Raw genomic sequence first — 136,262 nt, forward strand, 5'->3', positions numbered from 1 at the left:
AAATAGCAGTGATCAAGACATACTAAGTTCCCGCTCAAGGAACTAACTTTCTGGGGACAGGGGGGCAAATAATGAACAAGTCAGTAAGCATATGTCAGGCAGTGATAAATTCTATTTAAAAAATAAATTTAAAGAGCAAGGTAAGGAGCAGCAAGAGCCAGACATGGGAGGGAAGGACTGTGTTAGAGGGGCTGGTTAGGGAAGACCTCACCTTGAAGGATAAATCTGACTGAAGTGAGAGAGCAAGTCACATGAATAGCTATCAGGAGGAGAACTTCCAGGCAGAGGGAAAAGCAAGTATAAAGACCCTGAGACAGGGCCAATGAGTTCCCCCTGAGCAATACATGTGCATTTAGCAACATACACATTTGCATGTGTGTGTGAACATATTAATCCTTTATTTTCCTACATTAGAACATTTGATAGTGTTATTATGAGAGTGATATTAAACGCAAAATCCATGGCGTCTTTCTAATATTGATTCAGCTAGGTAAGACATTTATGAATCTTGCAGAATATGCAGATGTGCCTGGAGTGAGAGCACCTTGAAGCAGGGGCTTCCTTTTTCCCACAGAATCTGAACCCAGGAGAAGCTTAGTGAATGGTGCAGGTGGAATAACGAGCCATGTGCCACAAGAAATATCAAGGCTGATGGTAGAGATCCTGGGTGACCCTGCCAAAGCTGGGTGGGGAGACCTTCTCTCCAGGAGTGTCCTCACCTCTGTCCTTTTGGTCTAATTGCTGTGGACGTGCCCGGCAGCACAAAGTGGCTCCTGAGGGTGGTTCCTACTGATGCTGGGTAAAGGTCCCCTTATTCAGAGTCAAAGACTAACGCAAAGTAAAAATTCCTCTGATCTTCAGCCTTAGCAAGGGTTATGTTGCCTAGAAGAGGAAAAGCTTGGGGTGGGGCATGTGTGCGGCAGGTGGAAGGGAGTGGAAGAAGTCAGAAGGCAAGAGACCTGCCCTCCCTAACTGGTTGGTAACAGTTCCCCTGAACTTGGAACCCCTATAACCTATCCCTACTAAGCACTGCTCTTCACCCAGAGATGCTCTTTTCCTTGAATTGCAGTGACTTCTGACATGTTTGACGTTAATTCTTTACTGTCCACAGTAGCTAGATTGGTCTACCTCTTCTTTATTGTCATAAAGATATGTCCTTTGTTATCTGCTTATATTAATTTTCAGAGTATGAATTCTTAGACCATGTTCATGAGCAATACATTCTAAGTTTAGTTCAGTGTCTACCTTAATTGCTCATTGCAAGCAGGCACTGATAAAGGCTTTTTGATGATGAATACGACTGCAATGATTACACTAGAAATCAAAGGCTACTCTCGTACTTGGGGATTCTGCTCCTCTGGAAATGCTAGCCCCCTCTCTTACAAATCTTCTCTCATAAATTGGTTTCAAGCTGAGCTTGCCTGAAACCTTCCAGTGTGATGATCAGGAGACCTGGGTTCTCCATTAAATTCACCAACAAATTCTATGTGACTCTATGTGCCTCCGTTTCACAATCTGCTAGTGCAAGACAAAAAAAAAAAAAAAAAGGCTCACAGGGCTTGAAGGTAGGGGACAGAGGTAAAATAAGAAAGTAGATGTGGAAGGACTTTAAAAGTAGGACATAAGGGTACTTCCCTGGTGGTCCAGTGGTTGAGACTCTGTGCTCCCAACGTGGGGGACCTGGGTTCGATCCCTGGTTGGGGAGCTGGATCCCACATGCTGCAACTAAAAGCCCACATGCCGCAACTTAAAAGATCCCGCATGCCGCAATGAAGATCCTGTGTGCCGCAACTAAGACCCAGTGCAAGCAAATAAATAAATAAATAAATAAAAATATTAAAAAAAAAAAAAAGTAGGACATAAGGATCCAGTCTCAAGTCTACACCTCCTTTCTTTCAGGGCCAGCCCTCTCAGAAACTCTTTCTTTCTCCCCACAGGCATAATTCTTCTTCCAGGAGCCTTAGGTTCTTTGTGTAAAGTATGAAGAACCGCTTGTGTATCATCTTTTGCAGAGATTCCTCCCAATGACTCCTTTTACCACATCTTTGCCACTTGCTTCTTCTTTACAGGCCTTCAAAGAGCTAGTTTTCTAAGCCTGGAGCTTCATTTATATTCCCATTCTGTTATTTCTAGGAGAAAAACTCAGAAGGAGGAGGTAAGATGCCTAGAGTGCCAAAGATTTCTCACTAGAGGGAAATGTGGTGAAGAATCAAATGGTGAGCCCCAGAAGTTTCAGAAGACAGAAAAGGAACAGGCAAAAATAAACTCCAGGTGAATGAAAGAGCTGAAGTTGTAAAACAAAACAAAACAAAACCTTCAAAATTATCTGAAAAAAAAAAAATAGAATATCCTCATGATCTAATTTCTTAAATCAAATTAAGAATAGAAAAAGTATGAAAAATGGACAATTTTGATAAAATTTACTATAACAAATATTAAAATCTCCTACATAAAAGACATCTCAAATGAGGTTAAAATACAAGTGACAGACAGGGAGATGGGGAGAAGGTATCTGCAACATACATGTATATCAGAAAAAGATGGGTATCTGTAAAGGACTCCTACAAACCAACAACAATAATAATAATAAAGAAGAAGAAGAAGAGAAACAACCCTATAAAAAAAATGGACAAAAGGTATGAATAGACAATTTCCAGAAGAAGAAATCCAAATAACCAATAATACATAGAAAAACCTACTCTACCTCTCTAGTAATCGGGGAAATGCAAAATAAACTGACAATGAGATTCATTTCACATCTACTGGATTAGTAATAACCTGAAAGTCTGACCATTTTAAGTGTTGGTGAGGATGTGGAGAAACTAGGACTCTCCTGTAAAACTGACACAATCACTTTGGAGAGCAACTTGACAATATATATTTACTGAGGTTGAAAATGCACATATCTTTTGACCCAGAAACTCTACAGCCTTACAGCAGAGTTTTTCAATCCATTAGTAGGTCATGAAATAAATTTATTGGGTCACATCCAGCATTTTACAAAAATGAAGTAGAATAGGAAATAGAGTGCATTTAGCAAAAATAGGTATTATTTTGTTAAACTTTTATTTCATATATGAACTGGGTCTTGATATAAAATGCATTTCTTATTGTGAGTTACACTTAAAAAGAAATAAAAACACTGTCTAAGAGAAACTCTCATTAATAAGGACAAGAAGGCATGTTTGAGGATGTTCCCTGTGACGTAGAGTTTGTAATAATGAAACATTGAAAACAAAGTACATGTCTATTAGCAGCAAATAGATAAACAAATTGGAGTGTATTCATGTGATGGAACACCACACAGAAGCTACAATTAATGAACTTGTTCTATATGGATGAATTTTGAAAACAAGTTTGAGGGGAAACAAAACAGAAAAATGTCACACTAAACCAATTATATGAATTTTTAAAACATATAAAAATACTATATCCTATATATATATATATATATATATATATATATATATACACCACAAGTAGTATATGGTACACATATTTTTTTAAAGTATTAAAAGTGGACTGGTATAAAAGGGATGCCTAAAGGAAGGAAGGGAAATGGAACTTGGGAGGAGAAAATAGGTATGATATTATTTATTCATTTTAGGTGGTGGACACATAGATGAATGTAATAATATTGTTCTTTTCCTTTAAAAAAACATTTTAAACACATAAGAAAAAATAAATGGAATTATAATGTTTTTAATCTTGCTCTGAGATGCAATAAAATAAAAACTGCATTAACCATTGGTTATTAAAACCCTTTGGGGAATTCCCTGGTGGTCCAGTGGTTAGGACTCTGTGCTTTCACTGCAGGGGGCATGGGTTCCATCCCTGGGTCTGGGAACTAAGAGCCTGCATGCCACAAGGTGTGGCCAAAACAAACAAAAAACTCTTTCATCCCGCGATTTTTTTTTCAGTGCATTAAGAAGAATAATCTGCCCCACATCAGCCTGTCAAACTCAATAAATTAGTATCTAGAGGTGGCAAATCACTATGTTTATTATCTGTACTAACAAAAGAGATTTATCTTTCCCTGAAGCTTCAGTCTTTGCTCTTCACACATGCTGTTCCCTCTTCTCAGAAAGCCCTTCCTCTATTGTCTGCCAGTCAATCTCCCAATCTGCCAGTCAATCTCCTCCATCATCTAGTTCAGACCTGACTTCTCTTCATGGTGAAGCCAGAGGCTGAGACCTATCTTTGGCTGTGGGTACAAGGCCACACACCTTCCCAGGCCTCTCCTAGATACTCTCGCAGTTTCCCTGCCCCCACAGGAAAGTCTGAGGTCGACACTGAATTGGATATCCTTGCGCAACAGGGATTAAGCAGTTTGAGACATCTCCTGGAGATTAACATCTAGAATGAAAGGGATGGGCCAGAGGCTAACCGTATTCACTGCATATGGTTTTCAACATATGAGCTCTATAAATATACATGCAGACAAAATTAAGTAGATGCCCTTCTCTTCTCTCCCTTCCCTTCATCAACTCCTGGGGATGAGCTTCTCCTCCTCTTCCTCAAAAAAGAAAGTCTTCATGGATGACCCCACAACCACCAGAATTTAGCAATTTACTACTCCTTCCTTTAACTTTCACTGTACCTTGAACATTTCTCTGTTATAGCATCTATCACATGAGAGCACAATTATTTTGGAATGTCGATTATCTCTACTAATCCTCTGAGTTTTTTGAAGGAAAGGCCTGCCTCATATTTGCCTCTATTTTCCTGGAACCTAGCAGAATGGCTGCAGAGCAGGCCCTCAATGTTTGCTGAATGAATAGCAAATGCTGATGATAGGTTTGGGGAGCTCAAACTGGTTCCCACTTATTGTACCACAAAACTGGAACCACTTAAAGATGGTCATCATTTGGGGGCAGTCTGATGGTTTCTCACTATCTCTTCTCCAGACCCTTGTAATAACCTTACTGGTATCCTTAACCTCCCGTCTTTTCCCACTCTTATACATCCTGGAGGACACTTCTCCAGGCTAATTTTTACAAAACATCCCTTTCATCTTGTCACTCCCTTGGGCAAAATGCATTATGATTCCCTAATACCTTTCAAATTAAATCCAAATCCCTAATCTTCACACATAAGTCTGCCCAAGCATCCTCCCTTGCTCTAGTATTCCAAACGTATCTCCCAATCATTTTATTTTAATATGTTCTTTATCAATGAATACTGTATCTTTTTTTTAATTGGAGTATAATTGCTTTACAATGTTGTGTTAGTTTTTGCTGTAGAACAACGTGAAAGAGCTATATGTATATATATATATATCCCCTCACTCTCGAGCCTCCCTCCCACCCCCTCTCCCAATCATTTTATAGTGTGAAATATACTGGGGCTGGAATCTATCTGTCTGACCTCTGATTTATTCCAATCAATAAGAACAATGCCTGGCCTGGGGGAGATGCTCAATAACTGTGGAATTAATGAATAAACAGACTATTTCTAAAATATAACCATTTGTTTCAGCCAAGCTAGTTTTCTTTTTGTTCTCTGCAAGCTCCTATCAGCCCACCTTTGTGTCTGCTAATACTTAATAAACAACACCTAATAAAATGTACTGCACATTTTAATATATGTGCCCAAATATAAGGCAATCCTTGTTTCCCCAAAGAGAAGAACTAAAAAAATAGTTTTTGGTCAACCTGATATACATGAAATAGTCAAATGTCTACTTTAAATAGTTACTAATTTAGTGAAAATTTAAGTCTAATACTATTTAGCAACATATATTTTAAATCACTTATAAAATATTTAGATATAATGCTTTTTCACTCAAATTTTATAACAATTTAATTCAAATTATCAGTGCCTTCATTATCATTCAAGTCACTTTTATTGTCATCTTGTTCAATTTGCAGATCATGTCATCCTACGTATATCTGAATTGTTTGAGGACAGTTGTTTTTTCCTTTTTTAATTCATGCTATGCTTGCATATTCCTGATATCCACAATATAACCTCTTTCTGTTGCTTTTTTTTTTCTGTTGCTTTTAATATTTATTTATTTATTTGGTTGCACCGGGTCTTAGTTGCAGCTTCAGGGCTCCTTAGTTGCGGCAGGTGGGCTCCTTAGTTGTGGCATGCATGTGGGATCTAGCTCCCTGACCAGGGATCGAACCCCGGCCCCCTGCATTGGGAGCACGGAGTCTTATCCACTGCACCACCAGGGAAGTCCCTCTGTTGCTTTTAAAACGCTTATTAGTAACAATATCTAACACTTAAAACTGTGAGGTCCTAACCCCAGAATAATTAATTAAATCTGTGTTAAATTTTTTTCCTTTTCTTTTTTTCTTTTTGCCACACTGCCCGGCTTGCAGCGTGCAGGGATCTTAGTTACCTGACCAGGGATTTAACCCAGGCCACAGCAGTGAAAGTGCCAAGTCCTAACCAATGGACCACTAGGAAATTCCCTCTTTTGTCTTTTTAAGTGATTCCATCCAGTGACCTCTATACGCTTGCAGAACTAGCACTGACTGAAGTTATCTCAGGCTGCATCCTCCCAAGCAATACTTTGATTCAAAACAAAATATCATATATAAAAATAATCAGACATTGTGGACTATAATAGGAGACTTTGTAAGAACACAAAATATAAGGCAACTTCCTTTCTGAGGAATTATTTTGAAAGGAAAAACAGTACCTTATATTCAGATATATAAGGTATTTATTAATTTAATAAATATTTAATGAGCACTGCTTGTGTGCTAGGCACTGTGCTAGGAACTGGAAATACAGTGAGCTTAGAATCTCACAGGGAAGACAGTCATTAAATGTATAATGCCACAGTTAATTAATTATGATCATTTAAGTACTATGAGGGATAAGTTTAGATAGCTACAAGATGAATAACTGGGGAACCTAGGTCTGTGGGGTTAAGAGTCTCCTATACCATGCTGTTTATGTACAGTGCAGCACTAATTCATGTGCCCAGTCAGTCTGGGTTTAAATCTTGACTCAAACCTTGAGTAGGTTATTTAACCTCATTTTCCTCATTTACAAAGTGGAACTAACAATAGTATCTACCTTATGAAGTTATAGTGAGGATTAAATGAGTTAATACACTTAGAACAATGATGGCACTCAGCACCTACTCAATAAATGTTAGCTATTGTTACCATTTCAGCTGAAACCTGAAAGACAAGCCAAGAGGAAGGGAAGAAGGAAGAAACTCTAAGCAGAGAGCAACATGTGCAAAAGTCCAGAGGCATAAGGTTGCCTGGCCTATTCTAGAACTGAAAGGCCAATGTTTCTTAGCATAGAAACCTAAGGTGGATTCACTTTGTTATAAAGCAGAAACTAACACACCATTGTAAAGCAATTATACTCCAATAAAGATATTTTTTAAAAAAAGAAAGCTAAGGGGAAAGAGATACCGTGAGATGTGAGGTGAGGCTGGGTAGGTAGGCTGAGATCAATTATGCAAGGCCTTGTAGGCCAGGATAAGGAGTCTGAACTTTATCCGCCGAGTCAGAGAAAAGTTGAAAGGTTTTACAAAAGGGAGTAACAAGCTTAGATTTGCAACTTCAAAGGCGGTCTCTGGCTACAGCATAGAGAACTGGTTGGAGGGAGGCCAAAATAGATGAAAGGAAAACCAGTAAGGAGACTACTCTGGTAATCTAGATTAGAGGCTTGCCGCTTAGACTAGGGAAGTGGCACAGAAGAGAGAAGGAAGCTGGATGACTGAAGAAACAGAAGACAGAACCAACAAGGCTTAGTGTATGCAAGGTAGGGTGAGGGGGCATGGAGGGAGAGGCCCTAAACAGTATATAAATATTTGAGGAAGAAATGAATGAATTTCTGTGTTCCTGCCATATTGTTTTACCACATGAAATGTCTTCCTTCTACTCCATCCTTCCAGGCAAAATTCCTTCTCATTTCCTCCACAAAACTGTCTGAATGATCTTAGCCCCTTCTTTCCGGAGGTGTTCTAGAATTTTGGAGCTGAACTTCTTTTTGGCCTTAAGAAGCGGCATGTGGAACTTGCGCGACGAGGGATTGAACCCGTGCCCCCTGCATTGGAAATGCGGAGTCTTAACCACTGGACCACCAGGGAAGTCTTAGAACTGAACATTCTTGAGAAATACATTGAGGGCTGTTGAGAGAACTTAGAAATTGTCTGAAGATGGAGATCATGTTTTAGTGAACTTTCTATCCCACCCACTCCCATATACCTAACACTTGTAGAAATCCACCCATTTATAGAACTTTTCCTCTGAATACATGAGTGGTTCAAGCATAAACAGCCTATGCTAACATAAAGCTCTGTGACCCATAAAGCATTATACAGATGTGGGAGCTTTCACAACCATTTTCTTCTCGGGTCTTCACAGAACTCTTATAAAATAGGTACTATTGTAGAGGAAATAAGCTCATAACTAAAGTGACATGTCCAGGGCTTCCCTGGTGGTGCAGTAGTTAAAAATCCGCCTGCCAAGGACAGGAATAAAGACACAGACATAGAGAATGGACTTGAGGACACAGGGAGGGGTAAGGGTAAGCTGGGACGAAGTGAGAGAGTGGCTCAGAACTCAGAACTCAGAAATATTTCCAATTCAGTGTCTATTCTCCAAAGTGAGGCAGGACTATGTCCCATTTTAGCAGGAAGTGGCAAGAGCCATCGTCGCCCAGTTTCCTGAATTAAAACTGAACAGGACTCTGAGGGGCTCAGGAATACAAATCCTTTCTGTGTCCCCTGTTTCTTGTTTATAGGATATAGACTTCATTCAGCCTCCTTGACCTTCCCGGAATTCCGAAGGGCAGATTCAAACAGTTGCTAATCAGGAAAGGAAGGGGATGCAAAAACAGGGGAGAAACAGTCAAATGGTGGTGCAGCCTTGGGCAGGGTCCTGGTTCCTCCTCAAGGAGTATGCATAACTATATCTTTGAGTTCTTCTGCAGAACCAGGACCCCACCCAGGTGGAGGATGGTAACCTCAGGCTGAGTGCAAGATTCCTAGAGCACCGTCCTGTTACCTCACCTCCAACCAATGAGAAGAACCCTGTAGCCCTCACCCCAAATTTTGCCTTCCTTTTCTGGGCCCAGCGATGCCCATCCTGTTAGGCCTCCTGTTTGGCCCGTCTGCTTCAACTGTTTACAAGGTTCATCTCCAACAGGGTCCAACAGTTTCAGGCTAAATTTAGCTAAATTTGTTACTACGAGGGTGAATGCTGGTTTCCGGCACAGAATTTAGATCAATTTAGATCAGGTGGCAAGAGACTTCTACTCTACTAGGCAGGACTACGCCCACTCTCAGCAGAAAGTAGTTACAGAAGAAAGAGACCTCCTCCCCAATTCCCAAGAAGTATCTTGACTATTAAGTCTCTCAGGCGGCAGTTGTTAGGGGAACCACTGACTGAAACCACCCTCCCTGGCTAGGCAAGATAGTAACCACTTGCATGAGTTATCTTACAACAGGAGGTCCTGGTAAAGAACGTGGAACTAATGAGCTAGAATTCAGGAAAGGTCAAAAGGAGAGAGGAGACGCCAGTCCATATGTCTTACCAACCTCCCAGAATCCTTCTCGCTGGAATCCAGCTTGGCTGAGCAATGCCTGCACCACCGGGAAGGACCCTGAGGCACAGTGATTGGCCAGAGGCAACCCGGAAACTAACCCCATCACCATAAAACCTGAGACTGTGAGCCACCACGTGGCAGAGCGATTATCTTCGTTTCCCTTGCCCTGCTGCTCTCCACCGGGGTGCTCCTTCCCAATAAAGTCTCTTGCTTTGTCAGCACGGTGTGTCTCCTTGGACAATTCATTTCCGAGTGTTAGACAAGAGCCCACTCTCCCCCTTCCTGCAATACCACTTCTGGAAAACCTTCCCAGTTTCAGGTATTCATTAACGTAGTCAAACATGTTTATTGAGCAACTACTAGGTGCCAGGCATGACACCTAGCGGTGGGGGTAAGGTACAGCAGTGAACAAGGCAAGAAGGCGCTTGGCCTCAGACTGGTTCAGGGAGCCGGTCAAAGGAAACAAATGTATAAATGATGTGGTAAGTGCTATAAAGAAAATACACAGGGTGATGGGAGAAAATATATGTCCCTCTGGTTGGAGAGAGCCTCTCAGAAAAGTGACATTAAGGTTGAGACCCGAGCTTGGTCTTCAGGAGGCACTTACCTTAAGACATTATTCCCACAGACCTACTTTGAAAAACGCCTACAAAAGGAAAGAGCGGACTTGGTCCACAGAGGAGCGGCTCCCAGGCATCCAACCTTAGCTGCAAACTTTGACCGGCACTAGAGGGCGCCGCGGGTCCTCCCAACCCCCATGAGGCACCGTGGACACAGGCCCTGCCTAACTGACCTCCGGCACCTCCCGCGCCAAGGCCCCGAAGTCCGCATACGGACAGAGAGCAAGGGCGGCGGCGCTAGGAAGCCCGGAGGCCCTAGAGCATCGCGAGGGGTCACGAGGCCCTCAAAGAGACGACATCCTCAGGATCACAACCCACCGAAGGGCAGATACTCTCTCGTTTCCTCCGGGACAGCCGGTTTCCGGCGCCTCTAAACCAGGAAGTGCTGGCGGCGTCCAATCGTGGCCCTCCTTCCGAACTTAGCCTTAAGCGTCCGCTCCTCGCCCGGGCAGCGCGAGGCGAACGGTCTATGGTTACCAATCAGCTCTCAGGAAAGGCGCATGCGTTGTCAAACGAACGCAACGTACGGGAACCTTGACCTGAAGGCGACTTACTCTCGCCTGCCCCTCCCTCACTGCGAAGATGGCGGTCTCCAGAGTGTGCTGGGCTCGGGCTGCTTTGTGGGGTTCGGCGGGGCCCCCTGGACCTTATGTCGCCCGGAGGCTGCAGTTTGTTCGCTCTGGCCTGGCCTGGGGGACCCCTCGGTGAGGGACTTGGAGAGAGAAAAGCATTTTTGACGTTCAGGCTCTTCCAGTGTCTCAATTTTGTTTGCATGCTGTCTCTTAATTCTCAGGGCTCCACGCCCCGGCCCCTGGATTTTTATTCTGCCGCTCAGAATTCGCACCGGGATCCCTGCTAGAGACCTGGCTTTGTGACCCTCTCAATTCTCAGTGCCCCATGTTGTCTGAATTCCCCACGTGTCCTGAGCCTCCCTTTTTCGGCTCAGATTTTACTGCTACTTACCTGGATCTCACCTCTCTGGCTTTAGCCTGCTGCTCAGATTGTCCCTCAGGCCTTCGCTCTCTCCAGACTCACCACTTCCCCGACATCCATTCTTGCCTGGCCTCTCATCTGCCCTATCTGTTTTTCTCAGTCTGACTGCTTATCTCTCCATGATCTCAAGATCTTCTTTGGATTTCAGAAGTTTCAGGTCTTAGCATACATTCTCTGAAGCAGATGTTTTACATTATGGACCCCAGGCGTGAAGGGGCTTCCAGGGCTGGTTCCCAGATAGTCTCTTTCATCTTCCTTGTAGGTCTTCAAAGCTTCACCTTTCTCCAAAGGCAGATGTGAAGAGCTTGATCTCTTATGTGGTGACCAAGACAAAAGTGATTAATGGGAAATACCATCGTTTCTTGGGTCGTCATTTCCCCCGCTTCTATGTCCTGTATACAATCTTCATGAAAGGTAAAGACAAAACTAAAATAAAAATCCATTGAATCAGCTCTTGGGCAGTGTCAGAGAGTTAGGATAAGTAAGGTCACTTGCAGGCTCTGCGATGGGAGTGTAAGCTGGTATGTCTTCTGTTTCATAAATGCTTGAGCATTAAACTATTTCTTATAAGTTAGCCCTTCTTGATGTTTCTAGAAAGGTATGTTGAGAAGCAACTTTTGACAACACCCAGGAGGAGTATAGGTATTTTTGTACTTTTCTTAACCACACATCTGACTATAGTAGAAATTATTTGTCGTGCACAAGGGCAGAGATCTATAGCTGCACAGACCTGCCCTGTGATTTACCAGTTGACTTGGCTTGTAAGAAAATGTGGTCTAATGTTAGTCACAGATCTCTCCTGGATAGCACGTTGTGGAAATAGCACTACGCGTACTTGGTTTCTGAATGTTTCGGTTCAAATCAGAGCTCTGCTAGTTACTAGGAGATGGTACAGTGTCAAGTGTCCACTCTGGAGCCAGACTGCCTGGGTTCAAATCCCAACTAGTCACTAGCTGGGTGATTGATTGGACTTGTTACTTAACCCCTCTGTTCTTTGGTCTTCTCATCTGTAAAATGAGGGTAGTAATAGAACCTACCTATTGACTGCATGGCTATGAAGATTAAATAAACCCATACATGTAAAGTCCTTAGAACCTGATTCATAGTAAGTATAGCTATAACTATTATACTCTATACTTTTTTTTATCATAACACCAATTATAGTAAACTCCCACATTGTCAGCTCTGAATATTATCATAATTATTACTAGCTTCATGGACTTGCAAAAGCTGTAAAGTGGAGATAAGAATGGCTGCTTTGTGTGCTCCCCGATTTATAACTAGAATCAAATGAAAAAAAGAGTCTGAAAGCATTTTGGTTGTTTGTACTTAAGCCTTTTATTATAGAAAATTTCAAACATAACACAGAAGTAGAGTAATACAATGAACTTCCATATTCTCAACCTCACTTCAACAATTATTGACTCACGGCCACCAGTCTTATATCATTTATACATTGGCTTTCTCCTGTATTATTTTGAAGCCAACCTAGACATTATACTATTTCACTCATAAATAGGAAAGCATTTTTATAAACTAAAGTTCTAGATCAGTGTAAGGATTATCTTGGAATGAAGAGAAAATGCAATCTTAGAAATATGTTGAATTCCAGTGATTATAAAAGTGTTCTAGAAAGGAGATAAGTTAATATCTGGTTGAGATGTACAAAGGGTTAATTGAGCAAGACTTCCTGAGGTTAAAGAGCTTTGAATTTTTATTTTGAAAAGGAAGTGAAAAAAAAAAAAAAGGGAGTGAGTAATGAACCAGAAGAGGGAGACCATTCCCTGGTAGATCACAGAACACCAACTTGGCAGGAAGAGAGGTGATATGCTGGGGGCAGGGGGGTGGAAGGGGGCAGAGGGGAGAAGGATAAGAAACGAAATATAGGTCAGCCTCACAAGAGTTTCAAGTGACCTAGTTTAAAGCTTTGATTTAGAGTAGCATTGGGGAGGGAGGGACAAGTGTGTGTTGTGGGTGAACATGGAACAAAAGGCTGTGGTAATCAGATTGGGATAACATCACACTCTGTCCTCTACTTTAATGAGGTAGGATTGCAGATGTTATGGGCTGATGCCAAAAAGGCTAGAAGAATAAAGACAAATATGTGGAAGCACAATATAAAGTTTCATCAACTTTCATACCGGGAGATGGAGCATTTGAGACAGGTATGCGCCAAGGGCCGATATCCAGAAGTTCACGGTGGTATAATTAAAGTTAACCCAGATCTCAAGTCTTTTCATTCCTATTTTCTTCACCACTGACCAAGCTGTTGCCCCGTGCCATGAGATCAGATCATTTGTCAGAATCAGTTCATCCAGAGTTGTGAGCCTCCGTAGCAGAGCTCCGTAGAGTTTCTGGAACACTTTCTGAATAAAAGTTGTGAACAGTAAAGTGCAGTTCGTTTCTGAACATATAAAAATCTGCAAGGAAGGATCCAAAGGCAGCAGGAAAGTAGTATTTGGTGGTAACTTGATGGTAGTTTTGAAGCTGAGAGTAAGAATCTAGGACCATTCTGCAGATCAGGAAGAATTTACTTAGGGATTTGGTATACTGTCAGGCCCTGTACTAGACGTTGTTTGGGATACAAAAGTAAACAGATCAGGGCTCCTGTCCTTAAGGAACTTACCAACTAGAGGTAGATAGAAATAACCTTGATCCTTACCTGGGCTCTAATAGAAGTTTACTGCACGGTGGGGTGGAGGGATTGCCCATTGTACTAAAAACTTACTTGGGTTAAAACTGCATCTGTGTTTATTTCTGCTTAGTTCCGTCGAGACGTCACCAAGTGTCTTTTCCTAGGTATTCTTTCCATTCCACCCTTTGCCAACTACCTGGTCTTCTTGCTAATGTGAGTACAGAGTTCTGTCTCTCCAGCATACTGAAGATATGTAGATTTTTTTTAAAATTACAAATTAAGGACTTTCCATTTCAGAAGTTAGGCAGAGGTTATCAAACTTCTGCTCCAATTTTCTCATTAGCCCAAGGTTCATAAAAGCCACCTGGGTTACTGCGACGGCTGTAGGAGTAGGTGGCCTAGCTTCTCCCTGTCTCTTAGCTGCTCCTGTGTGATGTGAAATAAGATAATGATCTTTTCCATCATCCCTAGAGGCAGCAACCCACTCTCTTAGAGGCATAGCAACTTGGGACAAATTTTTTTCTTCAGGAGAAAAATGCATTTCATATTCTGATAATACAGATCTTTATTACTTTACCTTATATCTGAAGATGACAGTTTTAAACTATGACCTTGCATGTTGTTCTAGTTACCTATTGTTGTATAACAAACAACCTCAAAGCTTAATAGCTTAAAACAACCACCATTTTCATGATTTTATGGGGCAGGAATTTGGGCAGGGCTCAGGTGGGTGAAAGATTTTTCTCCCGTGTCCCTCAGTGATAGTTAAAACTGGTGAATGGACTAGTCTGGACAGTCTAAGGTCACTCTTAGGTCTGGTGCCTTAGCCGGGATGGCTTTGGAAGACTGGAACTGTCAACTAGGATGCCTGCATATGGCCTCTGTAATGTGATGGCTTCAGGGCAGCGGGACTTCTTACATGGCAGCTTAGGGCTCCAAGAATGAGTGTTCCAGCAAATAAGAATCTGCATGGGGCTTCCCTGGTGGCACAGTGGTTACGAATCCGCCTGCCAATGCAGGGGACACGGGTTCGAGCCCTGGTCTGGGAAGATCCCACATGCCGTGGAGCAACTAAGCCCATGCGCCACAACTACTGAGCCTGCGCTCTAGAGCCTGCAAGCCACAACTACCGAGCCCATACACTGCAACTACTGAATCCCGTGCACCTAGAGCCCTTGCTCCACAACAAGAGAAGCCACTGCAATGAGAAGCCCGCACACCACAACGAAGAGTAGCCCCTGCTCGCCGCAACTAGAGAAAGCCCGCGCTCAGCAACGAAGACCCAACACAGCCAAAAATATAATTAATTAATTAATTATTTTTTTAAAGTTTCAAGAAACTTTAAAAAAAAAAGAGAATCTGCATCATGGCCTTTTATAACCTAGCCTTGGAAGTCACAAAGACTTCTGCTCTATTCTGTTGGTTGATGCACTCACCCAGATTTTAAAAACCAGAGGCACAGACCTCACTTCTCAATAAGAGGAGTGCCAGGGAATTTGTGACCATGTTTTAAAACCACCGCCTGTATAGAGAAATGAATTAGAGGAATTCCATTTTGTATACACATAGGGACTGGGAACAGTTTGAGGTTGTCAACATCACATACAAAGTCCAGCTCTGTCTGCAGCTCTGTCCAAAATATGTTCATCACATGCTTTGATTCAAAAGGAGTCATTTATCTGATCGCTGCGTGCAAGGCTATTCCTTTTACATAACCTCAGTAACGTTGCTTGAAATTGGGCTTCAGTGTATCTTTAAACCTTGGTCTGACACTCATTTAAAGGAAAGAACAGTAAGGTAGGGAAATAGTGTTTTCATCTCTTCCTCCTAGCATTCATGTCTGCTAAATGCTTTCTTAGCTCACTTTGAAAGATGCCAGTTTCAGCCAAGTGACTTTGTGATTCCTTTTCTTTTCAGGTACCTGTTTCCTAGGCAACTGCTGATCCAACATTTCTGGACCCCAAAGCAACAAATTGATTTCTTAGATATCTATCATGCTCTCCGGAAGCAGTCCCACCCAGAAATTCTTTGTTATTTAGAAAAGGTTATCCCTCTCATTTCTGATTCAGGACTCCGGTGGCATATGACAGAATTGTGCACCAAGGTATTCCTCCAATTAACCCTTCCTGCAAACCAGGAATCGTGTTAGATCCAGCATGCACTAAAACTGGGTAAGAAGGCTAGTCTGGACCTTCCTAACATCTGCCCATCTCTTACCTCTCCCAAGATGCAGCGTGGTACCCACCCAGCAATACATGATATCCTGGCTCTGAGAGAGTGTTTCTCTAACCATCCTCTGGGCATGAACCAGCTCCATGCTTTGCAGATGGTGAGCACTTTGAGGCTTTCTCTATTCCATGGCCTCACCTTGCTTCAGGTCTTACTTGCAGTAACACCGAGTTGACTTTCTCCCCCTATATTGTGTCACAGAAAGCCTTGAGTCGAGCAATGCTTCTCACACCTTACCTGCCTCCTGTCTTGTTGAGATACCGTTTAAAGACTCATACCACTGTGATTCACCAACTGGACAAGGCTTTGGCAAAGCTGGGGATTGGTCAGCTGACTGCCCAGGAGGTGAAGTCGGTAAGCGCTTGATTGCAATACCAACCTGCAGTCCTTGGTGGGCTTTTGAGCTCACGGGGCTGGGAGCTTCCAAGGAGCTCCTTGTCTTGCTTGTTACAGCAGAGCCCAGGCTCTTTATTCTCTCACCTCATTTCCGTGTCTTTTTTTCTGGGTGGACTTAACTAGTGGGAAGGAATTGCCCACAATAATTTTGGTTTATGTATGTTTTCTTCTGGCCCTTCAAAAAGCAAGGACACTACACTTTAGATCTATTGTTTTAGATTGTATAGGCCTTTTTGCTTCTCATCCTGTCCATCAGAGTTCATATTGCCATGGTGAAAGGTTTCTTGTGAGGATGAGGTTTTAACTTATTTAAAGGGGATTTGGGACTCTCTGTGGGTTTATACTTCCTTGGCATACTTGCTCTGTGATAATTAAGGATTGTTTCTCTTCTGAGCGATCTAGGCTTGTTATCTTCGTGGCCTGAATTCCACCCATATTGCTGAAGAGAGGTGTCGAACTTGGCTGGGAGAATGGCTGCAGCTTTCCTGCATCCTGAAAGGTGAGACAGATGCCTGTGGTTATGCCACTAAAATCCAAGTCATTTTTGTATTTTATTCTGAGGTTTTATTTGGGAATTAATTATTAAGTAGCGTGAGACCCTTATCTAATATATATGTCTAATTGAAAGGGCGCAGACTCACTTGCCTACAGGGGCTAGGCAGGTAATGAAGTAGACTGTGCAAGACAAGAGGGAGGACTAGGGATTGTGGGAGCCTGAGCGTGAAGCAGGGTTGCCCAACCTTGACACTATTGATGCTTTGCTGTGGAGGCTGTCATGTGCATTATAAGATGATACAGCAGGCATCCCTGGCCTCTATCCACTAGATGCCAGTAGCACCCCCTCACCCAGTTCTGACAACCAGAAATGTCTCCAGACCTTGCCATGTAACTCAGGGAGAAGCACCAGTCCCAAGGCATTCAGATTCAGGATGAAAACACTGAGTTGCCTAAACAAAAAGTATCTGCGGGTGGGTATTAGGCCTGTGGGTCTCCTGTTTGGAACCTTTGGCTAGGCCTCAATATCTTCTAAGCCTCTGAACATCAGGGTAGGCCAACTAATCTCCTTGGGGCTGAGAAATGTCCCTCGAGGACCAGCTTCTACCGGAAAATTCGGAAGGGTGACAGTGGGGTTTAGTACCATTACCATCTCTGAATTTTCTACTGCCATCACATGAGAATTAAGTAGATATAGTTATTTGGTGGAAGGAAAGAAAGTGTACGTGTAGGGACTGGAATGAAGCAGGGGGACTTTGAGGACAGTGGCCTCTTAATGTCACACCTCCCTGCACTTGGCTTCCTGCCTCTGGTGTCAAGCCCTGCTTAACAAGGTAGCTGGAAGGCAAACTCTTCCCTGGCCAAACCATTAACGTTGATGTTGTTTTCAGAAGCTGAGCTGTCCCTCTTGCTACACAATGTGGTCCTGCTTTCCATCAACTACACTGGGACAAGGCGCTGAGCCGACAAGGAGCGGGTGGCGTTGTCCTGCATGCAGTCACATAGTCCAGCAGCGTGGGACCAAACAGCACTTGTCAGCAAAGAGTGTGTGCCCTGTTAGGCGTGTGCAAGGCAGAGGAGCAGGTGCCCGTGTGGCAGCTGGAACTGAAAGAAACACTCCTACCGGGGCGGCCCACGAGAGGTGTCATCCCAACTTCCTCAGATTTCACTGGAGCTGGCAGCAGCCTTTGTACTGGGCTTTTACTATGGTGTTTTAAGTTTGGATCCCAGGAAGTGAGCTTTTGCCCCAGGTGGGAATCCTCATTTGGCCTAGGACTTACCCACTGCCACATTCGTTACAGCTGTTTTTGTTCAAGACCGTTTCTGGCTGATGACGGGAACAGCACTACTTAAAGTGGAGCCTTTATGTCCATGCGTGTACTTTGATGCCCCCGTCAGCACTTTGATATGACCAAAAATAGGGATTTTTATTTTTTGTTCCCCTCACAGGGCTAAACCACTTCCCTTTTTTTCAAATCCTTTGAGCACCTTAACTTTTTTTTGGTTTTTTTTTTTTTTGTTAAGTAAATAACTTATGGGAACATTCTAATGGAAAGATAAAAGGAAATACAAGCGCTTCTTGACTCAAGTGTTTACAGCCTTCCCCTCCCTCTCAATTTCTGGACTGGGCTACAGCCCCTGTGGATCTTAAACTCTTTGCTACTTCCACTGTGTTGCAGCGATCCAACTGTAGCTGACAGTGGCTGCCTTCTTTGGGCCATGGATCAATCCTGTAAGGTACTAATTACTGCCCAGCCCCGGAGACCAGGCGAGGTCTACTTTGAGATAGTAAGTTGGGTTCAGCTTTTGTCTGTGTGTATCAGTGACCTGTAGTAACTTATTGTAAACGCATGAAGCACTGTTTTTAAGCTCAAGTAAAGATTGCCTGAAACCAGTTGCTGGAAATTACTTATGCATACCCTAATCATTTTACTAAGGCTCCTTTTACAAGACTGACTGACATAAGCTAACTAATGGCGAGATAACTGGTTGGAATAGAACCTTCTGATGGGATGGAAATGACAAAGGAGCTAATTTGAAGTTGATCCTCTTGCTGGATTTTAAGATGGTAACCAGGAATAGCGAATTTCATATACATATATATATATATATATATATAAAGTAATGGAGTTACAAAGTGGGCCCCAAGAGTAGGGACTGAGGTGGGAAAAGCTCCAGCAGGGCAGATCAAGGCCTGCTTCAGCTGAAAAGGTATGTTAGGGCATATGATGCAAGTCAAGCTCTTGATGCTCCAAAGAATGTTCTATTTTTCCACCATAAAACTTCCTATTGTTAACATTAATCCTTAACTGACCTAATTGGTTTTATATACAATGCTAGAGAAGCATCTTTTCTCTAACAAGTAACTGACTTGTGGTCTGCCAAGATAAAGAATAACACACCATTCTTTTGAATATTTCTTTAATATTACATTTAAATATTCTCTTTAAATACAGCATTATCACAATGTAAAGGACCTAAAAGGCAAAAAAAAAAAAAAAAAAAAAAAATTTTTTTTTCAGAGAACCAGACAAGCTTTGGATTCACATTGAAAATACTACCTGTGTACAGTATGTGAGAAAGGAAATTGGAAAATAATTAAGCGTTGTAATAATCAGTTTTTTATCTAGGCCTAGACTAAGCGGGACTGAAGCTCTCTGCCTCTGTGATCAGAGGCCTAGCCTTTCTAGCAACCATGAGCTATAATTCTGTCCGACTCAGGTAGCACCAGAAACGAGATGGATCAGGTTTGTAGAAGAGGCCCTTTGCTTGACAAGACAGTTAATGCTAAACGTTAATATTTAGCATTTAAAAGCTTGGGATAGGTGAGTCAGAATTGCAGAGTTAATGAAGGGATGGACTTATATTAAGAAACTAGTTTTTCAGAAAAATCAAATTATCTTGGAGGTTGGCAATGAGTCTAGTTAGATGCAAATTCTTGGTTTGATCCCAAATGTGTGTCTTACTGAACAGGTGAGATCCACTCCCTAGCTTAGGCTGGAGCCTTCCTAAGCAGGGAATGTATAACACTCACCTTCACCTTCCAACACAAACTTCTAGAAAGATTCTTCTCCAAATTCCCAATTAAACTTCAGTCTTGTATCTGAGGGGACCAGTCTAAGGTGGCAGAGTGTAGCTCAGTTCGGGATAGCACCTAGATCTCAGGTACTTCAGACTCTCAACTCCATTTCGTGAGACTAGAGGATGGGGAGAGATAAGGGCCTATGACTTATTAACTCCCCTATGACTTATTTTACTCCCCTGTAAAACCCAGCAAAAACAGGAACAGGAGAGGCAGAACGCGTTAAAAGATGTATCTGTGTTAAATATGAGGCCTTTCAGGCTCAGTTTAGGTTTGATAGGTGAAATGCTGCTGCGATGTACATGAAGGTTGCTTTCAGACACCAGGGCCTTAAGATCCCACAAGAAAAGGCTTTATGAGCAAGATAAGTAGGAACAGTTAATCTCCTCCACCAAAAAAAAAAGTTCTTTACTTTTTTTTTTCCTGGTTAATAAACCATAGCAGTAATGAAGCATGGTGTAAAGGATGCTAAAGAAGAGTGTTTTGCTCCCTACTGCCTCCCTCTTCAAACAGAGGCCATAAAAAAAGAATGAAATAAAACAGGCAAAGATAACTTTGCTAGTAAAAAAGAATTCAGTGGTGTTCAATGGAGGACATCCTGGAACGTAAGCAGGACATAAGAGAACAGGAACTGTATCCCCCCCTAATTCAGGTACAAACTGAATCTGAGTCCCACTCTATAGACCTCAAAGGTTACAGTCAGAACTTGACTTCTTCAGAACCTGGAAGTTGTATGTAGCATTTAAGAACTGGTTTGGCTTCCAATCTTTATATATCAAGATGGGAGGGATCCAATAAGCATTTGCAGTTATTGGGGGTGAACAGTATAAGAATATAGTATAAGAACTCTAACCCTGTATATCCAAGAGGGACCACGAGGGCAGATACAAAAAGGAAACAAAAACTAGTTGGTGAACTTGCCACATCCTACATTCCTTTAAAGCTCAAATTTCTCAAATTGGGGTGGGGGGACAAAAAGCAAGCATGGCACAAAGTCATCTTTCCAGACAGCAGCCTGTTCCTGCTGCCTCCTTTGGACACAGGTTAATGCTCCATATAGGCCTCCCATGGGATGTGTGAGCCCCAGACTAAAGCTGCCTGATGGAGCTGGGGTTAGACATATACAGAAGACTCAGGCTCTTGATGCCACGTCCCCAGCCAATCTAGCTCTTTCCCTTCAAAGGAAAAAGGACAGAGGGGTAAAAAAAAAAAGACCAGTTTAACTCTAGTACCTAAGAACATGTGAAAGAAACAATTCAAGTTAAGACCAGGAATCCCCAGTGTGGGGAACAGGTCAGAGAACACCAAACATGTCAAATATTAACTTATTTACCAAATAGGGGCCCAGGGAACGCAGGTTAAATTTTTATAGATCCTGGATGTTTTGTACAGAAGCAGAGACCCTTTCACCCCCTCCTCTCTAGACTCAACCAGCTGATGATTCCAACTGTATTATTATGATACACCAAAGTGGGACATCAGAGTAACCACTGAGGAAAATGAGCTTGTTCCCTGCCTGGAGCTCAGGAGAGGGAAGGGGCTCTGTCATGCTGTTCCAATTGTTGTGTTCTGGTCCCTACGTGAACAGCTGTTTGAATTACCCAGCTTCTCCTGTGAGATCGTAGTGCTGTTCCAACGGCCCAGAAAGCTCAGTATGCAGCCTCCTCTGCCCCAAGACTCTATCCCCAGATCGAGCTGAGGCTGGTCTCCTTGGTTCTCTTGGCCCTTTAAAAAATACTTGTACAAACAATCCTTTCCCACCCGTACCCCAAAGACCCCAATAAAATAACATGGGAGCAGCAGCTGCTTCTACAGTTTTGTTTTTGAAATGGTGTTAGATAAAATAAGGGAATAAATAGAGAATGGGTAAGAGGCATAATCTCCATCCCCGTGTCACACTGCCAGAGGGAGCTCCAGGGAAGGCTCTTCAGGGGGCCGGGCCTCACTCTGCTGTGCAGTCTTCTCCACCACACAGCCCTCTTCATTGTCCGTGCGCAAGGGGAGCTTTGAGGGGGACCAAGAGGGGCGGAAGTCTTCATCCTCAGGCTCCTCGGGGTTACGATCTTCGGGCACTAGCGCTTCTAGCGTGGATGTTTTCCCCACCTCTGACTTACAGAGGGCAGCCGGGTCTGTGGGGCCACAAGCCACCAGTGAGGTAACCGGGAGAGAGAAGACACTCAGGTCCTTCTCCTTGGGGAACGACGGTGGGACTTCTTCCGTACCAGGCTCTCCTTTCACCCCCAGGACTGGCCTCTGCTCCACCTGGTAGTAGACCAGGGGCCCACTGTTCAAGTAGGATGGGTTGTTCACAGCTGAGGCAGTCGGCTGGTCCGAGTTCTCGGCAAAACACAGCACGGAGGAGCCTGGGGGCAGCTGAGCCTGGATGAGGATGGGGGCTGCCAGGCCTGGGCACAGCTCTTCGGGAACAGCCAGGGGCTCCTCCAGGATGCACACGCCCAGGCTCTCTATGCTGGAGTCCAGGCTGGCACTGGAGCCGCTCGAGTCCTCCTCCGCCTGGAGCCGCTCCAGCTCCTCCGCACTCTGCAGGTGCAGCACCGCCGTCTCATTCTCAGCGATGAACTCCTGGAAGTCCTGTGTCTCTGAGCCCTGTGCTGCCGCCAGGCTGCAGCTGGCAGCAGGGGAGGGCTCCTCGTCTGGGGCTGGTGGGCGGCTCACCTGCCGCTTGCTCTCCAGCTCCAGCTTCATGATGGTGTGGAGGTAATGAGTCCGGACCCGGATTGGGTTGAATTCAATGCGCCCAGCCATGTTCCCACAGCCGTCCCGGGAGCAGCCACATGGAAAGGACATGCGGTCCACCTGAGGAGGGGACAAGGAGGTTGAGGCCAGATGAGATACGAGACGTTAGCTGGCGAACACAGGGAGTCAGGGTTTGAGGTCCTCTTACAAGAGAAACAACCAATTCAAAACATAACCTGCAGCGTGAGCTACCGGAGCACTAGATGGGAGTTATCAGACCACCTGCCTTTCCATTCTAGCACAGCCACTAATTAGTAGTGTGACCTCAAGAAAGTCATTTCTCTCTCCAGGGCTTTGTTTCCTCTTCTAAACAAAAAGAAGACAAAGATCATGTCAAAGGGCCCTTCCAGTCAAAAGACCAGAGATACCTCTCTGAAAGCTGACAGTTCTCAGAGAAAAGAAATGTATATGCCTCAGAGACTTTTCCAGAACCTACCTACTTTATTAAGAAAACAAAAGGCCAGGGCCCAAGCCTACTGTGTTCTTTGATGAAAGGCATGGGAAAGGAGGTAGAAGATCTCGCTAGTCCAAAGCAATACATAATGGGGAAACTAGGCAAAAGTGCCTTTGTTTGCCAAGGTGCTATAGTGAAGTTTCGAACAAAATAATGGCCAGCTTTTCACTACCGGCTTCATTTTCCCCTGATGGTTGGCTAGCTTGGTTTGGAAGCAGTTATCAAGATAATTAACTTATACACCAGGGATATCTGGAAAGGAGATGCTTTCTACCTCCTTATTTCCCTTTTGAATCCCCCAAATGAAAACACCCCATACATATCAAAAATAAAATTAAAATTGTGAGAAGACAAATAAGTCTTCTGTACAAATACAGTGTCTTCCTATGAAATCAACTTCTAGAACTCTCCCTTCCAGTTCTTAGGAACAATCCATTTCTTAGGACTGTCCTCAGGTCTGTGTATAACAGACTGATTCGTTACGGGACTCAGTCTGAAAAGCATTATCTGGTCGGACCTGCTATAGCTATCTGATACCAACCTGAAAATAAGAAAGAAAAGGTTAGGATAAATTCAACCACAGGGACTCAGCACCACAGCCTTAGTATACAGGTTCCAGATAAATTTCATTCTTTGGGATGGCACTGCCATCTTCAGTTGAGATGTGTCTTCCAAACTGTCCCTTGTCAGAAGGCCCTCTGGGGGATGATGCTTTCTATCTTTTAGGACACTATGGATTTAAGCCCAAATCTGATCCTTAATTAGATTCTGAGGACTATTCTGATTTTTACAAAATTGGAGTAGAGGTACTGTGAATAAGTGTTTGTAGGATAAAATCTAAAGGCCTACCTCAGTCCTCTGCTTCCATTTACCTCAAGGAATCAGTCAATATTCAAGGACAGCTATTAAATGTTAAACTCACTAACCCCCGTTCCTCCATGTGCCAACAACTGCTGCTTATCACCTATGAGGTGAGATACCCAGAAAAAAAAAGATCATTGCTATCTCCACAGCCTAAGAATCCCGTCATACTTGTTTTCTTGTTGGTGGAGGAAGGCTGTAGACTGAAGTGTTCACACCGTGCATGGGCATCTCCCACATTCACTGGCACCCACACTAGACACCCCTGACTCTAGGGTGGATATAACTATCACAGCAAAATGTGGGAACCGACCTGGCATTTAATCCCAGCCTGGCTACCAGGCACAGGCTTCCGGGTCACAGTACAGTCGACCAGTCACAACCACACTCTTCCCGTGACAGTCGATGCTCGAAGTTCTTGCTTCTCTTCAGCATCAATGCGGGTGGACCCCAGAAGCCCTCAGCAGGGCCCGTCGCCGTTTGGTGGGCGAGAGCTGCAGGAAGAAGTAATCATCCACCTCCACGTTTTCCACATCAATATCTTCATCTGAAACATCATCCAATGTCAGGCAGTCGGCCTCCACCGACTCCACTGTCCCGTTCTTGGTCAGCTGCCAAGAGACAGGAAGGAAGGTCAGGCTCTAGAGCATTGTCAGCAGGAGCCTTCTCACCGGGTGCACCTAGAGCAGCTTGGGCCAAGTGAACTTTCTGCCGTGACGGAGATATCCGTGCAGCCCATCCCGACGCACGTGTGGCTACCGAGCACTATAAATGGGGCTAGTGCAACTGAGAAACTGAACTTTCACCTTTATTTAATTTTAATTACGTATAAATAGCCACTAGTATGGCTGGTGGCTACCGTACTGGATAGAGTCGGTCAAGAGAACAATTCTAGAGCAGGAAGACAGGAAGCCTGTGCAGCTCTAACACCAGCCCATCAACACAAGGGACATCACCTTTCTGGATCAATGTCTCTTAAAACCTCTGTCTCACCTTCCCTCCCAGAAGATAATCTTTTCCCACAAATATACCCTCCATTCCCAGGCTTGTGTCCCTTAGCTTCAGCTAACCTGCCTTCTCATACACGGAAGAAGAGAAGGTATTTCAATGGCTGGATGTTCCTTTGATGCAAACAACCTTGCAAAACACCCTTCAGTTTGCACCCTAAAGGACCCCAAACCACACTGTGGGAAGAAGAGTACATTAAAGTATAGTACAAGGCTACCTACCAGTCTTTGTCAATGAACCTGAACCCCCACAGTGTGAATAATTATCTGTGCATACACAGAAGAGCTTCATTTTATGTGGAGGAGAAAAAAAATGAGCAAGTTATTAATGGCTGTCAAGAAAGCCCTCACTTCCAAGCCACGGACTAGAAGAAATATATTCTTTCTCCTCTTTTTTTTTTGGTCGTGCCGCGTGGCTTGTGGGATCTTAGTTGCCCAACCAGGGACTGAACCTGGGCCCTCGGCAGTGAAAGCGCCAAGTCCTAACCACTGGACCACCAGGGAATTCCCTCTTTCTCCTTCCTAATCCTTTTTTATTTGGTTTCAAAAAAAGTCTGTATGTGAGGTAGGGTGGCATATATGATACTGAGTGTACTCTCTGCAGGCAGAAATCTGGGTTCTCTGGGTAAGAAGGACAGAGAGCCAGGAAAGGGAATCTTAGTGGAAGGACAGGCTGAAGACAATCTGCGGCTGAATGAGTTTTGAAAACTCACTAGAGAATTCAGGTAAAGAAAATGAGGCCTCACAATCCCCAGGGCTCTGGAAGCTACTAGCAGGATAAAAGCCAAGCTATTGGCTTATTTCATCAGCCAGCCAGAAAAGTGCTGGTAAAGGAACAACTCCTGGGAGAGATGTGATGCAAGAGACCTGGCTAATAAGGTATACACTTGTTTTGTTTGTTTGTTTGTTTGGGGGGAGGTGATAAGAGAAATGAGAGAAATAAAGTGGTGCTTCTGGGGATCCCCTAGACTATTATTTCTGTCCCAGGCAGGCCAACTACGAGCGGCCTTTCCACAGACCTTAGCATTGCTCCTGCCTGTTTCACCAAGGTTGGCCTCCTCCGAAGCACCCTCCCTCCTTGCTATCCTCTCAAAGGAAAGAGATGAGACATGCAATAGAAAGAAACCCCTGTAGATATGAGAATTTAATATATTCTAACAGAGGTGGCATTTCAAATCAGTAAGGAAAAGACTCTTCTAGTCATTAAATGGTATTGGGACAACTGTATATTCTTTTGAAAAAAAAGTAAGATTTCCAATTCATACTATTCATAATAATGAATTCCATATGGATAAAAGGCCAAAAAAAAGTAATAAAAATATTAGAAAAATTATAGGTACTAATACTGATGCAAAGCACCAGCAGCTTTTTTTTGGGGGGGGGGGGGTGGAAGTCCAAAGGGAAAACAAATATTAGATGGCATATGGGAGATGCAAAATGTATATTTTTTGAGACCAACTGCCTCCCCTATAGTGTGCTAAAGACAGGAAAAATTTCTAAGAAAAGAGTAAAGTGGACCAACGTTAGGGTGTTCTATTGACACAGAAAGATGTATTAGATGCCACCATTGTGCTGCTCACTAAATCTGCTTAATAAGTAGCAGTGCTGTTTCTCAGTCTCGAGTTTGCCTGGCTTTGTCCCTAGACCTCCTACAAGGGAGGACACAGAACAGGGTGTCTGCTTTGACATGTCATCCCTCTACCAGATTTAGGGGAGATGTTTCTTCTTAGGAAATAGGAAGAAAACCTTCATTACAAATGATGAGAAGAGTGTTTATTTGCCCAGCTGTTGCTATAGCAGCAGGAAGGTGATAGGGTCAGTGACGGAATTCCTCAGACAGAAGAAAGGGAAGCCTGAATGTCATTCTAGTTAGAAAAACAGGTGTAAAAAAGTCTTTAGGCGTAGACTTCGGGCGGCAGACATAGAGCTCTCAAAGGGAGAGAGCAGCGAGATCTGGTTCACATACATCCTCTGCCACCAGTTCTCCAACCCTACCACATTCTGGTGTGTCTCATTAGGATTTCACCCACAACCCTGGAAATAATGCAGCCACCTGTTTTAACGTGGGTCCGCATACTTTGAGCCCAGAAGAACTTGGCCAGGCCTGAAGCAGTGTTCTCCAAATTTGGAACTAGGAACTCTGGGGGCAATTTTTGCAGACTGGTGGAAACTATGGCTGTGGAGTGCCAAGCAGTGCTGAGAGCAAATGTGTAGCTATAAAGAGCCATCTGAGATTGGTCTTCCAGCCCTGTTCTCCTCCTAAACTTGAAGAGCTGGTGCGGCATCAGACTGCAGGCCCAGTACTATACAGATCGAAATCACTATTTGGTAATGCTATTGTTTATACCTGAACAACTATCACCTAGAAGCTATGGGAGTTACAGAATCAGCAGGATCCTTTCAGAGGATGTAAAAGATCCAAAACCTGTTCTGTGCATCAGGCCAATGGACAATCATTTGACGAGAAACTGAAACACTGCTTCCTCAGGGTCCAGGGGTGGCAGACTTGAATATCTTCAGGTATTCACACTTTAAACTTTAAAAACACTTGCAGAGGGCTTCCCTAGTGGCGCAGTGGTTGAGAATCTGCCTGCCAATGCAGGGGACACGGGTTCGAGCCCTGGTCTGGGAAGATCCCACATGCCGCAGAGCACCTGGGCCCGTGAGCCACAACTACTGAGCCTGCGCGTCTGGAGCCTGTGCTCCGCAGCGAGAGAGGCCGCAATAGTGAGAGGCCCGCGCACCGCGATGAAGAGCGGCCCCCGCTTGCCGCAACTAGAGAAAGCCCTCGCACAGAAACGAAGACCCAACACAGCCAAAAATAAATAAATAATAAATAAATAAACTAAAAAAACAAAACAAAAAAAAAACACTTGCAGAGCGGGCGAGAATAGGGAATTCTAGGGAAGCCATTTTGCTATCTCTGCTAGACTCCCTACCAGAGACAAAAAGAATGGCATCTCAGACTGAGATTTGAATCCAAATCTGAGATTTCTCACTAGAAAGATATGAAATCTCTATGTACAAAAGGCAACAGTCCAAAAACAAAACAAAACAAAAACACCACATGATAGACCTAGATGGTTTCCTGCTTTATCTTGGCACATGGGAAGTACCAGACCCTAGACCCCTTAGGCACCTTCATCTTCTTGGCGTGGAGTTTCTCCTCCTTCAGGTGTTCACGAAGAATCTCCCGATGGTTCACCTCCTGCTCCTGAGCAAACTCACAGAGCGTGTAGCTGCGTACAGAGTTATGGCGCTGGGCCATGCCCAGAGAGCTGCCGCCCTGGCTGGGCACGCTGGTGAAACCCTGGCGCCGGGCAAAGTAGTACACAGTCACCTGGTCAAAGCGCACATTCTTCCTCCGCAGCTGCTTCTGCCGCTTCAGGATGGATGTGGCTGAGAAGGGAGCACAGAAAGAAAACTTTAACCCAGAGATGGCCTGTTTGGGGACCTCATTCTTTCTCATTCATCTAGGCTCTCAGCTCTTCTCCAAAGGTGCTCCCTGTATCTAGAGACCTTCCTAATTTTCAAATCTTAAAAGCACAGTTGGAAGGGACCTTGACCATCAGCTGGTCCATACCACTGCCTCCAGACTGACTTCACCCAAACAGATGATCGCAAAATCTATTTTTAGACATCAGCTGGGAAGAGAATCTCTAGGTAATCTTTTCAGGATGTAACAATCTACATAAGCTTCACTGTCCAATACAGCAGCTACTAGTCACATGTGGCAATTTAAATTAGTTAAAGTGAAATAAAACTTAAAATTTAGCTCCTCAGTTACACTAATCACACTTCAAGTGCTCAATAGCCACATGTGGCTAATGGCTATCATACTGGACAGTGCAGATACATAACATTTCTATGATAACAGAAAATTCTTTTGGACGGTGTTTTGTTGTTGTTTTGGCCACGCCACATGGCTTGCGGGATCTCAGTTCCCTGACCAGGGACTGAACCCGGGCCACAGCAGTGAAAATGCCGAATCCTAACCACTAGACCACCAGGCAACACCCCCTGGTAGTGTTGCTCTATAGCAGGAGATGGCAAACTTCTTCTGTAAAGGTCCAGGTAGTAAATATTTTAGGCTTTGCAAGCCATGAGGTCTCTGTTGCCAACTACCACTCAATTCTGCCACTGCAGCATGAAAAGCCATCATAGACACTGGGTGTGGCTGTGTTCCAATAAAACTTTATTTACAAAAACAGGCAGTGAGCCAGATTTAGCCCACAGACAACCCTTGATCTACAGAATCCAAAGTTCTTTCCAAGAAACTAATTGAACCATAAGAATTAAGAAGTGTGGAGATGCCCCAGTTGTCCAGGCAGTAAGCATTTATGTCCTGCTAGAGCTACAATTTTGTGGAACTCTATAGGACTCTAGTGGGGAAGCGTAGACTCCTAGACTCCTCCTTCTTCAGTTTAATTCAACCCATTCTGGGGACTCACAAAGCACAGCATAAGTAAAACCAGCTAGAATAATTCATATTTAATATAAGTCTATGATATTAGAGCAATGAGGTCCTCCAAAGAGCAAGGCTGAGCTAAGGGTGGGAGAGATTACGAATAAGGGCAAATCCCCAAGCTGGACAAAAGCTGTCTCAAAGAGCTGCAATGGGCTCCAATGCTTGGGGTACATGGGGGTAGGCAGGGAGGGAGCGGCTCACTCACGTGTGAAGCTGGCAGCTGTGGGAGGATTGAGGCTGTCGCAGCTATCAGCGCTGTCACTGCTGGAGATCTCATCATCGGAGTTGGAAACTGATGAACCCACATCCACATCATCAAACTTCCTCTTGAGACCCGAGCCCGTGAATGCATCCATTGGTTTCAAAGGGGTTTCCTTGGGGAGCCCACCACGTTGGCCCCAAAGCCCCTGCTCACCACCAGTCAGCCAGGTGCATTAGGATTCTGCCCAGGGGAAAAGAGGAATCAGCACTCCTGTCCTAAGACAGACCCCTCCCAAGTCTATACACAAGGCTCTCCAACTGAAGAAAGCACCCGAGCTAGCATTGATGTCTGCTCTCTAGAAACAAGGTCATCTCTCTCCAGCCAGCACTCTCCTACTTTTGTCTCTCCCCAGCCCTCCAGTCTCAGTCACTCTTAGGATAATGAGATGACTAGCGGCAGCACCTTCCCAGTGGAGTGAAGGCCTTTGCTTCCAAGCCGGCTGGACTCCAGGCTTCATTAGCCCTGGGGTAACAGTAGCTGCTCTTCTGCTCACCCAGGAGAGCTCTCCACCGGGTCAGCAGCGGGGACTGGGGATCAAAGGCAGAATTAGGCTGTGCCTAAACCTAGACTAGATCCAATTATTTTTCCTAGTGGAAATATAGCCTGGCATTTCCTAAACTGTATCCATTAAATAAACTAGTTCCATAGATATTAATAGCTTTTACATGGAAATGGGACGGCTGTGTCAAAATACTTTAGAAAACTGCTTATGGAAGACCTTTTAGAGGCTTTTAATATGCTAATGAACCTGGTGAAGGGTGGGAGGAAATAGGATGCAGCGTTTTGCACCCATGATTAAGGAACCCTTTGTTTCTAGAGTATCTTGGGGGGGGGGGGGGCAAATGATCCTGGGAACACACTTTGGGAAATACTGCTCTAGGCTTTCAATTTCAAAGTACATTGGCAGTCAGGGAAATGCTTTACCCAGATCTTCACAAATGTAAAGTGTCTCACCAGGCTCCTGAAAAGGTCAAATTGGGTTCTAAAGAATGGACTGAAGATTAGAATCTGCACTGGCTTCAAAACCCAGACTCTTTCCCAATCGCCTACTGCTCCATAAAATAGGGCTCAGCTGACCTACCATCATCCTCTGTGCAAGGAAGACGTAGCTTTACAATCTTTGCCCTCTATAAAGAAACCAGCAAGGGCACAACAAACAGCAAAAGGAGTGACAATTTACTCTGGTTACACTCATATGGCAGGCAGTGTTTTCAACATGCTGCCACACAACCAAGGAATCTGGGATATTCCATTTCCCAGGTACAAATCTTTCTCCTCCATCTTTGGACTTAAGTTCCCAAGGATATGAATCTGCTCAGCAGAAACGCTGTCAAAGCTGAAGCCACAAGTGATGATCTGAAACCTCCCTGCTTTTGCCTCAGTAATGCCAGAATCTCCCCAGACTATGATCTCACTAGTTGCTAATTATGCAGCAGGAATAAAAACACTGCCCAGAAAGCCAGGGCTGCATTACTGCAGAGCAGCTACCCAGAATATACTGTGGTGTCAAGAGATGCCTGCTACAGAGCTGTTTTTCTAGACTGTCTCTTGGAAGCGATTTGTCTGCTCTTGGGTCACCTCTACACAGTCAACCAGACCTAATAAGTACTTCAGGAACTTCTAATTTATCTAGCCAGATCTCATCAAAATTCTGCATTCAAGTCACAAGATGCACCTAAGAAACCTGTCATCATAGGTCTCAGAAAAGCACATTCCTGAAATAAATTGGCCAGAAAGAAAAAAATTAATCAAGCACTAGATAAGAATTGTAATTAAATTTAAAAATGAAACCAAAGTATCAATTTTGTTCTTCAGGTTACTGATCTTACCATCAGAGATCACATTCCTAGGACATGGGTAAGAATGGAGAGAGCCAAAGACTTTTATGGGTTAAGATTTCAGCTGGGCTTAAAGATACCTATTAACTAACAAATTTCTCATTCCATTCTATTATTGGGGGAGGGGAGACCTTTGCTATTGAATACATATGTGGGTGGAATAAAAAAAATAAAAGAATGTTGACCACTGAATTTAATATTTCCTCCCCACTTAAAAATCTTATCGATCACATGAAAAAGCAGACTGAGCTCAAAATCCTTCTCAAAAAGGACGTAAGTCTGGCTTCAGTTTTTTGTTGTTTTTTTTTTTTTCAATTATCATGTTCCATATTTCAGAGAGGAGGCATTAAGGATTTATGCTATGTTTATTTACAAACATATCTAGGCTGCTGAGTTCAAGAGTTTGATCCTTTTTTCAAAGAGACTGAACATCTTAAAATGCTCCTCTTCGTATCTGTCTCATGGATTATTTTTTAAGCAGTTGGTGTCTTACTATATAGAAAGGTGCAGCAAATCCAGACCCAAAGTACAAAGTCATCATAGCTAGTAACCGCCACTTGTTTTCCACTGAAAATGGTAAATTCTTCCCTGGACCCTCCTCATAGTGGCTCCTACGGACCACAGAGGCTGTGAACCTCCACATGCTTTGTCCCAACATAGCGCTGTTGGAAGCCCTGCGAAAGGCGCAGAAACTTAAGGTGGAAGAAATGGCGGCAGCACACCCAGCACTCCTTTCTTCACGACCTTGTTCCCCTGTTGGCTTCAGTTTTAACTGAGATCCAGTTAGTGTTGCTACTAGGAAGTGCCTTTTTCCTCAGCCTGGAAGCACTCGGGGATTGACAACTGGAAGCAAATGTGCACTCCTGTCCTTTGTTCAGGTGTCCCTTTGCTTCCGGTAGTGTGGCTGCCTTTGAATATTTCCTTTGAGCCCTGCAGGAGGCTGGGTCTGGTCCAAGATCATCTTTATTATGAGGATTCTCCACTGTCTTAACCCAGGTACCCTCAGGGTATCCCTTCTCTTCAGGTCACTTTTTGTGCACTCTCGTGCAGCCAGGATTGCAGGCTGCTTGTTCTATTCTCTTTCTCTCTTTTCTCTATGTCTTCCTCACTTCCACTTCTGGAATAGAGGTTTCTGGGCAATGACAGGAGGCAGGTAAGAAAGAAGAAAAAAGATGTGAAACCTAGAAAAAAAGTATTTTCCTTAACATGTCTGAACGGCTATATATGTAAATAATGTGCATATTGACTGAGCTCTCTTTACCCTATCCAGGATGTTAGCATCACTTTTTCTGCCATTAACTCATTCTTAAAAAAAAAAAAAAAAAAAAAATCCGATGATTCTGTTCAATATAAGTTTAAATTTCAACCCAGCTCTCCTCATCCAACTCTCTGGTATGAACTTGACTTGTTAGATAAAGATGTCCACTGGGCACCAAGAAACCTCCCATCCACTTCCACTGTGGCCTGAAGAAATCTTTCTCTGAAATAGCAACAACAAGAATGGGTTCCACTTTCCAGTTTATCAATTCAACTTCCTTTCAAACCACAATTAGAAGTCAGTCATTCCCACTTCTCTCAACTATTTATTCATTGGCAGAGGATCAGTGCTTATGTTCGAGAAAAACACTTCTAAGTTATACTCCAAGCACTTAAACCCATACAGAAATAAACACGATGAGACTGGAAATGCAGGTCATAACTGACAGTTAACTGTCAAAATGACCAACTCAAACAACAAATGCTTTTGGAGAAAATAATGCAAACCTCTATAAAAGCTTTTATGCCAGTAAAATGAAAGGTCAGCTGACCCTTTCTAGCTACATGTCTTTCTGTCTTTTCTCAAGTGTTTCTACTAGTTGAACATTTCCCAAAGATACATGAAATAATTTAGATCCATAGTATATAGAAGTTTTTAGGCTAGCACCAAATAAAATAGATCTACAGCATATCTGTATTGTAGTGTTAGACTTAAGCCTTTTCAGGCCTATGTGGATTCCTATAACCAACCCCAAAAACAAAAGCCCAAATATGTGAGACTAGCAAAAAAGGAACTGCCCCTTCCCCCAATTTTGTGGATGCAGACTGTATTGACAAAGTTTAGGTAATGAAAGCCTCTCTCATAAATGAGTCCAAAATAAGACAAGGTACATCTCACAGGGAAAGGCCTCTCTACTCAAGTGAAACCCAACCTGCTAAAGGTCAAGGGCCAAAAATCTCTAGTGAGATCGTCAGTGCTACCAGCTGTAGGGTTAGAGGAAGGAAGGCTTGCTGCTAAGTGTCAGGATCAACCTAAATAAGATGACAGGTCCTGTTTCTCCTTTTACAGGTCCTGTTTCTCCTTTTACAAAATACTGTGAGTTGCTTCTCAAATACTATGAGTTTCGTGGATCCATGTGTCCGTGTGATTACCAGGATCATGAACTTACAAAGTGCTCAAGTGAAAACATCTTGTTTAAACTAGGTATTTCAGGGAAGCCCCCCTCCAACCGTCACTCCTTGGTTTTTATCCCTTCACTGACACAAGGTTAGAATTTGGCTTTCCATGTTTAACCTCCCATCGTATGAAGGACATGAGATCTTTGTGGTAGAAATGGAACATGATGCTGCAGGAGCCATTAACTCTCAAGGATATCCAGTCATTTATAACTCTGGCACACACCAACATCCTCCTGGCTTTGGACATTTGCAAAATGGAAAGTCAGTAAAGAAAAGGAAAATCTGAATCAACTATGGATTTACCTTGAACTGAAAACTGCAGGACAAGGGAACACTGTGTCTCTTAGGGATAACTTCTAACGTTTCATACTGAAGAACGGTTTGTGTGTCACACTGCCACCCTAAACCCCTTTAAAAGGATGAATCAAGACCATGGCACTAAAAGGAATGGATGGCAGTCAGCTGCGTGTTTGGGCCTGTGAAAAAAGATCAAGCTAGCAACCAGGGAAAGTGATGCTTTCGTTTTCCCACACAACGCCAGAAAAAATGGGAGACATCAGGAACCTGGGTTGAAAGGACATGTCAAGTCACCAGTTCCCCTTAACGGACACCCCCGCTGAACCCTTCAGCTCTGGGGCACCTTTTCTGATTCCTGCTAACCTTCCCGCTCATTCCAATCGTCTGCAGCCCCTACCCGGTTTCCCATCCCTTCCTGCCTGCTACTCACAAATTCCCAACCACTCCTCCCACATTTTCCTCTATTTCCCCCCTCCCCTTCCTTCACTTCCCTCCATCGTACATCATCGCCACTCCATTCCGAACTCAACCCGCATCCGAATTCCTGCCGGCTTCTAAGCCGCCCGTCGGTCTCCCTCAAGCTGCCCCCGCAGTCCGGGCCCGCGTCCTCCGTGCCCCTCGCTCCCACGCCTCTCCCGACTCCTTCCCTTCCCAGCGGCGCCCTAGCTCCCCGCCCCCCCACCCCCGACCGCTCCCGTCCGTGCCTCCCTCATTTCTGACCCCTCCATCCCCGCGGCTCTGGGTTGACCACTCCTCCACAGCTGCCGGGAGGCCGATCCCGAGAAAGGACGAGGCGGCACCCTCCGCCCCGCACCCCCAGGCCCATTACCGGCTCCGCCGCAGCTGCCTCCTCCCGTGATGGTCTCTGCCGCCCCCGCTGCCGCCGCCGTCGCCGCCCTAGCCCAAGTGGGAAGGAGGGAGGAGAGAGCGAGTCCTGGGGCCGCGGAGACGGTCTGGGAGTTCCCAAGGCGGCAGGGCGGGGAGGAACGGTGGGTGGGCAGGTCGGCCGACAGGCGGCGGAGGGCGGGTGGCGCCGGCAACTCGAGCGCCCCCGGCAGCAGCCGCCCAGAACCGCCCCGGCTCCGGCTAACAATAGGCTTTGGCCGCAGCGCTCAGGGTCTTATAGGCGCCGGCACGTTCGGACCGAGCCCCGGGGCAGGCTGGGAAATGGAGTCTACGTGCCGGCCCCACGCCCAGCGGCATGCCGGGAGTTGGAGGCGGCTACCAGCGCAAAGCCGAAACTCGCCAGCAAAGAGGATCAGGAGGGGGTGACTCCGCTGCAGCGGACCCTGGGAAAGCGAGTTGACGCCACTGCAGCCTTTTGAAGAGGAAAAGCGGAGACCCTCAGCTACAGATCTTCGGTGACTAAACAAATTCTCCTCTGTAACTCCCCTTTTCCTTTCGCCAGGCCCACACTCCCATGCCTAAGGAACTTAATCCCCCTTATCCTTGCTCAGGGGATCTAAGTCTTAAGCAGCATGACGTGCTGCAGCCTGCCCAAGGTATAAAGAAAATACAAGCAATGCAGAGTAATCTCAATATATATTGATGGATTGTTTTCTTTCCAGAAATTTCTTACATGACTTATGATCTTCACAACTGTGCAATCCATTTTTAAAACGGGAAAAAGACTCAGAAATCAGAAGTTGTACGTCGAGTCGCTTATTCACCATATTTCATTGTCTTGATAGCATCACTAGGTAAGTTATTACAATGGTGCCAGTTCGCCCATTACTTCCCTGTGCCTTGGCTTCCTCATCTGCAAAATGGGGATGAAAGTATGTAGCTCACAGGGCTTTGTGGAGATTAAATACTTAGTAGTATAAAATGTTTGCAACACAGTGCAATGTGTTTTTCCTGGACACACAGAAATCAAAAAGGAAGAGAAGACCCCAGACTCTGTAGAATCAGTGGGCTGAGTAACGAAAATACAGCCTAAAGGCCATGCTGCGTAGGCTAAAAGTGTTTCATATGCCTACACATCTAGAATTTGAGCAGTCATGGAAATTTGTCAGAGTACCATCAGCCTCAATGCCCAAGCTTTGTTGGTTAATGACACCAAACTAGAAGATAGCAAAGTTAGGCACATCCTTTGAGGAGACAGCAGAATCCAATTTGGCAGTAAGCTCTAGATCAGTCAAAAAGATAGTCTGGACTTACAAACATCACAACTACTTATCACAGAGTCGCTTATTCACCATATTTCATTGTCTTGATAGAATCACTAGGTAAATTAAGCTTAAGTGCAGTAGAACAGAAGATACAAGGAAAAGTGAAAAGAAATGCTAATATTATTAATATGTAAATTATAACAATGGACATCTAATTCTAAATGTGACTGCTTTGTTCCAGACCATGCATAATTCATGGATGGGTGGGTTTTAGGGACAAAAAAGTCAAGTAGGAAGAAAAGACAGATGATCAAGAACAACAGATGAAGATGAAAACCAAAGGTCAGATTTTATGTCCTGGGCAGTGTTTATACGTCTGTCTTGCAGTCATGTCTACATGTAAAGGTGATCTTGTAGTCAATAGTATCCTAAATTTATTAAGCAACTGAATAAGTACATTACGTACAAAATAAAACTGCTTTATACTCATTATCCTTTGTAATCTCCCTAACAACCCTATGAATTAAGCATTATCTCCTTTTTAAGATGAGAAAGTTAAAGTTTAAGAGATTATTTTGTCCAAGGTCACATCCAGGAAGAGCAAGATCTGGGATTTGAACAGACGCTTATCTGACACCAAAGTATGTACTGCATCAACTACTCTTTAATAAATAAAGATAAAGAGTACACTCTCCAGGGAGGTTGAAAATGAATAGATCAGAGGATACTATGTGCTGAGCTTCTTAGAGAAAAAGAGTTAAGTAAAATCTAAGCCATTGCATGTACTTCCCTGGTGGTCCAGTGGTTAAGAATCCCCCTGCCAATGCAGGGGACACGGGTTCTATCCCTGGTCAGAGAACTAAGATCCCTCGTGCCGCGGGGCAGCTAAGCCTGCATGCCACAACTAATGAGCCTGCGTGCCACAACTAGAGAGAAGCCCATGCACTGCAAGGAAGAGCCCACATGCCGCAACGAAAGATCCCACCTGCCACAACTAAGACCTGATGCAGCCAAAAAATAAACAAATAAATATTAAAAAAAAATTTTTTTTTAAATCTAAGCCATTGTATTTGTTTTTCTGATAGGGAATTTGTAGATTTAGCCCTGAAGTTGTATGTTACTTTACTAATTTACATTTAATTAGAATCCAGATCTAGAGAGACAGGCACCTCTTCGTGACTAATTCCACACTAACCAAAAGAGATCAATAGAGCAAATCTGGGAAAAAGACAGGGCCACAGCAATTTAAAAGCACAAAAAATCGAAGAAGCTATGTGTTTTATCAAGGAAGCTTTCAAAAAAGACACACAAATTGATCTATATATATGTGCATAACACACACAAAAACCCTATTAAAAAAGCAAAATAACAACCAGGTTTGAGGGAGTAGAGTGCAAGGGTGAGTTTAGAGAGGTCAAGCTTAATAAGCTTAAAAAAGGTGAATGAAGTCTGAAGTAAAGTTATAAAGATGTCTAGGGAAAGATATTAACTAAACCCTTAAATGAAAAATTAGACATTAGAACTCAGAAAGAGGGGATTCCCTGGCAGTCCAGTGGTTAGGACTCCGTGCTCTCACTGTGAAGGGCCTGGGTTCAATTCTTGGTCGGGGAACTAAGATCCCACAAGCCACACAGCACAGCCAAAAAAAAAAAAAAAAGAACTCAGGAAGAAAACAAGAATCTGTAGTGATTAAAATGAGGAATGTGTATCTCATCTTATGCAAATATATGAAAACACAGATTCACAAGATAAACTGGTTATTACTCATGTCCCAAAAGATCCCATATAATACAAAATAGCACAATAATACAATAGTATTTTTTAAATAGCAAGTTCCTTTATAAAATTGACTTTAATCCAATTGAAAATTTTAATTCATATACAACTTTTAAATCTCTGAATTTGAGAATGCAAATGCTAGACTTCGTTGCAATTTCCAAATTAATTTGTTGAACAGGCCAGAATTCATAAGGAACAATACAGAGGCGATCTGGAAGTGAAGAGGAAAGATGCGGAAAAAGGAGGTAGAAATAGATGGAAGTTTAAGGTCAAAGGCAAAATACAAAGTCATTAAAGAAGCATAGAGGAGAAATAAAGTATTAACAAAACAGAAAACAAGTGCTGATGGCATTAACCTCACATCACATAGGGCATCTTTCTTCCTCATTTAAGTCTTGGAGTTTGTATAATGAAACAATAATTTAATCACAAACTAAAAATAAATATTCTAGCAGGAAAAGCCTTAGGTCACGACTAAGAAAATAGAGCATTTTTAGGAGAAGCAGAAGAATGAAGCAGGATTACTTTACACGAATTAGTATATAAAAAGATGCAGCTAGGTGGGGCATTTGTGCCATTCCTGCTGAGACTGGAGTTCTCATGACAGAGCAGCAAAGGCCATAACAGATCAAATTCCCATAGAGGAACCATCCATGGCCAAGTAAGACAACTAAAGATTTAGAAAAATGATAAAAAGGCTCAACTACAGCTCTCTGGTCCCAAGTTATCTGGAATTGTTAGGTACTGGCCAGAGAAAAAAGCTTCAGCGAAGGAGGAGAAACTCGGTCTTGTTTTCAAATATTTGCACCTGAAATTTGTGTTACTTTCCAAACTGAATGCTGAAGCTTCAGTCAATCCTTCATGGTAGTTTGAAGATAGCCCAAATCTCTGCAGCAACCCTATACGAAAAGACTTTCTCAGGAGACTTGGAGATACAAAGTGTTTTCAGAACACTCTTTCATTAGGCCTAAATGAGAAATGGCTAGGCTCATTATGCCAAGCCTTCTTCACTCGCCATGCTCCTCCAACTCACAGTGGAGAGATCATGCTCTGCCCCTCACAATGTACCCAGTGCCTGACAGTCAGTGCCTGACTTCCAGGAATCACGTCTTCCCCCTCAAGAGAACCTCACCTTCTCAGGTCTTTCAGACTCTACTTACTTGTCTTGTATCTGTCGTCCTGTAATCTCTTTCCAGACAAGATGACCACCTCCATTTCCCCTCCCTTTAAGTGGCGTCTTAAATAAATCATATATGTGGGCAAACATTCTTATTATTGGGGCATAATATTGGACAATCTTATTACTTAATAGCCACATTTTACGTAGTGACTGGTATTCAGTCCTTAAGAGTTCTGCAGTGACCCTTTTACTTCCCAGTGACTCCCTTTTAACTATCAAGTCTTTATACAATAGATTCTTCTAGATGGAACCTATTATACTTCAAGGAAACAGTACAGACAATGCTAAGTTAAACAGGATGCTACTCCGCTTCTCAGGAGGGCCTAAAATCTAACCATTCTCCTTCTCATATACCCTCACTCTAATGGAAACAATAAACCATCTCCTTTATTTTAAATATCAACCATCACATGGTTAAAGAGGCAAAATCCAGCAAATTTTACTTTTAGGAATATATCTTAGAGATACATGCAAAAAACTTATGAGAATACGTGTTTAAATGGGCTTAACCTAAATGGCATCCATAAGGAATGGCCATTTTTTTTTTTCCAAAAGAATGTCAAACTATAAATCCTAACATAGAAAGATGCTCAAGACATATTAAACATAAAAAGAAAACTGCAGATCATTAGTACTACATGAGCCCGTCTGGGGGGGTGTGTGTGTGTGTGTGTGTGTGTGAGAGAGACAGAGAGGGAGGGAAAGAGAAAAACTTTTTTGCAATGGCTACCTCTACAGAGTGGGACAAGGATAAGTAAGTTATACCTTTCTTTATTGTTTGAATCTATCACTTTGTGTATTACTTTCATTATGAAAAAGCTAGTTTAAAATTTTCATTTAACTGCAAGGTTCTATAGTGAACAAATGCAATTTTTTAAAGCAAGTTGAATAATTACAATGTTCTATCATTACACCAATTCTTATCAATTATATAGCATTAGCACTATAAATATTTGTTTGAAGCTAAAGAAAGCCTAAGAGATTTTCTAGTTAATTTGAGGATCTATGATTACAAACTTATATAAATTCATTTCTATATAAATTTGAAAACTACTCTTAAAAAACCCTCTATCTCCAAGTAAAAATTAGTAAATGTAAATTTATAGTAAATATATTAATAGAATTCTGTGTATCATTTACAGTAAACAAGAGTCACAGATTCAGATTTAGAAGGGACCGTAAAAGTCCAACCCTCCCAGCCTAACATTCAGAAAGAATTGGAATAAATAAATAAATAAAAATAAAAAATAGCAGCCTGCTGGGGAGAGAGCTGACTTCCCTGAAGCTGAGAACCAGTCCTAGGAACATAATACAATTAGAAATGTCCCCCCAAAATGGGGACATCTGGTAATCAGTCACTAAAAAAGTATTTTGGCCTAATATGTCAAGTTGTCCAGGTCGATTTTAAACAAGTCATTTGACTTAATTTTCTAGTTTCAAAATTTTCAATTTCTTTCAAACCAAAAGAAAACAGACCATGTTGAAGGTTGATTTTAATGAACGAAAATCTCTGTATAAAAACATTTAAACTTTATCAAATGCTTTAAAAATACACACACAGATCCAAATCCCATACAGAATCTTCTGAACATTATCATTTTTCACCTCAGCATAACATGTAGAGGGATTTCTGGATAAAACTTTACATGTGAAAAAAGACCCATAGTCTTACACATGCACACACACACAAGAGCACACAATCACAATCAGGAAGAACTAAAGTATATGGTAAGAATGCAAACAGGATGGGAATGAATTTCTTGTAAAGCTTATATAAAAGAACGCTACATGAGTAAAAGAACTTTCTATACCAAGAGAAGATGCAGAGAGGGGAAAGAGAAAGCAGAGGTTAGTCTAACTCAATAAATAGTTTGAGAAGGTCATTCAAGAACAATGAATTTGGGGAGTTACAGATAATCCCTAGTTTTCACCACCTCAAACTCTGTGAATCTGATAACTGATGATGCTTTGAAAGTGTCTCTGTTTTCATTTTTTTGTAGGTCTTGATTTGTTCATCATTATTTAGGTGTGGTTTGTCCCTTTTGGTGTTAATTCCTCAGTTCTCGCTCAGTGTTATATCCAATTCACCAGAAGAGCCACAGTAAGAAACGGTGGCAAGCACAGAGGACTGCAGGGGTGGCAGTCACGGATGGCAGTTAATAAGAGCCAGACGGCCTGGGTTTGCATTTCAGTGTCACTAGCTGCTAGCTGCCTGTTACTCAGCAAGCTCCTCGGCCACTCTATGTCTCCATTTCCTCACCTTCAATTAGGGATCATTATTACCTACTTCATATAGGGCTATTGAGAGGATTTAAACAAGATAATCCATTTAAAGAATTTATCACACTGCCTGACACAACTAAATGTGCAATAAATGTTACCTAAAGTTACTATTAGTCATAGAATTACAGGGGAATCCAAAGAAGAATTTTCTTCTTTCTCCGTATTTCTCTTTAATGAGGTTTTCAGGGGCAAAAAAAGGTTGAGGATCTAGTCTTATGAATATAGATGTTTGCTTTTATGTTAGAAAAAAAAATTACATGGCCCCATATCACAAAATTTAACATCTTTCCATTAAACATCACACAATCCTCATCATCATTATGCCCTACGCACACCCTAAATGAGGTGGAGTTTCTACTGATATTCAACAACAATAGGGTCCAGAAATTTTAAATAAGAAATAGTTGCAGAAATGCATGTTGGGCAGTAATCTGTGGGTGCCCTAAGAGCCTGGGCCAACACAGATGCCTGCGATTCTGCCTCCAAGGCCTGGACACAGTCAGATGGGTCAGGTTCCTGCAGCCCTTCAAAGCTCCATTTGCGACCCCCTTCAAGAGGGGAGTTCCCAACAGGTGAAAGCAGCAGCAGCCCCTGAGGATGGAATGCCCCACACCTACTTCAGTATGATATGATAGCTATCACTGGTTTCTGCTGTAAAAAAAAAGAAAAAAGAATAATCTTTAGTTACCTCTAAAAGACAGCAGGAGAAAAATATATGTGGTAAGCTTCTTTAGAGAAAGAAAAAACAGAAGGACAAAGGGCAGTATACTTAATTATCACAGAATACTTGTAGTAAATATGCATTATAAGAATAACATGCCTCCGTTTCATCCTTTGTCCATGGAAGGTGGAAGAAAATGGCAGGAAGTCATCAGTTACACTTTGTCTACTCTAATAATGGCAAGAAGCCAATTCATAAAAAGGAACAATCTCTAATAATGTCACTTTCTTTACCTCAAATATGGCAGTTAATACTTTCCCTCTCGCCTCAAAGAAGTACTATAAAAAAACCCTCAAACTCCTTCGAGAAAGGCATTTGTCTTACTACTTCATTACCTTTCATTGTGTCCAGAATAAAACAGGCTTCTTCCTGAAAGTTCTGTATCATCTGAAAAAAGCAAGAAATTTTGCTGATTATTAAAACCTTGGTTTGCTATATTTATTTTGCCTGTGTGTTTTTTAATTATATTAGATAGAAGTGAAGAATAATCCTTTGTTTTGTTTTCTCTCCTATTTAGTTTTCAAAAGCTTTACAAGCTAAGCATTCTAAAACAGCTTTCTTAAAATTCGAGTGTGCATTTTCCTGGGCTAACCCCAAGACTCTCCAAGGGGCACACAAGATACAGATAGGCCCATATGGGAGGAATTAAACTTCCATATCTGTTCTTTCCTAAAACCATCTGAGAACCTCTTCAGTTCTCCTTTCCCACTTCCCTTCTCAAACTCCCTTTTCCCATTTTATAAAATAAAGGCAAGAGTTTCACCCTCCTGAAATCCTATGAAGATGCACTGCCCTGGGGTATAAAAGCCTCCAGGATGCAAAAGTGTAATTGCAAATGGGAACTCAAATGACTGGGTAATAAAGTCTTATTTTCAATTCTTTCCTTTCACCAGAATTGAAGTGATCTAATCACAAATTGTCAAATGACAGATGATTCAAAATAATTTTTGATAATATCACCTAGCAATTTTTGGCACATAACTCAGAAGTTAAAAAAAAAAATCCAGCAATGCTGTTACAGCAAACTCCATCCATTCCTGTCTATCAATTTATATGAAACAGATTCCACAGCACTTATATCTAGGGGAAAAAAAACAGGATGGAATTGATGCTGAACTCTACTTCATTCTAGCAATCAATAGGCAGTATTTATCTATCGATGAATTAATTGTCTGTGGGAGAGAGGGTAAGGAATCGAGTAATCCCATCCATCTCATTAATAGATGCACTTTTATTGTATTTTATTTTATTTATTTATTTATTTTTGGCCACACCATACGGCTTGCGGGATCTCAGTTCCCTGACTGGGGATTGAACCCCAGGCCCTGGCAGTGAAAGCTGAGAATCCTAACTACTAGGCTACCAGGGAACTCCCTAGATGCACTAATGCATTAATACATTTTTTCTTAATGTTTAATAATTACTTATCAAAACATATAATACATTTATGTTATTTTAATCCGTTGTATAATTATGGTGATAATTCTATTCAGAAGAGATATTTTTTACTTTTATTGAAGCAAATTTTTGTTTTAAAGAAATATGGTAGGATAATTAATAAAAGATATTCAAGCATAAAAGTAGGTTATGGTAAGATGAAATTCTGTGGGGGAAGTGAATGAAAATACAAGTTTAAGGAAGCAGAGAAATGATATAAAAATTCTGTTAAAAAAGTATATTCATGTATTTTTTTAAACAGATGACAGTATTAAATTACTCTTGTATTTAGGTTACATGGAATATAGCTAGAGTAGTGAAGTAATCATTTCATTTTTAAATGTCATATAATATGCCCAGAAATGACATCTTTTGCAACTATTTAAACTTAAAACAAAAAATTTTAAGTCAACTTAAAAATGTGCAAGGGGATACACAGTTTTAAAAAATCATTGTGGGAGGTAAGCAAACAAAAACATTTGAAAACCTCTTGTCTTAGAAAACAGAGCACTCTGCCCCAGCAGAACGGCGCCTGCTCCCGTCATGTGCCCAGACAGATCATTGTCATCTGGTGATTCAGCTGTGCTGCAAATCTACCTCATCACTAATGAGCACGTGGACTCCTGTGGGCCCCTGCTTGTAGATCTGGCTGATCTGGCAAGGGGAAATGCTGAAAAGCTGAGCAATTTTTTCTGTCAGTTCAACAGCTGTCAGTTCTTCTAGGTAGATGGCATGGTAAACTGCAAAAAGGAGAAAGCAAAGGCAGTCAGTACAGAGTGTCTCTGGTCTTAAAGGTAATCTGATCACTAGGAATGCCCACTTTTCTGAAGGACTCAGAGGCAGACTGCCTGAATTGAAATCCCAGCTCAACCACTCCCTAGCTGTGTGACCTGGGGCAAGTTACTTAACATCCCTAAGCCTCATCTTCCTCATCGAAATGTTGGCAAGAGCAATAAAATCTACTGCAAAGAGGAAACACCAGTTGTAAAAATTAAAACATGTAAAAGTGCTCAGAATAGTGCCTGGCATATATTAGGAACTCAATAAACATCAGCAATTACCATTACTTCGAGCAAATGCTGAATCTGCTGTTTGATAAGTTCCCATCACACATGCTCATAAGCCATCTCTTCGTTTTTCCTCGTATCTGCCCTGGCCTGTCCAGAACGACCTACCGAAGAAAGTACCGTTTGAGTCTCCATCCTCGTGCTTCTGCTGCTGTTGCTGCTGCTGTTGCTGCTGCTCCCTCAGCTGCAAGGACTCCTGACAAACGTAAATGGTTAGCCTTGGGCGCACCATCCTAGGGAGGAAAAAACAAAAGCTGTTACTCAAATTCTTCACGGTGAGCACATTTTAAGGAAGAACTTGTGTGTCTACATCAATGCTATAGAGCAGGGGTTGAAAACTGGCAGCCCTTGAGCCAATGCAGCTCATTTGCTCTGTTTTATTAGCTCCCCACTGATTGTGTGTGTGTGTGTGTGTGTGTGTGTGTGTTTAACTGAATTCATTCCAACAGAAGCCCTCATATAAACCTCTGGTTCTCCTTGAAAAATCAGATCTGGTGATCCAAGGCCCTCATTCTTACAAAACACCCAATCAGCTGTTCTACTTGCGTGGTGCATGCATTCTTCAGTACACCCCAGACTTGACTGTCACTCAGTTACATGTGGTCTCTGTAGTCATTTGAGTTTGTAACGTTTGATGTAAAGGTTAGAAAGATTCAAAATGTGTGAGCCACTGTTTTGTGGGTCAGTTCAAGACATACCTTCTATTGATACTTAAAAGTACCAATACGGTAAACTAGAAAATCTTATTTCCCTTATTATCTTCTCCTAAGCATCTTTAGCCTTCTGTTCTTTCTTCTTAGACAACAATATTGAATTACCTCTTGCTCTGATCATCTTATTCCTTCCTATTTCTAAATGCTCTGTAGGTAATACTTTTTTTTTATAAATTTATTTATTTTATTTATTTATTTTTGGCTGTGTTGGGTTTTCGCTGCTGCGCGCGGGCTTTCTCTAGTTGCGGCGAGCATGGGCTACCCTTCGTTGCAGTATGCGGGTTTCTCATTGTGGTGGCTTCTCATTGCGGAGCATGGGCTCTAGACACGCGGGCTTCAGTAGTTGCGGCACGCGGGCTCAGTAGTTGTGGCTCACGGGCTCTAGAGCACAGGCTCAGTAATTGTGGCACACGAGCTTAGTTGCTCCACGGCCTGTGGGATCTTCCCGGACCAGGGATCGAACCCATGTCCCCTGCATTGGCAGGCTGACTCTCAACCACTGCGCCACCAGGGAAGCCCCTCTGTAGGTAATACTTTTAAAAATGAAAGGTCCAGGGCTTCCTTGGTGGCGCAGTGGTTAAGAATCCGCCTGCCAATGCAGGGGACACGGGTTCGAGCCCTGGTCCAGGAAGATCCCACATACCGCAGAGCAACTAAGCTCCTGCGCCACAACTACTGAGCCTGCGCTCTAGAGCCCGTGAGCCACAACTACTGAGCCCATGTGCCACAACTACTGAAGTCCGCACGCCTAGAGCCCGTGCTCTGCAACAAGAGAAGCCACAGCAATGAGAAGCCCACGCACTGCAACAAAGAGTAGCCCTCCCTTGCCGCAACTAGAGAAAGCCCACGCGCAGCAACGAAGACCCAACGCAGCCAAAAATAAATAAATAAAATAAATAAATTAATTTAATTTAAAAAAAAAAAAAAAGAAAGAAAGATCCATTCTTTTCCTCCCAGTCATAAACCCTTGAATTTCACCTCTTTCCTTAAAAGTTTCCAACTTGATTCAATTATCTCTTGTAATATACAGAAACACAAATACTTCACAATCTGTTTCATTATTTAGTCACTGATTTGGTTCTATGGCACTGACCTGTATGTTTTTTCCATCAATATTACTACTTCCTATTTTAAACTGTAAATCCCAAACAGAGACTAGAAATTCCTCTGTATTACATGTAATATTTGTAAGCAGACACTTAAGCAATTCCTACCGAAACTTAAGAATAATCTCTTCTCTAGTAAAACTGAGTTCAGGACCTTTGCACCCACTGTTTCTTCTGCATAGAATGTTCTTTCCTCATGACTCCAAAGCTTCCGTCCTTCTCATAACTCAGTTTAAATGCCCCCTCCTCAGAGAGGTCTTTCCTGACTATATTCTGAGTACTCTGTAGGCCACAACCTTGTTTTTGTTTGTTTGTTTGTTTTGTTTTCCTTCGAAATACTTATCACTATTCAAAATACTTATAGTTTATAATCTTTATCTCTCTCCCCATCAGAAAGCTCATCAATGTATCACCAAAGCCTAATGGCTCATAACAGGGACAATGGATATTTAATTGAATGAAAAAAACTAATGAAAAATGGAATATCATGAGGAATTCCTTGGATCAAGTACAGGAAAAGATACTTTTCATCTTTATTTGGCACATAACTGGCATTCAAAAAGAATGTTTCGACAAGATGTATTTAGCTGTACAAAAAGTATTGTGAAGAGTCCCTGAATCCAAATCCATTTGAAATCCAGCCCCACTGATATTTTAACACTAATTACATACCGGCCTTTTAATGCATTAAAAAGTCTGATTCCATCTGCAGGGCCACAGATTTGAATCACATCATCTCTAGTTAGTTTCAATAAATCTGCCCCTGGAATAAATATAAGAAAATGGGTGATAAAGGCAAAGATTCTCCTCGTTAATGACTTAAAATGGACTCTGTTACAAGGACACCTCATTACTAGTATGCTAGTCATCATCTCTTGCGTGGCATATAAGGCCCTCCATGACCTGGCCCCTGCATCCTCTCCCACCTCCATTCCCACCCAATTAACTTATTCATTTAACCCGATGCTTTCATCATGCTGATCACGCCTAATGAGCAAGTTGTTCCTCCTGCCTGAAATATCCTTCCACTGTCTGACCAACAGGCTCTTCCTCAGCCCTCAAGATTTACCTCACGCATCACACATCACACATGTTCCCAAACTCCAGACCCTTACACTTATCTATTGCATCACAACTATTTGTTTACCTTTTTCAGGGTTTTATTTTGATTTGGGTTTTCTTTGATACTAGATGGTGACTGATCAGGAAATATGCCTTATCCATTTGTGTATTCCTACCATACCTGGTACACAGAAGGTGCTAAATAAGAGTGGAATGTGCAGAGAAAACATAATATAGTGATATCAAGGGGAAAATTTCCGACTACCTGCAATGCTCCTTGATAAAATACTTCATGGATAATATATTTTAAAGTATTGTATAGAATAAATATTTTATAATTAAAATGAGTTTAAACTAAGAGGTCTTTCTTTTTTGAGCATTTCACAGCACAGCTGCAGCTGGTGAGAAAGTCTGAAGGGTTCAATGAAATTCATTTAATCAGAAAAATGCATTAAGATCTCCCCCCTCTACACACAAAACAACACAGGGATACCAGGAGGCCCTGGAATGTCAAGGAAATCCCATGCTGGGGAAAACAAAAGGACAAGCAAATTTAACCTGAGAAGTTTGTAAAAAGCCTTGTGAACGTGGAAAAACGGTTTCGATGCAACCACTGCTGAGCCTCCTGAGGTGTGGTTGTTGGCAAGAGGTTCTGAAAGAGGGAAAGCATTTTTTTTGGTAACTAAATAGACTCAACTTTAATAAGGTAAACGTTACATCATTAGGTAACAACAGCCAAATACACCCACATTCAGACAGGCTGAGTTTGCTTGGAAGTTGTTTATACATCAGTCTTCTTTCTCTAACCATGCAAGATATCCATAGAATTCCATCCTTATCTTCCCCACTAGACTGAAAGTTCCTTAAATACAGCACAGTATCTGGTTCAGGCCAAAATTCAATAAATGTTTGCTTAGTGAATGAATGAATAATACTCCCTAAAAGTTGGGCATTTCTACTGAATCACAGTCACCAAAGTATTATTAGACATTAGACTATTAGACTATAATAACTGACATTTATATACTATAATAACTGACATTTAACTTTAGACTTACATCTGTGACTGGAGGGGGTGGCTCTGGCTGGTGATTTGGTGAACCATTTCTAAAGAAACATTTAAAATGAAAGGATGAGTTCATGACACATACTAGGGTTCATCGCCTCATTCTTCGTCATCATAAGTCTTAAGCTAGAGATTTAAGGGAATCTATGCTATCTCATAAAACATTCTTACTCTTGGATCCAATACTTCTATTATCTATTATTTTAGCATAAAGACTTTTGTGTGTTGGGGGGGTAGCAACAGAAACTATGTCATTTTTTATTATTGAAGAAATTGAAAAAAATACCAAAATTCCAGTAAGTTGGGACTGATTAGATAAATTATGCCATAAACAATACTTAACATAAGCTTATTAGAATGTAAACTAAAAATATCAGAATATAAAAGTAATCAATATATTACTACTGTATGAAGTGTATAAATATACACACAAACAGATACAGGAAAAAATTAGAATAAAAAGTATACAATGCAATGTGATCACATACTTTTATAATAAAAAGCACTTAATAATTATTTTTAAAATAGCTTCAAAAATTAGTGCTAATTGTGATCCAAGGGTTATCTCCACAGCCTTGATCTTCCCCTATACTTCCTTTTGCTCTACAGATTGTCTCTCTTCCCTAATGATTACTTCTTTTATGGGAGAAAAATTTGAGCCTAAGAATGAACTACATGACAAAGAGAAGAAAATTTTAAAACTCTTAAATTCTATATAATATTTTAAATTGCCTATAAGTAGACTGCATAATCCATAGGTTGGTAACAGATTTTTCTTTCAAAGAAGATCTTTTTCTTTTTTTTTTTTATTTTGGCCTTAGCTGCAAAATTCAAATTCAGTAATCAAATTTAGTAATTAACTTATCTCAGGGCCCTAGTTATCTATCTATTTTTTCTACAATTTCTACCTAGTTTTATTCTTAACTGTTACATTTTGAATATTTAAGCTACTTTTTTTTTTTTTTTTTTTTGACCGCACTGCATGGGCTGTGGGATTCTAGTTCCCGACCAGGGATTGAACCCGTGCCCCTGCAGTGGAAGCACAGAGTCCCAGCCACTGGACCGCCAGAGACTTCCCTAAGCAACCTTAATTAAATACTTTCAGAAGTAGGATGAACATAGAGCCTAAATAAATTCAAAAACGAACATTACAACCAAACAATATACTCACACATTTCACAACCTAACTATTTCAAATTTCAATATGACCTATGTAGAATATGTGTTAAATGCTGGAACTATAAGACAACTTTCTTTAACTGGAGTAGGCATCTATACCAACTTTCAATTATCTCTGATGGTAAAACACAGTAAGACTAAATGCATCCCATAGATAATTCCAAAACTTCATTTTAGCTCTCATCTTCACCTTCTTCCCCCAATTATCAAAGATTCATAATAATTAGGTGTTGGGATCATTCTTAATAAGTAACCAAACAGATTTTACTGTTTGCACAACTGTGTTTCAATTCCCAACGACCACTCTGATCAGGAAGTGAAATAACCTCAAGAGAAGCAGTAAGAGGGAGAAGGGAAAAACCCAGAAAATTCAGTCCCTGAATCACTAAAAACTGACCATAAATGCTGTTTTCTAATAGGGGGGGAAAGGGAATTCCCTGGAGGTCCAGAGGTTAGGACTCTGCGCTCTCACTGCCGAGGGCCGTTAAGGGCAATGAAAAACTAAAATCCCATAAGCCTTGCGGCGCGGCCAAAAAAAATGAAATAAAATAAAATAAATAAATAATAGGGGGGAAAAAAGGCTACATAAAACTCTTTCAGTCTCTTTTGAAGATAATCCAAACCTCAGTTAATATATAAGTCCATCAAAGACTGACCAAATAGAAGGTCTTATTGATTTGGAAAGATTTTGTTTATGGAGACATAACGAAAGAATACATATTTAGGACAAACACAAGCCAATTTCCCAGACTTACCCTTCCCCCAGAGAAAAACTGCTATGGGAACTGTTGAAGCCAGGTGATGGGGAATTATTGACATATGTGATCTCGGGCCATGGAGAACACTAAAAAACAAAGGACAACTTAGACACAGAAAGTACATTTGACTCTTTCTGTGTCAAAATTCCACAAAGATGTACTACTGTTACTCAAATAGCACATCTTTTTTTTTTTTTTTAAATTTTATTGGAGTATAGTTGATTTACAATGTTGTGTTAGTTCCAGGTATACAGCAAAGTGAATCAGTTATACATATACATATATCCACTCTTTTTATGATTCTTTTCCCATATAGGCCATTACAGAATATTGAGTAGAGTTCCCTGTGCTATACAGTAGGTCCTTATTAGTTATCTATTTTTTATACAGTAGTGTGTATATGTCAATCCCAGTCTCCCAATTTATCCCTCCCCCCACTTACCCCCTGGTAACCATAAGTTTGTTTTCTACATTTGTAACTCTATTTCTGTTTTGTAGATAAGTTCATTTGTCGAATAGCACATCTTGATTAGTAAATCTTAATTCCTCAGAGGCCCTCACAACTAAGAGGACAAGTTAGTTTTGACCAGACTGGAAGTGACGTTTCTTTTTTTTTAAATTGAAATATAATTGACATAAACATTGTATTAGTTTTAGGTATACAACATAATGATATATGTATACAGTTGACCCTTGAACAACACAGGTATTAGGAGCGCCGTCTCCCCCTCCACAGTCAAAAATCCGGGTGTAACTTGACAGTCAGCCCTTTGTATCTGCATCCTTGGATTCAACGAACTGCAAACCATGTAGTATTGTAGTACATATTTAGTGGGAAAAAAAAATCTATGTATAAATGAACCCATGCAGTTCAAACCTGTGTTGTTCAAGGGTCAACTGTATATTGCAAAATAATTGTATTTTTCTTTTAAGAGTAAAAAGTACTGATTGAAATTGTCACCAAAAGAAATCCTTTTACCTCTGTGAGTATAGTTGTCTCATAGGAAGGTTGATATTTCTCCTTCTCATGAGGCGTTCGTTTCTCCATTTTCTCCCTATCTGTTTTTTGTTTTCTGTCTGCACCTTTGGGCTAAAATGAGAAATATTTTGTTTCAAACTCACGTACTCACCCTTCGACTCAACAATATTACTTCTACGAACTTAAAATAGTCACATGTGAAACAAAAAGGTATGTACAATGAGGTAAAGACAAGAGCCATCATTACATCTAAGTCTGAAAATAGGATATTTAAATGTGTGATGGAGTTGAAAAAGAATAAGAGATCTATAGCTACAGACACGGAAAAATCTCTAAAGCACACAGTTAAGTGAAAAAAGCAAGCTTCAAAACAATTCATATAATACAATCCCATTTATGTTTCAAAGAAAAGAAAATATGTGTATATCTAGGTACCTGTGTATATAAGAGCACAGAAGGGAACTAGAAAGATACATATGAAATTATTGACAGTGGTCACCTCTGGGGAGAGGTTGGGGAGTCAGGGTAAGAGTGGTAAAGGGGGACTTCAGGGTCATGCTCTGAATACTGCTGTATTAATGAATCTTTCGCAATGAGAAGATATTTATCCATATGATATCCATATGATCCCTTTTCCAAGTTCCCCTTCTCCCACGACCATCCGTATTTAAATTTCTTTACCGGGCATATCAGTAATTATTTCAATAACTCTAATTTAGGCTGAGCTTTCATAGTTTTTGAAAAAGGGACAAGTGGACTTTCTCACTTGGTGACTAATGTTGCAAATGAAAGATGAGAGAGAAAGTTCCAAGGGCCAGCACAGCGCCCAGGAGTACCTTGAAGACTTTGATCTGGCAGCTGGCTGAGTGTAAGTGCTCAGTATATTCCCCGTTCTCATTCTCCTTGAAGGTATCGATTTGTACTCGAAATGGCACTCCCTTCTCTCCACCATGTTTCCTCATAGTGAACTCTGTGCTAATACAATGCACCTGAAAAGAATACAACATCCAGCCAGGTTTCAGTACTGTTAGCTAGGCAAACCAGTCAGCAACATTTTTGGGGCAACTACTAACAGCAAAACCTTTAAACACCTACAAAAAAACTTTTACTCTCTTTTTGATCATGAAGAATTTACACTCTCATGAGGAAATGAGGAAAACTTAAATGATTTACAAATGCAAACACAGTAAATGGACAGATCTAATGTTAACAAAAAGCTACTGTGAGGAATTCATTAATTGTTTCAGAAAAGACAGAGTTAACATAAAAGAGAAATGGTTTCTGTTAGTAAAACTTTCCTGAACTTTAAGGTAGATTTTAGAAAGCACAGGCACCATCCATGCTGGGAAAACAGTAAATATGAAAGCTCACAAGCAATAGAAAGAAAAAGGTCTGCTAGGCTACCGCATAAAGTCCAAGATCTTGGTAATCTTAATAGTGGAATCTTGGTTGACCAAATACTAGCTTGGGTAAGTTATTTTCTCTAAGCCTCAAGGACTGTTCTTACAACACAGGATTATTTTTGAAAGTCTGAAATAAAATCATGTATAAAAAGTATTTACTTAACACAATGACTACCTGATGAGAAGTGCTCAAACTATTGGCTATCATACAAATAAACTCTAACAAATAAGACTTTTCAAGCAATCTACCCAAAGGACATAATCAGATATGCAAATCAAATTCTAAGTATAAAGATATTCAAAATAACTTCTTGGATAATAGTGAAAAATTAGAACATTCTCAATGCTAAGTAATTGTTAGGTAAGTACATCCAAAGAATAAAATATTATGCAACCATTAGCAAGTATTTTTGAGAGAAACAAATAAATAAATTGGGGAAATTAGAAGAGCAATTCAGAAACTCCTCATTGCTTTCAGGCACATGTTGAGTAAGTCTGCACTTGTTCAGAGATTCAACCCTGTAAAGATTTAAAATTCAACATGTTTTATCCTTTAAGAACCAAACTGGTAATAAGAGATCCTCTTCAAAACTGGAGCCCTACCTGCAGTGTCTTACCTGAATAAACACAGATGTCCTCTTTGCAGGGTCCCACAGGAACTCCACTGTATTTAGTTGGTTTGGATTAGCCCTAGGATCGATTATACCCACAGACATTGGGATATCTGAGAAACAAATGGTTATCATTGAACAATTCTGAGTGCTACTGGGTTTAAATAAGAAAGCACCGATTCTTATATTATTGGTCCCTAGTTACCAAGATTTTTGTGTATCATACCTTAAACCTTTTTTTGCCAATAAAAAGAGTTTGATTAGACCTAAAATTGACCTAAATACTTTCCTTTTGAGTATCTTTTTTCCATTTTAAAAAGTTTTTACAATAAGACAATTTAAAAGTAGTTTCCTTTTAGTTTGCCAAAATTGTATTTAAAGATAGATTTAGTCTACACACTGGCTCTAGTGTCATGAAAAATTTAATTTACAATCTGCTTCACTTACAGTTTTAAGGTTAGTATTACTGCTAGAAGTAAACTAAGAGGATTGTTATAGAAGGATAAAGCAGTGTCTGAATAAAGGCAGAAAGTGTTGTATCACAAATATAAGTGGGGAAAATTTAACATAACAATTGATGCTGACTTATGAAGTCATCAAAGAATCCTATAACAGAGTGACACATCTTATTCTCAGGAGGGAAGAAAAATGAATGGGCTTTAGAACTTTGCTTTCCATTCCATATGGCATATATTTAAATATCATTCCCTGACTTCTATTAATATTCAAACTGGGGGATAAGGCCAGGCTGATATTTATTATCATAACTATGCTATAAGTTTTCTACTGTTTTAGTATCAATGATTCAAACAAGAAAGCATTAAGTGGGTCCCACTCCACAGCATTAGCTGTGTTGGATTTATCCTAAAGCCAGTTTATCAAATGGATATCAAGATATCTGTAGGAGAACCAGTGTTTTCTCAGATAAAAACAGTAGTACTTAGATTTGTTTAACAACTATGCTTACCAATAGGAGATAACAACCAGTAAGAGATCAAAGACACAGATGCCAGAATTAAAAGTACATTCATGAAGAGAGGCTGCATGTGTGTTTGTAAAGATCCTTCCCTTTATGATTTAAGAAAAACAAATTCTTTTTTGTTTTATTCACTAGTTTGTTGTATTTTTAGATTCCACATATAAGTGATATCATACAGCATTGTCTTTCCCTATCTGACTTATTTCACTTAGCATAATGACCTCCAAGTCCATCCATGTTGCTGCAAATGGTAAAATTTCGTTCTTTTTTATGGCTAATATTCCATTGTGTGTATATGTGTATAAATATATATATGTATGTGTGTGTGTGTGTATATATATATATATATATATACATCTCACATCTTTTTTATCCATTTATCTGTTGATGGACACTTAGGTTGCTTCCATATGTTGGCAATTGTAAATAATGCTGCTATGAACATTGGGGTGCATGTATCTTTTTGAATTGTTTTTGTTTCTTTTGGATATATACCCAGGAGTGGAATTGCTGGGTCATATGGTAGTTCTATTTTTAGTTTTTTGAGAAACCTCCATACTGTTTTCCACAGTGGCTGTACCAACTTACATTCCCACAACAGTGCACAAGGGTTCCCAAAAACAAGGAAACTGTGGCACATGCTACTATATGTATGAATCTTGAGATTATGGTAACTGAAATAACCCAATCACAAAAAAGACAAATACTGAATGACTTCACTTATCTGAGGCACCTACAGTAGTCACATTCATACAGACAAAAAGTAGAATGGTGGTTACTAGGGACTGGGGAGAGGAGGGAATGGGAAGTTATTGTTTCATGGGTACAGAGTTTCAGTTTTGCAAGATGAAAAAAGTTCTAGAGATGGATGGTAGTGATGGTTGCACAACAATGTGAATGTACTTAATGCAACTGAAATGTACACTTAAAAATGGTTAAAATGGTAAATTTTATGTTATGTATATTTTACCACAACTAAATTTAAAAAACAAAAAATCACCCTCAAGTTATGGATGCAATTGTTACAGAACTGAAGTGTCTACACTTTCAACTTCAGTTTTGGAATCATTATACCAGTAATTTCTTATGCTTAATCAATAACCACTTCTAGGTTCATGGTAATTGAGCCCCTGGAGCATTTTGAATCAAAGTAAACATCAAGGAAAGAAAACCAATTCTCGGACCATAGCTATAGGCATTTCCTGGGCAATAGATTCTCTTAACTTACCTATGTCAAGAATTCTATCTCCAGGTCGGTTCCACCTCCAGCCCTCCAGCTGCTGATGTTCAGTGTATTGTAGCCGTCTGTCATGGAACACGACACGGAATATACTCTAAAAGGAAGCAACAAAATCAAATGATAACGGGATCCCTTAAAAATCAGTGCTGACAAAGGAAAACTAGCAGGAGTCACCCCCAGTTGGTTTCCAGACACAACTTAAAATTATTTTTCTTAAGACCTGTTTTACTCTAAAACCCGTACCATACTGTATTTCAAAGCAAACTTTATAATTGCTCAAATATAATCTATATTATAGTTAACTAGTACCATATTTAAAACTCGGCTTAAACATCAGCCCTGATTGGTAACTAGGCATAAAGGACTCCACTGGAAGCATTTCTACGTGCCTCTACTGTTTACCGTGTAATATCTGGCTCAGCTCTTCAGATACATATGAAAATCTCACCAAGTCCCCTGCTTGCTAACCCACCATACAACCTGTAAACATTGAGGGTAGGTAGGGGCTGTTTCCATCAACTTTCCTTTTGTGGAAGTGCCTATTAATATCCCTCTCATCATCTTCTACAGCAGCTGACCAAACTCCTCTGTCTCAATTATACTGTGAATTCATTACTGTCAGTCCAGACTAAGAAAACTGCTATTCATCAACAGTAGCTTCTGGTTTCTTTGCTACTAGACCAAGTATCCAAAGAGACACTGGAACTTCTCTAAAGATCTCAAGGAGGTTACTTTATTCCACCCAAAAACAACTTCAATGAGCCATGAGACTCTCCTGACATGGAGTGCTAAGCTTTCTGTTTCTGCAGCTCTGAAAAATCCATGTGAATAGGTGGGCTCACTCTGACCCCAAAGAAGTAACACAACAGTTTACGACTCTGCTAGCAAACTGTAGCAGGTAAGAGATACCACCAAGCCCTTTCTGAAAGAAAAAATATTAATCAAAAAAGGGTCACTAAAAGGATATTATGGAGAGGAATGATTTACTTATTTTCTTTTACCTTCACCAACTTGCCATTAATTTCTGGAAGTTCTCCAAGTTTCCTATTGTCTAGCATTCGGATTTCATAAGACTGGCCTAGAACAAAAAGTAACTACATATTATACTCATCATAAATTAACTTCCCAAGATTCAGAAAGAATGAAATTCAGTTGGTTGAATATACAAGAGTATATAACATTATTAGTATTAGTAACAACCATAATCCTTTACTTTATGCTAGGCACAGTGCTAAGTGTTTTCATAAATTATATCATTTAATTGATACAATTCTCTAAGGTATTATCGATTCCAGTTTCACATATAAGGAAATTGAAACATAGAATTTAATCAACTTGTCCAAGGCCACACAAATGGTAAATAATAGAGCTGGATACAGTAATACTTCTCAGACAGTGACCAGTGGGGATGTCCAGGGAACATGGATTAGAAAGAGGGAGACTGGAACTAAAAATGGACAAGTAGACAAAAGAAACCAGTAATATATATCAAATACGACACTGAGGCTTTGACTTTAACAGGTCACACTAGAAAGATGTACTTTTTACATATAACTGTACCTAATTAAATATCATGAATCCAGCAGGTCTGCAATAATACTAATGAATAACACCACATCTAACCTTGATTGAGATATGTCAGGGTTTCATCATGGAGTTTCACTGCTGGAGAGGTGGCAGCACAAAGCACGTATTGAAAAGGGAGGATTTTATTCTCATTATCTGGAGGCAAACTTGACTCTTCTTGCTTAAAAATGGGCAATGCTAGGACATCACTGAAATAAAACAAACAAATGACTTACTTTAACATCTGACAATGGTGTAAGAGCCGATTTATTACTGAAACCATTTAACTGCAATTTGCTTTGGAAAACCATAAACATTATTACACACCTTGGAGAAGTTTCTTCCTAACCATTCAGTTCAGATTACCTGCTGTAATATCCCTCTGACCACAACAATGTGGGCAATGACAGACATTCACTACTAAAACCACTTAAGTGTCCAAAGAGAGCGTTTCTAGGAATCACAGACAGGGGCTCCTAAAAGGGCTCTGAAAATTGTATGCAGAGTTCCCAAATGTCAAATTAGGACACTCAGTAATGTATTTCTTCCCAGAAAGGTACCAACTGCAGAATCTTTATAACCACATCAGCTCATCTACTCTAAGGATTAAAACAATAACCAAAATTCCAAGAAACCACATGAAAAGCACAAATCAATTACCGGTATATATTTCAAGGTCAGTTTGCATTCTGTGGAATACAACTAATATTGATATATCCCTACCAGCTATCTCCTCCAAGAAAAAGCTTCTTGTACCTCTCAGTTTATCTAAACTTGCAAACCAAAGAGACACATCCAATGAGTTCTAATATGTTGCTCATTCTTATGTGCTAAAGAGTACTGGACCAAGTTTGAAATCCTAGCTTTCAGTCTCTAGAACCTTTGGGCAAATCTTGGGCAAGCTCTCTTGAGTCTTCATTCCTTCATCTATAAAATGGGAACCACATTTGCTGCAAAGAGTAAATATATGAGAAAATATTTCGGAAACAATAAGGGGCTAAAATGGATGGAAAAGATTAGAAATAATATTCCCTCAGGGAGAGATATACCATGTTCCTGGATTGAAGAATCAACATTGTGAAAATGACTATACTACCCAAAGCAATCTACAGATTCAATGCAATCCCTATCAAACTACCAATGGCATTTTTCACAGAACTAGAACAAAAAATTTCACAATTTGTATAGAAACACAAAAGACCCCGAAGAGCCAAAGCAATCTTGAGAAAGAAAAACGGAGCTGGAGGAATCAGGCTCCCTGACTTCAGACTACACTACAAAGCTACAGTAATCAAGACAGTATGGTACTGGCACAAAATCAGAAATATAGATCAATGGAACAGGATAGAAAGCCCAGAGATAAACCCACACACATATGGTCACCTTATTTTTGATAAAGGAGGCAAGAATATACAGTGGAGAAAAGACAGCCTCTTCAATAAGTGGTGCTGGGAAAACTGGACAGCTACATGTAAAAGAATGAAATTAGAACACTCCCTAACACCATACACAAAAATAAACTCAAAATGGGTTAAAGGCCTAAATGTAAGGCCAGACACTATCAAACTCTTAGAGGAAAACATAGGCAGAACACTCTATGACATAAATCACAGCAAGATCCTTTTTGACCCACCTTCTAGAGAAATGGAAATAAAAACAAAAACAAACAAATGGGACCTAATGAAACTTAAAAGCTTTTGCACAGCAAAGGAAACCATAAACAAGACGAAAAGACAACCCTCAGAATGGGAGAAAATATTTGCAAATGAAGCAACTGACAAAGGATTAATCTCCAAAATTTACAAGCAGCTCATGTAGCTCAATATCAAAAAAAACAAACAACCAATCCAAAAATGGGGAGAAGACCTGAATAGACATTTCTCCAAAGAAGATATACAGATGGCCAATAAACACATGAAAGAATGCTCAACATCACTAATCATTAGAGAAATGCAAATCAAAACTACAGTGAGGTATCACCTCACACCGGTCAGAATGGCCATCATCAAAAAATCTACAAACAATAAATGCTGGAGAGGGTGTGGAGAAAAGGGAACCCTCTTGCACTGTTGGTGGGAAGGTAAACTGATACAGCCACTACGGAGAACAGTATGGAGGTTCCTTTAAAAACTAAAAATATAACTACCATACGACCCAGCAATCCCACTACTGGGCATATACCTTGAGAAAACCATAATTCAAAAAGAGTCATGTACCACAATGTTCATTGCAGCTCTATTTACAATGGCCAGGACATGGAAGCAACCTAAGTGTCCACTGACAGATGAATGGATAAAGAAGATGTGGCACGTATATACAATGGAATATTACTCAGCCATAAAAAGAAACAAAATTGAGTTATTTGTAGTGAGGTGGATGGACCTAGAGTCTGTCATACAGAGTGAAGTAAGTCAGAAAGAGAAAAACAAATACAGTATGCTAACACATATATATGGAATCTAAGGGAAAAAAAAAAAAGGTCATGAAGAACCTAGTGGCAAGATGGGAATAAAGATACAGACCTACTAGAGAATGGACTTGAGGATATGGGGAGGGGGAAGGGTAAGCTGTGACAAAGTGAGAGAGTGGCATGGACATATATACACTACCAAACGTAAAATAGATAGCTAGTGGGAAGCAACCACATAGCACAGGAAGATCAGCTCGGTGCTTTGTGACCACCTAGAGGTGTGGGATAGGGAGGGTGGGAGGGAGACGCAAGAGGGAGGAGATATGGGGATATATGTATATGTATAGTTGATTCACTTTGTTATAAAGCAGAAACTAACACACCATTGTAAAGCAATTATACTCCAATAAAGATGTTAAAAAAAATTTTTTTTTCCCCGCATAAGTCCTAGCCATGGCTAGTAAGAAAGAATATTCTGGGCCCTGGAGACCAACTGTTGTGATCAGCATTCAGTCCAGATCAAACTTTAAAAGGATCTTAAGAGCTGTACCAAATTAAAGAGTATTTCAAATTATCTCAAGACATGCCACGAAATTCTCAAAATAAAATGTATTTTAATTTAAAAAATATGTACATATACTCACTAGAACAGTTAAAATGAAAAAGAATGACAACCCAAATGTTGGCAAGGATGTAGAGCAACTAGGACTCTCATACTTTGCCAGTAGGAATGTAAAATGATACAACCACTTTAGAAAAAGGTTAGGCAGTCTCTTACAAGAGTAAACATGCATCTGCCCCTTGATCCAGCAATTCTACTCATATGTATTTATCTAAGAGAAATGAAAATATAAGACCAACCACAGACTTATACATGAATGTCCATAGCATAAAAGCAAAAACTGGAAAGAATCCAAATGTTCATAATTAAGAAAATGGATTACAAACTGTGGTATACTCATACAATGGAGTACTACTCAGCAAAACAAGGAATGCAACAAAATGGATGAATATCACAGACATGATACTGAACAAAAGAAGCCAGAAAAAAAGAATATATCATGCATGATCCCATTTATATGATGTTCTAAAACAGGCAAAATTAAGGAAAACAGTGGCTTGCTAGCAGGGCGGGGATTGACTTGGAAGGTATACAGGGAACTTCCTGGGGAGATAAAAGTGTTCTATATTATGTTTAGGTGTGTGGGTCACATGGTCTTAACTGTACAGCTGAAATTTGTGCATTTCAATCCATATAAATTTTACCTAAAAGAAAAAAATTATTGACTGGAGGATGGGAAATGGTATAAATGGTAAAAGAGTAGTAACATGTTGTAATTTTTAAAGCTGGGGGATAGATACAAGAGGGTTCATTACACTATTTTGTTTATATATGTTTGAAATTTTCTATAATGAAGTTTTTTTTTAAAATAGAAAAAATATGTATAGGCCACAGTGCACGTCCAGGTATAAAAGAAAGGCAACAGATACATAACATAAAAAAAAAAACCCTGAGATTCTAAAGGGTTAGAGGTCAGGGATCCAGTGATTCTTGTCAACATTCCCCACATTCAAAATGAAATACACTCAAACCTTTACCTGTAATTTAAATATTATGCTTATACCGTAAAACAAAGAGATCAAAATCAATTTTACTATCCACAGATGGAAAGGCATTCCTTATATGCACCTACATCCCTCAGCGGTCTACATTATCCCCAAACATTAGATTATAAGGTTACTACATTCAGGCAAAAACAACAATTGATAGAAAAGTGACTGCAATCATATGAGTCATATATATAACATTATAAATTCTCATTGGGATATAAAACAAGCAGCAAATGCTCTGATTATTGACCTAAGAATACACATAGGTACAATAAAAATTTAATGGCATGAATGTTAAAAAAAAAAAAAAAGGGAGGGTTAGAAAAGAAATTTCTTTCTGCTGATGTCTAAATAGCAAAGACATGTTATGAGTTGAATCCAGTCAGCAGAGATACAAACCGGTGTTTATGAAACACAGGTTTCTTGTTGCTAAAAAGTATTTCAAAGGCAAGGAAAACAAAGGGTGCTTCCCTCTTCCTTAGGCCTGAAGGTGTGTGTGCTTTGCTTATACGGGTGGGGTTAAGAGTGGAGAAGGTGGGGAATCCTTCTTTCTGTCCATATTAATTTGTCAGGCGAAACATACTATTGTTCCCTTGAGGTTATACAAAACTGTAGAAGCACTGGGGTTTCTAAAAAAGTACTCTGTCCCAGTTCTTCCTCTTCTCAAAATCAGGAAGCTACCACTGCTCCCACAGCAAACAGTATAGAAAATAAAGCAAAACACTACAAAATTAAGAAACATGAGGTTAGTCTTTGGAGACTTTGTTGCCTTATCATCCTCAAATGCATCATATCTGATAATTCCTTGAAAGATTAGTGGCTATTACCAGGAATCAAGGCAAACTGGATTTTGCAACATAGCAACAGCTGAAACATTATGAATGTAGGGGGTTTTTTTTTTTCTTCTCAAGTATCAGTGCCTAGTAAGGTTAATATATAACAACAGTTCCTAGTCTTCTCAATATAATGTGGCATTACACCTAACCCCTTATGACTAAGCAAAGGACTGTCATTTGAGGCCGGAATTCTAAAATTGATTCTAAAAGTTACCACTAAAATTAACTCAAAACAGCACAGCCAACCCAAATACACAAAACTGTATTATCTCATGAGAGATTTTAAAATCTAAAATGCTCAAATATATTTGAATTACTCATGTTCCCACCACACTGTGTTGCTTTCACTCTGCTGCGGGAGCTTGCGGGAGCAAGAATACCACTCAGTTCCACATTCCTAGAGGTGGAGGCTAAAGGTCACTGGCAAACCCAGCTCTAGGCCCCTGTTTACACTAAAACAATAACAAACAAATTCAGCAAGAAACAATTTTAGAAATACAGAAGGCTACTCCTTCTCAGACATAAATTGAGTACAGATTTGGAAAACCAACTCTAGTGGACTCTAAGTAGTTGCTACCAATGTATAATTTAGCATTTTATTATATTATTTGATTGCCTCGTATACTTAATTCATTCCAATGAAACATGAGCTATTTAAAGGGAGTAACTTCTCTTTTGTGTGCTTAGTAAATACTTGTTGACATGATTTATATTTTTGTTTCTCCAGAATATTCAGCCCTAATACATTTTTTTAAAATAAATTTATTTATTTATTTATTTTTGGCTGTGTTGGGTCTTCGTTGCTGTGCGTGGGCTTTTCTCTAGTTGCCGTGAGCGGGGGCTGCTCTTTGTTGCAGTGCGAGGGCTTCTCATTGCAGTGGCTTCTCTTGTTGAGGAGCATGGGCTCTAGGCACACAGGCTCAGTAGTTGTGGCTCGCAGGCTCTAGAGCGCAGGCTCAGTAGTTGTGGCGCACAGGCTTAGTTGCTCCACGGCATGTGGGATCTTCCCGGACCAGGGCTCAAAACCGTGTCCCCTGCATTGGCAGGTGGATTCTCAACCACTGCGCCACCAGGGAAGTCCAGCCCTAATACATTTTGATTATTTTCAAATTTTCAACATCTCACAGTATCTCTGATCAAATATAAGGATATAGAAATCTTACCTGTTAAAGATAAGTTAAGTATATGTTAAAAATGTGCACTGCTAAGTAGAAATCCACACCTGAGAGTAGAGGCCTAGCAGAAAGCATTTGAGTGGAAGTAATTGAGGAACAGAAACAATATCAGGTATGATCTTTCCTGTACGTAACTGGGATTCCATGAAGAGCTGCTTCATGGTCCTCTGAGGTATAAGTTACCCTGTGACATAAGACAGCCTCTTACTGGTCTCTACTAATGCACAGCTATGGTTTAACCTTCTCCCCCAGGCCTACCATCTCTTGAAACCCTCTTCTAGAGAGCCTGGAGCAAAGAGAGGGTGAGGTTTGATGAACTTTACCTTGAGTAAGAGGCAAACAGACAGATGTCCACAGCACCTAAGGAAATTAGAAACTAACTTGGGACAATAAGATGCCATGAACTTCTAGGCTTCCCTGATGGCGCAGTGGTTAAGACTCCGCCTGCCAATGCCGGGAACACGGGTTCGAGACCTGGTCTGGGAAGACCCCACATGCCGCGGAGTAACTAAACCTGTGTGCCACAACTACTGAGCCTGTGCTCTAGAGCCCACAAGCCACGGCTACTGAAGCCCGCATGCCTAGAGCCCGTGCTCCGCAACAAAGCCACAGCAATGAGAAACCCTCGCACCACAATGAAGAGTAGGCCCTGCTCGCTGCAACTAGAGAAAGCCCGCGTGCAGCAACAAAGACCCAACTCAGCCAAAAATAAATAAATAAATTTATTAAAAAAAAAAAAAGATGCCATGAACTTCTAACTTCCCTATTTATAACACTTATTTAGACTCCATCATTATGAAAATAAAACATGAAATAAAACATGTCAATATCCCTATGTTAGTTACAGAATGAAAGGGCAAGAACTGAAAAGACTACACCCTACACTGAGGTCAGCTTCAAAAGAAAAAAATATCCAGTAAACAACTGGTCCTAACACTTTTAAAGAGGAGAGGACAGCAGACTGATTTCCTTGGAAATCAGTTTCCACGGAAACCTTCCGTGGGAAGGATGGAAGGGCAGATCAGGGAGGACACCTGGCCAGGAGAGATAGCCCTGCAAGTTTTAACATGAAGCCAGTGAGATGCCCTAACTACCGAGTAATGGTGAAATTAACTGGCTTTCTTGGTAGGAGCCCTCTGTCACAAAGTGGTAAAAGATTTTTGCTACCTGAACATCTGGTGAAAAATCTCATTCAACTAGAAAGCAGCATATATAGTAAAAAATTTGCCTTGCTAATTGTTCTATCACCCAGATGGCAGAATAAGTAGAATTATAATTCTGAACCTAAGTTGACCAAGAAAGAGAAACTGATCAGAAAAGAGGAAGTGGTGAGAGCCTCAAAAGAAAGCAACCAAACCAGGTAGGCTGGAAGAAGGAACACAGTGAGAGCAGGCTTCAAACAGTGAAGAAGACAGGACCCAAGCTCAAGGTCTGAGATGGGAAAAAGTTCTCAAAAATGAAATCTGCCAATCCCACATTATCTGAGATAGAGGGAAAACAGAAAGGAGGTATCTAAAGAGACTGGATGGAAAGGTCACGAATCAACTCAAGAGTTAGAAGGACATGCACAAGAAAACTAAATATATAGAAGGAAAGAAACAATTTTTTAGGAAGTAGCAACAATATATGTAAGAAGCAAGCTTGAGCTGAAGCCCAGAATGTGCTGAGGCTTGCAAAGCAGGTAAGAGAAGGCACAGGTCCACTCTTTGATGTAAATGGCATATTACTAATTAATATAAAGCAGAGACAGAAGAACATCTCAATTCCTGTTTTTGCTTCTATCTTTTCTGTAAAGAAAATACATCTTGAGAATAGAAAAAGAAGACCAAATATGGGACTAATGGATCATGATACATAAGGAGACTATCAAAAAGTGCCTGGAATGAAATTATATACCTGGATGAAATTATATACCAGGAGAATTAAAGAATGTGCAGATGAGATCCATCGGTGACACTCTGTGTGTAAACTCAGACAAATCTCATGATTCTGATAATGCCAAATATCATATTAGCTTTTTATGTCTGTAGTAGCAATTTTCAAAATGAAAAAAGAGTATATTCTTCATACCTTATACCAGAGTGATCTGATATGAAGTCCAAGGCAAGACTGCAGAAAAGGTTATTAAAAGAATAGTTTATGAGTTATTTAGGCAGGGCATCAAGAATTACTAGAGGCCATAACCAAACTATCTCATTTTCCTTTTTAAATGTGGTTTGACCAGGGAATGCTATAAGCGTAAATATATCTGGATTTCAGCAATGCATAAAACAGCCTCTCTTGATATTCCTGCTGAAGGTGAAAAATATGAATTCTATAAGTTAAGTGGCTTTCAGATAACTATACAACTTCACCTAGAGTGCAGGTAAGTCTAGAAGAAGGTTTAGTGATATGCCACAGGACCCCAGAGAAACCTGTCCTCTGCAACATGTTTTATAAATAAATGACTTGGATGAGGGCACTAAAGAGGACGATGATCAAATATGCAAATGACAGGAATCTGGGATGGGAAAGCAATTTCATATATGATAGGATCAACTTTTAAAGTCATTCTAATTGGCTGGAATAGGAGGCTAAATCTAACAGGATAAAATGTAATAAGGATAAATATAAAGTCATGCACTTAGAACTAACAACAGCAACAACAAAATGGCCCACTATATGTGAGAAAGACTAGGACTTAAAAAAAAAAAATTTATTTAAGTGAGACAAGCAATGTGACATGGCTGCCAAAAATGCTAATATCAGGTTTCATCAAAAGTGAAGTCTGAGGGGCTTCCCTGGTGGCGCAGTGGTTAAGAATCCGCCTGCCAATGCAGGGGACACGGGTTCGAGCCCTGGTCCGGGAAGATGCCACATGCCGCGGAGCAACTAAGCCTGTGCGCCGCAACTATGAGTCTGCGTTATAGAGCCCGTGAGCCACAACTACTGAGCCTGCATGCCACAACTACTGAAGCCCATGCATCTAGAGTCCGTGCTCCACAACAAGAGAAGCCACCGCAGTGAGAAGCCCGTGCACCGCAACGAACAGTAGCCCCCACTCACCGCAACTAGAGAGAAGCCCGCACGCAGCAACAAAGCCCAATGTAGCAAAAAATAAATAAATTAATTAATTTAAATAAAAAAGTTATAGATAAGATCCCCTTACAGAGCACACAGCATCACTGTCATCTAAATTTCTATCTCTGCACAGCAACAAATCTTACTAAATTATCCTACAAACACCTAGTGTTTTCCTACATTCTAGTTCATTGTCCTTACAGTATTACTAATACTTGAGGAAGCATAAATGAATTATTTAAAAATAGTACAGATTACGTAACTCAAAAGGGCCTACTATGCTTATAGTAGGTGTTTTATACAACTCTGCCCTGAGTAGCTTAACTCTACTCCCCTGGAACTTCAAACTTCAACTTCAAACCTGGAAAAGGGACTGTTCGGTATGACCTCAGAACACAGGCGAGCAGTAGATAAAAACAACACATCTGGATTTTATGCTGATGATGTCCTTGAAAGAGATATTGGTCATCTGACAGTCTTTCTTTATGAATACTGTTTCTGGAACTTTTTTCCAGATCTCAATACTGGGCTTAATGTTCTTTAAGCACTTTAAGAAGTGCTTCTAGGTATAAACCATTCTTCAGCAGTTAGGAGACCAGAAATTTGAATTGTTGTCATTTATTATGTACATCTCAAAGCTTACCCAAAAATGAAGCTAATTTCTTTTTTCCCTCCAAGTCTTTGTTGTTGTTGTTGTTGTTTTAAATATTTATTTATTTATTTCTGCACTGGGTCTTAGTTGCGGCACACGGTATCTTTTTAGTTGCAGCACGCGGGATCTAGTTCCCTGACCAGGGATCGATCCCGGGCCCCCTGCATTGGGAGCGTGAAGTCTTAGCCACTGGACCACCAGGGAAGTCCCCCTCCAAGGTCTTGAATCTCCCTCATTTCTACCATGCTGAATTATTTGCCAATTACCACTTATTTCCTTCTATAAGCAATGTGTTTTTTATTTTCCTTTAACTTAGAAAGTCACTAAAAACTTCTCATTTCAAATCTGTCTAGAAGCCTTACTTACTTTGGAAGCTGAAAAGTATCTGACCAATATCAGATACAAATTTACTTCCAGAGAGCTTGTAAGATATTAAAAGTTTAGTCAAAGCAATCTGAATCAGCAAAGCCCTACCTCAGGAGATTTGCCAGATATAGGCCTGCTTTCTGTTTTTTTCCTACATTACAGGATTAGCTCTTACAGCCTACAAATCTCATTAAAACACTGCTAATTGAAAACATCACCTGTGGCATCATTAGTACCAGGCTCTTTCATTAAATTTCTGAAATCATCGACTCTTCCCATTTAGGTGATGAATGACAACCATGGGTTATATATTCCAGGGAATCTGGCAGTTTTGATATAAAAAAATAGAGCTCGCATTTCAGTATTCAAAGATCTGATATCCAGCATCATATTATGACCTACCTGGGAAAACAACAATAGTTTTTTGTTTTTGTTTTCCTGTGACTAAGGGAAACCACCTTAGCCCCTTATATTGCCGAAACTCAAAGCTTCTTTTCAGGTCCAAAATGTCTACCAGTTCTTTTGTTTTTGTTTTTGTCTTTGTTTTGCAGTTAAGCTTCCCTCCCTCTTCACTAGCAAGAATCACTCACCACCTCTGAGGTTCTTCTGCCTTGCTCATTCCATCCCCGCTACCAAGCCCAGCTAGCTAGCTTCAAAGCTGGACAATCTCCCTAGTCCTCCATTCCTCCCTGCAGTGAAAGACAAACACAGACATTTTTCTGTTTGTTAACGCTTTAACCACTAATGACTTTTGGGGAAATCCTAAAAGTATCAGAATACCAGTCCCATGAAATGGTAAAAAGACTTTAGCTATCCCTCTCCCCTTTATGCTCACAGTGGCAGGGCTTATGAAAGTTTCTCCTCCTTCAGACCACATCTTTGAGGAAGGTCCTTTCTTCTAAAATGGCCAACATATTCCCTGGAGATGATGCAATCAAAGCAGATCTGTTACTTGCTCCCTTCCTCTTATAGATAGAAGGCAGACAGGTAGGTAGGTAGATAGATGAATAGACAGATGACAGAGAATTAATTTGCATTTCTAAGGATATGCAGAGCAAAAGACACCCAGTTCACTAAGCTTCAACCCTTCTCAGGAATGATAACTAGCTTTTTATCATTATCCTCCAATCAACAGCCAGAGTAACCTTTAAAAATGTAAATCTATATGACAGACTCTAACTCCATCCACCTCATTACAAATACCTCCATTTCATTTCTTTTTATGGCTGAGTAATATTCCATTGTATATATGTGCCACATCTTCTTTATCCATTCATCTGTCGATGGACATTTAGGTTGCTTCCATGTCCTGGCTATTGTAAATAGAGCTGCAATGAACATTTTGGTACATGACTTTTTTTTTTTTTTTTTTTTTTAAAAAGTACTCGAACTGTGATTTTTCTTATAATTTATTTTTATTTATTTATTTTTGTCTGTGTTGGGTCTTCATTTCTGTGCGAGGGCTTTCTCTAGTTGCGGCAAGTGGGGGCCACTCTTCATCGTGGTGCACGGGCCTCTCACTATTTTGGCCTCTCTTCTTGTGGAGCACAGGCTCCAGACGCACAGGCTCAGTAGTTGTGGCTCACGGGCCTAGTTGCTCTGTGGCATGTGGGATCCTCCCAGACCAGGGCTCGAACCCATGTCCCCTGCATTAGCAGGCAGATTCTCAACCACTGCGCCGCCAGGGAAGCCCGACTCTTTTTGAACTATGGTTTTCTCAGGGTATATGCCCAGTAGTGGGATTGCTGGGTCGTATGGTAGTTCTATTTGTAGTTTTTTAAGGAACCTCCATACTGTTCTCCATAGTGGCTGTATCAATTTACATTCCCACCAACAGTGCAAGAGTGTTCCCTTTCCTCCACACCCTCTCCAGCATTTATTGTTTCTAGATTTTTTGATGATGGCCATTCTGACCGGTGTGAGATGATATCTCATTGTAGTTTTGATTTGCATTTCTCTAATGATTAATGATGTTGAGCATTCTTTCATGTGTCTGTTGGCAATCTGTATATCTTCTTTGGAGAGATGTCTATTTAGGTCTTCTGCCCATTTTTGGATTGGGTTGTTCATTTTTTTGTTATTGAGCTGCATGAGCTGCTTGTAAATCTTGGAGATTAATCCTTTGTCAGTTACTTCATTTGCAAATATGTCACTACTCTGTTTACAATGCTTCAGTGACTTCCCAATGAAATCATGAGGGGGCCCAGATTCGATTCCTGGTCGGGCAACTAGATCCCACACGCATGCCGCAACTAAGAAGTCCGCATGCCACAACTAAAGATCCCACGTGCCATGACGAAGATCCCACGTGCCCAACTAAGACCCGGTGCAGCCTAAATAAATAAATATTAAAAAACAAAAACAAAAACCATAGCTGTAACTCCTACACTGGCTATTCTCCTCTCTGGCCTCCTGAATATCCTCTCCTAATTTTCTTCCTACCTCACCAGCAATGCCTCCTCAACTCCCTTGTGGCAACCCCTCTTCCTCCATAAAACCTCAGGACTTGATTTTGGCTCTTCTCTTTCTACACTCCCAGATGATCTCATTAATTCCCATACACTTAAATAATAACTTATTCTGATGACTCCCAAACATATCTACTAGGTCCAGACTTCTATTTTGAACTCCAAATTCCATATTTAAATACCTGTCTAATGTTGCCGCTTCGATGTCTCTCAAGGATATCAAATGGGCCAGGTCCAAAAGAGAACTCTCAATCTTCCTCCAAACCTGCCCAGTCTACCTCCCCTCCCCCTATTCCTCCCACCCTTGTACTGGATGGCAAACTATTCATCAGAATGCTCAAACTAGAACCCTTGAAGGCATCCTAGATTGATACTTTTCCCTTATCTTCATGCCCATTAACAAGTCCTATGAATTTTTATCTGAAAAATGTATCTTGAACTCATCTTCCTTTCGGTAAAGTATAGATAGGAATTAAGAGTGTAGGCACTGGAGTTAGACTACTAGAATTTAAATCACAGCAATAACAACAGCTAGCATTTATTGAGCATTTACTGTTTGTCTAACACTGTCCTAATTATTTTATAATACGTATATTAACTCATTTAACTTTCATAAGAACCTCATGAGGTGGGTACTATTATTATTATTTCTATTTTAAATTAAAGCAACAGAGGTTAAGGAACTTGTCCAATCCTGACAGAACCAGAATTCATACTCCTAAATCTAGTGCCAGATCTCACTATGCTAGGCTGCCTCTCGGAGAAAGGAGACAAAAGATAGGGAGATCAGTTTAAAGCTAAGGCAACAGTCTGGGTAAGAAATAATGAGAATCTGAATCAGTAATGAAAGTAGGGACAAATTTATGAAATATTCAGGTAAGTCCTAAATAGAGAGTTATATCATGTTCAAGGACTGAAAGACTGAATATTATAAAGATGTCAGTTTTTCCCAAACTGATCTGTAGATTCAGTCCCACTCAACTTGACAAGTTGATTCTAAAATTTTATCAATTAACAAAACCAAGAATAGCCAAGATACTCCTTAAGAAGAAAAAACGTAAGAGATTTACCCTGTCAGATATCAAATATTATTTCGAAGTTTTTAGTAATTAAGACAGAATAGTATGGACTCAGATAGACAAATTAAACTATATAACAGAATACAGAACCCATAAACTGACCCCACATATACAAAAATTTGATTTATGACAGAGCTGATATCACTGGTCAGTGAAAAAAGGACTGACTTTTTAATTAACAATGTTGGAAAAACTGGATATCTATATGGGGGAAAATGAAATTGGATCCTTAACAATACCCAATACAAAATTCAACTAAAAAAACCAATTCTGGGAGTTCCCTAGAGGTCCAGTGGTTAGGACTTGGCCCTTTCACTGCCATGGCCCGGGTTCAATCCCTGGTTGGGGAACTAAGATCCCACAAGCTGCATGGTGCACTCAAAAAAAAAAAACACAAACAAAAACAAAAACAAAAAAACTAAGTGGATTAAAGATTTAAGTGTGAAAAGCAAAAATGTAAAACTTTTAGAAGACAATAGAAAAGAATAATTCTATGGCCTTAGAGTAGGGAAGAATTTCTTAGACATTAAAGTCATATACCATAAAGGAGAAGACTGATAAATTATAATACACTAAATTAAGAACTTTGGAACCAGTGACACATAAAATGAAATGATAAGCCATAAACCGGGAGAAGATACCAGCTATACACATAAATGACAATAGATGAGGATCCAAAATATATTTTAAATTCCTATAAATTAATATAAAAAAGACCAACCCCTCTGCTCCCCACAAATAAAAACTTGAATACTTACTTCTCAGGAGACAACATAAATAACATAACAAAGAAAAGGTGCTCAGACTCACAAGAAATCAGGAAAATACAAATCAAAACCACACTAAAATCCACACCCATTAGATTGACAAAAATTAAAATACTGACTAAATAAAGTATTGGCTAGGATACAGAACAACCAAAACACTTAAACTCAAAGTATACCAGGAAAAACAATTTAGTATTATTTTTTATGAAGATGCACAAACTTCATAATCCAGCAGTTCCATTATTCCTACAATCCCTCTGCCTGGAATAGAGTCTCTAACTTTGCATGACCAAATCTTACTCTTGAGATACCACCTTCAGAAGGTAGAAGTAGTATTTCTATGTTCTGAACTCCTACAGCGCTTTATAAGTGTTTTTGGCATACCAATTTCTAGCCTGCATCATACATATTTATATACAAGTCTTATCTTCTCTACCAAATTGTAAGCAAATAGAGAACAAGAACCTGCTTGATTTGTCTTTTAATCACCATAGCACTAGACACAGCACCTGCATAAGGCAGCATATGATAAAGACTCAAAGCTACAGAATCAAGCTGTACAAAACCTAGCATGTAGGAGGCACTCAAATATTTGTTGAATGGGTGAATAAAAATTTGCTTAGTGACTAACTGAATCAACCAGGAATTGCTGTGCATACCAAACATGAACTAGTGGTGAAATAAAAATCAGAACACTGATTTGTGTATCCAAAGTCCCAAATGAATTTTTCTCCCAGATTCTAGCCTGATGATGCATAGTGAGAGTCAACTACCAGCTACAACTGGAAACTACTGCCAACAAGGCAGATAAAGAATGAGGGCAGGGGCTTCCCTGGTGGCGCAGTGGTTGAGAATCTGCCTGCTAATGCAGGGGACACGGGTTCGAGCCCTGGTCTGGGAAGATCCCACATGCCGCGGGGCAACTGGGCCCGTGAGCCACAACTGCTGAGCCTGTGCATCTGGAGCCTGTGCTCCGCAACGAGAGGCCATGATAGTGAGAGGCCCGCGCACCACGATGAAGAGTGGCCCCCGCTTGCCGCAACTGGAGAAAGCCCTCGCACAGAAACGAAGACCCAACACAGCCAAAAATAAATAAATAAATAAATAAATAAATAAATAATAATTAAAGGTGATAATAATTAAAAAAAAAAAAAAAAGAATGAGGGCAGGATAGGAGGAGGTGGAAAAAAGAAAAAGAAGGTAATAAAGTAGGATAAGTAAGGAATGGCAACATTATTGGATTGTAGTTCATCTTCCATAAGAATTATAAGAGGGCAAGAAAACTAAGAAAGCAAAGAAACATTTATAGGGGCTTCCCTGGTGGCACAGTGGTTGAGAATCCGCCTGCCAATGCAGGGGATACGGGTTCGAGCCCTGCTCTGGGAAGATCCCATACGCCGCGGAGCAACTAAGCCTGTGCACCACACCTACTGAGCCTGTGCTCTAGAGCCCTGGTTGTGAGCCACAACTACTGAGCCCGCATGCCACAACTACTGAAGCCCTCACACCTAGAGCCCATGTTCCACAACAAGAAAAGCCACCACAATGAGAAACCCACGCACCACAACAAACAGTAGCCCCCACAGGGGCTTCCCTGGTGGTGCAGTGGTTGAGAATCTGCCTGCCAATGCAGGGGACATGGGTTCGAGCCCTGGTCTGGGAAGATCCCACATGCCACAGAGCAACTGGGCCCGTGAGCCACAATTGCTGAGCCTGCGCGTCTGGAGCCTGTGCTCCGCAACAAGAGAGGCCGCAATGGTGAGAGGCCTGTGGACCGCGATGAAGAGTGGTCCCCACTTGCCACAACTAGAGAAAGCCCTCGCAGAGAAACGAAGACCCAACACAGCCATAAATAAAATAAATAAATTTAAAAAAAAAAAAGTTAAGGATGTACCTCACATATCTTATAAAAAAAAAAAAGAGTAGCCCCCACTCCCACAACTAGAGAAAGCCCACATGCAATGATGAAGACCCAACACAGCTAAAAATAAATAAAAAAAGTAAATAAATTTATAAAAAAAAAAGAAACATCTATAGCCCTTTAGTAACAAAACAACAAATGGGATAGGACAATTTTAAAGATGAAGAAAGCTAGCCAGCAATAGATCATGTAGTAGAGACTTTTTTCCTTAAATTTATTATGCAGTATTTCAGACATATAAAAAGGTAAAAAAAAAAAAAAGTATAACAAATACCTGTGTATACTCCACTCAGCTTAAGAAATAGAGCATTAACAGTTAAAGCCCTCTGTATACTTCCTCAGTTATAGCCCCCTTCAACTCTCAGAGGCAACAGTATCCTGAATTTGGAGTTAAACATTCTTACTCATTTCTTTATATTTTTACAGCGGTGCCATTTTTTTAAAAAGTAGTGGATAAATTTTGTGACAAAGGGCGGAATTTCATCTGTCCATCATAAGAGACTCTGAATTAAAGGGAAAGAAAAGGAACAGTTAGTAACAACTGATCAACTCAGGACAAACAGATGAAGCTTTGGAAGATGGATAGGTGACAGCTGAAGGGGAAAAAAATGAAAGTAAACAGTACTGAAAAAGTAGCACAGCAAAAAAGAAACACCAAAAAAGAACAAAAATCAGTGTGAATAGAGAGAAACAGTTGTCTCAGAAACTGCTATACTATTGTACTTGCCTTTGAAACAAAACAAGAGTGAGAGTGAGTTCAGTTCATTCACTCAACAAATCAGCACAAACTATTTACTAGACCCTCTTCTAAGGTACTAGGGATATAGCAGAGAACAGAACAAAGTCTCTGCCTTCAAGGAACATTTATTCTAGTTGGGGAAAGACGCAAACAAATAACACATCAAATATTGCGGAAAAGATAAAGAAGAACAGAAAAGGCAGAGTGCTAGTGTGAGGGGAAGGAGATGCTTGCTATTTTATGTGAAGGTAGTTAGAGAAGGCCTCTCTGATAAAGTGACATTTAGGCAGAAACGTAAAGGAAGTGAGGAATGTAGAAGACTATCCCAGGAAGAGTTACAGCAAATACAAAGGCCCTGAGGTGGGAGTGTGCATAGCATTTGAGGAACCGAAAGAAGGCTAGATGTGGCTGGGGTCAGCAGCAAGGAGAAGGGTAGATATGGACAAGATGGTCACAGAGGCACCACATGTGGAGCAGTGCCAGAACTGAAGCTTTTATTCAAAGTGAGATGCAAAATCACTGGAGCGTTTCCAAGAGAAAGTAACATGATCTGGTTTACATTTTAAGTAAGATAATCATATAATTCATCACTCAAACAGGGACACTTTGGTGAGTGAAGGAGGATGCTATCGATAGTTATGTTAGGACAAAAGGCATTAAGAAGACTTTAATTTTTACAGGCTGCTGTGTGGAGCCAGCCTGAAGGGGTTCCTCTGGCCAAATCTGGAACAATTGATCAAAATATACAGTGACAGTAAAAGACTGCAATCTATTGAATAAAGTAAGAATCTATGAGGCTACACTGATAAAAATAAATAAGAAGGAAAAGCTCTTTTTTTAAAAAAGTGATTCAGTTATATATATAAATTCTTTTTCATATTCTTTTCCATCATGGTTTATCACAGGATACTGAATACAGTTCCCCCATCCTATATATAATAGTTTGCATCTGCTAATCCCAAACTCCCAATACTTCCCTCCCCCACCTCCCTCTCCCCCTTGGCAACCACGAGTCTGTTCTCTATGCCTGTGAGTCTATTTCTGTTTCGTAGATATGTTCATTTGTGTTGTATTTTAGATTCTACATATAAGTGATATCATATGGTATTTGTCTTTCTCTTTCTGACTTACTTTGCTTAGTATGATAATCTCTAGGTCCACGTTGCTGCAAATGGCATTATTTCATTCTTTTTTATTGCTGAGTAATACTCCATTGTATATGTATACAACATCTTCTTTATCCATTCCTTTGTTGATGGACATTTGGGTTGTTTCCATGTCTTGGCTATTGTAAATAGTGTTGCTATGAAGATAGGGATGCACGTATCTGGAAAAGCTCTTTCATATAGTAGAAAGCCAATTAACAAATTTAGAAGGAAGGACATAATTAGAAAATCATCTATTAGCAACCATCATAATGATAACTGATTAGGGCAAGAATCATCAATAAACACTAAAATTGATAGGTAAAAGTTTGAAAAGTAATAGGATATTTACATAGTCTCGAAGTATCTCCCCACAAGATACTCATCAATTACAAAAGACAAATTGACAAGGGAGAAAACTGGCATATGCCACTTTCACTAAATGGCCAAAGTTAACATTGCCAGTAATGGAACCAATCAATAGCATGTGCATCCTAATATGATACACAGAGAAAAATTCAGCATCACTTCTTAGGTATTACTATCCAAAGTGCATTAACTGAATTTAATCATGAGAAAACAACAAACCCAAAGTGAGGGATATTCTACAAAATAACTGGCCTGTATTCATCAAATTGTCAATGCCATGAAAATACAAAGAAAGACTCAGGAACTATTCTAGATTAAAGGACAAGAAAGACATGTCAACTGAATCAACACATGATCTTGGATATTCTTCTGCTATAAAGGACTTTACTGAGATGACTAGCGAAATGTGAATAAGTTCCATAGCTCAATAATGGTATTGTGTCAGTGTCGAGTTCCTGATTATGATCATTGTACTGTGGTTGCGTTAAGAGAATTTCTTGTTTCAAAAAAAGGCACACTGAAGTATTTAGGTGTTAAGGGGCATCATATCTGCAACTTACTCTTTAATAGTTCAGAAAAAGAATAATTCTAGGTGTCTGAAAAGAGATAGGCAGAAAGATAAAGCAAACTGAGTAAAAGTTAACATTTAAGGAATCTGGGTGAAGGGTATGCAGAAATTCTTCAGACTATTTTTGCAAATCTTCCACAAGTCTGAAATTATTTTTTATTTAAATGAACAAAATACCCACACACAAAGGTTTCAGTGTAGACAACAGACTGGGTGGGGGGTGGTGAGTGCAGAGTTAAAAGCAGGGTTGGACCAATTAAAAGGCTATTGTAGATTAAGGACAGAGGTCATGGAAGATAGCAGAGTAGGAAGCTCTAGGAATTGGTCTTTTCACCAAAAGAACTATTACGCTGGCAAGAAATGCTTAAAGTAATTACTTTGAAACTCTGGAATCTAGTCCAACACTTTCAGCATCCAAGGGAGTGCCTGATGAAGAAAGAGGCTGGTAAATTTTATTTAATTTCAGCATTTGGCATAGCACCTATCATCCTCCAGCTCCCAGTCCCATGGGAGGCAGCAGTGGGAACAACAGCCCAAGATCCTGTTGCAGGTTGCTGGTGCTAGGGTGGGTAATAGGGATCTTTCCCTCCAAAAATAAAGGTTATGTGTCTTTCTTTCTTTCCTTCTTTTTTTCTTTGGCCACACTACAAAGCTTGCAGGATCTCAGTTCCCCAACCAGGAACTGAACCCAGGCTACAGCAGTGAAAGCCCAGAATCCTAACCACTAGGCCACCAGGGAACTCCCAAGGTTATGTGTCTTGATCACTGCTTTTGATTCCTGAGGAGCTGGCAAAGAGGCTCACCACTGTTTCAACCCCCATGGCTGAAGTGGCTTCCTTAACAAAGTGAGATGAAGAGATTCAAAAAAAGAGAACACTCTCTTTTTTCCTTGTCTTTTCTTATTGGATCCAGGCATTTAAGGAAATCTCTGTCAAGTCACTGACAGGGTGGAGATAACAGAAGAGACTTCAGTGACCATATACAGCAAGGAATACAGTCTTTGCACAACTAGTTTGGAAGAGTCACTAAACTTAGAGACAACTGCAGCTTTCATCCAGTAATGACAGTAATCTCTAAGAAGGGAGTAGAATCTGATTTCCAGAGTTACCACATTACAATACTCAAAATGTCCAGTTCTCAACAAAAAATTACAAATCATACAAGCACATGAAAAAATACTCAATGTTGCTAATTATTAGAGATATGAAAATCAAAACCACAATGAGGTATCACCTCACACCAGTAAGAATGGCTATCATCAAAAAGTCTACAAACAATAAATGCTGGAGAGGGTATGGAGAAAAAGGAACCCTCCTACACTGTTGGTGGGAATGTAAATGGTGCAGCCACTGTGGAAAACATTATGGAACTTCCTCAAAAAACTAAAAATAGAGCTACTGTAAGATCCAGCAATCCTGCTCCTGGGCATATATCCAGAAAAGACAAAAACTATAATTTGAAAAGATACATGCAGCACTATTTACAATAGCCAAGACATGGAAAGGACCCAAGTACACATCAACGAATGATTGGCTTAAGAAGATGTGATATATGTAGATACACACACACACACACACACACACACACACACACACACACACACAATGGAATACTACTCAGTCATAAAAAAGAATTAAGTATTGCCATTTGCAGCTACATGGATGAATCTGGAGAAAATTATACTAAGTGAAGTAAATCAGACAGAGAAAGACAAATATTATACGATATCACTTACATGTGGAATCTAAAAAAAAAATACAAATGAATCTATAGGCAAAACAGAAACAGACTCATAGACACAGAAAACAAACTCATGGTTAGCAAAGGGTAAACAGGGTAAGGAGGGATAAATTAGGAGTATGTGGTTAACAAATACAAACTACTATAAATAAAATAGATAAGCAACAAGGATTTACTGCATAACACAGGGACTTAACTATACTTCAGTTAAGAAAAAATTACGAAGCATACAAAGATAAAGGAAAATACAGCCTATTCACAGGAAAAAAGAAATTGACTGAAACCATCCTCTAGCAAGCCCAGATACTAGACTTACTAGACAAAGATTTAAGTTAACTGTCTTTAACATGCTCAAAGAGCTGAAGGAAACCATGGACAAATAACTAAAGGAAACCAGGAGAACAATGTATGAATAAGTACAGAACAGCAACAGAAGACAGGAAGTATAAAAGGGAACCAAACGGAAATTCTGTACAAAAAAAGTACAATAGCTGGAATTAAAAATTCACTAGAGGGGTTCAACATCTGATTCAACCAGGCAGAAGAAAGAGTTAGTGAACTTGAAGACAGGAAAATTGAAATTACTCAGGCTGAATTATAGAGTATTGAGTAGAGTTCCCTGTGCTATACAGTAGGTCCTTATTAGTATCTATTTATATATAGTAGTGTGTACATATCACATTTTGTTTATCCATTCGTCTATCAATGGACCCTTGGGTAACTTCTGATATTTGGCTATTGTGAATACTGCTGTCATGAACATGGGTGTATAAATATCTCTTTGAGACTCTGCTTTAAAAAAAAAAAAGAAAGAAAGAAATTACTCAGGCTGAGGAGCACAAAGAAAAATGAAGGGACTTCCCTGGTGGCCCAGTGGGTAAGACTCCACACTCCCAATGCAGGGGACCCGGGTTTGATCCCTGGTTGGGGAACTAGATCCCACACGCACGCTGCAACTAGGAGTTCGCATGCCGCAACTAAGAAGTCCGCATACCGCAACTAAGAAGTCCGCATGCTGCAACTCAGAAGTCCACGTGCAGCAACTAAGAGCCTGCAGGCTGCAGCTAAGAAGTCTGCATGTTGCAGCTAAAAGATCCCACATGCCACAACTAAGACCCAGTACAGCCAAAATAAATAAATAAATATTTTTAAAATAATAAAAATTAATAAAATTAAATCAAATTTAAAAAAAAAGAATGAAGAGGGACTTCCCTGGCAGTCAGTGGTTAAGACTCCATGCGCCAACTGCAGAGGGTGCAGGTTCAATCCCTGGCTGGGGAACTAGGATTTTGTATGCCATGTGGCATGACCAAAAAGAAACAAAGAAAAAGAAAAATGACAGGTGTAAAGGGCCTATGGTACACTATCATATGTACACCACCACATATTCTGGGAGTCACCGGAAGAAAAGAGGCAAAAAAAAAAAAGAAAAATTAAAGAAAAATCATCACAGTCCAACAGATGAAAGACAGGAATCTACACATCCAAGAAGCTCCACAAACTTCAATAGGAAAATCCAAAGAATTCCACACCAAGATGCCTTATATTCCAAACTGGTTGAAACAAAGAGAATATTCAAAGCAACAGAAAGGAAGTAACTCATCATATATGAGGGACCCTCAATGAGATTAACAGCCAATATCTCATCAGAAACCATAGAGGCCAGAAGGCCAGGGATGATACATTTAAAGTGCTGAAGGTAAAAACTATCAACCGAAAATTCTAAAATAGGACTTCCCTGGTGGTGCAGTGGTTAAGAATCCACCTGCCAATCCACCTGTGCAGGGGACACAGGTTTGAGCCCTGGTCTGGGAAGATCCCACATGCTGCGGACCAACTAAGCCCGTGCACCACAACTGCTGAGCCTGCACTCTACAGCCTGTGAGCCACAACTACTGAGCCCACATGCCACAACTACTGAAGCCCGTGCGCCTAGAGCCCGTGCTCCGCAACAAGAGAAGCCACTGCAATGAGAAGCCCACGCACCACAACTAGAGAAAGCTCGCACGCAGCAACAAAGACCCAATGCAGCAACAAAGACCCAATAAATAAATAAATAGCCATATGTGGGAGATGTTTTTTTAAAAAAAAAGAATTCTAAAATAAAAGAGAAATCAAGACATTCCTCAACAAAAGTTAAGGGAATTCATCACCAGTTCACCTGCCCTATAAGAAATGCTAAAGGGAAACGAAAGGGAAAGGCTAAAATGAAAGAATACTACGTGGTAACTCAAAGTCATACAAAAAAATAAAGATCATTATATCATCAAAAGTCTACAAACAATAAATGCTGGAGAGGGTGTGGAGAAAAGGGAACCCTCCTACACTGTTGGTGGGAATGTAAATTGGTACAATCACTATGGAGAACACTACGGAGGTTCCTAAAAAAAACTAAAAATAGAACTATCACGTGATCCAGCAATCCTACTCCTGGGCATATATCCAGAGGAAACCATAATTCAAAAAGATACATGCACCCTAATGTTCATTGCAGCACTATTTACAATAGCCAGGACATGGAAGCAACAGAGGAATGGTTAAAGAAGACGTGGTACATATATACAATGGAATACTACTTAGCCATAATAAAGAATGAAATAATGCCATTTGCAGCAACATGAATGGACCTAGGGATTACCATACTAAGTAAAGTAAGTCAGACAAAGAAAGACAAATATCATATGATATCTAGAAAGATGACACAAATGAACTTATTTAAAAAACAGAAACAGACTCCCAGACTTCAAAAACAAACTTATGGTTACCAAAGGGGAAAGGTGGGGGGAGGGATAAATTAGGAGTTTCAGATTAACATATATACACTACTATATATAAAACAGATAATCAGCAAGGACCTACTGTATAGCACAGAGAACTCAACTCAATATTCTGTAATAACCTATATGGGAAAGAATCTGAAAAAGAATGGATATATGTATATGTATAACTGAACTACTTTGCTGTACACCTGAAACACAACACTGTAAATCAACCACACCCCAATATAAAATAAAAATTAAATTTAATGATTTCATATTTTAAAAAAGATCATTACAAAGGTTATATAAATACACAAGATAGTATACTATATTTATGGTATGTAACTCCTCTTTCTGTTTCTTATGTGATTTAAAAGACAAATGCATAAAATAATAATTATAAATCTACAGTAACAGGTACATGATGCATAAAGATGTAATTTGTGACAATAACAACATAAAGAGGGGAAATGGAGTTAATGTATGCTCTTTTTTATTAATTGAGATATAACTGACATACAACATTATATTAGTTTCAGGTATACAACATAATGATTTGATATTCATATATACTGCAAAATGATCACCACAATAAATGCAGTTTAATGTATGCTCATGAAGTTAAGTTGGCATCATTTCAAATTAGATTGCTATAAACTCAAGATACTAACTGTAATCCCCAGAGTAATCACTAAGAAAGTAACTTTAAAAATATACAAAAAAGAAAATGAAGAGGGAAACAAAATGGTACAATACAAAAAAATCAAACACAAAAGAAGGCCATATTGGAGGAATTGAGAAACAAAAAAAGATATGACATAGGGCTTCTCTGGTGGCGCAGTGGTTGAGAATCCGTCTGCCAATGCAGGGGACACGGGTTCGAGCCCTGGTCTGGGAAGATCCCACATGCCGCGGAGCAACTGGGCCCATGAGCCACAACTACTGAGCCTGTGCGTCTGGAGCCTGTGCTCCGCAACGGGAGAGGATGCAACAGTGAGAGGCCCGTGCACCGTGATAAGAGTGGCCCCCGCTCGCTGCAACTGGAGAAAGCCCTCGCACAGAAACGAAGACCCAACACAGCCAAAAATAAATAAATAAATAAATTTATAAAAAAAAAAGATATGACATATAGAAAACTATCAATGGCAGAAATAAGTCCTTCATTATCACTAATCACTTTAAGTACAAATGGGTTAACTGACCAATTAAAGACACAGATTGGCAGAAAAGATGTTAAGAAAAAAAAAGGCCAACTACATGCTGCTTACAAAGACTCTTTTTTTAACATCTTTATTGGAGTATAATTGCTTTACAATGGTGTGTTAGTTTCTGCTTTATAACAAAGTCAATCAGTTATACATATACATATGTTCCCATACCTCTTCCCTCTTGCATCTCCCTCCCTCCCACCCTCCCTATCCCACACCTCTAGGTGGTCACAAAGCACCGAGCTGATCTTCCTGTGCTATGTGGTTGCTTCCCACTAGCTATCTATTTTACGTTTGGTAGTGTATATATGTCCATGCCACTCTCTCACTTTGTCACAGCTTACCCTTCCCCCTCCTCATATCCTCAAGTCCATTCTCTAGTAGGTCTGTATCTTTATTCCCATCTTGCCACTAGGTTCTTCATGACCTTTTTTTTTTTTCCTTAGATTCCATATATATGTGTTAGCATACTGTATTTGTTTTTCTCTTTCTGACTTACTTCACTCTGTATGACAGACTCTAGGTCCATCCACCTCACTACAAATAACTCAATTTTGTTTCTTTTTATGGCTGAGTAATATTTCATTGTATATATGTGCCACATCTTCTTTATCCATTCATCCAATGATGGACACTTAGGTTGCTTCCATGTCCTGACTATTGTAAATAGAGCTGCAATGAACATTTTGGTACATGACTCTTTTTGAATTATGGTTTTCTCAGGGTATATGCCCAGTAGTGGGATTGCTGGGTCGTATGGTAGTTCTATTTGTAGTTTTTTAAGGAACCTCCATACTGTTCTCCATAGTGGCTGTATCAATTTACATTCCCACCAACAGTGCAAGAGTGTTCCCTTTCCTCCACACCCTCTCCAGCATTTATTGTTTCTAGATTTTTTGATGATGGCCATTCTGACCGGTGTGAGATGATATCTCATTGTAGTTTTGATTTGCATTTCTCTAATGATTAATGATGTTGAGCATTCTTTCATGTGTTTGTTGGCAATCTGTATATCTTCTTTGGAGAAATGAAAGACTCACTTTAGATACAACACACAATAGGGTGAAAATGAAAAAAATAATGAAAGAAAATATTCCATGCAAATAGTAAACAAAAGAGAGCTGGAGTGACTATACAAGTATCAGACAAAATAGAACTTAAGTCATAAATTGTTACACGAGAAAAAAAAAAAAAAAAAAGAGAGACACACAAAAGACATTTTATATTGATTTAAAAGGCCAATTTATCAAGAAGATAGAATAACTATAAACATGTACACACCCAAACAACAGAGCCCCCCAAAATAAGAATCTAAAACACTGATAGAATTGAAGAGATAAATAGACATTTCTACCATTGAGGACTTCATACCCTACTTTAAATAATGAGTGGGACATCTGGACAGAATATCAATAAGGATTTGAACAACACTATAAACAACCAGGCCTAAAAGACATATACAGAGCACTCCACCCAACAACAGCAGAATATATTATCTTCTCAAGGACAACATAAAACTTCTCCAGGAGAGACCACATGTTAGGCCATAAACCAATTTCAGTAAGTTTGAAAAGATCAAAATCATACAACTTATCTTCTCTGACCACAAACGGAAGAAAGCTAGAATCAGTAAAATAAGGAAAGCTGGAAATTTTGCAAATACATGGAAATTAGCTCTTTTTTTTTTTTTCTTTTTTTAAGCTCGCTCTTCAACAACCAATGGATGAAAGAAGAAATCACTAGGGAAATTTAAAAATACTTTGAGACAAATGAAAATGAAATCACAACATACTAAAACTTACGGGACACAGTGAAAGCAGTACTTAAGGGGAATTTTATAGCTGTAAATGCCCACATAAAAAAGGAAGAAAGACCTCAAATCAAATAAACTAACTTTACATCTTAAGGGACTAGAAAAAGAGCAAACTAAATCCAAAACTAGCAGAAAGAAGGAAGTAACAAAGATGAGCAGGAAAAAATAGAGAATTTAAAAAATAGTAGAGGGGACTTCCCTGGTGTTCCAGTGGTTGAGAATCTGCCTTCCAATGCAAGGAACGTGGGTTTGATCCCTGGTTGGGGAATTAAGATCCCACATGCTGCGGGGCAACTAAGCCCATGTGCCACAACTACTGAGCCTGTACACTCTAGAGCCCACACACCACAACTAGAGAGCCCACACACTGCAACTACTGAGCCTGTGCGCTCTGGAACCCACACACCACAACGAAAGATGCCGCATGCCTCAACGAGGATCCCGCATGTCACAACTAAGACCCAACACAAGCCAAATAAGTAAATAAATAAATATTTTTTAAAAACTAGCAGAGGATCAAAACCAAAAGTCAGTTCTTTAAAAAGATAAACAAATTGAAACTTTTAGCTACACTGTCCAAGGAAAAAAAGAGAGAAGACACACATAAATAAAATCAGAAATGAAAGTGGGATATTACTAACCAACCTTGTAGAATGAAAGGATTATAAGAGAACACTATGAATAATTATATACACACAATTAGATAATCTAGATAAAACAGATTTCTAGAACACACAAAGTACCAAAACTGACTCAAGAAGAAATTTAAAAATCTCAACAGACCTATTAACAAGCAATGGAATCAATAATAAAAAAAACCTCTCAACAAAGAAAGTCTAGGACCAGATGACTTCATTGGTAAATTCTACCAAACATTTAAAGAACTAACACCAGACTTCCCTGGTGGCAGAGTGGTTAAGAATCCGTCTGCCATTGAAAGGGACACGGGTTCAAGCCCTGGTCCGGGAGATCCCACATGCTACGGAGCAATGAAGCTCGTGCGCCACAACTACTGAGCCTGCACTCTAGACCCCGTGAGCCACAACTACTGAGCCTGCGTGCCACGACTACTGAGGCCCGTGTGCCTAGAGACCGTGCTCCACAACAAGAGAAGCCACTGCAATGAGAAGCCTGCGCACAACAAAGAGTAGCCCCCGCTCACCACAACTAGAGAAAGCCCACACACAGCAACAAAAGACCCAACACAGCCAAATAAATAAATAAATAAACTTTAAAAAAATAAATAAGTAAATAAAGGCTTAACACCATTATCCTAATACCAAAGCCAGAAAAAGATACAAGAAAAGAACACTACAGACCAATATCCCTTATGAATAAAGAAACAAAATCCTCAACAAAATATTAGCAAACTGAATCCAACAGCACATTAAAATGATTCTAAACTATGACCAAGTGGGATTTATCCCAGGAATGTAAGGGTAGTTCAGATAAGGAAATCACTCAGTGCAATACCCCACAAATCATCTCATAGAAAAGGCACTGGACAAAATTTAACATCGTTTTATGAAACAAACACTGAGCAAAACCTTGAAGACACTATGCTAAGTGAAAAAAGCAGTCCCAATAACATCCAAAAGAATAAAATACGTAGGAATAAATTTAACCAAGGATGTGAAAGATTTGTGCATTGAAAACTACAAAACACTTCTTAAAGAATTAAAGACCTAAATAAATGGAAACACATCCCATGTTCATGGACTGATAAACTCAATATTGTTAAGATGGCAATACTCCAAAGCTATTTACAGATTCAATGAAATCCCTATCAAAATTCCAATGATCTGTTTTGCAGAAAACAGAAAAGCTTACCCTCAAATTTGTATGGAACTACAAGAGGCCCTAAATAGCAAAAAACAATATTGGAAAAGAAAAACAAAATAAGAGGAATCACGTTTCCCAATTTCAGAGCTTATTACAAAGCTATGGTAATCAAAACAGTGTGGTACTGGCAAAATAGACATATCAACCAATGGAACAGAACAGAGTCCACAAATAAATCTTTACATGTATGGCCAATTGATTTTCAATGAGGCTACAAAGAACATTCAATGGGAAATGAACATACGGCTGGGACAACTGGATATCCACATACAAACAATGATGCTGGAACCCTATCTCACTTTATATACAAAAATTAACTCAAAATGGGTCCAATGACCTAAACATAAGAGCTTACACTATAAACTCTTAGGAGAAAACCACAGGGTAAATCACCATGACTTGAATTTGGCAATAGATTCTTAGAGTTGACATCAAAAGCACAAGCAACAAAAAGAATAGATAAATTGAACTTCATCAAAATTAAACACCTTTGTGAATCAAACAAGGACATTATCAGAATGTGAAAGACAACCTGCAGAATGGGAGTAAAGTATCTACAAACCATATATCTGATAATGATCTAGTAACCAGAATATATAAAAACTCTTACAGCTCAACAACAAAGGACAACACCCATTTAAAACCAGGGCAAAGGACTTGAAGAGACACTTCTCCAAAGAAGATAGACCATGGCCACAGCAGGTGAAAAGATGTCAACATCACGGTCATCAAGGAAATGTAGAACAAATAATAACAGATACTACTTCACACTCACTAGGATGACTTTAATAAAAAACAGAAAACAACAAATGTTGGTAAGGATATAGAGAAGTATGAACCCTTGTACATTGCTGGTGAGAATGTAACATGGTTTAGCTGCTGTGCAAAACTGCTTGGCAGTTCTTGAAAAAGTTAAGCATACACTACACACCTTTTACAAAGGCCAAAATCCAGAACAGTGACACCACCACATCCTGACAAGATGTGGAGTAACAAAGGAACTCTCACTCATTGCTGGTAGGAATGCAAAATGGTACAGCCACTTTGGAGGACAGTTTGGCAGTTTTTTACAAAACTAAACATACTCGTACCATATGATCCAGCAATGCCATTTCTTGGTATTTACCCAAAGAAGATGAAAACTATCTGCACACAAAAATCTGCACAGAGATGTTTATAACAGCTTTATTTATAATGCCAAAACTTGGAAGCACCAAGATGGTCCTTCAGGGTTTCCCTAGTGCGCAGTGGTTAAGAATCCACCTGCCAATGCAGGGGACATGGCTTCAAGCCCTGGTCCGGGAAGAATCCCACATGCCACGGAGGCAACTAAGCCTGTGCGCCACAACTACTGAGCCTGGGCTCTAGTCCCGTGAGCCGCAACTACTGAGCCCGCAACGCCACAACTACTGAAGCCCATGCGCCTAGAGCCCATGCTCCGCAACAAGAGAAGCCACTGCAATGAGAAGCCCACACACTGCAACGAAGAGTAGCCCCCACTCGCCGCAACTAGAGGAAGCCCGCGCGCAGCAACGAAGACCTGATGCAGCCAAAAATAAATAAAATAAAGAATTTGTTAAAAGAAAAAAAAGATGTCCTTCAGTGGTCAATGGATAAATAAACTCTGATACATATAATGATATATTATTCAGTGCTAAAAAAAAAAAAAAGAAATGAACTATCAAGCCATGAAAAAGACATGGAGGAACGTCAAATGCATATTACTAAGTGAAAGAAGCCGACATGAAAAGGACTACATACTGTATGATTTCAGTTATATGACATTCCAGAAAGGCAAAACTATAGAGACAATAGAAAGATCAATGGTAGCAAGGGGTTGGGGTAGTGGTGGGTGAATGAATCAGCAGAGCACAGGGGATTTTTAGAGCAGTGAAAATACTTTGAATGATACTGCATTGATGGATACATGTCATCATATATTTGTCCAAACCTACAGAACATTCAATACCAAGAGTGAACCCTAAGATAAACTATGGACTTTGGGTGATTATGCTGTGCCAATGTAGGTTCAACAATGTAGGTACAGAGTGTGTACCACTCTGGTGGAAGATGTTGATAACAGGGGAGGCTATGCATGTGTAGAGGCTGGGGGTATATGGGAAATTTCTATACCTTCCTCTCAATATTGCTATGATCCTAAAACTGCTCTTTAAAAACAAACAAACAAACAAAACTCTTTAAGTTACATAAAATAAAAAAAGTTAAGTGTAGCATTACCACATGGCTCAAAAATTCCAATCCTAGGTATATACCCAAAAGAAATGAAAACATACGTCTAGTACAGCATGGTGAATATAGTTAACAATCTTGTATTGCATATTTTAAAGCTGCTAAGAGACTAAACCTTAAAAGTTCACATCGTAAGAAAAAAAAATTTTGTAACTACGTATGGTAATGAATGTTAACTAGGCTTATTGTGGTGATCATTTCATATACAAACGTGGAATCATTATGTTGTACACCTGAAACTACTACAATGCTATGCGTCAATTATACTTCATTTAAAAAATGTCTACACAGAAACTTGAACACAAATGTTTATAAACATTTTCTTTATAAACATAGTGCTATGTTAGCATTATTTGTAATAGTCGTCCATCAGTGGATGAATGGTTAAACAAATTGTGATATATACATACGATGGCATATTATTCAGCCATAAAAAGGAACAAATTACTGAAGTATTGATACATGCTACAACACAGATGAACCCTGGAAACATTATGCTCAGTGAAAGAAGCCAGACACAAAAAGGCACACATTATATGATTCCATTTATGTGAAATCCAGAATAGGTAAATGCATAGAGACAGAACGCATATTAGTGGGTACCAAGGAGAGAAGGGAGGGAGAAATGGGGAGCAATTGCTTAACGGGTATAGGGCTTTCTTTTGGGGTGATGAAAATGTTTTGGAACTAGATAGAGGTGGTGGTTGTGCAACATTGTGAACATACTAAATGCCACTGAATTGTTCACTGTAAAATGGTTAACCTTACGTAATATGAATTCCACCTCAACCTTAAAAAAATGAAAAAAAAAAAGTTTTAAGAAAATTTTAATGTTTACTCTTTTAATAATAGCTTTATTGAGATACAATTCATATACCATACAATTCACCCATTTAAAGTGTACAATTTAATCGTCTTTACTGTAGTCACAGAGTTATGCAATCATCATCACAATTTTAAAACATTTTCATCAGCGCCCCCCCAAAAAAACCCCCCAGTACCTATTAGCAGTCACTCCCCATTCCCTCCTCTCCTACAGTCAACCACTAATCTACTTTCTGTCTCTACAGATTTGCCTATTTTGTACACTTCTAAGAAATAGAATCATATGTAGACTTTTGTGACTGGCTTCTTTCACTCAGCATGTTTTCATGGAATTTCCTTATTTTAAATATAAAGTTTGTGCCATGTATTAAAATGTAAGGAAAAAAGTAAGGAGACTATTAAAGGACCACTTATGAAAAGAATACAATCACTGAATGCAATGGCAGATCAAGAATCAAAAACAGAAATCCAGCTAAGATGAATTTTTATAAAATATAAACCAACAGATGTGAAGCAAAACCATTATAAGATGCAGCAGAAGTAAGCAAATCAAGGTAAAACAAATACGTTAGGGAAAATATTTTACAAAACAAATTGCTGTCAAAGAGAAAATTTTCCCTAACAAAGGTTTAGGAAAAGTAATCACAGGTTTAGTTAAAAAAAAGAAACAGGGAGAGCAAAGAATCATTGTCTTTGAGTATAAAAACTCCTACAATCAGTGTTTCTCAAAATGTGGTCCCTGGACTATGTGCATCAAAATCATCTAAGAATTTGTTTTTAAAAAATCAGGGCTTCCCTTGTGGCGCAGTGGTTGGGAATCCGCCTGCCAATGCAAGGGACGTGGGTTTGAGCCCTGGTCCAGGAAGATCCTACATGCCGCGGAACAACTAAGCCCGTGCGCCACAACTACTGAGCCTGCGCTCTAGAGCCCGCAAGCCACAACTACTGAGCCCGCGAACCACAACTCCTGAAGTCCATGCACCTAGAGCCCATGCTCCACAACAAGAGAAGCCACCTCAATGAGAAGCCTGCACACCACAACGAAGAGTAGCCCCCGCTTGCCACAACTAGAGAAAGCCCACGTGCAGCAACGAAGACCCAATGCAGCCAAAAATAAAATAAATTTATTTTTTTTAAAAATTAGATTTCTGGTCTGTGCCCCAGACAATCACCAAAGATGGGACGCTGTAAACTACTTTTTATAAGTTTCCAGATGACTCTCATAAACACTAAAGTTTGAGAACTAACTTAATATCTAATTAACACAAATTAATGCAAATGATTAAATGTGTGTAAGAGACAACAGAATCATGACAGCAGTAAAGTGCATGAAAAAGAGCAAGGTGAAAGAAAGCAAAGAAAAAAAAAAGAAAAAAATTTTTGCACATTGCGCTGTTGAGAAAACATAAAGTGATGTTTGAAAACTCTTTTTGATTTGATCTTGGAAAAAAATTCCAAATGTGTAAATATGCAAGCCATTCTACTAATACTTGTGAGGACCACTCAGGATATGAATAGGAAAGCACTCATAAATGTAAAGTTGCATGGTAGAGAGAGCACATAGTTGATACCCAAGTGTTTGTTGATGTCAGACTATTTTTTTAACAAGTACTGTTACATTTAATTATCTCCATTCTTAACTCTGATAACCTAGACAAAACTAAACTTTTTGCGGTAGTAATCTTTACATGAACAACAGCATAAATTGTCAACTATTATGTCACATACTGACGTGCAAGCTCAGGGTCAGGACATTTACTTTCAGACCAAGTTAATCTCTGTTTTTATGGTAAGACTTATGTAAACAAGGACAGACAAAATTAGAGTTAAATTTCTCAAGGCTAAGAGCACTGCATGATAGAACTCAAATTTCCCTGAAAATCACTAAAATATGCATTCAAGGATAGCCTTTATTATTTTAACTATAAGCAAAGATTCCTGAAGATGAAGTATTAAGTTCTAATTCATAATTTTACTTCAGTGAGGAAATTCCACTTTGGCTTAGCAGAGTTAACGAAAGGAAGTTCACTTTTATAACTCTCAAAGGAGCTCACTAACAGAATGCAAAATTTGTCCTTTTTCCCCATAAAAGGCATCCTCCCACTATAAACTCATAAACCTAATTAAAGTGCTAAATTCTAAAGTCTCTTTGACTCATTTAGATTAAGCCTTACAATGCATCTGGAAACCCAATTATATTCCATCAAACATTAAGAAGCAGATGTTTCAACATTTCCAGACATGGCTCTTGCACATCTTGTAAATGAAACAAACTACATTGGGGGAATGAAGTAGCTAACACATGCAAATATATTACATGGGAGGTTATGTTGCTTTCAAAGGAGATTTTTATTTATCATTTGGCTTGATACATGAAGGTCTAGAAGCATCTAAAAGTTCTTTTTGACACTTTTTCATTTCGCAGCTTATGTTTCAAAAGTTAGAAACCCTAGAATTGATTGAGTAAAGCCTGAAAGCAGGTTAAGATACAGATGTGTGGACTTCCTCATTAAAGGTTTCACATTTCCTCCCAAAAAGCAGTCAACCAACATTCATCATTAAGCCCCAACTCCCTAAACATCTCTCACATGTTCAATGTGGCCTCTTCTTCACACGAGTCCAGTGCAACCTATCCACACGTGCACACACACCAACAGTCTCCAAGTCACCCACACTGGCACAAAAGCCTCTCAACATTCATCTGGTTGCTAATCAAGGGCTATTCTTCTTGACACTGCCTGTAATCTCTTTTTCCCTTTCTACCGCAATACTCACTACTCAAACCAACAAAAGAAACAAGTTCGTTTTCTCTAACCACCGAGAGCTTCTCTAACTCTATACATCTCTCTCTCTTTTCCCCCCTTATTCTCTATCCTGCCTTTGTTATTCAGAAGGTGCAGGGTCTGGGAAAATCTCACTCACCTCATGCTATAGGCACCAGCACCCAGTTCCTGGCCGATCCCGGATAGACTAGCATCAAAGTCCTGCACCAGCCCGGATTCAATCACCTCATCGGCCAGAGGCAGCTTCAGAGCCCAGGCCATCCTGGCTCCTTCCTTGCCCCAGGAGACACCGTTTCTTGTACAAAGGCGAGCAGTGTGATTCTACCCAACGGGGGCAAGACTGCAAGACTGTAGAAAACTCCAAACCAAGATCTCCCCCGCAGTACTCACCAGCCGCCCCCAAGCCCCCCCCGCACTGCCCACACAACTGATCTCCCGCACCCTTGTCTCCTCGCTCTTGGCTGCCCTGACTTCCAAAATCCCTACCCCCACCCCCACCCCCACCCCCACCCCCGCCTAGCTCTCTGGAGCCGCGTGAGGGTCCTTTGGCTTCACTCTTCCAGACTGCCGAAAGGCAACCCTGGACTCCTCGCACTCCCACTCTTTGGGCTCTCCCCTTGAACTCGTGGTGGTCACTCGCTGCTTTACAAACAAACCAGAAGCAGCGACCCGCTACCTACCCTGCGCGCCCACGCCGCTTTCGCACCTTTTCCCCCGCCCCTTTCTGCGGGAAACTCCCCTCCCTCCTGGGAACCAGTCTCCCTTTCCCCTCCAGGCCTCGCTTCCGGTCAGTCCCAAAATCACTTCCGGTCACCCCTTCTCAATCCCACGGCTTTTAGAACCAAATCCAGGTTTCCGCTGAGTCGACTCCCCGCCCTCTGCAGCCCCCCACGGCCTCCTAGCATGGGTGGAGAAAGCCCAGCACCGGCTTGAATCCCAGACTCGCCAGGCTCTTCCACCGCCCACCGCCCCAGCGCCAACCAATCATGGCGCCCTCTCCCGTCGCAGGTCCGGAGAACGTGAATCGCCCTGACGCTAGCCAATGAAGAAGCGACTTCGCCGGCCTCGGCAGTGATGATAGGCTAGCTACGCCACGGCTCTCTGCCCGCAGGAGATGGGCTGGGGGATCTGGCAGAGGAAACGGCGTGCGTCAGGTGGCTCGGTTCAAACGTCCCTCCTTGGGGCTACCTGAGTTCTGGCGTCCGCTAAGTAAGCGAGTCAGCACCCTAAGGCGTGGGTGGAGCTTTCGCTCTAGTCTTATTGAACCCACACCCACACCCTGGCTGACTTACCTAAACGCTAACACGCCGTTTGTTTGTTCCTGGAATACTGTCTCATTAAACTAGCCTCTTACGGGGTCAAGACTGCTTCAGTCCCACTTCCCTGGATAGTCTTTTTATCTTCCTCTTTCTCCCTTAATGCTTTTCAACAGGAAAGGATGAGATAGGTGAAAGTGTCGTAGTTTTTAAAAGGTGGTGGTCTGAAGATCAGGATTTGTGCTGGCGTCATTTACTAGCTTGGTGACCAGAATAATAGTTTAATCACACCGAGATTTAGCTTTCTCATATTTGAAAAGTGGGGATAACCACACGTGCCCCATCTTCTTCCTCTGAGGTTAAAATAATAATGTCCATTGTTTATTGATCATCAACTATATACAAGGAACTTTATTACATTATCAGTAATACTCAAAACAATCGTAACTAGGTTTACAATTACAAAGATAAGTATTAATGACCTTCATTTTACCAATAAGGAGAGGAGGCTAAGGGCTTAAGTTGGCCAGAGCTAAATTGGGGTGCCAACCTCAGAGCTGATTACAAACCCTGATCATTTTCACTACAAGACATTGCCTATATGTGAAAGTATTGGTTCATTGCTGGATTCCATTATTTAATTTTTACAATGTCTTGAGATAGATAGGTAGATAGATACAAATAGATAGCTGCCTTTTTCACTAGATTATGACCTCCTAAAGAAAAGAGAATACATATTTTTGAGGCTTGTGTTCTAAATATCTCCTGGTATAGTTCCTGCATTCAATAGGACTTTTTTTTTTTTTTTTTAATGCTCATTGAATTAAAAAAAAAGGAAAGAGGTTAACATGAAGTTGACAGCATGCCCCCAGTTTCAGCCAGAGTCCTCTCTTTGAGGGCTCTGACTTATCCATCTTCTTAACCTTAATAAGCCTGGCATCCAAGTCTTGATTCATTCCCAAGACATTTAATATCTCTTCAAGCCATTTTTTTCTTCCCTTGAGCCAGTTTTATCTCAAAACATGTGTTTGTGGGTAAAGGAATGGGTCTTGGGCTCAGAGACCAAAAGAGAGATGTCATAACCAAAATCCTTTATAAACAAGCCTTTATAAACAATCCAGAGTATTTTTTTTAATGTAATCCATTTTTTAAATTTTTATTTATTTTTGGTTGTGCTGTGTCTTTTGGGAGGCGAATTCTTAACCACTGCACCACCCAATCCAGAGTATTTTTATTTTTTATTTTATTTTTATTTTTTAAAATAAATTTATTTATTTTATTTTATTTATTTTTGGCTGTGTTGGGTCTTTGTTGCTGCGCCCGGGCTTTCTCTAGTTGTGGCGAGCGGGGCTACTCTTCGTTGTGGTGCGCGGGCTTCTCATTGCGGTGGCTTCTCTTGTTGCGGAGCACGGGCTCTAGGCACGCAAGCTTCAGTAGTTGGGGCACACGGGCTCAGTAGTTGTGGCTCTCAGGCTTAGTTGCTCCGCGGCATGTGGGATCTTCCCGGACCAGGGCTCGAACCCGTGTCCCCTGCATTGGCAGGTGGATTCTTAACCACTGCACCAACAGGGAAGCTCCAGAGTGTTTTTAAACACCTCTTAGGTCGACCCAAGCCTTGTTTGAACAACTCTATCACTAGATGCACAATCTTGGGCAAGTAACTTTGCATTCCTGAGCCTCAGTATTAATCCATAAATTAGTGAAAATAATACCTCCTACTAAGATTGTTGTGAGGATTAAATGAAGTACTAAGATGCCACATAAATAATACTTATTCAGTAAATATTAGCTCAAGTCTCCCACTAGCCCATTTCTGTTTCTCTGTTAAGATTGGGTTGGTATTATCCTGTTTAAAAACATTAGCTTACCTTGTTTGATGTGCTATGATTTTAGTAGCACTTTAATACATATATATATAGTCTCATTTAATCCTCATAAAAGTTTTCTTTTTATTTTTTAACATGAGGAAACTGAGACTCAAAAGGACAGAGTGATTAAGCAGACTACAGCCTCTTTAGAAATTATCCTGAAAATTATTCTGATTCAGCAACTCCACTCTACATATATACCCTAGAGAACTCTTGCGCATACATACCAGGAGACTTGTATGAGAATGTTCATGGCAACACTATTTATAGCAGCAAAACAGAACAAAACGAATGTATGCCCACAAGAGAAAGGATAAACTGGAGTGTAATAGATTATTATACAGCAAGGAACATGAATATAGCTACACTCAAACACAGGAATAAACCAATCAGAATTGTGGGGGAAATGCAGAAGTGCTCATATGTTACTCATAAAGTAACATCACTTTATAAAGCTCAAAAACCAGCAAAATTTAGCAATATATCATTTAGGGAAATATATATATATATATATATTCCTAAATATATATATGTATATATATTCCTTTTACAAGGAATGAAATGAGGGGCTTCCCTGATGGCTCAGTGGTTGAGAATCTGCCTGCCAATGCAGGGGACACGGGTTCAAGCCCTGGTCCGGGAAGATCCCACATGCCGCGGAGCAGTTAAGCCCGTGCGCCACAACTACTGAGCCTGCACTCTAGAGCCCGCGAGCCACAACTACTGAGCCCGCACACCACAACTACTGAAGCCCGCGCGCCTAGATCCCGTGCTCTGCAACAAGAGAAGCTGCCGCAATAAGTCCACGCACCGCAACTAGAGAAAGCCCATGTGCAGCAACAAAGCCCCAACGCAGCCAGAAGTAAAGAAAATTTTAAAATTTACATATTAAAAAAAGATACACATGTACTTCTTCCAAGGTTTGAGCCTAAGTTTTAATTCTGAACCGAAACAAAGATTTCACAAAGGTCCTCCTTGCCATTTATTAATTCTAAAACAAACAGAGGTGAAATGAAAAGTGACTCCTAAGGCTTGGTCCCTACCAACTGGAATACAGATCAGCCTTGAGATTTAGATCCTTGGGCCCAGGTCCCCCCTGAGGGGAGAAGACCTTAGGCAGAGTGTTTACTCCTGGAATTCTGTGACTGTGGGGGGTTGACTTTTTCCCTCCTCTCCCTTCCCCATTGTAACTACTCCTGAAATTGGAGTGCCGGGGCTGGAAACAGGAATTCCAGGGGCAGCCCTGGGGGCTCTGCCTCCAAGAAAAATCACCAGGTGTTTCCCTGGAAATCCAGCAACATCTATCAAGAAACCAAAATGTTGTACGTATAAATTCATCCCACAACAAAAATCATGGTTCCTATTAGACATAATAAATATGACTAATTAACCAGAGCACCTGTGGCACAGAGCTCCAAATTCAGTATTCTGGACCGTTGGGCTCATAGTAAAGGGTTCATTTCCCTAGATTAGGTCCTGAAACTAGACACTGTTCAGATGGAACATAGCAGGACCTACCCTGGTGGGTAGAAACGTGGAAATCCTACCCAAAAGATCAGGACAGATAGCACCCCCAGGTCCCATCTTGTATGGTGTAAGGTTAGGCACACAGGCTTTAGAGATAGCACATCTTGGTTTTAAGACCTGGTTCTGCTGCTCACAAACAAAACAACCCTGACTTGATTTCTCATCTTCTCTGTGCCTCAATTTTTTATCTGTAAAATGGGTATAATAATAGTTCTTACTTTATAGAATTATGGTGCTAATTATGGTGCTAATGCATGTTAAGTGCTTATAAGCGTGTCTAGCACACAGTCAGTAATCAGTCAGGGTTAGCTATTGTTATGATTGACAAAAAGGGAACCCTAGCACTTGTCCTGCCTACCTCTTAAGATTAATCAATTCTCTCAGAGGCTTGAGGGCTCAAGCTCCCTGGAGGATCAGTACCTATCCATTCCCTAGGTTTTCTCTCTCATTCATTTAAGAAAGTCAGTCACTGTTGCTGGGTGCCCAAGTCAATCACCCCGCATTTTCCTCCAGGTACAGGAAGAGATCATTATCCAGGCAGGCTTTTTTTAGGACTGACTATCTAATTGTTTTTTTTGTTTGTTTGTTTTAATTGTTATTGGAGTATAGTTGATTTACAACGTTGTGTTAGTTTCAGGTATACAGCAAAGTGAATTAGTTATACATATACATATATCCACTCTTTTTTTTTTTTAGGTTCTTTTCTTATATAGGCCATTACAGAGTATTGAGTAGGGTTCCCTGTGCTATACAGTAGGTTCTTATTAGTTATCTATTTTATATATAGCAGTGTGTATATGTCAATCCCAATCTCCCAATTTATCCCTCACCCCCCCTCTTATCCCCTGGGAACCATAAGTTTGTTTCCTACGTCTGTGACTCTACTTCTGTTTTGTAAATAAGTTCATTTGTACCCTTTTTTTTTTAGATTCCACATGTAAGTAATATCATATGATATTTGTCTTTCTGTGTCTGACTTACTTCACTCAGTATGACAATCTCTAGGTCCCTCCATGTTGCTGCAAATGGCATTATTTTGTCCTTTTTTATGGCTGAGTAATATTCCATTGTATATATATGTACCACATCTTATTTATCCATTCCTCTGTCGATGGACATTTAGGTTGCTTCCATGTCCTGGCTATTGTAAATAGTGCTGCAATGAACATTGGGGTGCATGTATCTTTTCAAATTATGGTTTTCTCCAGGTATATGCCCAGGAGTGGGATTGCTGGATCATATGGTAGTTCTATTTTTAGTTTTTTAAGGAAACTCCATACTGTTCTCCATAATGGTTGTACCAATTTACATTCCCACCAACAGTGTAGGAGGGTTTCCTTTTCTCCACACGCTCTCCAGTATTTATTTTTTGTAGATTTTTTGGTGATGGCCATTCTGACCGGTGTGAGGTGATACCTTACTGTAGTTTTAATTTGCATTTCTCTAATAATTAGTGATGTTGAGCATCTTTTCATGTGTGACTATCTAGTTTTAACTCTTCACATCTTCCTACACTCCAGACAGCAAGCCTTTGAGGCCCAGTCTGGCTTTTTTGATGGACCCTGCAGTTGAGAGAAAAGGCATCTGAAGTATAGGGCGGTCTTTTGGGACTGAGCCCTTTACCTGTGGAATCTGATGCCGTCTCTGGGTAGGTAATGTCAGAATTGAACTGAGTTCTCAGACACACTGCTAGTGCCTGAGAAATGCTTTTTGGTGTGGGGAAGCCTGCACACACACCCACTGGAGTTGGGTTCAGGAACCCAGAGGAACGTCCCAGACTTGGGAATAGAAACTGCAGTCCCTCCACAAACCCACCCCTCTTCCTTTAAAGCCTTCCTGGGCCAGTTTGCCAGGAACCACACTCAAACTGGTCTGAGCCAGTGGTAACAGCTTCCACTGACTCTTCTGCTGGGAGCTGTTGGGAGATGCCTCTCTCCATTCAGGGCCAGTTGCCGCCCAGATTCCATTCACTCCCACACATCACAGTCCAAACCTTGCAGCGCTAATGCTGAAGCCTCTGTACCTGCTTTCTCCCAGTAGCCTGAAGTCAGGGACTCAGCTCTTATTGTTTCCTTGAAAGGCAGGATACAAATGCATTCAGTCATCTAGCTGATATTTATCAAGCACCTGCTCTGTGCCCTTGGCCTGGGTCCTGAGGGGTTGCAGTCTAGCGTGGACAGCCAATATTAGGGTTGTGAGATCTATGCAGAGGTAAGTGCTGGCTTCTGTGTCATCCTGGGCCTCATTATTTCGAGTGCGGTAAAGCTCCTCTGATCCCCAAGCCTGACATCAGAGTCTTAGACATCTCTTGTCCCTTGGGTTGGGGAGGGGGCTGGAGCATGATCTAGAACTCAGCACAGTGCCTGGCTCAGGAATGCTGGTTGGGTGGAATCAAAGGTGATGCCTTGTTCTCACCAGTTTAGATTATGTAGCCAGACCTCATCAATACCAAGGAGGTGGACGGGGGAGGAGGGAGGGTTGCAGGGGAGCATGGCATGAACCCTACTCCTAGGAGGGAGAGACCCTTTTTCCAGCCATGCTCTCCCAGCCCTGAGCTCAGGTGGCAGGCCTGCCCATAACATTTGCAGGCCTGGGGAAAAGCACAAAGGAAGACCCACTTACCATATACCTAAATTTTTATAAAGCATAATCAACCTAATTGTGACTGTTCTCACCTCCTATCATGATAAGCATACCTTCATAATGACCGGGAAGGCCAGGTTTGAATTTGGACTTCTAAGACTCCTTGAAGTTCTGTGCTAGAATAATAGGAATCCTGGCCCCCAGCCTGCAGCCTGCCTTCTCTTCCCCCTCGAAGCCCCACCTCACACTGCAAAGGGCTTTGTGTATACGTATGGGCATCCAGCCTGCACAAACAAGCTCCATCCACCCGGCTTTCTGACAAACAGCTGCCTCTTGGTCACCTCTTGGGCCAGGAGTGTATACACCAACAGCACAATCTATTATCAGGACCCAGGGAAGAGGGGCTAGAAAGTGGGCTTGGCAGGGAATTGTGGGATCCTGGGTATCAGGGGGTGGTCTAGAAGGAGAAAGGGCGCACCCCTTGACCCTGCACCCCACGGGGAGAGTGCCGGCTGGAGGGCCTGGGTGGGGAAGTAGGAGTTCAGGGCACTGATACGCATCCTCTTGCAATGGGATTTTCCAGGCCACAGACTCTGACGGCAAAGCCAGCTCCTCCCCTGCTCTCTGACGCTGACTCCCTCACATCACCCTGAGAGGTAGAAGAGAAACAAGCAGACCAGTACAAAAGAAAAAATACTGTTTATTCCACACAACTACGTCAAGTGCTTCTCCCCCATTCTCCCCTCCTCACCCCTCACTCCAGCTCTCAGCAGACTTTGTCCCACGTCCGGGATCAGTCAGAACCTCAGCGTCAGAGCCTGGCCTAGGAGACAGGAAGGGAATCTAGGCAAAGGAAGGTGATTGGATTTCCAAGGACACAAAAATGTCAGGGCCTCTCATTCCAAAGTCAAATGGGTTCCTTAACCCATTTGGCTGAATTCTTTCCCTGGACCCCACCTGGATAAAATGCCTTGATTAGTGCAGGGTCAAAGGCCCCAGCCAATTCATTAAGCCATAGAAAGTTTTGGTCTTTGAAACAATAACAAACAAAACACATGCAAACAGTTAAGCCATTTCTGCCCTTTCTCCTGCCTTTCCATGGTAAAGGAGCCACTGAGATCTGGATGATAACCAGAAAGGTGCTTTCAAAACAAAATTGATATCAACTCCCTTCAGAGCCTGATGCTACTCGAAACAAAAATATAAACAAAATAAAAAACCCACCTCAGGGCCATCGCTGCTTTCCGGGGGCCCTGTGGTAGGGGAACAAGAGCAGAGATCAGGCCGGTGAGCTCTGGTGTGGGCACACTTCTGAGGCGTCCTGTACCCCCCTGCCTGGGGAATTCAGCCTGCAAACATTCTGCCCCTGGACTTGTTCCTCTGAAAGACCAACCCCGTCATTCCAGCAGAGGAAAAAAATGCTTTAGTTCTAGCCCAGCCTTGGGAAGACACATTTAGATGCGGGAGGAGCTAAGAAAGCATGGCCAGGCCTAATTTAGAGCAGCAGTTCATCAGCTTTTTCCTGCCGTGACACAGGACAGATGGTGTCCTCCTGCATATCCACTGCCACGGACACGCCCTGGGTTATATGCTACTCCCAGGGCACCAGCCACGACCCACTTGTCTCTCCCAAAAAAGAAAGCATATCTGAACACAAGGGCTTGAGGGTAGAAACCCATATCTGTCTAATTTATTGAACTATAAGTGATTGAATCCTTTACAAACTCTGGTACTACTTCATTCTTACTGAAAACTTGTTTACAACACCCCTCTCAAGTGAGCTCGTCATCTCATTGAGACAGGTTGATAACCCTGAACTTGAGCGCGGAGCCTTACCCTTGGAGACGTAGTCTCTCCCGGGAGGCTGGGGCAGACAAGGTGCCCACCTGCTTCCTCATCCTCCACCACCCTCGAGCACGTTTGGTTGGTCAGGATGCAGCGGCGTGGGGTAGGCGGGAGCGGGCCATTGGACACACAACTGCCCTCTCACTGGCAGAGCTACCAAGAGGGCGCCCACACTGGCTTTGTAGGGCCTGGGAGGGAGCAGCTGCAGGCAGGAAAGGAAACACAGCATGCCAGAGGAAGCGAGGCTAGGCTCTGCACCAGTGTCCGACAGAGGTGGTGATGTGCCCTCGCCCGGCAGTCACTTCTTCAGGGTTTATTGTATGAGGTGCAAAGGAGGCAGCTCCTAGAGACCTGGCGCTGTAAGGACAGGAGTTGTGAAAGGAGGGGGTGGCTGACCCCTGTGACTTGTGTGTGACCCTTTAAGTCTAGTCTACACAGCAAGTCTGGGCTCATCTCAGCAAACCTTGCAGTGCTCTCCTGATCCCCTACTGAATTCCAGGGGAGGCCCAGCCACAGTGAGGCTGGGAAACTCACTTAACAGCTCGGATGAGATGCCAACCCCCAATGTACCATAGCTACCCTCTCTGAAGGCAAAACCCAGCCTGCTCCAGGGGTATTCTTAGCTCAGAAGCGGACTGGGGGGATTGCTTACACAAACACGTGGTCTAAGACTCTGGACAAAGTTAGATTTCTCCTCCAGTATCCAAGACTTCAAGTTCCAAAGAAAATTAGAGTTAAGTCACTTTCCACAAAGAGACCTTCCAGGGCTGCCATCAGCTCTTTCTGGATCTTGGCTTTTTTTCCCCAGGGCCTTGCTGTCTGGCTTCTTGTTTAACTTGCTGCTTCTGAGAAGGGCCCAGGACTGGGGGGGGGGGGGGGGGGGGGGGCGGTGAGTGTGAGGACAAGAGAGAGTCAGCATTCCTTTCCTCATTTTCCCCCGAGTGCCTGCTTAGCTGGGCCGGGCGATTTTCCAGGCTGCAAGCTCTCTTAACCACACCATTCTGATGTGGAGATGGCCACGGACAGAGATCAGATTAAAATCTGGGAGGATGGCCTTATTGACTAAGTTCCCAACCTGCTACAGACCCAGGTCAACTCCAGGACAGCTAGAGTTCACTGTTGCTTCCTTCCAACATGATTTACAAAAGAAAAGGTTCTGCTTCAGGGCAATTTTCCACCCTCCCAAAGGAACCCGGGAGAGATGGGAGAGGAGATCCCATGTTCTGGCCCCAGGGCTGTGGAAACCTTCTGACCTTGAGGTCCAGGCAGACATGGAGTCTGACCTTCTGAGCAGCACATCACCCTTTTCAGAATTGTATGTGTTGGGTTCTTTCAGGGGACAGTGTACCTGCAGGCAGAGGGTGGGGGGGCGGGGTGGGGGGGCGGTGAGGCTGTGTTTCCGCTGCACTAGCCGCCGTACCTGCCAGAGGAGCAAAGGAGGAGGGAGAGTGGAAAGCGAATGCCGTGGAAAACAAGAGCTAATGGCCAGTGGTCCTCAGAGGCTGCTGCAGCCCTGCCCCAGAGAGGGGAGTTTCCGGTTCCCAACCAGAATTCACCCTTCAAAGACCACATTAGCAAAGTGCTTCTTCAAGTGACACCACAGATCCCCTCCCTTGGCGTGACCATCCCCAAGCCTGGAGGTCTCAGGCGGGCCCCACTGCCCTCCCCAGGATGTGGACGATATGGCAGGAGGGGGAGGGGGCTGAAACACAGGCGCACAGTGTAGTCTCACGACCCAGGACAAACACAGCCACGCGTGGCAGAATGACAGATGCCGCAGGGTGGTGGCTGCAGCCGGGTGCCAAGGGAAGGTACAAAGTGCTGGAACACAGGGCTGGGGGCTCAGCCCTAAGGGATCTGAAAGACATTCAGCTTGCTGGTGTTCTTGAGCGTCTGGCGCCGGTTGCAGAACCAGACCCGCACGACCTCCCGGTCATAGTTGAGCTCCTTAGCAATCTCGGTGATCTCCTGGCCTGTGGGCAGCGGGTTCTTCTCGAAGTAGGCATTAAGAGCCTCTATGGCCTGGGGGGTAAAGGAGGTGCGGCGCTTGCGTTTCTTGGAGGGCTCGCCTCCCACAAACTCCATCAGGTTCTGCTGGCCTTCCTGGTTCCGGAGTTCAGCTTCATTCAGCCACTTCTCCAGCACTGGCTTCAGCTTCTGCGCGCTCTTGGGCGTGATGTCCAGCTTCTCAAACCTGCAGGTGACCCAAGCCCAGGAAGGAACAGTGAGAGTGTCTCACTCCCCACACCGGGCGTGAGCGCTCTCCACAAGGGGCTGCTCCTCTTGGGGCTGGTGGGGCTGTGCTCAGTGTTCCCCTCACCACCCCCGCTAAAACCCCCTGGCTCGGCCAAGCCCAGACTCCTCAGACTGTCCTGTATCCCAGGTCATAACAGGGAGACCATTCCCATGGCCTCGGTTCAGTAGTGCGATGATAACAGGGCAACTGCTTTAGTGTGAGCACCATTCCAGAACTTTCATATCCAAATGGGTGAGGTCCTTTAAGGAGTCATCTTGAGAGGCCTCCAGAGATGCCAAACGGATGTCGTAAGTACTGTCCTCCTCCAACTGCAGCATCTCTAAGTCAGAATACTCTTTCTGGCTGAGCCCGGATGTGACTACAGAATTCCCAACATGGCACGGTAGTCTAATAGTCACTCTAGTGTAATCTATAGAATTGGCAGGCAGATGAAACCTTTTGGCCATCCCTGAACCGTGTGTTTTTTCGTGTTTGAAACCCTCGGCTATCCTTCCTTTATTTCTTTTGTTTGTTTGTTTGTTTGTTTTTGGCCATGTAATGTGGCTTGCGGGATCTTAGTTCCCCGAGCAGGGATCGAACCTGGGCCCCTAGCCGTGTCCTAACCACTAGACTGGCAGGGAATTCCCTACCCCTCCTTTAATACCGGCACCAGAACCAGTCTGTACGCTGCACACAGAAAAATCAGCTACATCACTTTATAGTCATGCCCCAAAAGAGGGGGAGATGGGAGCATGATAGGGGTGATAGTGGGTTATAGTTGAGAACCAAGCCAGAACTGAAGTTCTCGCTTTTGTGACTAATTTCATAAGCTGTACTCCTGTCCCTCTAGGATTCCTAAATGGATTAGGATCCTGGTTTTCCCAAAAAAGACAGTATAAATGCTCAGGATTGGGGGCTAAAGTTCAGAGGGCCCCCAGAAAGACTTTGGCTACTCTAGGTGTTCATGTCTACCCTTAGAACAGCTTTCCTTGTCCGGAAGAGGGCAGAAGCCAGGGAGAATATGGAAAAGGGCCAGATACCTGGGCCCCTGTGAGTGCCCTGACCTTGTCCAAGGCAGCCTTACTCACCGGCAGATGGCTGACTGGCTGTAGGCTGGGCCTTCCGTCGCGGTCAGAGCCTGACCCACCTGGGTCTGTGTGAGGCCCAGGGATAGCCGCCGGATCTTAAAGTTCTTGGCAAACTCCCGGATCTCTTCTAAGTTGATCCCGTCCTCATCCAGACTCGGGGTATGTGGCTCTAGGCCAGAGGAAGGGGGCAGGGGTGTGTGTAAGACAGACAATCATCACTGCTTATCTTGCCCATTGGCCTAGCCTGGTGCTGTAGTGAGGGATAAGGACATTTGACAAAAGGCCTATGTACCCTTAAGACCCTCATCACCCCTGTCCCCAAGACAAATAAGACTTGGGGGTAAGGGGCCAGGACCAATGTGCATAGAGGTAGAGGCCTATTTTCAAGTTCTTCCGGCTCTAACTGTTGACCCTCCCCCATTCTCCCCAGCCTGGCCCCAAGCACACCTGTTGGCCATCCACACTCCTCAAATACTGGGTGAGAGACCACAGGGGAGACAGCCAATGGCTTGGCTCCTCAGAGAGGCAGCCAGACAGCTGGCTAAGCAGCCTCCACCATCCTCATGCATAGAATCCAGCTCCACAGAATGAGAATAAGAAAGCCAGTTCCTGGCAATGGGCCTGTGCCCTTCCCCTGTGGACTCCAGGAAGTTTATTAAGGAGAGCGTCATCTAATGAGGTCAGCGTGTCCAAATAAATGCCTCTCCCCTTCTCCACAACCTTCTCTAGAAGCCACTTACTGGACACCAGCTGGCTGACAGTAGGGGTCTCTGAGCAGGTGATCGGGATGGGAGCAGAGGCAGCTGGCTTGGCCGCTGGGGCTGGGCTGGCGATGACCACAGCTGGCTGGGGCATGGCTGCCGGGGGCTGGATGGGCTGCACCTGCGAGGAGAAGAGCCAACAAACCCCACTGCCCGCCTGCCTGTTTCGGGGGGGTAGAGTCTCTGGTGGGGCCAGAGGCAGGGCAAAAGTGGGCACGGAGGGACTTCCCTGGTGGTGCAGTGGTTAAGAATCCGGCTGCCAATGCAGGGGACACGGGTTCGATCCCTGGTCCGGGAAGATCCCACATGCCGTGGAGCAACTGAGCCCGCGAGCCACAACTACTGAGCCCGGGTGCCACAACTACTGAAGCCACGCACCTAGAGCCTGTACTCCGCAACAAGAGAAGCCACCACAATGAGAAGCCTGCGCACCGCAAAGAAGAGTAGCCCCTGCTTGCTGCAACTAGAGAAAGCCCACGCGCAGCAACGAAGACCCAACACAGCCAAAAATAAATAACTAAATAAATAAATTTTTTAAAAAGTGGGCATGGAATCTTCACTCACCCAGCACACTCTTACCTGTGCCCCATCAAAAAGCAAGACTAGAAGCTATGCATTAGCACCCACCCAATGATAATGACCTCCAAAATAAGCATAGAACGTGCCCCACCAAGCCGGGGCCTTGTTGCTGCCTATGACCCGGGCAGGTCAGAGGCTCAGAAAGGTTCAGCACACCTGGTCAAAGCCCCAACAAGTGTCTGCCCTTGAGATAACTGCTCTCAAATCTCTGCCCTCAAAGGAGAAATCTAAACCTGATTCTAGAGCCTCCAGGTCCCAAATACCCATTAATAGGGAACTGGCAAATGACTTCTGGGACCTCTCTACATTAAGATACTGTGCAGCCGTGACAAAGAATAAGGTTTATCTCTTAACTGCTGCCATGGAAAGAGCTCTGAGTCACAGTGCTAAGTGAAAGGAAAAAAAGTAAGGTGAAAAACAGTTTTTATGGAATAATTCCTTTAAAAAGACATATGAATTTCCTGGAAAAAAAAAATCTTGAGGCATATAAAGCAAACTGTCAACAAAAGTCATCTCTGGAAGTAGAGTTGGAAGGGATTTTTACTTTTTGACATCACACATAATGTTGGAGTTTTTATAAATAACATGTACCGTATTTATAATCAGGAGAAACTATAAATATATGAAATTAGTATTTTTAGTATGATTTTTTTTAAAGCTTCCTGAAAGTGCAGATTTCTTTTGGATGGGTCCTGTTCCCTGAATTCTACCTCCTGGTAGCTTCAAGTCATTCCCTCGTCATCCCCAGGGCCTTGTTCAGAGCTCCTTGTCTCTGGCTAGAATTGTTTAAGCTGTCTCCTAACAGGGACGATGACTCAAGTCTCACCACAGTCCAATTCTTGGCTCCACCTGGATAACGGAGGGAATTTTTAAAATGCAAATCTAATCAGCCACTTCCCTGCTAAAAACCCTCCCGCGACTCCCTACTACCTAATATTAGTGATGACAATAAAAGCACCATTTTTCAAGTGCTGTGTACCAGAGTATAAACTGCTTTATGTGTAATCTATCCTTTAACATTCATAACCTTCTGAAGTTGGTACTCTTATCACCTCCATTTTATAGATGAGGCTAAGAGGTTATTCAATGAAGCTGGGAAGCTACATACCACTAACTTGTTAGAGATGTGAATTCTTGGACGCCACTCCACACCTACTAAATCAGAGGCTCTGGGGTGGGGCCCGGGAATCTGCATCCCAGCAAGCCCTCCAGGTGGTTCTGCGGCACACTCACGTTTGAGAACCCCTGCTCTGGCACACTGTACTTCCTGCAATTCTGTGGAGGTAGAATACTCTCTCATCCAACTCATCCCTTTAGATTAGTTCAGTGTCCTAGTCTACGAAGCCTTGTCAAACTCCCCAGTCTGCTGAGAGCTCCCTTCTCTGGGTTCCCAAAGCACCTTATCCTGCCCCTCTCATAGCCTTTGTCACGCTGACTTATAATTTTCTCTGATGCTGGGCTACCTAAGGTTAGGAAGGGCATCTTATTCATCTCTACATCTTCAGCACCTGGTATATAGTAGGCACTCAAAAACTGCTCCTAGAATGAACACATAAATGAATAATCAATGCCACAGGGCAGGGCGGAGGGGTGGAGGGATGAAGGGGTGAAGAGGGAGAGGGTACAGAACGAACCTCCCAGGGCCTTTCTAGCGATTTGTTCACCCTGGAGCTGACCGAGGCCTAGTTTACTTTGACCACCCCTGTCTGGCTTTCTCAGGGTGCTATTGACCTCTGAGGGCACATATACACATGTTCGGTGTGCGTAGGTAAGGGGTCGGGGGACGGTGGTGCTGCTTTCCCAGGCAGAGAATGCGTGGACTCACGTGGACCTTCTACCCTGGAACCTCCCCCCGCTTTGGGGAGGTGCCCTGCTTTCCCAGGGGCTTCAGAAAATAGTGTCGTCCTGCTCACAGTCTGGAGGGAGGCCACCCATGCCAGACAGCACTGCCTGCCCCCATCCCCCAACCCAGCCCTTGTACCTCACTCTTAGCGGGGGACTCAGGAGTGCTTGGCTTCCGGACAGCCACGGGAGAAGGCAGGGGGCTGCTGGCCAGGGCTGCGATCACCTGGCCCTGGGCGTTCAACAACAGCTGGGGGGTCACAGCCTGGACCTGCAGGCTTTGGGCTGGTGCTGGGGCCGCCATGCTAGCCGAGTTCACTACCCACGGAAGTGTTCCAATAACCTGGGAGGAAACATAGGGACCCCAAGTGTGAGGGCAGCGCCCAGGTCCACCCCCAACCCAAATCCCCACGTTGGCAGGAAGGGACTTAGACAAATCACTCAACCCCTCTGGGCCTGTTTCCTCACAAGAAAGTGAAGGATTCACACTCTAGGGGCCGCTTCCTTTATTCTCTCTCCAGAGCCGTGGTGGGGCAGGAACAGGTCTGCATGTGCATTCAGACAGATCTGGATGTGAATCCCTGCTCTGCCACATTTTAACGGTGCGGCTTAATTTCTCTGAACCTCAGCCTTCTCCCCTGTAAAACGGGAATAAACATCTCCACCCAGTAGGTGTGTACTCAAAAAGAAGTGGGATAATGTATGAGAAAGCACCTGGCACAGAGGCTGGTCACAAAGTGAGTGCTCCATCAACGGAAAGCCCCAGCTAGAGTGAGGACCACCAGGGCTGGATGGCGGCTATGCCCCTGCCTGGCCTCAGCATCAGCAGAGCGCTGTCACACAAGGGGTATGAACAGCAGCTTGTCACCCTAGTTGAGCTCCTACGACCCTCAGCCCAAGTCCTGCCCCTCCTCCACGGCCAGCATCTCCACTAGCCCCCACCCCTCAGCCTGGCTTTGACCACTTGCCTGTCCCTGAGCGCTGGTGAGGATCTGACTGCTGATGCCCGGCATGCTGGGAACGGCGCTGGCAATGACCGGCGTTGTAGTGAGGGAGCCCAGGATCTGGGTCTGTCCCCCCAGGGAAGCAGCACTGATCTGTGGGTGGAGGAAGAGCCTTGCTCAGAGGCGATGGGGCGAGAAAGAGCCCAAGGCAGAGGGAAGAGGGCTGAGGGTACTGGGGCGGGGGGTATGGATGCTGGGCAGATGTAAGTGTGGGCTGCAGGCCCAAGTCCACCAGCTGAATAGTGTCCAGGGCCAGGGGTGCAGGGGGTGAGCAGGGAAGGGTGGGGCCGCAGTCATGGAGGAGTACCTCTGGCTGATCTTTCGGGCTAGCCCTGGGAGAGCAGAAAGGCCAGACTGGAGGGGCTGATGTGACTAGTGTCACATCTAACAGCCTCTAGCTCCACCTTAGCGACAGGCTCACGAGTTTGCAATCCCCAGACATCATCCCACCCTCCAAGGCTGGTCCAGCGGTTCAGGTTCTGGAGGATGTGCCCAGCCCTCTTGGCAGAGGTTGTCTGCTCTTGTCTGGGACGGATGGGCTGGCAGCTGCAGGGGAAGGCCTCAGAAGGAGCCCATCTCTGCCGAAGTGTTGGAAGAGAGCCATGTTCAGGGGGCTGGTCCTCCACCTCCTTCCTCCCCCGAGGGAAGGGTCAGGTTCACCCTTGGCCAGAGATTCGGTCCATCCCCGTTTAGCCCCTGGTGAGGGCAGCAGCTTACGATTCCTGGGCTAAACGCGAAGGCTGCAGGCTGAACGGTGATCTGTGGGGGGCTGTCCGCTGGCTTGGGGGTGGGGGCAGTCGCGGTGGCAGCAGTGGGTTGCGGTAGAATGGCAGGTGTGGTCTGCAGCAGCGGCTGGGGCTGGATCAGCGTCTGGGGCTGGGCTGGCGGTCGGGGCCGGGTGGGCGAGGAGGCCTGGGCCGGTGGGGCAGCTTGAACAGGTGCCGGGAGAGCGGCATTCAGCACGGCAGCTGCTACGGAGCAAGGCAGAGACAGAGGTGCTCAAACGCCCAGCCGTAGCCCAGGGAGGCTCCAATCCCAAGGGATCTGGCACGAGAACGAGGAGGGGTTGGGGCAGGGGGGACAGGCAGCTGTGATTCACTTGATCTTTGCGGGGGCGGCACATGCCAACTTCTCTCATCCCCCCTCCCTTGGGCCTGGAGAGGTGTCGATTCAAAACCAGAAGTTGAATCTTCTTGCAGTCCTTCTCAGGAGGCTGGTCACGGGGTGAGTTCTGGCGTAGCGGGGAGGGGCAGTCTCAGAGAGTTGGCTGAAGGAAGAGAGGCCTGCTGGGCCAGCATGGTGCCATGGCCTAGAGTCCCGAGGTGGTGCAGCAGCTCTGTGGCTGGGGGCCTGGGACACCAGATCCAGACTCCAGGGCTGTCGCCCTGGGAGGGCCGCGGGTTTGGAGTCCGACATGGCAAGCACACGTGCAGGGATGGTAGTGTAAGGTGGTGGGGAGCCTGGTGCGGTCCTGGGGAGAGTTGCCGTTACCTTGGAGACCGGCTAAAGGTGGCTTGAAAATTCCCCCCGTGGGAGAAGCAGCGGTCAGTCCTGGGAGGGCAGCCACGGTTGCTGTAGGAATTGTCCACACGGCCAGCCCCTGCTGACCAGCCACTTGACCTGCAATACTGATGGGGATAAGAAGAGGTTGAGTAACTGCCCCTGCTGGAACCATAACTCCTGTCAGAACTGTGGCTAAGTTTTCCTGAGTCAAGACCTGCAAAAGCAAACGAGATTTCAGAAAGAAAAGAAAAAATAAAAAATCAACATTGACAGCGCAAACACTGGGTCTCTCAGACCCAGCTGAGCACACACAAAGCATTCTGAGGGCAGTGGGAAAAGCCCGCGTGAGGGCGGGGAAGAGACAAGCCCTAGCTGGAGGCCCAACCCCGCCCGAGGGGGCACCTGGACTGGACTATCCCGCCTTCAGAGAAGCAGCCCATATCAGGGACAGGGCCCAGCCCTGCTCAGGGACCGGAAAGGGTCATAGGCCTCTCCCACCACGGTCTGCTGCCTCCCAAGCCTTCCCTGGGCCCTTGCCCACAGGACCAATGCTTTGTGGCCAGGAAGCAGGGGGCAGGGGCTGGTGGAACCAAGTGGTCAAGACCCACAGGGGTCTCCGGGAAGTTCTGATGGAGGACAATCCTGATGGATGCCTTGGAGAACTGTGCTTGCAGTGAAAGGTCACAGGGAGCTCAGCATGCCTGGAGGCCCCTGGAGACAGCTTCTCACTGAGCTGGGGCTGCCCCTGGCTCTAAGTGAGGACCAAAAATCCATTAACACTTCTAGGCATCCCCTAGAGGGGCTGACAAGGGTATTCACTCACTTAGTCATTAGATGACTTGAAGGAGTTAATGTAATCTCTATAATCCTTCCTGGACCCAAAGAGATTACCTGGCAAATGCAGATCTACTTTTCCCAGGGGGCCTGATCTGGGGCAGGGGAGAGGCCAGGGGTACCTAGTAGGAGACTCCCTCCCTCAAGCCACAGCCCCTTCCCTGTCCTGCCTCATGAAGCTCCCAGATCCCATGGCCAGCCCATGTTGGCTATCCCATGCCTTGCTCCTGCCCACTGCCCTCTGTCCAGCTCCCTGGGGTGGCCCTTACCTGGGGGGCAGCTTGTACAGCCAGTGGCGTCAGGGTCTGCGATGCCTGAGGCTGGCATGGGGCTTGGCTGAAGGTGGCAACGGCAGGGGCAGGGCTCGGCGGTATCCCCGGGAGTGACTTCACTTCAAGTGGCATTGGGAGAAAGAGGGACAAGGAGTGAGCCTGGGTGAGTGTGACAACCCTCAGCCCCACGTTGTATTTCTGCATCACCCGAGGCCAATCACTGGCCTTCCCTGGCCCACAGAGGCAGCTTCCCAAAAGCTACGGGTAGTGAGAATAGGAGGCTGGAGAACCCTGTGCCAGACCTGGAAGGTAGGCCACCCTCTTCCCACATGTGGATGAAGGAAATGCAGACCCAGGCACAGCTGGGTATCAGTCTCTCATCTCCTGGCTCTGTAGGATGCTAGGACCTATCACAGAATCAGTAGTAGAAAGGAACATGTGTCAGGGAGAGAAGGAGCTAGAATCAATGGGATTGACTGGCTCATCCAGCAACTGGATCACTGTTCACCCTACCTTCAGGCTACTTTTTGGATGCAGGTGCTGGCTTGGGGAAGGGGCAGGACTCCTGTAGGGTGAAGTCTTGGAAGTGACATGTCTTGGCCACACTCAGGATTACAGGGGCTCTCCAGGCCAGGCAGCTTTTCTTCTTGCCATTCCCTGAGGTCTGAAGTCTGGGTGAGCAGCTTCTAGGAAGTTCTAAAGGAACTTCCCATGCATTGGAGCTTAGTTAGGTACTGGGACCCCTACCAGGAAACCTCTTTAAAGCCACACAACAATGCGGAGAGGGGTTATTATTTAATATATGGTGAGACATTAAAGAGAATCTAGGTGTTGTGTGTTCGACCAGATCAGTGGTTTCTTTTTTTTTTTTTAATTTTTTTTTTAATACAGCAGGTTCTCATTAGTTATCCATTTTATACATATTAGTGTATATATGTCAATCCCAATCTCCCAATTCATCACACCAGTGGCTTCTTAATACTGACTGGGTATAGGTTTCCAGGTCCTAGACTAGGCCTACTGAGTCAGAATGTCCAGGAGTGGAGGCCAGGAACCTTTTATCTCTCTCTTTTTCTTTTAAGCTCCCTTGTGATACAGCACACAGACAAAGTGGGAACCACTGAACTAGATAACCTTCCAAGCCTGCATTCCCAGCCTGTGTTTTAATCTGGAAAGGCACCAACCTAAGTAAGGACTAGACTGTTTACAGTATATAATTTAAAAATCCAGATTGCTTAAAGAATGAAAGAGAGAAGCAACGACCACAAAAGCCTTATAAAATACTAAAGAAAACAAAATGGCAGATTTATGTCCACTGTGAAGGGGAGATACATTTCTAACTATCGGAAAAAAAAAAAATCAGAGAAGATAAGGATAATCTGAACCTCTGGAAATTTAAAAAATAGTTTGCTTGACAAAGTGTAATGAAACCTAAAAAGGAAAGTGAGGAAATGGGAATGTGATAAACACGAGTGATGGAAGCTTACCATCTGTATAGTCATTTCATTAGGATATGCTATATTTCCAGAGTAGGACCATGGGCCCTAGGGCTTGCCTACATTGAGGGTTTTTGTAGCTTCCTGCTAGACTGCTTTTCAGGAAGACTGAACCAATTTACAGCACCATCAACAATGTACCTGTTTCTCCACAGCACCGCCCAGTTTAGGTTTTGTCACTGTTTATTTATTTTTCTGGCTAAATAGGCATAGGTGGTACCTCATAGCCAATTACTTTTTCTCTCATTGATAGCAAGATTTTGTATTTTTCCACGTGATGACTTCCTCCTATGTAAACAATTGGCTTCTCTTCAAAAGGAATCTGGGTGGACTACACCTCAAAGAAAAGTAAAATGAAAGGGCCATTCAAAGCAGCACTGTTTATGACAATAAAAAATCAGAAAGTTTGATAATAGCCAAAACCAGAATCAGATGAGTGAATCTGTCAATAAAGGACATGGAATATGAAATAATATGGTGGTAAGTGTCATGCTACTTAGCCTGCCCTCAGGGGCCACACCTATAAAAATATGTATGTGTGACAAGGTCTGGGTAATAATTTAGAGTGACACAAATCACTAGATTCTTTTTTCATCCTGAAAAAGTTTCCTATTACTCAGTTTTATTTTGTTTTAAGAGGAAACACTTCTCAATATTGCATACACAGAAACGTTCCATCAAAGCCACAGTTTAAGCTGGCAGCTCCTTAGGAGGTACCATCAACATACCTCCCTTCCCTGCTTGACAATGACTGAAATTCCTTTATAAAGAAGACTTTGGTGAAAAGCTTAAGTATACAAACCTCTGGAAGAAGATACACACTACCATGAACACTCATGCTAAGGTGTAAATAATTGATCTCTGATCAATTCCTGAGAGCAGGTTTTGGATAAGGAGCAGAATTAAGGCGCCAGAAGAAATGAGATACGGAAGATGGATAAAAGGGTAAAAAAAGGAAGTTAAGGCACTGTGGATAAACCTGGAAAGAAATGGAAAGGGTGGCCGAGATGGAGAATCCTTGTCTTTCCCGCCTGCTCACCAGGGCACTGGCCCATGGGAACAGGTGATGGCTCATCCTGGCCTCAACAAGGAAGTAGAACATTTCCAGGCTAGGGGAAAATGGTCACGTCTCTTGTCATTCCTTTACTCAAAAGGAGAAAAGATAACCCGGGTCCCAAATGGATCTGCACACCGATTTGCGAGTAGAGCGAGGGAGGTGAGATCTGGCAGGGGTTTTGTTAGAGAGTTGCCTGTTCTCTTTGCTCTCTTCTTGTCTCCTCCTCTTGGCCCACACCCTCTCCCCCAACCACATCTCCAATCTAGGGAAGGGGTGAAGTTCAGCAGAAAGCAAGGGGAGATGAATCATGGCTTTCTGGGGGCATTGGCAAGGGAGGCCCTGGGCTTCCTGCAAAAGGAGATGTCTATTCTATAAGGTGTTAATGAGGAAAGTCGATGAAAGGGTGCCCTGTGCCCAGAGAGCAGCGCCTAGGACCAGCCCCAGCTTCTAGAACAGCCCAGGCTGTCTCACAGCTGTACTGCAGGCTCATTAGGGGAGACAGTGTGAGTCAATCAGCCACATACCTTCCACATGCAGGAGATTCAAACTCATGCCCTGAAGTCATCTTTGGAGAATAAGAGCACAAATAAGCCCACCAGGCTAGACTCATGCCAGCCCAGCTGGGAGTGAGGAGCTGGGATTCTACAAGGCCCTCCCTAACACACATATCCTTAGCCCAAGGTGTGTATGATGGCCTCCCACCCCCAACTCCTGGCACCGCCCAGCTCCACCACAAAAGGTACTGATTTGGAAGGGCTGTCAGGATCCTGAAGGCTTAGTCCTCTCTGCCTTGAGCTTGAGGGTCTGGTTTAGACCTGGGAGCCCTCTCCGAGGTTAATTCATTCCCCTCACCCTGACCCATCCCAGTTTAGGTCTGTAAGTGACTGAAACTAGAACTAAAGTTCCGGGGATGAGGAGTGGCCTAGGAGCTGACCAACAGTACAGACTGTGACCAGAGACTGTCCAGTAGACGGGAAGACAGTGAGACCCTAAAGCCACCTAGCCCCCTCCGGCTTCATGCTGGCTCTCCAGGGGGAACACAGGAAGGGACTCAGGCGGAGCAATGCCACGTGGGCGCAGGTAGCCTCATACCAGTTGCCTCTGCGGAGGAGTCTGGGTTGTCTGGCCCAGCTTCACCGGCTTTGGCGGGGCCTCCGCTCTGGGAGCCCTCAGCGGCCACACCTTCCAGTGCTTTGCCCTCTTCCTCAGCAGGGATCTGGGCATCCACTCCAACCTCCAGAACTCGGATGGTCTCATGGCCTGACATCACGATGACCTGCAAACAGAGGACGGGGGACACTGCTGGGGGGAGGGGGCAGATCAGCCCTGGGGAACCAGAGCTCTAGGTACGGCTGAGGGAGAGAGGAGCGAGCACGTCAGGATGCAGACCTCCTGTCTCAAGGACTGTGTGCTCTGTGAGAATTCCAGAGCCTGGAGCAGACTGCAGCTCCCTGATTCCAGGGAAGGAGGTACTAGGAGAAAGAAGGCCCTGGGGTGACAGGGAGAAGGGCCTGACACAAGCTAGGAAAAGTCCCACAGAGCCAGACCACTTGGGGACATTTCTATTTGCTTCCTCTCTTGGACTCAGTTCAGGGAGTGGTAAATGGCCTCTCCCACAGCCTTGCAAGGTCGTCTTCTTGGCTGCTAGGATATTGGAGTGTGATTACGATGGCCCCTAACACCATATCCACAGCGTAAGCTGGGACAAGAAGCAAGTCCCTCTTCACGTCCCTCGAGTCATTAGAGGAGTGGAAAATGAATGCTCCACGATACTGAGTAACTTTTTAAGCTCATGGTTCCTTTATTTCCAAAACTCTGGAGTACGGGCCAAGATTTCCCTCCAAGCCAACTTCCTGAAGCGAGGGTCAGGAATCCTGAAGACGTGGCCTCTCGCTGGCCCTCTTGGACTGGAGCTTTGTACCCTGTGGGCCTGCAGCTCCAGCGTGCCATCTGCTGTGGGCGTGCTCCCACCTGGAGGGGAGCCCCCATGCCCAGCAATGCAGGCAGCCCCTGGGCCTCCTCGGAACACTGGGTCTCCTTTCCTGCTCAAAGAGCCAGCACTCAGCGCTTTACCTCCAGCACTGACATGCTTCCAACTGGGCCATTCAAGAATCAGGGACACCCGGTACGTTAAAAAGCTCTGGGTCAGGCCTTCCCTGCGCTCCGCCTAGGCCTGAAGCCACTCCCACAACTCGCTCCTTAGGCCTGAAAACTGGATCCAGCCAGAGACTGCTGGAAAAAAGCAACAATGTGACCCATCAGGGGAGTATGAGTGCAATAACCCCCCAAGCAGTTCCCTTTCTGACTCAAACTTGACCTATGAAGGACTTTACTCCCATCACATTTTAAGAGGTGTTAATCTTTTTTCTCCTTTTAAAAATTACATAAGTCGGAAATTCCCTGGCATCTCACTGCCAGGGGCCTGGGTTCGATCCCTGGTTAGGGAACTAAGATTCCATAAGCCACGCTCTCAAAAGAAAAAAAAATTACATAAGTAATAAAAGGTCATTGCAAGAAAAATTAGAAAATGATATATAAGCAAGAAAAAAAGTTAATTCCCTGATATCCAAATCTTTCCCCATGTTAACTTATACATATTTTCACATTTTAATTTCACTTTTTAAAGTCACAGCTTAAGTCCCCAAACCCAGCCCCTGAGAAATCCTAGCTGGCAACTACATCTGGATGGGTAAAGTGACGATCTGGACGGGTGTTTCTGGCAAGAAACAGACAACGAGGGGCTCTATGGAGTTTTCCTCCTTGCCCACACCCCTTGGTCCATCACCCTCACTCCCCCGCCTCTTCCTGCCCCAGAAGATACCTGCTCATTGACAGTCAGAGATGAGTCTGGCCCGGCTCCAGGATCCATGGTCACTTGTCAGGGTGGGGTGGGGCTGGCCCACACCTACGCATCCTGCAGGGTGAGATGGGATGGGAAAAGCAAAGGCTGATGCGACATAGTAATAAAATTTCCATGCCATCTCAAAAAGTCAGAAGTAGAATGGAAGGAAGAGAGAGAAGCTAAGGTCTCCCAGGTATGTCTAGAAGTAAAGGAAATAGGATTCTAAGGATTTTAAAACTAAAGCGTCTCACTTCCTACAGCATCCTAGGAGAACCTACACTCAGGAGGAGCGAGGGTGACAAGAGGAAAGAGGGGGCCAGGCATCTTTCCCTGAGAGTTCCCCAGTCCAGTGGGAAAGAGCAGACCCAGTAGAACCCAAGGTGACTTTGACCCAGACTCTCAGAACCAGACACAAGTGAGGAGCACACTGGGTATCAGAGCATTTCTCAGGGGAGGGGTCTGAGTGGACTTCCTGAAAGAGATGGTAAAGATAGGAATAAATTAAAACAGTTGTCTCAAACTAATGTGTCTGATTATCACCTGGAACACATTAAACACCCCTACCCCGATTTCCCCAGACCAAACATCCCCAGAGTCTGATTCAGTAGGTGGGTGCCCCTAAATCAGCACTCAGGGGGATTCTGTGGCAGTGGTCCAAGAACCATCCTGGCCTTTAACATGGGAGGCAGGACAACATCTCAGATGGTGCAGCAGCTGCCACATGCAGTGAGACAGAGTGAAACAAGCCCTTGTGAGAAACAGGTGGTCTTGCTGGAGCCACAAACCATAGTCACAAGAAACAGAGGTAATAAAGGGGACAACTAGTTTTAGATACTTATATAGAAAAGAGTAAATTAACCTCTATTCTGAGTGTCCACTGTGCTAAGCATTTTATGGAACACTAATTCACATTCTTACTCATGCCAGCTGGGGGATGGGAGCATTAGGATCACCATGTTACGGATGAGGACACTAAGCTCGGAGAAGCGTTCTGGATTCCTCACCTTTCTCTTCCTCTTCCTCTTCTAGCCCTGGGTCCGCTTCGTTTGTTTTCCTTTTTTTGTTGTTGTTATTTTATTAATTGAGGTAAAATTCACATAACATCAAATTTACCATTTTAACCATTTTAAAGTGTACGACTCAATGGAATTCAGTACGTTTACAGTGTTGTGCAACGATCACCACGATTTAGTTCCAGAACATTTTCATCATCCAAAAGGAAATCCCATACCCATTAGCGGTTACTTCCTTTCCCTGCCAACCCCCAGCCCCTGGCAACCACGAATCTGCTTTGTCTCTGTGGATTTGCCTATTCCCAATATTTCATACAAATGGAATCATACAATATGGGGCCTTTTTGTGTCTGACTTCTTTTACTTTGCAGAATGCTTTCAAGGTTCATCTGTGATGTAGCATGTATCAGTGCTTCATTTCTTTTCACAGAAAAGAGCCGTGAAAAAATTCCATTGTATGGGATCTCGCACTCTCTGGGGAAGGCAGAAGCACAGGTAAACCAAGATTTCATTTCCAAGATGGAAAGTCCATCAGACTCAGCTGTGACTATACCCAGCGCTCCACAGGTCCGTGCCAATCCATCACCTCCCCACACAAATAGTTCAAGAAAACAATCTGTGAGTGCAACACTTAGAGAACGATTAAGGAAAACAAGATCTTCATTTAATTCCCATAATTAAATGGCACGGTAAAGTGTCTTAAAGTCAAGAATGAAAAAAACAATCATTTTGACCCACCTTCTAGAGTAATGGAAACAAAACCAAAAATAAACAAATGGGACCTAATGAAACTTAAAAGCTTTTGCACAGCAAAGGAAACTATAAACAAGACGAAAAGACAACACTCAGAATGGGAGAAAATATTTGCAAACGAATCAAGGGACAAAGGATTAATCTCCAAAATATATAAACAGCTCATGCAGCTCAATATTAAAAAAACAAACAACCCAATCAAAAAATAGGCAGAAGACCTAAATAGACATTTCTCCAAAGAAGACATACAGATGGCCAAGAGGCACATGAAAAGCTGCTCAACATCACTAATTATTAGAGAAATGCAAATCAAAACTACAATGAGCTGCCAATGCAGGGGACACGGGTTCGAGCCCTGGTCTGGGAAGATCCCACATGCTGCGGAGCAACTGGGCCCATGAGCCACAGTTACTGAGCCTGCGCGTCTGGAGCCTGTGCTCCGCAACAAGAGAGGCCACGATAGTGAGAGGCCCGCGCACTGTGATGAAGAGTGGCCCCCGCTTGCCACAACTAGAGAAAGCCCTCGCACAGAAACGAAGACCCAACACAGCCATAAATAAATAAATAAATAAATAAAAAAAAAAAAAAAAGAAACTACAATGAGGTATCACCTCACACCGGTTAGAATGGGCATCACCAGAAAATCTACAAACAACAAATGCTGGAGAGGGTGTGGAGAAAAGGGAACCCTCTTGCACTGTTGGTGGGAATGTAAATTTACACAGCCATTATGGAGAACAGTATGGAGGTTCCTTAAAAAACTAAAAATACGGCTTCCCTTGTGGCACAGTGGTTAAGAATCTGCCTGCCAATGCAGGGGACACAGGTTCGAGCCCTGGTCTGGGAAGATCCCACATGCCTTGGAGCAACTAAGCCTGTGCACCACAACTACCGAAGCCCGTGTGCCACAACTACCGAAGCCCGCGCGCCTAGAGCCTGTGCTCTGCAACAAGAGAAGCCACCACAATGAGAAGCCCACACACTGCAAAGAAGAGTAGCCCCTGCTCGCCACAACTAGAGAAAGCCCGTGCGCAGCAACAAAGACCCAACGCAGCCAAAAATAAAATAAATAAATTAAAAAAAAACAGTTCCACTATATAAAAAAAAAAAACTAAAAGTAGAATTACCATATGACCCAGCAATCCCACTACTGGGCATATACACAGAGAAAACTATAATTCAAAAAGACACATACACCCCAATGTTCATTGCTGCACTATTTACAATAGCCAGGTCATGGAAGCAACCTAAATGCCCATCGACTGATGAATGGATATAGAAGATGTGGTACATATATACAATGGAATATTACTCAGCCATAAAAAGGAACGAAATTGGGTCATTTGTAGAGACGTGGATGGACTTAGAGACTGTCATACAGAGTGAAGTAAGTCAGAAAGAGAAAAACAAATATCGTATATTAACGCATATATGTGGAATCTAGAAAAATGGTACAGATGAACCGGTTTGCAAGGCAGAAATAGAGACACAGATGTAGAGAACAAACGTATGGACACCAAGGGGGGAAAGTGGGAGGGGATGGTGGTGGTGGTGGTGGTGGGATGAATTGGGAGATTGGGATTGACATGTATACACTAATATGTATAAAATAGATAACTAATAAGAACCTGCTGTATAAAAATAAATAAATAAATAAAATTTTTAAAAAATCAGATCTTTTCAGAGAAGCCAGCATCTTTAGCAGAAGAAAACTGGAATTTCAAGAAAATTTTAAACACATAGTGAGGTAGAAGAAAGTACACATTTGAAAAATACTTTTAAGAATATCGATGCAAGTGAATCTAAATCACTGGATACTGGGTCACGCAGAGGTCTCCAAAATGATTTTGTGAATGAGAATTCTTCCCAAACAAGGATTAAATGAAGAAAAAGTAAAATCGGTGGAGATTCAGGAGAAAGAAGACCTTCTTCAGAGGCTAAAACTAGTCAAAATGTATCACTCAAAGAATGACCTGTCCCAGTTACAGCTGTTAATAAGGAAGTGAAGAAGTTGTAGGCAGATGTTGCTCTGTGAGCTGCAGTCAACTATGTCTGAAAAGAACAAGAAACTGAGTCTCACCCATTTGATAGATCACTATGTGTAAGTTGATAAATTTCTACACTATAACAGAAATGAAGAAGAATTCATAAGAGTTTCATTCATAATTTTTTCTCCAGAGTATGTTTGAGAATGACAACATAATAAAAAAGATGCTTATACATTTTAAAGAGAAGGTATCAACCACTAGAGCTTAGAGAAAGGTATCCTGATGAAAGCCAATTTAGGAACTCTGTTATTATCTAAATGTAAATCAAGTTCTAAAATGAAAATTCAGTATTTTGGATAAATTTGCTGAAGGAAACAGCATTTAAATAAATATGAAAAATGTTAATAATGATTAAAAAATAATTTGGACAATCCTGGAAGTAGTTTTAATACACTGTTTTGTTTATTGTGGTAAAAAAATGTTTTATTGTAAATGTTAAAAAACAGTCTAACCTGGTGAATGTCTAAACCAAAATGGGTCTAAAAATGCCTGCCTCTCTCATTTTATGAGCCTTGTTTCCATCCATTTATCACATATTTCCATCTGGATGGTCTAGTAGATAATTAAACTCATATGTCAAAAAAAATTCCAACATATAGATATGCCATATTTTGTTTATCCATTCATCTGCTGATGGACGTTTGGGTTGCTTCTACCTTTTGGCTACTGTGAATAGGGCATCTATGAATCTTTGTTTTTGTTGCAACACCTGTTTTCAATTTTGGGGTATATACCTAGGAGTGCAATTGCTGGCTCACCCTAGGGGTTTTAGGGTTTTCACCCCAATGACTGTGGTAAATAGCACATCTGGATGGCCTCCTTTCAGCTCATGATGCCATGCAGTGTCCACAGCCTGACAGCAGTGAAGAGAGATGATCAACTGTCTGTTTTAAGAGAAGGGGCTCTTATGATCACCCCAGCAGTAGAACTACAGTACACACATAGATCATGGTTAAAGCTGGGACAGGAAGCAGTGCCCAGCCAGAGCCTCCTCCTTTGCCTTCTTCTTTTTTTTTTTTTTTTTAATTTTTAATTTATTTTTGGCTGTGTTGGGTCTTCATTGCTGTGCGCGGGCTTCCTCTAGTTGCGGCGAGTGGGGGCTCCTCTTCCTTGTGGTGTGCGGGCTTCTCATTGTGGTGGCTACTCCTGTTGTGGAGCACGGGCTGTAGGCGCGCAGGCTTCAGTAGTTGTGACATGCAGGCTTCAGTAGTTGTGGCACACAGGCTCAGTAGTTGTGGCACATGGGCTTAGTTGCTCTGCGGCTTGTGAGATCTTCCCAGACCAGGGCTTGAACCCGTGTCCCCTGCATTGGCAGGCGGATTCTTAACCACTGTGCCACCAGGGCAGTCCCGGGATTCAGACTTTTAACTCAGACTCATTTCTGTGCTTTTTTTTTTCATTTCTGTGCTTTTAATCACTTTACACTTAATATGTCTGAGGTTTTCAAGGTGTAAAGTATCTTCTCATTATAATCATTTTTGGGGGTGGAGTACTCTGCGTGTATTGAAAGAATGGCCGGTTAAGCTGGAATGAGTTTTACTGGTATTCACGGGAAAGAGAGTCACATTTGTTATGGGAAATTACCTTTCAAATTTTTGACATAATCCTCTCCAGCGAGGTTGTTTGTTGACATCAGCATCTCCATCTCTACACCACTTTTACATTTAAATTGTGCACCTACTTACCTCCTGCAGAGCTGCCATCTAAAAAGGCCACAAGGACAGGAAGCAGGAGATTAGTATAGATTGGTAGCTGGGGCTGAGCTGGATCATCCAGATAATGCTCCCAAGATGGTCTCACCCAGTCTGACAATCACCAAGTCTAACTCTCCAGCTTAGACCTCACCTGGGAACTTCAGACTCATATATCCAACTACCTACTGATTGCTCACATCATCTCCTACTCAACATGTTCAAAACCAAACTCCTGATTTCTACCCCAAACCTGTTCCATCTGCCTGTAGCCTTCCCCATCTCAGCAAATGGCAGCTTCATCCTTCCACAGATGCTCAGGCCCCAAACCCTGCCATCATCCTTGCCTTCTCTCTTACATCTACCTATACATCTAATAGTAACTCCTTCAAATCGTGTTGGCTCTCCCTTCCAGTGCGCCCGGAATCCCCCCACTTCTTATCACTACCACCGTGGTCCATGCGGATGTAGTACCTGGTGTAAAGAAGCATGAGACGACCTCCCCTCCTGCCTTGTTCTTAAATCGTCAGTCTCCAGGCAGGTTGCTACCTCTTTCAGGTTTTCATTGTCTGATGGATTTTCTGCCTATCCTCCCGCCCTTCTCCATTTCTGGCCCCAGGACATAGATTTCCCTTCCCACCTGCTGAAAAATAATCATCATCAATAGTTTATTGGTCCTGGGATAAACCATAATGGAAAAGAATATAAAACAGAATGTATATGCGTGTATAACTGAGTCACTTTGCTGTACAACAGAAATTAACACAACATGGTAAATCAACTATAATTCAATTAAAAAATAAATTTAAAAAATAGTTTATTGGAACCCAGCCCCTTTACACATAGTATTACAGTGAGCACTCTTTGGAGACAGACTTCTGGGTTCACAACCTCAGCTTTGATATTCACTATCTGTTGGACTCGGGTCAGATGATTTAACCTCTCTGCCTCAGTTTCCTCATCTGTAAAAATGAGAGTAATAACACCTACTTCATAGGGCTATTATGAGGACTGAATAAATTAATGCATGTAAAACGTTTAGATCCATGCCTGGCACATAGTAAGTGCTCAGAAGATGGTAGCTATTATAAAAATTTACATACATTATCTCATTTAAGTTTAGTATAGCAGTTAGGAACCTAGGTTCACCTCTCAGTTTCACCATTTCTTAGCTGTGAGGCCTTGGACAAGGACCTAGCCTCTCCATGCCTCAGTTACCATATTTGAAACGGGGATAGCTAGCATTGTAGTAAATTGTATAAGGGTTCAATAAATGTTAACTATTGTTGTTCAGTTTTGACACCAGCCCCATGAGACCACAGAGCAAACACATAGTGAAGCTTGACCAATTGTGTCACTGTCTGCAGGTGGGCGGATTACTTCTCTGTTTTTTCAGGGATAAATAATAAGAGAGCTTATCTTGGAATTATCATACAAAGCACAGATAACAATTAGCTATTACGATCCCCATTTTTATTGATGAGAATGTTGATGATCAAAGAGAGGTAAGGGCATAGGCTTAGGAGAAAAACCTAAAACAAATCCCAGCTTGGTCATGAGATAGCTGTGCCATCCTGGGCAAACGATTTAACCTCTTCGAAGTTTCATTTCCTTATCTTTAAAATGCTGATTAAATGGGCAAGACTTGTGGGGTTGTTATGATGATGATATGAGATCTGTAAGTAAGATGCTTAACATGGTATTCTTACTATGATCCTCATTTTTATCTATAGGAAGATGGAGGTTGAGAGAGGTCAGGTGACTTGCCCAAGGGCACAGAAGAGTCTGTGGCAGATTCAAACTTCAAGGCCACATCCTGCTCCAGATTCCTGTCCTCCTGACACCACACTAAGCCTCCATTCAGGAAATGGGAGGAAGGCTGACGGGGGCTGCTCTGGCCCCCAAGGATCAGGACACACTGGAAAATGGAAGCTCTCAGTTCTGCTCCAGACTTAATTTATTAACTTCCCTCCCCACACCCCGATTCATGGACAGAGATAAATGACTTGCCAAGCTATTGGTAGACCGGCTAGGCACACACATGGGCCAGAAGGAAAGGAAAGGGCAAAAGATAGGAAAGTAGTGAACAACCTTATTTCTCCTTTCCCAACCTACCACTTGTAATCTTACACATATATAGTCAAACAGTAAAGACTAGTTTAATAGGACACATTTAGATTTAGTTTCTGCCCCCATCCCCTTGTGCCCAAACTTGATTCACTGAGGCAGGGGGAAGGGAGGGGGCAAATGAAACGTGAAAAATAACAAGTAGGTATGTTCCCCCACTAGACTGTAAGGACCAAGAAGTCATATCCACTTATCATCATATCCCAGAGTCTAGTATAATTCCTGGTACACAACAGAGGTTAACGAATATGAGCTGAAAACATAAATTATGATATCAGATCATATCATTTAGCCTGCTCATATTTCCTACCTTCTCCTCAAAACACATAGCCTATTTCAAATTTTGTGCCCTCATTCCCAATGCTAGGCCTGCTTAAAAACGATTTCAAAGAAGTAGTATTAAGTTCTGGAGAACCCCAGTCACACTCGCCCCTTCCTAACGTGCCGGTCCAGCTCCTCATTCCCAAGCCATCCGTCATTTGTCCAGTTTCTCCCGAGTCCCACTCCATCTGTGGCCTCACTGACCCTCATTTTGACACAGAAGGAGCTTGGGGTTTAAAGGCAGAAGACCCACATTGAGTACTGCTTCTGTTTCAGGTAACCCCTCAAAGCCTCAGTTTCCTTATCTATGAAATGGGGCTAAATTATAGTACCTACCCCATTGGCTATTGTTAAATCGATAACATTTATGGAAGGCTCTTAGAACAGGGCCTGGCACACAGCAAACACTATGTAATTGCTTTAAATTGAAGTAAAGCATGCATATAGAATGTTTTTAATTGTAAAGTGTTATAAAAAATGTGTAAGATAATTACTATGACTTTATAGTGAGTAAATCTTAGGGAAGGGGGATATGATCTTGTCCCAAATTCCTTCATAATGCAGAGAATCCTTAGAGAAGCAAATTTCTTCTGACTCATTTCTTAATTGCTAGGTAGTACCTCCAAGAAGAGAATAGCCTATCTTTCTCTCTCTCTCTCTCTCTCTCTCTCTCTCTCTCTCTCACACACACACACACACACACACACACACAGTATCACTCTATATTATCTTGTTTGTTTTCATATTTATGATCTGCCTGTCCCCACCTCCACCCCCAAACTGGAATTAAAACTCCAAGACAGGGGAAGTTCTGTCTGTATTGTTCAGAACTGGCATAGAGTGGATATTTTTGTTGCACTAATGAACAAATGAATGAAGGTCTACCGCAGATATGCAAAGAAGTACCAGGTCACAGAAATACCACGCTGAGAACCAACCTGGACTTCAATCAAAATGGAATATACAAAATTATTCCTCAGAAGGCCCTGCTGGTCAATGGTGGCTGCCTTAGATTATCAAGAAAAGGGAGGTGGGATATTGTCTATGAACAATTGAAGACCAGCCTTTTACTTTTGGAACAAGGAATATGGAAGAGCAGATTCTAGCTCTCTACAAAGAGCTTCTTTTCATTTGCCCACGAAGGCTGCCCGACCGCGTTTTAGTTCCCCCCCAAGCGCCCGCACCGGAGGCTGTTCTGTGAAGATTTGGGGCTTCCAATGACAAATGAGTAGGGGATCCCAACGCTAAAGTGGAGGTTACAAGGCACCCTGGGGCTCCCCCGGCCTTGCCAGGTGAGAATGCCCAGGGAAGCACATTTCAGGCCCATTATGATGACTATTTATTAATAATAATATTGTTACTAAATATTTATGAAGTGCTCATGCTCAGCTATACGGTGACACTCCCACCACTCCGCCACCCTTCCAGCAGCACCCAGGTCCCCAACCCCGAGCCCCACAGTCCTCCCGGTGCATTGTGGTTGGAGAGAATTGTGACAGGTAGCTCTGGCCGCCTCAGTCGACCTTAACTGCTGGGAACCCAGGCGTCCGGGTCCTCCAGTGGGGCGAGAATCCATTCGCGGTCGCCACGGGGTCTTGGAAAAACGTCCCCTTGGTCCGTACCCGACCTGGGCTCCAGGAGCAGAAATGGGGAGGGGCCAGGTCCAAGCTCCCCACGGGGTCCACCTGGCGGCTGCCCCCTCCTCTCCTCGGTCCGGACCAGCCCGCAGGCAGGCGAGGGCGCGGTCCCCGGGGTCTCCGGTCCACAGCAGGCGGCCGCTAGCCATCCCACTCCCAGAGCTCCCCGCCGCTCCGGCCCAGCATCCTGGAGCCCCAGCCCCGCGGCATTTTTTCTCTTTATCATAAATATATAAATTATGCTAATTACGGGCATTGCATATTAACCAAACCCGAAACCTCCCCTGCCCGGCCCCCTCCCCCTCCGTGCAAACCCCTCCCCGCCCCGGACCCCGCTACTTACCGGAGCCCGAGCCGCCTTCGCCCCGGGTGCCCGGCGTCCACCGATTAGAGATTCATCTCACAGCTCGAGCCAGGGGGCCGGGGGCCGGGGCCGGAGCAGCCGCCGCCCGCAGACAAAGAAGCCAGCGCGGCTTGGCTGGGCTCGGCTCGGCCCGGGAGCCGGTCTGGACCCGCCGCCGCCCCCGGGCCCCCAGCCCGGGATGGGCAGAGCCGAAGGGGACTCAGCGGGCTGCGCTGGGCGGAGAGGGGACGGGCGGGAAGCGAGAAGGGGGAGCGGTGTGGGGGGCGGTCAGGTATATATATATTTTTCTCCTCTCCCCCCCTTCCACGGCCCCCCCCTCCTTTTTCTCCTACCCCCCCTCCCTTTTTCCCTCCTTCTGCTACTTGGATTTTTTTAGCTGCTGCGTCATGAGCATAATTTATGCAAAGAGCTTTGCCGCATGCTGCACCGCGCGCGCCAGCCGCCGGGGGCGGCGGGCTGGGCGGGCCGGCGAGGAAGGGAGGGGATCTTGGGAGCCGAGAAAGAGCGATTGGGGCGGGGAGCCGGGGGGCTCAGACCCTTGCCACCCCGGAGGCCTCACAGGCTCACTACCCGGACAGGAGTGGAAGGCCGGTGGGGCGGGTCACGCAGCCCCCTCCGAGGTGCCGGTTGAGGTCGTTCCATTTTGGAAGGTGCGAGAGTGGGAGCGGGAGCACGGGAGTCCGGACTGGGGACCCTATGCCACATTCCCGTCAGCCCAGGATTGGGGCCGTGACTCCCAGCGGCCACCTTTCCTCTCTGGGTTAAGTCAGTTGCCCTCCTCAACGCTGAAAGTCAAGTCCATGTCCATTCCCAAGCCCCAGGCCGGGACCCCACTGCGAGAAAAGGGAGGGAACGCAGACATCGCTCAGCCAGGGCCTAACCAACCTTCTGAGCAGCTGTGCCCCAGCTCCATCTCACGGAGGGGACCCTGGGCCTGAAAGCTCCCTCACCCCCACCTCAAGAGCAGTTGTGGGCTGTCTTGACCAAAGACAGCTTGCCTGCTTTCTTGACCACGTAGACTAGGAAATGTAAAATATAGACAAAGTTCTGTGGCATGGAGAAAAGACAACGTTCTGCTTTGGCGGTAGTGATGGCGAGGAGGGTTTGGTTTATTTAACAGAGGCTCTTGAAGGTATGGAAAGGGGAAGGGATAAGACGAGCCACCGTTTGGGGCTGAGGGTAAGTGGACGGAGAAGTAGTTGACACATGAAAGAGGAAGGAGCTGGAAGAACAAAGGGGAAGAAAAAGAATGAGGGGAGGCGAGTTGGGGAGGAGCGAGCACTGTAAATCCAGTAAGCTGTGGAGCCCAACGTTGAGGCAGCCTGCCATCAGCCTGGGCTGCTTCCCCTCTGCCCCTCCATCCACTGCCACCGCTCCCCGCTTGGGATGAGCTAAGCATAGGTGAGTTAGAGTTAGTGTGAGAATAGAGGTGGAGCCCTCAGCCCACTGTTGCTTAACGCCTCCTCCCATGGAAGGACACTGGGAGGGGAGAGGAGGAGAAGAGAGCAGCACCAGATGGTAGACCATCACTACACACTTTTCCAGAACGTTCCCTGCACCTGGCAGATTTATGAGTAATCAAATGGACTAGGAGTCAGAATATTTAGGTTTTAGTCCCAACTCTTCCACTAGAAGTTCAGGCAGGTAGTTTAACTTCTTCATTACTTTTTAAAAAAGAGGGTGATATCTATAATCATTACTTCACAGGGTTAAGAAGTTTAATTGTGAGCCTGTACGTGAAAAAACTTTGGAAAACGCTAATCGCTCTACGATTGTAAGGTATCATTATCTGTACAATAGTTTTCATCTGTTTTAACTGGCCTTGTGAAACTAATACATGACGTGGTATTATAGTTCTTGGGGGGTTTTGTTTGGTCTGTAGTCCCTATGGTCCTTCCTCTCAGACTGTAAATTCCTCAAGAGCACAGATTGTGACTTACTAATTTTTGGATTTCCTACTGCTCTTTATGTGAAGAAGAGGCTCAGTATTGTTATTGAACGTTGTCACATGAAGACAAAAACTCTTAGTCTATGTGACTTGGTTTGGTGCTACACACAGATAAATCAAATGCTTTGGATGACATGAATATCAGGGATAGTATGAAGAAAGAAATGGATGTGATCAAAGGGGTTCATGGACACATACATCAAAATGTTAACTGTGGGGCTTCCCTGGTGGCGCAGTGGTTAAGAATCCTCCTGCCAATGCAGGGGACACAGGTTCGAGCCCTGGTCCAGGAAGATCCCACATGCCATGGAGCAACTAAGCCCATGCGCCACATCTGTTGAGGCTGCGCTCTAGAGCCGGTGAGCCACAACTACTGAAGCCCGCGCACCTGGAGCCCATGCTCCGCAACAAGACCTCAAAGAGAAGCCCACGCACCGCAACAAACAGTAGCCCCCGCTCGCTCGCCGCAACTAAAGAAAGCCCGAGCATAGCAACGGAGACCCAACACAGCCAACAATAAATAAATTAAAAAAAAAAAAATGTTAATTGTGGTTTTCTTTGGGAAAAGGAAGCCTTAATTTTATATTGTACACACTTCTTAAATTTTTGATGCTGAACATATACTACTTTTTTGTTTAAATTTTTTATTGGGGTATAACATGCACACAGCAAAGTACACAAATCTTAAATGTACATCTTGATGAATTATTTATATATATAAAATATTTATTATTATCTACATATATTACTTACCTACATCTACATATATAGTAGATTACATATATTATTTATATATTTATTATAATCATTATATTTTATTATATCACACACACGTATATATATTTTATAAATATATACAAAATCGCCACCCACAACATGATGTAGAGCATTTCCAATAGCTGAGAAGACTCCCCTGTGTTCCTTGTTAAGTAAACTTCCAGTTATCACCATAGCTTACTTTTGCCGGTTCTTGAACTTCATATAAATGGAATCAGACAGCATGTGTACTCTTTTGTGTCTGGTTTCTGTTACTCAACATATGTTTTTGAGATTCACCCATGTTGTTGTGTCTAACAGTATTATTTGTTCTTTTTTATCGCTGCATATATTCCATTGTATAATTATACCACAGTTTATCCATTCTACTATTGATGGGCATTTGGGTTGTTTCTTTTTGTCTTTTATGAATAAAGCTGCTGTAAACATTCTTGCATAAGTCTTTTAGTGAATATATGCACATATTTCTCCTGGGTAGATACTGAGGAGTGGGATTGTAGATACTGCTAAATACTTTTCCAAAATGTTTGGACCAATTTATATCCTTACTAGTAATGTATGAGAATTCTAGTTGTTCCACACCCTCACCAATACTTGCAATACAGTCTCTCTCTCTTTTTTGCAATATTGAAATATAAGATTTTTAGAATAAGTATATATTTTATAATCAGAAAAAATGTCAACAATGCAAATATTTGCATGACTGAGTTGGGAGATGTCACTAGTGACGTGCCATGCCAAAGAAAACTCATCAACAGTAGCCTCAGCCCAGCACATTTCCTTTTTCTCCTTCACTCCACTTCCCATGCCTCTGAGCCTACATTTATTCAACAAATATTTATTGTCTACTATGTGCCAAACACTGGGCTGGATGCTAAGTGTCCAGTGGTAAACAAAACAGACAGCTTTCTTGGAATTTATAGTCTTCTGGGGAAACAGATGTTAAACAAAAAATAAACACAGAAATATATCATTACATGTGATGATTAAGAAAACCAGAAGGTGGGGGCTTCCCTGGTGGCGCAGTGGTTGAGAATCTGCCTGCTAATGCAGGGGACATGGGTTCGAGCCCTGGTCTGGGAAGATCCCACATGCCGCGGAGCAACTAGGCCCGTGAGCCACAATTACTGAGCCTGCGCGTCTGGAGCCTGTGCTCCACAGCAGGAGAGGCCGCGACGGTGAGAGGCCCGCGCACCACGATGAAGAGTGGTCCCCGCTTGCCACAGCTAGAGGAAGCCCTCGCACAGAAACGAAGACCCAACACAGCCCAAAAAATAAATAATTAAATAAATAAATAATTAAAAAAAAAAAAAGAAAACCAGAAGATGATATGAGAGAGAATAACACGGGGGGGCAGGGAAGGCCTCCCTGAGGAAGTCATATATAAGGCAAAGTTTAAAAGATCTAGTAAGCTGGAGACCGAAGGAACAGCAGAGGCAGTGAGGCAGGAATAAATTTGTTGTTCAAGGAAACTGAAAGAGGATCAATGTGGTTGGAACACAGCAAGTGACAGGGGAGAATTGCACAAAATGAAGTTGGAAAGATAGGCAGGGCCCAGATCAGGAAGGCCTGGCCATATATACCTCCAATCTTTCCATTCAGTTGGGTCCTTTCTTTCTTTGCAAACTCTACTCAAGATTTACCCCGTCCAAGAGGTCTTCTTGAATAATACCGAATTGTTCTAATTAATATTATTATTTTAATTACATCATTGCTCCAATAACTTCATTATATAATTTGTAGTTAGTAGGCCTTTCATTCTGTTTCCTGAGAATATATTGGTTTACCCAACAGATATAGGACAGGGCCTTATGTTTCCTCTTTTACCCAGTCTCCTCCAAGCACCTAGCATATCAGGGATGCTCTGTTGACAGTAAGAGTCTCCCTTGGCCCTGTACTCTATTCCTAGAAAGCTCTTGGAATCTAAGTAGATAACACTTAGGATCCTGTTTTACCTGGTTTGAGAACTGACCCAATTTCAAATCTTCAAAACTTGCCCTGGAGCAACCAAATTTCTCCAGGATCCAGGCACATTTTTCCAAACACCTTCCTTAACTGCGTAGTTAATCTTGCCCCTCCCCCCTCCAATCACCAGATTAAAGGCATCTCTGCTGTTGCTAAGGGAAGGAGGCTTGGGCAGGTGGTGGGAGTGAGTTGAAGGATGATACAGCAGGGAGTCAGGTTGGTCAGCAGGAAAAAAACCTCTCAGCTGTGAGGAAAGACAGCAATGCAAATGCATTTTCAAGTGCTTCTGGGCCAGGTCCTGCCCAGCCTCCACACCACCCCCCCCAACCACCCCCTGCCGCCCGCCATGTGTTTATCTGCTTGTTCTCTGAAAGCTTTTAGGACTTTCTTTTTTTTAAATCTCTGATGTCTTGAATTTTACAATGTCAATAGTTTGACATTGTGTTTGTGCTTAGCCAGCTTTCATAAAACAAGGAAGCTGTTATCCACCTTGACTGGTTATATTGAAGTCCTTATGAGAAGAACGGGCCATCAGAGAGAAGGCGCTGTTAACAATACAGGGCTATTTTAAGGTGAGAAGCCAGAGTTCTGAAAAATTTGCATGTGGCAAGGAGTGTGGCTGGGCATGCTCCATTTTTTTTATAGACTTCCCACCCTGAAATGCATATATTCTATTTACTTTAATTTTAGCAATGATGTAAAATTACTGCTGGGCTGCTGTCACTCTGACAGATCACCTTACCAGCTCAAAGGGTAAATATGGGTTTTTTTCCCATAATTTTTGTACAGTAACAAGGTGAGGAACATTTTAGCTCATAAATTATTCACCAAACCTCACAGGCATAATAGGCTGTGTGCATATTCATCAGGTTGTCATCCATTATTCATAAGAAGTTCACTTCAACTGTTAGAAGAAAATGAGGTTGTTGATTGAAATCCTGAAGAAATGTGGGCTTTTATTCTCCCCCCTCCTTTTTCCCATCTGAGTAAGTCTGGAAGTTTCCATCAAAAAATGATATTGTAGGGAAAAAAATGTATTCCTGACATGTAGATGTGTAGATAAGAGGAAAATAAAACTTGGAGTAGGAAATAAATTGGCAGGATCAACCGTCATTCATTTTACTTGGCTAAAGGCCTCTGACTCCTGCTCCCACAGAAATTGTGTCCAGGAAGTGGCCAAAGGGGGTCCCCTTTCTTGCAGCAAAAGAGTAGCTTCATCAAATCTGATAGACTTAATACTTATTTTAAGATCCAGGTTGCCTTCTACAGCCCAGGTATTATCATTTATCTTCTTATTTGACCTTCACACCAAGTCTGTGAGATAGGAATAATTTTCAAGATGAGAAAACTGAGGCTCAGAGAGGTTAAGTGACTTATCAAAAGCCAAACAGCTGGTGAGCAGACCAGGACTGGAACCTACATTTTCTTCCATACTCCATGTTCCTTATACTCTGTCTTCCTAAATCCTCTGGATGATAAAACTCACCACTCCCAAGATAGAGGCATTTCACATTGTTTTCCAAGAACCATTGATTTTATTGTTTTCTCTTTTTATTATTTATTTATTTATTTATTTGTTTATTTATTTATTTATTTAGGCTGTGTTGGGTCTCCATTGCTGCACGCGCGCTTTCTCTAGTTGCGGCGAGCCTGGGCTACTCTTCATTGCGGTGTGCGGCTTCTTACTGTGGTGGCTTCTCTTGTTGGGGAGCACGGGCTCTAGGCACACAGGCTTCAGTAGCTGCGGCACGCGGGCTCAGTAGTTGTGGCACATGGGCTTAGTTGCTCGGCAGCATGTGGGATCTTCCCGGACCAGGGCTTGAACTCGCGTCCCCTGCATTGGCAGGTGGATTCTCTTGCACTGCACCCCCAGGGAAGCCCCTGTTTTCTCTTTTTAATACCTTTATTATTTCTGTGAACTACAGAAGCAATATAGGCTTGAAGACATCAAATAAAACAAAGTTCTATAGAATAGAGAATAACAAATGGACAGTTAACTGCCACGATTGCCAACCTCCTTCGCCGCAGGAGCCAGGAGGAGATATTATAATTCAGTCAAATCCACAGATCTGGGTTCAGATCTGATCATGGTCACTGACTAGCTGTGTAATTTGTGGCAAGACAGGCTCTTTAGGTTGTAGTTTCTCATTTGTAAAATGGGGATAATGCTTACTTCTAGAGTTTTTTGTGTTAAATGAGATAATGTATATGAAACCCAAGTGTCAGCATTTTCCTCCATTTTAAAGGTCCCCTCCTTCTAGCACAGTTGGCCCTCCAGTATCCACGGGTTCTGCATCAGAGGATTCATCCAATCAAGGATTGAAAATATTTGGAAAATAAATTCCAGAAAGTCCCCAAAAGCAAAAGTTGAATTTGACTCAAACCAGCAACTATCTACATTGTATTTACAACAATTTACATAGCATTTACATTGTATTAGGTGTTATCAGTAATCTAGAGATGATTTCAAGTTACACATGAGAATGTGCATAGGTTTTAGGCAAATACTATTTTACCATTTATGCAAATACCATCTTATGTAAGGGACCTGAGCATCCTCGGATTTTGGTATCTGTGAAGGGGAGGGGGTCCTGGAACCAATCCCCTGTGGATATGGAAGAAAGACTGTACGTTTGGGGAAATGGAATGGAAGGCAAGGCTTGTCGCATGCCTGTCCCCCAAGTCTTTCACTTGACCCTCTGTTTCATTCTGTTTTCGGCCACTCATTTGGCTGCTAGTCACCTGGTATGGTCCCTCTGCATGAAATGCAGCTGTAGTCACAGTGGGGCACAGCTGTGAATTCTCCCCAACATGACTACACAAGGTCGTTCTTTACAGAAGAGTTAGGGGAAAATTAAAGAGAATTCCAAAGAATGGAGGAAAGCATTAAATTTTTTATTTTAACTTTCCCTATAATCCAAGTGAAAACCAGCTGAGAAGTTCAGCTTCATTAGTTGTGGCACGCGGGCTCAGTAGTTGTGGCTCACGGGCTCTAGAGTGCAGGCTCAGTAGTTGTGGCGCACGGGCTTAGTTGCTCCATGGCATGTAGGATCTTCCCGGACCAGGGCTAGAACCTGTGTCCACTACATTGGCAGACAGATTCTTAACCACTGCACCACCAGGGAAGCCCAAGGAGCATGGAGTCTTAACCACTGCGCCACCAGGGAAGTCCCAACTTCCCTGGTGCAGAAGCACTAAATGATTCTGATGCAGGTGGTTTGGGATTTCACACGGAGAAAAATTGCTCAAAACCCCAAAAGAAGAGACACTGCCCCAGGATTTACTAGGCTGCTGTAGCCACAGTGGAGTGAGGTCTTTACATTATCATGCAGAGCAGTGTTAGTGCCTCTCCCACAAAGGCTCGCCAGCAATAAGAAAGGAGGATCCATTTCTGAGTCACATATCTTGTAATCCTTGTTCCCTTAGTTACACAAAGACCAGCCAAAGCTTTGAAAAGGCTGCTTCAGAGCCTGATTGGATTCTTCCACAAACCTCCACCCTCCCTCTTTGGGCTGGGGAATAGAAGGTAGTTTTGTTCTACCTTCTATTGTGAAGAGCCCAATACATAGTAGGTGTTCAATAAAGGTACATTAAAAAGCTCTAATCAGCCTAATTAACTGGGACTAGGAGACCCTGCAGGAAGAGGCGTGTCATTCTCTGAGTCCTCAGAGGACAGTTTATCCATCTCTACTGTAGCACTTACCGAGTTCTGCTGTAATTTTCCTTTCAGCATCCCTCTTGCCCAAACTCACTAAAAGAGTTCATTAGCCATCATCCTTGGCTAGTCTCTCTCCTTCATCCCAACATTATTTTAAAAAACACCTTTATTAAGGCATAACTGACATACAATAAACTACACGTTTAAAGTGTACTATTTGATAAATTTTGACACTTGTACACACCCATAAAACCATCACTACAGTCAAGATAGTGAACACATCCATGACCCCCAAAAGCTTCCCGAAGTACGTTCCCAAAGAGGAACATTCCCTCCTGTTCCTCCCCATCCCTTTACACAGGCAACCACTGCTCTGCTTTTTATCACTATGGTTTGTATTTTCCAAAATTTTATATAAATGGAATCCCTTAGTGTGCACTCTTCTTTTGTCTGGTTTCTTTCCCTCAGCATAACTGAGATTATCCATGTTGTTGTGTGGACCCGCAGTTCATTCCTTTTTATTGTATAGCAACACCACAATGTGTTTATCCATTGACCTGTTGATGGACGTTTGTGCTGTTTCCAGTTTTTGGCTGTTACAAATAAAGCTGTAATAAATATCCATGGGTAAGCCTTTGTGTGCCCATATTCTTTCATTTCTCTTGGGTTAATAGGAGTGGAAGGACTAGATCACATGGTATATATAACTTTTAAAGTCCTGTCATACTGTTTTCAAAGTGGTTGTACCATTTTACATTCTTATCAGCAGTGCATGAGAATTCTAGTAGCTCCACATATTCTCCAACACTTGAAAGTCTGTTTAATGTTAACCATTTTAATAGGTGTGCCAACATTGTTTTACTGTTTTGAATTGGTAAGCATTCACATGGTTCAAAAATTTAAAAAAAAATTTTTAAGGTGTATAGTGAAAAGTCACCCCCACCTCTGTCTCCCCACCCTACCCAGTAACCACTTTTGTAGGTATCTTGTGTAATCTTCCAGAATTTCTTTACTCAAATATTAATGAATATAGTTTTCCTGCTCTTTTACACAAAAGGCATCATGCTAAGCACATGGTTCTGAACCTTGCCTTGTTTTCGTTTATGAAATATTTTGGAGAGCTTCCTTGCTCTTTGTTACAGCCATGCAGTGTTTAATTATATGGATATACTAAGATTTATTTTACCAGTTCCCTATTGATGGATATATAGGTTATTTCTCATCTTTTGCTATTACAAACAATGCTGCAGTAAACAGCCTTATATACACAGTATTTCTCATGAATGCAAATATAACTGTAGGAATCATTCTTAGAAGTGGGGATGGTAATTTGCAATTTTGATAGACATTTGCCAAATCAGCCCTATAGGAGTTGTACTCCCACCG

At 42.5% G+C, this 136,262-nt stretch overlaps 5 protein-coding genes, 1 long non-coding RNA gene and 1 pseudogene across 20 annotated transcripts; 3 read left to right on the forward strand and 4 right to left on the reverse strand.

Moving 5' to 3' along the window:
- Positions 1 to 10,649: 10,649 nt before the first annotated feature.
- Positions 10,650 to 20,406, forward strand: LETMD1 (LETM1 domain containing 1). Of its 6 annotated transcripts, none has more exons than XM_036865521.1 (9): positions 10,650 to 10,849; positions 11,401 to 11,552; positions 13,188 to 13,303; positions 13,904 to 13,986; positions 15,691 to 15,877; positions 16,001 to 16,102; positions 16,204 to 16,356; positions 16,801 to 16,897; positions 17,784 to 18,801. In XM_036865521.1, the coding sequence occupies exons 1-9, from the start codon at positions 10,728 to 10,730 to the stop codon at positions 17,852 to 17,854; spliced, it is 1,083 nt and encodes a 360-aa protein (XP_036721416.1). In that variant the 5' UTR covers positions 10,650 to 10,727; the 3' UTR covers positions 17,855 to 18,801. The 6 variants fall into 6 exon arrangements, with proteins under 6 accessions (XP_036721416.1, XP_036721420.1, XP_036721417.1 ...); XM_036865525.1 differs by having other exon boundaries at positions 10,698 to 10,849; positions 13,184 to 13,303; positions 17,784 to 20,406; XM_036865522.1 differs by having other exon boundaries at positions 10,718 to 10,849; positions 18,573 to 20,406.
- Positions 18,398 to 35,443, reverse strand: CSRNP2 (cysteine and serine rich nuclear protein 2). Its single transcript, XM_036865520.1, is given in 9 exon segments — positions 18,398 to 22,792; positions 24,361 to 24,384; positions 24,386 to 24,418; positions 24,420 to 24,453; positions 24,455 to 24,489; positions 24,491 to 24,658; positions 28,194 to 28,453; positions 29,728 to 29,964; positions 35,185 to 35,443. Coding segments are annotated over 8 exon segments (1,629 nt in total). The 5' UTR covers positions 29,879 to 29,964; positions 35,185 to 35,443; the 3' UTR covers positions 18,398 to 21,868.
- Positions 31,969 to 32,401, reverse strand: LOC118901844 (cytochrome c oxidase subunit 7C, mitochondrial-like). The gene has a single exon (XM_036865528.1). The coding sequence runs from the start codon at positions 32,278 to 32,280 to the stop codon at positions 32,089 to 32,091; it is 192 nt and encodes a 63-aa protein (XP_036721423.1). The 5' UTR covers positions 32,281 to 32,401; the 3' UTR covers positions 31,969 to 32,088.
- A 136-nt stretch (positions 35,444 to 35,579) lies between the features above and the next one.
- Positions 35,580 to 45,108, forward strand: LOC118902503. Of its 2 annotated transcripts, none has more exons than XR_005021570.1 (3): positions 35,580 to 35,716; positions 35,924 to 36,055; positions 45,032 to 45,108. It is a non-coding gene; the product is annotated as an uncharacterized LOC118902503 (long non-coding RNA). The 2 variants fall into 2 exon arrangements; XR_005021571.1 differs by lacking the exon at positions 45,032 to 45,108 and adding an exon at positions 36,708 to 36,781.
- Positions 40,906 to 92,950, reverse strand: TFCP2 (transcription factor CP2). 6 transcript variants are annotated; one of them, XM_036866914.1, is made up of 16 exons: positions 92,662 to 92,950; positions 92,121 to 92,302; positions 57,653 to 57,804; positions 57,031 to 57,107; positions 56,018 to 56,123; positions 53,817 to 53,923; positions 52,633 to 52,785; positions 51,797 to 51,907; positions 50,815 to 50,903; positions 48,873 to 48,921; positions 48,373 to 48,466; positions 47,425 to 47,515; positions 45,054 to 45,166; positions 44,464 to 44,606; positions 42,765 to 42,816; positions 40,906 to 42,359 (listed from the first exon to the last, which is right to left on the reverse strand). In XM_036866914.1, exons 2-16 carry the CDS (start codon positions 92,240 to 92,242, stop codon positions 42,322 to 42,324), a joined length of 1,497 nt encoding a protein of 498 aa, XP_036722809.1. In that variant the 5' UTR covers positions 92,243 to 92,302; positions 92,662 to 92,950; the 3' UTR covers positions 40,906 to 42,321. The 6 variants fall into 6 exon arrangements, with proteins under 6 accessions (XP_036722809.1, XP_036722806.1, XP_036722805.1 ...); XM_036866911.1 differs by having other exon boundaries at positions 45,042 to 45,166; positions 92,121 to 92,321; positions 92,688 to 92,949; XM_036866910.1 differs by having other exon boundaries at positions 45,042 to 45,166; positions 92,662 to 92,949.
- A 7,926-nt stretch (positions 92,951 to 100,876) lies between these two features.
- Positions 100,877 to 126,819, reverse strand: POU6F1 (POU class 6 homeobox 1). Of its 4 annotated transcripts, XM_036866600.1 has the most exons (13): positions 126,508 to 126,819; positions 122,554 to 122,722; positions 121,973 to 122,091; positions 116,554 to 116,646; positions 114,825 to 115,008; positions 111,177 to 111,298; positions 110,062 to 110,287; positions 109,288 to 109,541; positions 108,535 to 108,663; positions 107,706 to 107,909; positions 105,125 to 105,266; positions 104,385 to 104,553; positions 100,877 to 103,254 (listed from the first exon to the last, which is right to left on the reverse strand). In XM_036866600.1, exons 4-13 carry the CDS (start codon positions 116,599 to 116,601, stop codon positions 102,909 to 102,911), a joined length of 1,824 nt encoding a protein of 607 aa, XP_036722495.1. In that variant the 5' UTR covers positions 116,602 to 116,646; positions 121,973 to 122,091; positions 122,554 to 122,722; positions 126,508 to 126,819; the 3' UTR covers positions 100,877 to 102,908. The 4 variants fall into 4 exon arrangements, with proteins under 4 accessions (XP_036722495.1, XP_036722496.1, XP_036722497.1 ...); XM_036866601.1 differs by lacking the exon at positions 122,554 to 122,722 and having other exon boundaries at positions 122,074 to 122,091; XM_036866602.1 differs by lacking the exons at positions 121,973 to 122,091; positions 122,554 to 122,722 and having other exon boundaries at positions 109,288 to 109,538.
- Positions 118,006 to 120,690, forward strand: LOC118902369 (annotated as a pseudogene).
- Positions 126,820 to 136,262: the final 9,443 nt, after the last annotated feature.

Source organism: Balaenoptera musculus, chromosome 10, assembly GCF_009873245.2.
Source record: "Balaenoptera musculus isolate JJ_BM4_2016_0621 chromosome 10, mBalMus1.pri.v3, whole genome shotgun sequence".
NCBI classification, from domain to species: domain Eukaryota; kingdom Metazoa; phylum Chordata; class Mammalia; order Artiodactyla; family Balaenopteridae; genus Balaenoptera; species Balaenoptera musculus.

Bases quoted from the DNA above. Each gene is read 5' to 3' on its own strand.
- LETMD1 (XM_036865526.1), top strand. From the start codon at position 10,728: ATGGCGGTCTCCAGAGTGTGCTGGGCTCGGGCTGCTTTGTGGGGTTCG. The intron at 15,878-16,000 runs GTATTCCTCCAA...ACCTCTCCCAAG, and splicing joins TGACAGAATTGTGCACCAAG to ATGCAGCGTGGTACCCACCC. The intron at 16,103-16,203 runs GTGAGCACTTTG...ATTGTGTCACAG, and splicing joins AGCTCCATGCTTTGCAGATG to AAAGCCTTGAGTCGAGCAAT.
- LOC118901844 (XM_036865528.1), bottom strand. From the start codon at position 32,280: ATGTTGGGACAAAGCATGTGGAGGTTCACAGCCTCTGTGGTCCGTAGG.
- TFCP2 (XM_036866911.1), bottom strand. From the start codon at position 92,242: ATGGCCTGGGCTCTGAAGCTGCCTCTGGCCGATGAGGTGATTGAATCC. The intron at 47,516-48,372 runs GTTAAATTTGCT...TATTTATTCCAG, and splicing joins GCTTTTTACAAACTTCTCAG to GGGCAGATTTATTGAAACTA. The intron at 44,607-45,041 runs GTAGGTCGTTCT...TCCTTTTTGCAG, and splicing joins CTCAAACGGTACTTTCTTCG to TTTACCATGCCATCTACCTA.
- POU6F1 (XM_036866599.1), bottom strand. From the start codon at position 116,601: ATGGATCCTGGAGCCGGGCCAGACTCATCTCTGACTGTCAATGAGCAG. The intron at 110,288-111,176 runs GTAAGGGCCACC...TTGCTTTTGCAG, and splicing joins CTGTACAAGCTGCCCCCCAG to GTCTTGACTCAGGAAAACTT. The intron at 104,554-105,124 runs GTAAGTGGCTTC...CCTCTGGCCTAG, and splicing joins TGTCAGCCAGCTGGTGTCCA to AGCCACATACCCCGAGTCTG.